This window comes from Panulirus ornatus, chromosome 39 (genome assembly GCF_036320965.1).
Source record: "Panulirus ornatus isolate Po-2019 chromosome 39, ASM3632096v1, whole genome shotgun sequence".
NCBI lineage: Eukaryota > Metazoa > Arthropoda > Malacostraca > Decapoda > Palinuridae > Panulirus > Panulirus ornatus.
In genome coordinates, this window is record NC_092262.1 from 13,397,572 (window position 1) to 13,510,071 (window position 112,500).

At 37.8% G+C, this 112,500-nt stretch overlaps 3 protein-coding genes across 28 annotated transcripts in view; 1 reads left to right on the forward strand and 2 right to left on the reverse strand.

The window, feature by feature from the left end:
- LOC139761184 (uncharacterized) overlaps positions 1–20,392 on the reverse strand; it is a 150,174-nt gene extending 129,782 nt beyond the window's left edge. For 4 of the 5 annotated variants that reach the window (XM_071685177.1, XM_071685176.1, XM_071685180.1 and 1 more), the window contains exon 1: positions 11,276–11,528. The gene's annotated coding sequence lies outside the window, so the exon portion shown is untranslated. Of the gene's footprint in view, positions 1–11,275; positions 11,529–20,308 lie in introns of those variants that run through there. The other variant, XM_071685178.1, reaches the window with a different exon arrangement.
- A 17,783-nt stretch (positions 20,393–38,175) lies between these two features.
- Cbp80 (Nuclear cap-binding protein subunit 1) lies at positions 38,176–70,569 on the reverse strand. The gene is made up of 16 exons (XM_071685181.1): positions 70,422–70,569; positions 68,523–68,611; positions 66,772–66,957; positions 64,382–64,562; positions 61,017–61,231; positions 60,563–60,726; positions 59,237–59,362; positions 58,817–58,988; positions 58,006–58,073; positions 53,510–53,647; positions 52,296–52,396; positions 47,238–47,470; positions 44,977–45,167; positions 43,770–44,007; positions 40,513–40,626; positions 38,176–38,677 (listed from the first exon to the last, which is right to left on the reverse strand). Exons 1-16 carry the CDS (start codon positions 70,456–70,458, stop codon positions 38,564–38,566), a joined length of 2,367 nt encoding a protein of 788 aa, XP_071541282.1. The 5' UTR covers positions 70,459–70,569; the 3' UTR covers positions 38,176–38,563.
- Positions 70,570–72,615: 2,046 nt separating this feature from the next.
- Positions 72,616–105,620, forward strand: Stlk (Ste20-like kinase). 22 transcript variants are annotated; one of them, XM_071685188.1, is made up of 10 exons: positions 72,621–72,754; positions 74,909–74,982; positions 76,321–76,450; positions 80,277–80,514; positions 88,915–89,133; positions 89,244–89,476; positions 89,985–90,156; positions 96,756–96,942; positions 99,292–99,540; positions 100,962–104,765. In XM_071685188.1, exons 4-10 carry the CDS (start codon positions 80,401–80,403, stop codon positions 101,111–101,113), a joined length of 1,326 nt encoding a protein of 441 aa, XP_071541289.1. In that variant the 5' UTR covers positions 72,621–72,754; positions 74,909–74,982; positions 76,321–76,450; positions 80,277–80,400; the 3' UTR covers positions 101,114–104,765. The 22 variants fall into 22 exon arrangements, with proteins under 22 accessions (XP_071541300.1, XP_071541289.1, XP_071541290.1 ...); XM_071685189.1 differs by having other exon boundaries at positions 76,321–76,401; XM_071685197.1 differs by lacking the exons at positions 76,321–76,450; positions 100,962–104,765 and adding an exon at positions 104,773–105,620.
- Positions 105,621–112,500: the final 6,880 nt, after the last annotated feature.

Consider the following 112,500-nt stretch of genomic DNA (forward strand, 5'->3'; position numbering starts at 1 on the left):
TGCAGTGGAATTTATTAAAAAAGGGGGTGACTGTATTGTTGACTGGTTGGTAAGGTTATTTAATGTATGTATGACTCATGGTGAGGTGCCTGAGGATTGGCGGAATGCTTGCATAGTGCCATTGTACAAAGGCAAAGGGGATAAGAGTGAGTGCTCAAATTACAGAGGTATAAGTTTGTTGAGTATTCCTGGTAAATTATATGGGAGGGTATTGATTGAGAGGGTGAAGGCATGTACAGAGCATCAGATTGGGGAAGAGCAGTGTGGTTTCAGAAGTGGTAGAGGATGTGTGGATCAGGTGTTTGCTTTGAAGAATGTATGTGAGAAATACTTAGAAAAGCAAATGGATTTGTATGTAGCATTTATGGATCTGGAGAAGGCATATGATAGAGTTGATAGAGATGCTCTGTGGAAGGTATTAAGAATATATGGTGTGGGAGGAAAGTTGTTAGAAGCAGTGAAAAGTTTTTATCGAGGATGTAAGGCATGTGTACGTGTAGGAAGAGAGGAAAGTGATTGGTTCTCAGTGAATGTAGGTTTGCGGCAGGGGTGTGTGATGTCTCCATGGTTGTTTAATTTGTTTATGGATGGGGTTGTTAGGGAGGTAAATGCAAGAGTTTTGGAAAGAGGGGCAAGTATGAAGTCTGTTGGGGATGAGAGAGCTTGGGAAGTGAGTCAGTTGTTGTTCGCTGATGATACAGCGCTGGTGGCGGATTCATGTGAGAAACTGCAGAAGCTGGTGACGGAGTTTGGTGAAGTGTGTGGAAGAAGAAAGTTAAGAGTAAATGTGAATAAGAGCAAGGTTATTAGGTACAGTAGGGTTGAGGGTCAAGTCAATTGGGAGGTGAGTTTGAATGGTGTGAGGCTGGAGGAAGTGAAGTGTTTTAGATATCTGGGAGTGGATCTGTCAGCGGATGGAACCATGGAAGCGGAAGTGGATCATAGGGTGGGGGAGGGGGCGAAAATTTTGGGAGCCTTGAAAAATGTGTGGAAGTCGAGAACATTATCCCGGAAAGCAAAAATGGGTATGTTTGAAGGAATAGTAGTTCCAACAATGTTGTATGGTTGCGAGGCGTGGGCTGTGGATAGAGTTGTGCGCAGGAGGATGGATGTGCTGGAAATGAGATGTTTGAGGACAATGTGTGGTGTGAGGTGGTTTGATCGAGTAAGTAACGTAAGGGTAAGAGAGATGTGTGGAAATAAAAAGAGCGTGGTTGAGAGAGCAGAAGAGGGTGTTTTGAAATGGTTTGGGCACATGGAGAGAATGAGTGAGGAAAGATTGACCAAGAGGATATATGTGTCGGAGGTGGAGGGAACGAGGAGAAGAGGGAGACCAAATTGGAGGTGGAAAGATGGAGTGAAAAGGATTTTGTGTGATCGGGGCCTGAACATGCAGGAGGGTGAAAGGAGGGCAAGGAATAGAGTGAATTGGAGCGATGTGGTATACAGGGGTTGACGTGCTGTCAGTGGATTGAATCAAGGCATGTGAAGCGTCTGGGGTAAACCATGGAAAGCTGTGTAGGTATGTATATTTGCGTGTGTGGACGTGTGTATGTACATGTGTATGGGGGGGGGTTGGGCCATTTCTTTCGTCTGTTTCCTTGCGCTACCTCGCAAACGCGGGAGACAGCGACAAAGTATAAAAAAAAAAAAAAAAAAAAAAAAAAAAAAAAAAAAAATATAAATAAAAAATAATTATACCCCTTTTGTATTCTTTATATAAATAAAAAATAATTATACCCCTTTTGTATTCTTTATATAAATAAAAAATAATTATACCCCTTTTGTATTCTTTATATAAATAAAAAATAATTATACCCCTTTTGTATTCTTTATATAAATAAAAAATAATTATACCCCTTTTGTATTCTTTATATAAATAAAAATTATACCCCTTTTGTATTCTTTATATAAATAAAAAATAATTATACCCCTTTTGTATTCTTTATATAAATAAAAAATAATTATACCCCTTTTGTATTCTTTATATAAATAAAAAATAATTATACCCCTTTTGTATTCTTTATATAAATAAAAAATAATTATACCCCTTTTGTATTCTTTATATAAATAAAAAATAATTATACCCCTTTTGTATTCTTTATATAAATAAAAAATAATTATACCCCTTTTGTATTCTTTATATAAATAAAAAATAATTATACCCCTTTTGTATTCTTTATATAAATAAAAAATAATTATACCCCTTTTGTATTCTTTATATAAATAAAAAAAATTATACCCCTTTTCTATTCTTTATATAAATAAAAAATAATTATACCCCTTTTCTATTCTTTATATAAATAGAAAATAATTATACCCCTTTTGTATTCTTTATATAAAAAATAATTATACCCCTTTTCTATTCTTTACATAAATAAAAAATAATTATACCCCTATTCTATTCTTTATATAAAAAATAATTATACCCCTTTTGTATTCTTTATATAAATAAAAAAATAATTATACCCCTTTTGTATTCTTTATATAAATAAAAAATAATTATACCCCTTTTGTATTCTTTATATAAATAAAAAAATAATTATACCCCTTTTGTATTCTTTATATAAATAAAAAATAATTATACCCCTTTTGTATTCTTTATATAAAAAATAATTATACCCTTTTGTATTCTTTATATAAATAAAAAATAATTATACCCCTTTTGTATTCTTTATATAAATAAAAAATAATTATACCCCTTTTGTATTCTTTATATAAATAAAAAATAATCATAAATCTTTTCAATTCTTTATATAAATAAAAAATAATTATACCCCTTTTGTATTCTTTATATAGAAAAAAAATAATCATAAATCTTTTCAATTCTTCATATAAATAAAAAATAATTATACCCCTTTTGAATTCTTTATATAAATAAAAAATAATCAAATCTTTTCAATTTTTTATATAAATAAAAAATAATTATACCCCTTTTGTATTCTTTATATAAATAAAAAATAATTATACCCCTTTTGTATTCTTTATATAAATAAAAATAATTATACCCTTGTATTCTTTATATAAATAAAAAATAATTATACCCCTTTTGTATTCTTTACATAAATAAAAAATAATCATAAATCTTTTCAATTCTTTATATAAATAAAAAATAATTATACCCCTTTTGTATTCTTTATATAAATAAAAAATAATTATACCCCTTTTGTATTCTTTATATAAATAAAAAATAATCATAAATCTTTTCAATTCTTTATATAAATAAAAAATAATTATACCCCTTTTGTATTCTTTATATAAATAAAAAATAATCATAAATCTTTTGTATTCTTTATATAAATAAAAAGTAATTATACCCCTTTTGTATTCTTTATATAAATAAAAAATAATTATACCCCTTTTGTATTCTTTATATAAATAAAAAATAATTATACCCCTTTTGTATTCTTTATATAAATAAAAATAATCATAAATCTTTTGTATTCCTTATATAAATAAAAAAATATTATCCCCTTTTGTATTCTTTATATAAATAAAAATAATTATACCCCTTTTGTATTCTTTATATAAATAAAAAATAATATACCCCTTTTGTATTCTTTATATAAATAAAAAATAATTAATACCCTTTTGTATTCTTTATATAAATAAAAAATAATTATACCCCTTTTGTATTCTTTATATAAATAAAAAATAATCATAAATCTTTTCAATTCTTTATATAAATAAAAAAATAATTATAATGTGGATTTTGAAGACGACTTTTTCAGCACGACGGCGCAATTGTATTGTATATAGCTGAATAAATGACGTTTTCAACACGTTTTTGAACACGACGGTACGACCCTTGAACACGACGGTACGACCCTTGAACACGACGGTACGACCCTTGAACACGACGGTACGACCCTTGAACACGACGGTATGTTGCGCGGTACGACCTTGACACGGGTAGGACGGTACGACCCTTGAACACGACGGTATGACCCTTGAACACGACGGTACGACCCTTGAACACGACGGTACGACCCTTGAACACGACGGTGCGACCCTTGAACACGACGGTACGACCCTTGAACACGACGGTGCGACCCTTGAACACGACGGTACGACCCTTGAAGGTACCCTTGCCTGCCTGAGGTGCGTCACACAGCGTCGCATCCCGCCCGCAGCACATCTAGGCTCGTGACGTCACCTCCGGTCACGGCGCCCGGCAGGCCACCACCTGAGCCGGTGACGTCACCACGGAGGGGGGGGGGGTCGGTGTGACGCCACGGGTGATGGTAACGTCATACATAACACGTCAGACGAGTTTGTGGTGTCATATAACGTCACGGGAGTCATTGACGTCACACGAGTTCGCGGCGTCACACTCCACAGCTGGGACGTTACGACACAGGAGCAAGTGGCGTCACATTTATCATAGCATTAGCGTCAAGGGTCATAGCAGTAACGTCACACAATATCGTCACAATGTCACAGCAGTGGCGTCACACACACTTGTGATGACACGTAACAATGGTGTCACACATGATCCCACGTAACAACAAACGTGTCACACACATATCTGAACATTAACTTGTGTTCAAATGTCAACACAAGATTTGTGATGATGTACGTCTGTATGGTTGGCTACCTGACTCTTGTCTTCAATATGACGTAAACAAACAAATGCTACATCTTTACTGACAACATAAACAAATGCTACATCTTTACTGATAACATAAACAAATGCTACATCTTTACTGATAACATAAACAAATGCTACATCTTTACTGATAACATAAACAAATGCTACATCTTTACTGATAACATAAACAAATGCTACATCTTTACTGATAACATAAACAAATGCTACATCTTTACTGATAACATAAACAAATGCTACATCTTTACCGATAACATAAACAAATGCTACATCTTTACTGATAACATAAACAAACAAATGCTACATCTTTACCGATAACATAAACAAACAAATGCTACATCTTTACCGATAACATAAACAAACAAATGCTACATCTTTACTGATAACATAAACAAACAAATGCTACATCTTTACTGATAACATAAACAAACAAATGCTACATCTTTACTGATAACATAAACAAACAAATGCTACATCTTTACTGATAACATAAACAAACAAATGCTACATCTTTACTGATAACATAAACAAACAAATGCTACACCTTTACCGATAACATAAACAAACAAATGCTACATCTTTACTGATAACATAAACAAACAAATGTTTCTCCAGTGTTGTTAATAAGTCATGAGGGGGTACTGGGGTGCGCAGCTCTGCCAACGCTGAATGTGGCATGCATTACCAACAGCCAAAGCTTATTAAAGCTGGCGTCGGGGCAAGCTCAAGCTTACGAGAAATAGACGCCATCCCAAACTCACAGGAATATATTACGTATTTATTTGTTTCCTCGATTATATATATATATATATATATATATATATATATATATATATATATATATATATATATATATATATTCCCCTAAGTGTGTGTGTGTAGAATTCCATAGGTCAAGTCAATATATACAAGTAAGCAGTCTGTGCCTGACCACGCCCTTGGTCATACAGACTGGGGTAAGCACACACGTAAACAATGTCATGAAGGCACACATAATGACAACCGTTGTGAGAACTGAACTACACCAAGTTGATGCCATGAAGGCACACATAATGACAACCGTTGGGAGAACTGAACTACACCAAGTTGACGTAGCGACACTTGGCAACTCTCACCACCACACATTGCCAAGTCTCACTATACAGACACATACACCTGACCTAATCTTGGTGTTTTATACAACATTTTGTGGACGTGGGAGATCCTGGGGGGGTGGGAGGGGGGCGGGGAGTAGCCCTTCAGGAAGACAGTAAGTAGGTTAGGAGTGTGGCTGTGTGGTTGTGGCAACCACCACAATCACATACAGGCGAACGGCCGGCCGGCCACACACTGGCCAATCATGAAACGGTTACTCTCTCAATCCTTCCTACTAACACACACACACACACACGTATATATGGCTCTCACACATGTATATATACATGTATATATGGCTCTCACACATGTATATATACATGAATATATGGCTCAAACATGTATATATACATGTATATATGGCTCACACATGTATATATACATGTATATATGGCTCTCACACATGTATATATACATGTATATATGGCTCTCACACATGTATATATACATGAATATATGGCTCAAACATGTATATATACATGTATATATGGCTCACACATGTATATATACATGTATATATGGCTCTCACACATGTATATATACATGTATATATGGCTCTCACACATGTATATATACATGTATATATGGCTCTCACACATGTATATATACATGTATATATGGCTCACACATGTATATATACATGTATATATGGCTCTCACACATGTATATATACATGTATATATGGCTCACACATGTATATATACATGTATATATGACTCTCACACATGTATATATACATGTATATATGACTCTCACACATGTATATATACATGTATATATGACTCTCACACATGTATATATACATGTATATATGGCTCTCACACATGTATATATACATGTATATATGGCTCACACATGTATATATACATGAATATATGGCTCTCACACATGTATATATACATGAATATATGGCTCTCACACATGTATATATACATGAATATATGACTCTCACACATGTATATATACATGAATATATGGCTCACACATGTATATATACATGTATATATGGCTCTCACACATTTATATATACATGTATATATGGCTCTCACACATGTATATATACATGAATATATGGCTCTCACACATGTATATATACATGAATATATGGCTCTCACACATTTATATATACATGTATATATGGCTCTCACACATTTATATATACATGAATATATGGCTCAAACATGTATATATACATGTATATATGGCTCACACATGTATATATACATGTATATATGGCTCTCACACATGTATATATACATGAATATATGGCTCAAACATGTATATATACATGTATATATGGCTCACACATGTATATATACATGTATATATGGCTCTCACACATGTATATATATATATGAATATATGGCTCACACATGTATATATACATGAATATATGGCTCTCTCACACATGTATACATGAATATATGGCTCTCTCACACATGTATACATACATGAATATATGGGTCTCACACATGTATATATACATGATATATATGGCTCTCACATGTATATAACGAATATATGGCTCTCACACATGTATATATACATGTATATATGGCTCTCACACATGTATATATATGATATATATGGCTCTGACACATGTATATATACATGAATATATGGCTCACACATGTATATATATATATATATATATATATATGATATATATGGCTCTCACACGTATATATACATGTATATATGGCTCTCACACATGTATATATGACATATATGGCTCACACAGGTATATATACATAAATATGTGGTTCTCACGCATGTATATCAACATGAATATGTGGCTCTACACACATGTATATATATATATATATATATATATATATATATATATATATATATATATATATATATATATATATATATATATATGGCTCACACATGTATGAAGGCACATGAATATAGAATATACTGCTCTCACGTGTATGAAGGCACATATACATAGATTGCGCACATACATATGAAAGCACATACATACACGATTATACTGCTCTCATATACATACATGTTAAAAACACAATATACATAATCACACAAGTATGAATATCTACATATTCAAGTCAGCCATACACAAGCCTGGCAACACACGTGGAATACATACACAAATACGTCCACAACCCTGGACCCTACACACACACACACACACACACTCACACACATACACACACACACACACACACACACACACACTCACACACATACAGACACACACACACACACACATACACACACACACTCATACACACACACACACACACACACACACACACACACACACACACACACACACACACACACACACATACATACACACACACACACACACACCATCATGCAAAGTGACCTGCCTGACGGCATGCAGATGAGCGACCTTACCTTGGTGCATGGCGGGGCAAAAGGGGATCTAAATGCTTTCTAATCGCCATTAAGTAACCATCATGCGCACCCCAGGCCAGCAGGGCCACCCTCACACATGAATATGAAGAAAGTCATTTGCAGAATTTCATTATGGAGAGTGACGTCATTACCGAGGAAATTAACACACCCAGGAGACGTCTCCTACTACCCCCCACCCCACATTCTCACGGGAAACGGCGATCAAGTATAATATATATATATATATATATATATATATATATATATATATATATATATATATATACATATATATAAAATTTTTGTGGGGCCTGGATGTGGAAAGGGAGCTGTGGTTTCGGTGCATTATACATGAAAGCTACCTCGCACACATGCGGGGGGAGGGGGTTGTTATTTCATGTGTGGCGGGGTGGCGACGGGACTGAATAAGGGCAGACAGTATGAATTATGTACATGTGTGTGTGTATATATATATTTATATATATATATATATCTATATATATATATATATATATATATATATATATATATATATATATATATATATATATATATATATTTTTTTTTTCATACTGTTCGCCATTTCCCGCGTTAGCGAGGTAGCATTAAGAACAGAGGACTGAGCCTTTGAGGGAATATTCTCACTTGGTCCCTTTCTCTGCTCCTTCTTTTGGAACATTAAGAACGAGAGGGGAGGATTTCCAGCCACCCGCTCCCTCCCCTTTTAGTCGCCTTCTACGACACGCAGGGATACGTGGGAAGTATTCTTCCCCCCCTATCCCCAGGGATATATATATATATATATATATATATATATATATATATATATAAACTATCCACGCTAGTAAGAGCTGGAACAGGGAAACTGGAAATCCTCTCCTCCTGTATTACTTTCCAAAGCAAGGAACAGAGAAAGGAGCCAAGTGAGGTTTTCTTTTTTGCCTCTGAGGTTCAGTCACCTGTTCCTGGGGCTACCTCGCTCTCACGGGAAATGGCGAATATGACACGATATATATATATATATATATATATATATATATATATATATATATATATATATATATAAAATATATATATATATATATATATATATATATATATATATATATATATATACAATATATAAAATATATATATATATATATATATATATATATATATATATATTATATATATATATATATATATATATATATATATGTATATATACATAGAGAGAGAGAGAGAGAGAGAGAGAGAGAGAGAGAGAGAGAGAGAGAGAGAGAGAGAGAGAGAGAATCATATTATCATCGTTCTTTCCTACTTGTATGATGATGTTACATGTATTTGTGGAGCTGAGGCAGGAACATGCCACATCCACTTTACATGGTTACCCGACCTGTCACACTATCATTACTACATAACACTCACAATACAATTAAACATTAATCCACGGGTTCCTTCAGCTCCAAAGCCGCGCTACAATCAGCTGCAGGGGTAGGAGGCACTTGTTTGAAGAGGGAACCTCCCGGAGATGATTGTCTCGACAACTGGCGATTGTAGTTATATAGCCTCAATCAGGCGGAATCCGGTAACACACACACAATATATATATATATATATATATATATATATATATATATATATATATATATATATATATATATATATATATGAGTCCAGGGGAAAATGAAACACTAAGTTCCCAAGTGCAGTTTCGTGTAATAATCACATCATCACGGGAGACACAAGAGAGAAATATAACAGTCACTTGATATACAACGAAGACACGTAGCTCGGACGAAGACACATAGCTAGGACGCCATTTGGTAAACATGTTATATATCAAGTGACTTATATATCTATCTTGTGTCTCCCCTGATGATGATGCGATTATCATGCGAAACTGCACTTAGCAACTTAACGTGTTTCATTTTCGTTTGGACTCATAGGAATATACTTGATCACGCGCAAATCTGATCATATATATATATATATATATATATATATATGAAACGAACAAACACTCACGACAGGTGTAGAGAACCCCTTAATATGTACTGACATGTGTTCACATACCATCAACGTCATAACAACATATGTCTAGCAACCATCAATATGAACTAACAAACAAAACCTATCAATACGTCCTAACAAACAGGTGTTGACAAATCAATATAAACAGGTGTTGACATACCATCAACGTACACTAACAACAGGTGTAGATAAACCATCAATATATGCAGGTGTTTACAAACCATCAATAAACACTAACAACAGGTGTAGATAAACCATCAATATAAACAGGTGTGGACAGACCATCAATACACACAGATAACAGGTGTAAACAGGTGCTGTGCAACAGTTTGACAACAGATTACTACAACAGAAACCAAGAACCAAATCACAATATGGTCTTACAATCATAAGAAAAGTGTTGTAGGAAAATATCAAGAATTGTGTCCAAACTCTCTCTCTCTCTCCCAGCCATCTGGGTCTCAACACTTGTATATCATGGTATAGTATTAGTTCCAGCCATCAAACAACCTCTTGCTCCCTAACAATCCAACTGCTAGTTATATTGCCCTTCATCACCCCCTCGTCCTTCCGATACACACAGGTGCACACGAGTGTACACGGTGGGGTGTACTGGAATGGCCTCTTAGAATGTATATAATTAGAAACAAAAATTGATTTTCCCTGTGTATAAGATACCCTTCGTCTATACAGTATTACTGAGGACATTTAAACTGAAAATACGCCGGGAAAAACGCATATATATATACATCCCATGAGTTTATCTTCACCGGCAGATATCTTAAATAACGCGTACAGAAACATGTGAAAGGTAAAGTAATAGATGAAAGAAATGTAATTTAGGAAATACTGTACATTTTACCTTTACCCATTGCCATACAACGCGGAACCTGAAATTTAAATGCATCATAATACATCGGTGTGAAAACATTTGTATTAACTGTTCTAATAAACTACAATAGAGAGAAAATCGGGGAAAATCTGGGCGTTGGAGAAGGTTGGATGGTGTGGGGGATGATGAGGGAGGGGGGAGAGATGTTGGAGAATGTGGTGGAGTGAGTGAGGGAGAAGGTGAGCGTCGACAACAGTGGCCCACTACCACTACCTGGTTCCTCCTCCTCCTCCTACCTGTTGTTTTCGTGCTGTACTTCCCCGACGGTCGGCCGTTCCTCTCACCACACACACAGCCGTTCCTTTCTGATTTATACACTCCACGACAGGCATATATATCTATTATATCCCTCCACTAACTTCTCCCCAAACTTTCTCTCACCAGGGGATCAAATAAAGGTCGTTACAGCCAGAGCGACACACACCCCGAACCACCTTCACTAACTGCCAGCGCCAAACTCGCCGCCACACCTGAGTGGAGCTTTCTCCCAGCCCACCCCCTCAGCCTGAGACCCAGCCTCCCATTGGCCGGGACGTCTGTAAGCCGCAAGCTCATTGGTTCCCGCTCTTCCCCCCACCAACCCACCTCCCCCATGGATTTCTTGATAACCAGGCCGACGGAGACTCCAGGGCTCAGTTGAGAGGGACGCTGCACCGGGAGGTAACATGCCTTAGACTTTTTCCCGCGCAGGTGTCCACTCGGCCCACCGCGGACAAACACCTGTCAAGATGCGCTCTTTTGACCGTTCTCCCTGACCGACACGCTCGCTCGCTCGCCGCCTTTGCCCGCCCACGGTGATTTCAGTTGAATTAAATACTGGAGAATAATATATATATATATATATATATATATATATATATATATATATATATATATATATATATATATATAATTTTTTTTCAAACTATTCGCCATTTCCCGCGTTAGCAAGGTAGCGTTAAGAACAGAGGACTGGGCCTTCGAGGGAATATGCTCACCTGGCCCCCTTCTCTGTTCCTTCTTTTGGAAATTAAAAAAAAAAGAGGGGAGGATTTCCAGCCCCCCGTTCCCTCCCCTTTTAGTCGCCTTCTACGACACGCAGGGAATACGGGAGAAGTATTCTTTCTCCCCTATCCCCAGGGATATATATATATATATATATATATATATATATATATATATATATATATATATATATATATATTCTTTCTTTTAAACTATTCGCCATTTCCCGCGTTAGCGAGGTAGCGTTAAGAACAGAGGACTGGGCCTTTTTTGGAATATCCTCACCTGGCCCCCTCTGTTCCTTCTTTTGGACGGAGCAATATAATCTTAATGTTTTTCAGAAGTGTCTGCATATGCTCACAATATATATATATATATATATATATATATATATATATATATATATATATATATATATATATATATTTCTTTCTTTTTCTTTTAAACTATCCGCCATTTCCCGCATTAGCGAGGTAGCGTTAAGAACAGAGGACTGGGCCTTTGTGGAATATCCTCACCTGGCCCCCCTCTGTTCCTTCTTTTGGAAAACTAAAAAAAAAGAAAAAAAAAACGAGAGGGGAGGATTTCCAGCCTCCTGCTCCCTCCCCTTTTAGTCGCCTTCTACGACACGCAGGGAATACGTGGGAAGTATTCTTCATCCCCTATCCCCAGGGATAATATATATATATATATATATATATATTTTGCTTTGTCGCTGTCTCCCGCGTTTGCGAGGTAGCGCAAGGAAACAGACGAAAGAAATGGCCCAACCCACCCCCATACACATGTATATACATACGTCCACACACACAAATATACATACCTACACAGCTTTCCATGGTTTACCCCAGACGCTTCACATGTCCTGATTCAATCCACTGACAGCACGTCAACCCCGGTATACCACATCGATCCAATTCACTCTATTCCTTGCCCTCCTTTCACCCTCCTGCATGTTCAGGCCCCGATCACACAAAATCTTTTTCACTCCATCTTTCCAAATCCAATTTGGTCTCCCACTTCTCCTCGTTCCCTCCACCTCCGACACATATATCCTCTTGGTCAATCTTTCCTCACTCATTCTCTCCATGTGCCCAAACCATTTCAAAACACCCTCTTCTGCTCTCTCAACCACGCTCTTTTTATTTCCACACATCTCTCTTACCCTTACGTTACTTACTCGATCAAACCACCTAACACCTCACATTGTCCTCAAACATCTCATTTCCAGCACATCCATCCTCCTGCGCACAACTCTATCCATAGCCCACGCCTCGCAACCATACAACATTGTTGGAACCACTATTCCTTCAAACATACCCATATGAATATATATATATATATATATATATATATATATATATATATATATATATATATATATATTTCATGCTATTTGCCATTTCCCGCATTAGCGAGGTAGCGTTAAGAACAGAGGACTGGGCCTTTGACAGAATATCCTCACCTGGCCCCCTTTTCTGTTCCTTCTTTGGGAAAAAAAAAAAAAAATGAGAGGGGAGGATTTCCAGACCCTCGCTTATATATATATATATATATATATATATATATATATATATATATATATATATATAATATTCATACTTACTTGCCACTTCCCAAGTTAATAAGGTAGCGCCAAGAATACAACAAAGATATGGCCTCATTAATTCACATCCGCTCTACCACCGAAATCCCCCCCCCCCCCCCCTCATCCACAACAGTGCAACAAGACCTTTCCATGGTTCCCCAGACCGCTTTATATACACCCTGATTTCATCCTACTGGCAAGCACGTCGTCCCCCGTATGCCGCATCGCCCCAATTCCTTCTGTATCCCTTTCACGCCTCGCACCCTCCTGGCTGTTCAGGCCCCGAGTTTTCAAATCATCTCTCACTCTTGACAACGACGTTGCGACCCTGTAAACCGACGCCATAACCTGTGACGTGACGTACAAGGGTCAGAGAAGAGGTCAGGGTCATTCACACACCAAGGTCTCACAGTCGGGCTTGAGGGATGAAAATGTCTTCGCAACGAATGACAATATCGCTCTTTACTGTCCCAGAGCTGGGATGTATCGTTCTTCATTGTCCCATAGCTGGGATGTATCTCTCTTTACCGTCCCAGAGCTGGGATGTATCGTTCTTCATTGTCCCATAGCTGGGATGTCTCTCTCTTTACCGTCCCAGAGTTGGGATGTATGTCTTTACTGTCCCAGAGCTGGGATATATCTCTCTTTACCGTCCCACAGCTGGGATGTGTCTCTACTGTGCCAGAGCTGGGATGTATCTCTCTTTACTGTCCCAGGGCCGGAATGGACTTCCAATAAATGTACTAAGATCTTTACTGAAATGAAATTCATTGACATGTGACCCAACACAGACTTCACAACAACAACAGGGTGTCTCTATGTTGACCAGACCTGTTGGTCGCTGGCAGTATAAACAGATGTTTCTACCGTGGTAAAAACAGATCAACGGTAAGTCTACGTTGATATGAACAGAACAACGGCGAGTCTCTACGGATGTGTAAACAGAACAACAGTAAGTCTACGGTGGTATAAACAGAACAACAGTAAGTCTACTTTTGTATAAACAGAGCAACAGTAAGTCTACTGTTGTATAAAAAGAACCAACAGTAGATCTCTACTGTTGTATAAACAGAACAACAACAGTTGTCTAAGAAGCTGTACTTCACGACTGTAAGGTCCTTCCCAATCACCTAAAAGTATAGTACATAACGTTATCATTAAATAGCATCACACACACACACACACACACACACACACACACACACACACACACAAAGGGAATAAATAAGATGCGGTTATTCCCTGTCACTCTCAAAAGTTAACGTCTTTCGCCGTCAGATGGCGTGCACGTCACCTTACGACACCCCTCCACCCAGAGCAGGATCTTATACATGAGTCAGATCACAGGGGAAGATAAATATCATACATACACATTATGATCCAGGCAGCTCACACCAGAATGGTGCAATCTGCAGTGAACCAATTCCAATGAAGGCATCCACACTGTCACTTATACAAAGTCAAAAGATCTTTTCATCCAGTGATATGGTTCGGTCATGTAGAAAGGATGAGTGAGGAGAGGTTGACCAAGATTCATTAGGTCGTAAGTGGATGTAGTAAGAGGAGAAGGGAAGATATTTACTTCCCAGACCACCTCTCATGGACCTTGGCTCTGTGTGGCTAGGCATTCATTACAGGAGGCTTTGGGGTACCTGGGCCTTGAACACCCAGGAAGGATCGAAATGGGATCATGAGATGGAATAAATTGGATCGCTGTGGTAAGCAGGGAGAGACGTGTAATCCATGGCCTGAAGTAAGGTTATAGTAGAGTGGTTAAGGTAAACAATGTTGTAATGTGTGGGTCTTGACTGTGGACACACAACTTCATGTGTGTAAATTAAGCCATTGTTCGCTTGATCCTGACACTACCTAGCCTAGCCGAAATGGTAACCCTGTGCGACCAAATAATCCTATCTTAAATGACCACTACACACACCATAATGAACGCCATCCAACACCATAACAAAACTTATTACATATCTTGCGTCTCTTCTCGGAAGTTCGAGAGAAGCTTCGAGAATGATGTTTATAATGAACTGTAACGTTGTGAGACTAGGCATAACTCCGCCCTATCTAGCAACACAACACAATGCCGCACGCGTACATACCACACCGTTGACATCATCATCCATATTTATAACAACACCCTGTCAACAACAACAACTCCAAGACGTCACACCCGGATCACAACACACTGATAAGTCTCAGACATCGGGGTTCGAACCCACACCCAATGGCTTCAGACGTCAACCAGCCGGGGATTGGGATGGTCACACTAACACCACAATGTTGTCAAGTGTGAACTAGGGTGTCTTAACCCCATACTTACTTACAACTCGGCCCAAGACAAGGCTAAATCTGCCATCCCAACCCTAATCTTCACCCTTGACTTCTAACTCTACCTGTATAGCATGTCTACCTTTTCAACCTGACGCATATATATATATATATATATATATATATATATATATATATATATATATATATATACACACACACTAGGCCATCGTTCCTCGTATTAAGTCGTGCGCAAGGGTCGTACAGTCGTGCTCAAAGGATCGTACCGTCGTGCCCTGATCAAGGAACGTACCGTCGTGCGCAAGGATCGTATCGTCGTGCATTGATCAAGAGTCGTACCGTCGTGCTCAAGGATCGCATACGTCGTGGCACAAGACGGCATCATCTTGCGTAAGGGAATTCAAGATGGTGACTCTTCCCTCCCAAGTCAAGACATCACCTTGGGACCCCGGGAAACAATTGGTCTGGTGACACGACCACACATCCGCTACCAAGGTGTCACTACACCCCCTCAACACCAACACAGGAAATACACAACAGGACGGACACATCTACCTCAACACGGAAACTCAATCTAACTCACCAGAACCCACCTAAACGAAACAGAAATACCTCAACCAATATATAACTTAACACAATCTAACGTCAAACATGTCTGTAAGAATATATATATATATATATATATATATATATATATATATATATATATATATATATATATATATATATATATATATATATCATGAGAAAGTGCTATTATCCAAATCATTAAACAAGTAAACAAAGTCAGCTGCTTCACAAACCAATAGTCGTTTGTCAGTAATATTTATTTCATAAAGATTACCTCTATGTTGAACACCTTCTCCAAGTGTATTCCAATAGATTCCTTAAATCTGCCACATTCGTAAGAACATTGACACACACACACACACACACACACACCGGCCTCAAGCAGGTAGCAGACATCACACCAGCACAGGAAACTTGATGGCTGACGTACTACTACCATGTAAAGATTGACAAATGTCAACCTAGACCAGTATGTCTTGTGTACACATTGATAATAATAATAATAACTTACAACATGTCTGGTGTCATAACGGAAGGCAAAATACTAACCATGATGCATTGAAATTATTACTCAACACATTTACTAAAATTTATCATTAAATGTGTAACGAGTTATACACAGGAAATATATATATATATATATATATATATATATATATATATATATATATATATATATATATATATATATACTAATCTAAATCACCCACAAAAGTAAATGCAAGCAATATATAAAGTATATCAAAATACGTCACAATAAATATACATAACGATAAAGTATCCAAAGTATCAAAATACGTGTGACAGTAAATATCATATATATACTAAAATGGACATAAAATATCAAAATATATATATATATATATTCCTATGAGTCCACGGGGAAAATGAAACACGAAAAGTTCCCAAGTGCACTTTCGTGTAATAATCACATCATCAGGGGAGACACAAGAGAGGAATATAAGTCAGTCGATATACATCGAAGAGACGAAGCTAGGACGCCATTTGGACAATCACATGTTTACCAAATGGCGTCCTAGCTTCGTCTCTTCGATGTATATCAACTGACTGTTATATTCCTCTCTTGTGTCTCCCCTGATGATGTGATTATTACACGAAAGTGCACTTGGGAACTTTTCGTGTTTCATTTTCCCCGTGGACTCAGAGGAATATCTTGATCACGCGCAAAACTGTGATCCTTTCCAATATATATATATATATATATATATATATATATATATATATATATATATATATATATATATATATATATCAAAATGTCAAAATCAATATTACTTTCCCAATGAAATCATCCGATATCACAAGTTGTTATAACCTACAAGTCGCACACATTTCATCTCAACAACCACCAGCAAAAACCTTCCTTAATTCTCATGAGAATATTCCAATATATCACAGAAGGGAAACACTTCCAACAAGCAAACATGATAGCTCTGTTGACGGACGGGTAAGAAGGGCCAAGGAATGATACTCGCCAGCCTCTCCTGCTGACGTCATCACTATGAAGGACATGCAAGAACACTAACTTGCACTTGTGAATTATCAATGTGCCAGGAAGTAATTTCAATTATCCTCAGTACACGAAGGAATGTAATCATTCGTGGATGAGCTCACTCTCCAGTGGTCCATGACTTCCCTGCTACTGATTGTAACGCAACCTGACGGCTTAAATAAACCTTTAAAGAGGTCCTGGGTTTGTATGATATAACGACAAATCTTGATGAATACATGTTCGCTTTTTCCCGGGAGAGGGAGGTAGCGTCTAGAACAGTTAACTAAGCCTAACAGATCCTCATTTGACTTTCCCAATGATCGACACTCCGGGGAAAAATACACGAGGGGAAGAATTCCAGTCCTCACGCATACACTACATGTTTCATTCACGTTAACTTTAGACCGAAGGCAGCAACCAGGTTTCCACGAACCTAGTCGCTCCATAACGGGCGGCCCATCTAATGCATAATGGTCAGCAACGCCAACAGCTGCACCATGGAGATCGATTATATATATATATATATATATATATATATATATATATATATATATATATATATATATATATATATATATATATATATGGCGACTAAAAGGGGAGGGAGCGGGGGGCTGGAAATCCTCCCCTTTTTTTTTTATTTTCCAAAAGAAGGAACAGAGAAGGGGGCCAGGTGAGGATATTCCCTCAAAGGCCCAGTCCTCTGTTCTTAACGCTACCTCGCTAACGCGGGAAATGGCGAATAGTTTGAAAAGAAAATATATATATATATATATATATATATATATATATATATATATATATATATATAAGAGAATGGAAAAGGATCTATATGTTGTGAACCCAATGCACAACCAGGAATCGAACATGTCCACTCCACCCCAAGGTTACTGTGAATGCATCATGGTCAGCAATGCTAACAGCTGCATTCGAAAATCCTATCCTTACTTAAATCAATAAATAAAATGGTCCACTTTTAACAGCAACACACGAGCACAAAATTAAAGGCAGTAATAATTGAATATATGCCTTGTATTGGTTTTCCACACGTGTGTGTCTGACCTTGATTCATGTGTTGTATTGATGATTCGACAATGTCATTGTACATATCTACACCGACTTCGTTTTCATATAGGCTTCCAAATTCTAGACATCACCAGACATTGGTGGCTATCATCTTGCTGACCAGTTACTATATAGGAGTCCTGCATTATCTAGCCGACTATATCTTACCTTCGTTAACGTTAATTGTACCTATCACGACCTCTGGGTTAATATTTAACTCATCGATGCTGATCAATCTAGCAAATATGATTGTAACGCTGGTCAGGTGTGGCTAATACAGACCTGATTAACCTGTTTTTGGCAAAGGTTAAATTAACGTTAATCACATAACTAGCCTTACCCAGTTCAAAGCATCGTAATACTGAAATCAGAGCCATCTTGACCTAACCTGTTCCCTGGAGGCTTGAGTGCTGTCAATAAACCAGAATTGTACAATAAAATAAAAAAAAAAATTCAACCCTTTTCCTTAAGTTTGATATTCAAGTGTAGTAGTAACAGGCCAATGATCCTGAGCCACGTAAGTAACATGCTATTTTGCTATACAGTTTACCAACCTTTCTCTACACTTTAATACATTTATGATTTACTTTTTTATTAGTTTTTGACAACAAATTATTCCAAGATCATTTCTGAAGGTGAAAAATCAATCTTAAATGCGTTTAGGCAACCATGACGTAAGTGTAGGCAAAGTGATGGTTTGACTGAGTCATTCATTAGCTTTAACTATCCAACCACTATAAGCTTAGTTACAGGGAGGGTCAAGTGGGGTCAAGTGTCACTTGTAGTGTAACCTCGCACTACACTGCCGCTCAAGTTCCCTTTTTTAACTTAAGCTGATGTACTTTGTCACATACACACATATCACAAACACATATACATTACATAACATTTAACTCACGAGTCATTTTTCTCGACTAACTACATCATTGGTGCTCGTTAGTAGGTAGTTAATTACCTGGACGTAACTTAGAGGTGATTAAGAAGGAAATTAATCAATTCGTTGGCAAAATAACGCTGGGAAACATGGCTACTACTATACCTAGAGATACCTGAGGATATGAGTAGGAAATAAAGATATTAAGACTATTCACTAATTGTTCAAGTAAGGCAGATAGATCAATAAACTAATAATCAATGATAATGTGATTCATCAAAAATACGTAATGGCGAAAGACACCTTTCTCAAACATGTCTTGACCAAATAAATACTTTGGAAAGAATATAAGTTTTCCCTCATGAACTACCACTCACCTTCCAATCTTTGAAGTGTATTGTTTCCAGATACACAGAAAAAGTACACTTTCATGGCAGAAAAACGATGAACCACGTCACTCATGTTTACCACTTGAAGGCGGGAACGGCCCTTGGTCTCGTCTCGAGCTGCATGTCTGAAATGTTTCAATCTAAACCATGCTTATGGTCACAATCGGTAATCCCGTGACTACTTTACATCTAAATAATATTGTATTATAGAATTCACGATGTATTTTATTGTTTCTTGAGTTATCACATATGAAACCTTTTCGTTGCATTAATCAAATTAAACCCAAGCCATAGCCAATCAACACCACTGAATCATGTCTTTCCAATATTTTTTTGTGCTTAATTTTACAAAAATAGCAAACATAATTTCTATGAAGAAAATAATACAGGATACAGAGATTGAATTCTACCATAAATCTTATTGCAACAAAATACTTGGTGTAAATATTGTAAGACCTTACCATTTTCAGTTCTTCAAAATGAGTTCTATTCACATGAAACACGGTTACTTCCGTGCCTAATTAAAAAAAAATATATAAATTCATCCAACATTTTGCATATTCAATGAAAGAGTCTATCATCACTAATTGATCGATTACCAGACCGTTGATTAGCTATGTTGGACACTATGGGCAACCTTTTTGAACACCACACACTCACCAAACAACCAATGTCTACTAATAAAATTCACAGATATGCTCCTTCCCAACTACATTATAAGATTCTTTGAAAATCTTATCTCACACCATAATAGACACCCACTGACTTGCAACCCAGTATTCCCATGATCCTCATATTTACCTTCCTCACCAACTCATCTATAAACACATTTACCAGCCATGGCGACATCACACACCCTTAACAATGAACCAGCCTCACCTGGAACCACTCACTCTCCTCTCTTCCCACTCGCACAAATGCCATACTTCATGAAAAACTTACTGTTTCAAACAGCTTCCCACCCACACAATATATTTGAAGCATCCTTTATTCGGCAACTCTATCAACCCTATCACATACTTCTTCCAGCTCCAAAAATGACATATGCAAATCTTTTACTATAAGCAGTTTTCACAGAATATAAAAACAAACACCTGACTCATCCTTTAATACTCCTCAAGCCACATTTACCTTCTATAAACTGTATTAGTCATGTAGTTTAATAAGGTATCATTTTTTCTCAAAGCCTATACTCAAGTTATAAAAAAAAATATATTGACAAAAACTAACAAAATACATAAGAATAAAATACGTCAACAAAATTAGGCTTACAATATATACTCAACCTGCAAAGACACATGATAAGACCTAAAGTGAAATACATCACATTATAGAAAATTCTGTATTGATACTCCATAGTCAACATTTACTAGGTAAGATCCACTGTGTAGTTGTAAGCCACTTCTGGTATATAGTTTCCTGTAATTACAAGGCAGTGGCTACTTTGCCAATTGCCGCAAGTTTATTTTGCTTACTTTGTTATTAGATATATTGGCTTTTATCATCTTTTTCCATTTATCACTATCTATATCTCAGATGCCTGTTACCTTAAGCGGTGGAAACAGTAAAAGTCTCCATAACTGGGGAACTCCAGTGTTGCTTCTTAGCCTTTAATGCCTCACCCTTAACAGGCCACTGGCAAAGGACAATCCTAGCATAATGTTTCCTGAGCCTCCTTACCTAATTCCCAACAATGGGATGTTGCCCTTAACCCTATCCTATCTCACTGTAAACTAGTAGTCATGCAAGTGTAAATGAACAATGGGGAAAATAAAGTTCACAGCAAAATAAAACTTGTCTCGTCAGTGCCACCTAATGAGCAAGTTAACCAGTACATGAGTTTGCATTTTCTTACATTGAATTTGAAGTATAGTTTCAGATTTAAAGATCAGGTCAGTTTACTGTTGAAGGCCAACAGGCAGACAAGCTAGCAAGGTGCACTATAAGCTCCCTACATGCAACATTACTAAGTAAGGCAGCATTCCCAACATAAGAAAATATCCCAATTTGCAATAATTTCTTTTCATCACATCTGACAAAGATCAAAGTATACTTTGGAAAATGTTTACATTCCCTAAACCATAGTTCTTGGAAACAAGTTTAAGCCAATATAGAAATTTTACAGCAGAAAATGTTTTAATTCTGTTTTTCAGTAAAAATCTTCATTAATCTGACAACTGCAGTTATGGAATAAAGATTATAGCAGTATCTTCAGTCCTAAAATAAAATTTACAAAAGGAGAAAAAGCCTAGCTAACTGACTGCTTTCCGATGGCTGTTATAAAAGTGCAAGAATCAAAGTACATCATTATACTCACATTTTGTGGAGGAGTGGAGGTTTGGCACGTGCAATTTTCTTGATTTTTTTCTTTGTTGTAAAAGTGCAAGAACCAAAGCCCATCATTATATTCACATTTCAAGGAGATTTGGCACGTGGTATTTTCTTGATTTTTTAGGTTACTATCTCACCATACAGAGGCATCAGGATAATAAGAGCAAATGAAGTCATCATTTTACTAGAAAGATATACTGCTACAATAATCAGTATAAATATCTTTGAGTTAAAAATAGTACCAAGTACAATCTAAATATTTTTCAGTACAACACACACACTGGTGAGAATGCTTATGCAAAATCTATGGCTCAATCACAGTTTTTGTAGTATTCCCTTAGTTACAATGCACAGTATAAAAGCTTTTGCTTTAATTTCTGCATAAAAGCACAATTCGAAAATGTGGACTTGAGGATGGATATGTCTCATGTTAATATAGACATAAAACAACTGACCTTTTCAAATTCAAATGAGGCATATCTAATTTACGCTATTTTTCAGCCTGTATTTGTACCTAATCCTGGCCTATGCAGAATGTTATGCCATCAAATATATTCATGTTCAATATCTATCAAAGCATGAACATCTCTTGGAGAATTTATCTTACTGGTGATGAATATCATACAACAGCTGCCTTCTGGCTGTTCTATGCAAAATACAGATAAATAAAAAAAAATCTATACAAGACAAATGAATGTATGGAAGAAAGAAAAAGCAATGGGGATTCGCTTAATCTTTTACTTCCACTATGAAAATTGAGATTGTCTCAATATAAATGTGAGACAAGTTGCAAGTGGTAACTCATGCTTTATGGAAGAAGTTTTTTCTATATCAAAATGCAATACAAAATTCTAATGGTAATCCCTAATTTTTTCAGTGCATTGGTCTGTCAATCACTGATAAGCTCCATTTCATTTTTTATGTTGAAGGCTACAGTCAAAGGCTACAGTCAAGGACAAAAGTCCACATCAAGGTCAGGCCTTTCTTGAAACATAGAGGGAATAATGAAAGGGAAAAAGAAAAGACAAGAGAAAGTATTTACAAACTTTGGAGGAAGTGAAAAACCAGTCTTTTGAAATGTGTCAGGCTAAACATGAGAAAATAGAGAATTCCAAAGCTTCGAAATGAATGGAAAGAAGCAGCTACCAAAACAGCCCACCCTTAAGTTACTGATGGCAACACAGTTATCATGCGATGCAGCAGCTTGCTTTGTATTGCATGGTCTGCCAAGTAGTGGGGGTACACAGGCATCCAGCTCTTGGGAGCAAAAACAACCCTTTTAGATGTGAAAAGAATCCATCCCGGAAAGTACTTGAAAGCTGAAAAGCTTGTGGTTTAAGTACTTAGGCCAACTTACCATCTCATCGCTAGGTTTCAGTCTAATCATTCTCCATATCCATAAAATTCATGATTTTAAGTGCATAGCAAGGGCAATAGGACATTCAATCAATACTACAGGTGGAAAATCAGAACAAGTGTAATTACATATAAAGTAATACCAATAAGTTAAGGGACTAACCGCTCATTAACAGATGAAAGAAAATCACAATGACGTGAAACAGAAGCCCAATTACTAAGACTAAAAATTATGAAGAAACATGAAAAACAAAAAAAAGCAGAAGCAAAAACAACCCTCAAAGAACTAAGATGATTTCAAAATCCCATTTGCAAAAAACAAAAAAATACTATACTTGGCACTAAATCAACTAATTTCAGAAAATTCTTGAATCTTATTACAGACCATGATGGAAATAAACAAATTACAGTTACATAAAACTGAAGCTCATATGGTCAGATTCTTTCACATCTTAAGGTACCCAGAAAGAGTGAGCAACCAAGATACACATCCACCTAAATATCCAGTCAATCAATCACATACTGTTTGGCAGAGCCTTCATGATTTTGAAGACAACAGAAGCAAGAGACATAAATATATATCACTTGGATTTTGAATGCACTCAAGGTTCCTACAAACTGAAAATTCAAGAAATACCCAAAGTTATCAGCACAATACAAAGCATAATTAGAAATAAGAAGTTAAAAAAGGAGAAAAGCAAAATTATAAGGTAAACGAAGGAGACACACAGAAAGCTCTTGACATTGAACTGCATGGGAGGCTGATTTGGAGACAGGATCAACAGACAGGAAACAAGGGGACTTATTTGATGGATTGAAGCTCACCTAAGTAAAGAGGAGACAACACTAGTCAGAAGAGCCTTCTCAAAATGAGTTCAGCTCAATAGCAAAGTGCCACATGGTTCTGTTCTGAGACTATTTATCTTAATTTATATAAATTACTTGCCTGAAGGTATGGCCTCACACTTGAACATGTTTGCAGATGATGCAAAGGTTTGTCTTTCCTTTCTATCTCACCCACATGTAGACTACTGGCATTCTGTCTACAAATATGCAGCCTCTCCTTGTCACATATAACACTTGATAACACTCAACTCACACAACTCATTCTTTGTAACTCTGGATTTTCCTGCAGTGAGCATATGCACTAGTCTTGCCTTTTGGCAAAACGGTAGGAGCAACAGATAAGCGTAGTAGGTCAAAACTTTTGGCAGCAGCATTAAGTAGTAGTAGGCAGGAACTTTAAGCAGAGGCACTAGGTAGAAGCAGTAGGCTGGAACATTAGGTAGACACATTAAGTAGTAGTCAGTAGGAACATCAGGTAGAACCCTCTAGAAAAACTGCACCAGAGTTGCCCACTGCCAATAGCCTGCTAAGGGTGAGGCACAAAAGGTGAAGTAATGGCACTGGAATTCACTTGTTATGGAGATTCTTTTACCACAGCCAGCCCCTTGAGGGAGTTCCCTGAGGGAAAAGGTGTCAGAGACACTATATAGATGGATAGATAGATAGATAGCAAAGGTCATGAGATGTGCATGGAGGATTGCATCACATTACAATGGGAAATTCACCAACTCTGAAGTTGTACTGATACAAGACTGATGAAGTTCAACCCTAGTAAACGTAAAGTAATAAAGATGGGTCACAGTGAAAGAAGGCCTTGATCTAATTATCATCTAGAAATAAACATGCTGCAGAAATGTTAGCGAGACAGTCTTAGGAGTCGACACTGTCCTTATCCTGTTCCATGTTAAAAGAACTATTAACAAGACAAACTGTCTGCAAGCAAATATCACCACAACATTCAAGTTCATGGATAAAGAATTCATAAACAGGTTTAACAAATCATTCAGCAAATCCACATCATGTAAGTACAAACAAATGAGTGAAGGGTTGGTGCTAAGGAGGTATCATTTACACCTTTGTGTGTTAGCCAACCTCACAGATATTATGAGTTGAAGAGGGTGAAATCCTGGTGGGCACACCATATTGTAAGGGTAAATCTGTATAATCTGTATTTTGAACTCCCTCTGAGTAAGTGCTCTCTCTCGGAGTTGTACACAGGGTTCTACCTAGGATGGTCAGAAAAAAATAAAAAGAAAAAAAAAAGAAAAATCTGGAAAATGCAAGACAATGTATACTTTATACCTTTTATTTGTGAATGGTATCTATTTTTAGGTGAAGCCATATATATCATGCCTTTCCACAACTTTTCAGCAAATTTTAGAAAAAGTTATTACAACTTTATGTATGCACGTACATATTTGCTTGCATTTAAAAAAATCTATATCATCTTTCATCTATAATAAATATACACATTAAGAATATTACTCTAGTTAGAAATGACCTTATGAACCATAAGCATTCAATCTACATCAGCAAATTTACAATAGCACACAATACCCAGAATACATAAGCCACCTAACTGCAACTGGGTAATGTGATGAGTCATCATCTTTTACGGAAAATGAATAATAAAACAAAACACCCACCTTGACGAAGAACATTTCAATAACACAGTTCGTCCAATGCACTAGATACTGTACAAAATTGTTCATCCTCTCTCTGAACAAACATGAGAAAACTCGACATCCATCCTAACTCTCGGCAGTTAGATAATACATGACAGCTAGAGACTAGACGTCAGTAAATGAAACTGCTTGTCTTTATGTTCGTGCACTACTTAGAAAAAGCTAGAAAGGCAAGTAACAATTCTGAAAAAATAGTTGAGGATGGTTAATTCAGTACAATATCCATCCTATCACTGTAAACTGAATAGTACATCACATTATTATCCCCACCCACTGGATAATCCTAAACAATATCTCTTACCCACTAGATTTTGGATTATCCAATGCAATATCATCCTGTCCAATGGAAAGTGGATAAAGTGACATATCCATCCTATCTACTGGAAATGATAATGTAACACAATACCCTTCCAAAGCCCTGGTTATTGCAATACACACCTATCGTATTCACTGAAAAATGAATAACGCAATATGAGATCCAGCACTATCCATCTTAACCAGTGGCAGCTGAATACTGTAACATATGTACCTTACCAGCTGGCAATTAGTTAATGAAATAGCCATCCTATAGCCTATTAAAAAAATTAGCTATATTCTCTAATCATAAGTAGGGTGATACATTTATAAACCTTAACTACTTAGTGCCAGGGAATTTCAAAATAAATGATACAAAAAAAACAGCATATTATATATATATATATATATATATATTTTTTTTTTTTTTTTTTTTAAACTATTCGCCATTTCCCGCATTAGCGAGGTAGCGTTAAGAACAGAGGAATGGGCCTTTGAGGGAATATCCTTACCTGGCCCCGTTCTCTGTTCCTTTTGGAAAATTAAAAAAAAATAATATATATATAATATATATATATATATATATATATATTTTTGCTTTGTCGCTGTCTCCCGCGTTTGCGCGGTAGCGCAAGGAAACAGACGAAAGAAATGGCCCAACCCATCCCCATACACATGTATATACATATGTCCACACACGCAAATATACATACCTACACAGCTTTCCATGGTTTACCCCAGACGCTTCACATGCCCTGATTCAATCCACTGACAGCATGTCAACCCCGGTATACCACATCGATCCAATTCACTCTATTCCTTGCCCTCCTTTCACCCTCCTGCATGTTCAGGCCCCGATCACACAAAATCTTTTTCACTCCATCTTTCCACCTCCAATTTGGTCTCCCACTTCTCATTCCCTGCACCTCGCCTTCCACACATTTTTCAATGCTCCCAGAACTTTCACTCCCTCCCCCACCCTATGACTCACTTCCGTTTTCATGGTTCCATCCACTGCCAAATCCACTCCCAGATATCTAAAACACTTCACTTCCTCCAGTTTTTCTCCATTCAAACTTACCTCCCGGTTGACTTGTCACTCAACAGTACTGTACCTAATAACCTTGCTCCTATTCACATTTACTCTCAGCTTTCTACTTTCACACATTTTACCAAACTCAGTCACCAGCTTCTGCAGTTTCTCACCATAATCAACCACCAGTGCTGTATCATCAGCGAACAACAACTGACTCACTTCCCAAGTTTGATCAAGTAAGTAATGAAAGGGTATGAGAGATGTGTGGTAATAAAAAGAGTGTGGTTGAGAGAGCAGAAGGTGTTTTGAAATGGTTTGGTTACATGGAGAGAATGAGTGAGGAAAGAGTGACAAAGAGGATATATGTGTCAGAGGTGGAGGGAACGAGGAGAAGTGGGAGACCAAGTTGGAGGTGGAAAGATGGAGTGAAAACGATTTTGAGTGATCGGGGCCTGAACATGCAGGAGGGTGAAAGGTGTGCCAGGAATAGAGTGAATTGGAACGATGTGGTATACCGGGGTCGACGTGCTGTCAATGGATTGAACCAGGGCATGTGAAGCGTCTGGGGTAAACCATGGAAAGTTCTGTGGGGCCTGGATGTGGAAAGGGAGCTGTGGTTTCAGTGCATTATACATGACAGCTAAAGACTGAGTGTGAACGAATGTGGCCTTTGTTGTCTTTTCCTAGCGCTACCTCACGCAAATGCGGGGGGAGGGGGTTGTTACTTCATGTGTGGTGGGACAGCGACGGGAATGAATAAGGGCAGTCAGTATGAATTATGTACATGTGTATATATGTATATGTCTGTGTGTGTATATATATGTATACATTGAGATGTATAGGTATGTATATGTGCATGTGTGGACGTGTATGTATATACATGTGTATGTGGGTGGGTTGGGCCATTCTTTCATCTGTTTCCTTGTGCTACCTCGTTAATGCGGGAGACAGTGACAAAGTATGAAAAATAATAATAATAGTAATCCCTGCATGTCGTAAAAGGCAACTAAAAGGGGAGGGAGCGGGGGGCTGGAAATCCTCCCCTCCCATTTTACTTTTTCCATACGAAGGAACAGAGAAGGGGGCCAGGTGAGATGTTCCATCTGAGGCTCAGTCCTCTGTTCTTAACGCTACCTCGCTAATGCAGGAAATGGCAAATGTGTATGAAAAAAATACATATATATTATTCTACTATATATTTTACTATACTTTGTCGGTCTCCCGCATTTGCGAGATAGCACAAGGAAACAGACGAAAGAATGGCCTAACCCACCCACATACACATGTATATACATAAACGCCCACACATGCACATATACATACATATATACACACAGACATATACATATATACACATGTAATATCCATACTTGCTGCCTTCATCCATTCCCATTGCCACCCTGCCATACATGAAATGGCACCCCCCTCCCCCCCACTCATGTGCACATGAGGTAGCACTAGGAAAGTGTTGCATATAGCCTATAAGAAACATTGCTATGACTTACTAGTGAAAAATTTCTTTTTCAAAATTGCATATCACAAGCAGTGTACCCATATACCATGAACCCTTGCATCTGAAGGAAGCATTGTTCCCACAACCCTTGAAAGACTGAATTTGCAAATATCATGTCAATGAAAGACATGAATATGATTCAACAGATGCTACCATTCACCTTAATGCTTTTGTATTTCACTATTATTTCACAGCAATGTCAATGTCAAGCAAAATCTCATTCATAAACAAACATAATCTTCGCATACTTTCTGAAAGAGGGAACAAATGAAGGAATCCAGAAGGGCCTTTCTCTTTGATGGCCCAATCATCTCTTTCTTGTGCTACCTTATTAAGGCAAGAAGATATAAAAAGCTAATATACTACAAATCAAAACAAATTAAGAAATATATATATATATTCCCATACCTATCATCATGTAAGAAAGTAAATTCTCGATTAATATGGGTAAAACTGAAAGTTGATGGAGAGAAATGGGTGATTATTGGTGCATATGCACCTGGGCATGAGAAGAAAGATCATGAGAGGCAAGTGTTTTGGGAGCAGCTGAATGAGTGTGTTAGTGGTTTTGATGCACGAGACCGGGTTATAGTGATGGGTGATTTGAATGCAAAGGTGAGTAATGTGGCAGTTGAGGGAATAATTGGTATACATAGGGTGTTCAGTGTTGTAAATGGAAATGGTGAAGAGCTTGTAGATTTATGTGCTGAAAAAGGAATGGTGATTGGGAATACCTGGTTTAAAAAGCGAGATATACATAAGTATACGTATGTAAGTAGGAGAGATTGCCAGAAAGCGTTATTGGATTACGTGTTAATTGACAGGCGCGCGAAAGAGAGGCTTTTGGATGTTAATGTGCTGAGAGGTGCAACTGGAGGGATGTCTGATCATTATCTTGTGGAGGCTAAGGTGAAGATTTGTATGGGTTTTCAGAAAAGAAGAGTGAATGTTGGGGTGAAGAGGGTGGTGAGAGTAAGTGAGCTTGGGAAGGAGACTTGTGTGAGGAAGTACCAGGAGAGACTGAGTACAGAATGGAAAAAGGTGAGAATAATGGAAGTAAGGGGAGCGGGGGAGGAATGGGATGTATTTATGGAATCAGTGATGGAGTGCGCAAAAGATGCTTGTGGCATGAGAAGAGTGGGAGGTGGGGTGATTAGAAAGGGTAGTGAGTGGTGGGATGAAGAAGTAAGATTATTAGTGAAAGAGAAGAGAGAGGCATTTGGACGATTTTTGCAGGGAAAAAATGCAATTGAGTGGGAGATGTATAAAAGAAAGAGACAGGAGGTCAAGAGAAAGGTGCAAGAGGTGAAAAAGAGGGCAAATGAGAGTTGGGGTGAGAGAGTATCATTAAATTTTAGGGAGAATAAAAAGATGTTCTGGAAGGAGGTAAATAAAGTGCGTAAGACAAGGGAGCAAATGGGAACTTCAGTGAAGGGCGCAAATGGGGAGGTGATAACAAGTAGTGGTGATGTGAGAAGGAGATGGAGTGAGTATTTTGAAGGTTTGTTGAATGTGTTTGATGATAGAGTGGCACATATAGGGTGTTTTGGTTGAGGTGGTGTGCAAAGTGAGAGGGTTAGGGAAAATGATTTGGTAAAAAAGAAGAGGTAGTAAAAGCTTTGCGGAAGATGAAAGCCGGCAAGGCAGCAGGTTTGGATGGTATTGCAGTGGAATTTATTAAAAAAGGGGGTGACTGTATTATTGACTGGTTGGTAAGGTTATTTAATGTATGTATGACTCATAGTGAGGTGCCTGAGGATTGGCGGAATGCGTGCATAGTGCCATTGTACAAAGGCAAAGGGGATAAGAGTGAGTGCTCAAATTACAGAGGTATAAGTTTGTTGAGTATTCCTGGTAAATTATATGGGAGGGTATTGATTGAGAGGGTGAAGGCATGTACAGAGCATCAGATTGGGGAAGAGCAGTGTGGTTTCAGAAGTGGTAGAGGATGTGTGGATCAGGTGTTTGCTTTGAAGAATGTATGTGAGAAATACTTAGAAAAGCAAATGGATTTGTATGTAGCATTTATGGATCTGGAGAAGGCATATGATAGAGTTGATAGAGATGCTCTGTGGAAGGTATCAAGAATATATGGTGTGGGAGGCAAGTTGTTAGAAGCAGTGAAAAGTTTTTATCGAGGATGTGAGGCATGTGTACGTGTAGGAAGAGAGGAAAGTGATTGGTTCTCAGTGAATGTAGGTTTGCAGCAGGGGTGTGTGATGTCTCCATGGTTGTTTAATTTGTTTATGGATGGGGTTGTTAGGGAGGTAAATGCAAGAGTTTTGGAAAGAGGGGCAAGTATGAAGTCTGTTGGGGATGAGAGAGCTTGGGAAGTGAGTCAGTTGTTGTTCGCTGATGATACAGCGCTGGTGGCTGATTCATGTGAGAAACTGCAGAAGCTGGTGACTGAGTTTGGTAAAGTGTGTGAAAGAAGAAAGTTAAGAGTAAATGTGAATAAGAGCAAGGTTATTAGGTACAGTAGGGTTGAGGGTCAAGTCAATTGGGAGGTAAGTTTGAATGGAGCAAAACTGGAGGAAGTAAAGTGTTTTAGATATCTGGGAGTGGATCTGGCAGCGGATGGAACCATGGAAGCGGAAGTGGATCATAGGGTGGGGGAGGGGGCGAAAATTCTGGGAGCCTTGAAGAATGTGTGAAAGTCGAGAACATTATCTCGGAAAGCAAAAATGGGTATGTTTGAAGGAATAGTGGTTCCAACAATGTTATATGGTTGCAAGGCGTGGGCTATGGATAGAGTTGTGCGCAGGAGGATGGATGTGCTGGAAATGAGATGTTTGAGGACAATGTGTGGTGTGAGGTGGTTTGATCGAGTAAGTAACGTAAGGGTAAGAGAGATGTGTGGAAATAAAAAGAGCGTCGTTGAGAGAGCAGAAGAGGGTGTTTTGAAATGGTTTGGGCACATGGAGAGAATGAGTGAGGAAAGATTGACCAAGAGGATATATGTGTCGGAGGTGGAGGGAACGAGGAGAAGTGGGAGACCAAATTGGAGGTGGAAAGATGGAGTGAAAAAGATTTTGTGTGATCGGGGCCTGAACATGCAGGAGGGTGAAAGGAGGGCAAGGAATAGAGTGAAATGGATCGATGTGGTATACCGGGGTTGACGTGCTGTCAGTGGATTGAATCAGGGCATGTGAAGCGTCTGGGGTAAACCATGGAAAGCTGTGTAGGTATGTATATTTGCGTGTGTGGACGTATGTATATACATGTGTATGGGGGTGGGTTGGGCCATTTCTTTCGTCTGTTTCCTTACCCTACCTCGCAAACGCGGAAGACAGCAAAAAAGAAAAAAAAAAGAAAAAAAAAACCTATCATTATCCGTAGTCCCTTTACTTCTTTTACAGTAACACAATTACCAAGAGTAGTACTTAAACATTTCTAACCAAGTAAAATTCAGGAAAATGAGACATTAACGTGGCTTTCAAAGTAGGCTGACACAAGAGAATCTGTTACAAACTGACTGGAAGCCAGCTGGTTTCAGCTTCAGGGATTCTATTATTTGGTCTACTTCATTTACTGAAACTTTAAATATCCTTTAAGATACCTTTTCATTAAATTTCTAATTCAATTTTTTATGCATTTCATGGCATTTGTTTGGTTTTTCATGTGCTAAACTAACTATGCAAACATCAATTTCTATCCTATGGACTAATGGGGAAAATACAAATCTATGAACTAAAAATTCATTAAAATGAAGGATTCACTGTACTTTTATATGAAGTATATGTGACAATTCATAGTAGAAAGTCTGCCTCTGTGAATACCCCACAATTATCAGTAATTTCATGACTCCAGTGAAAATTTTAATTCTCACCATATATGTCTGAAAAGAGACAAAGAGTTTTCTTAAAACTACTTCAACTTTGCAATACCCATCTGAATCACTCACACTGGGTGCCACAAACCAGATCTCTCAAGAACAACCTGTTTGGAAGTGGTCACATGATGTTAGAAAAAATTCAGGACTCTGCCTATCTGTGCAGAAGTCACTGAATGCATTAGTTTTCTTACTAAATTTCTGGTTTCTTATAATATCACACTTTTACCAATCTTCATCGAATACTAATATACCATAACCAAAGAAAGATATAATATGCCTAACCTCCCCCAAGATATTCTGAAATCTATAAATACAAGGATGTCAAAGTATGACTAACTGCATTCAATAACAAAGTTCACTAAAGAATCTAAAGAATATATCCCTGTGCTGGAGCTCAAAAAATTATTAGAGAACCCATGAAAAAATCTTCCAGAGGCAGTTTGGGCATAAATTTCACAAACATCTCAATGGCTCATAACTTGCTGAAACACTTCCTTATATCTTCTGTTGTTCACTGTTTCTGTGCAGTGAACTGCAATTAAAGAATGATAAGTACAAAAAAATTCACTTTCTAAATCAGTCTTCAGGTTTAATTCTCTGAATGACTACACATCTTGTAGACACATCTTTCCTTTGCTACCATTCTTAGACAGACATGATCTTTTTAGTTTACCATACATATTCGCCATTTTCCGCTTTTGTGAGGTAGCATTAAAAGCAGAGGACTGAGCCTTAGAGAGACTATCCTCACTTGGCCCCGTTCTCTGTTCCTTTTTTCTTTTGTTAGAAAAGATCTATATATGCATATTATTTGAGTCAATCCATTACATCGGAAACAAAAGTATCACACAAACTGGACAATCTAAATTACATTCACAAGATGCAATGTTGTACAACTATCATTTTCCTGTATTCAAAATGTTTTAGTCCATGCTATAACAATATCTGAACTTTTCTGAACAGCAATATAGAATATAAAACTAACACTTCACAAGCAATAAAAATCTTTACCTATCAAGGCCATTTGCACTATTTTTGCAAAGAAAAAATAATGATTATCACCATTTTTGCTTGGTCTTAAATCTCTGTATGGTGGTGTCAAAGCAAAGGCATACTAAAAAAAATGCATTACATATAATATCACCATAAATACAAACTTATACAACTATCAAGAAATAAAAATTAATCTAAAATCCGGGCTATATGAATGCATTTATTTACAAAATTTATGAGACTGAATTACTAAATACAGGAAAGAAACAGGAAATCCCATAAGGCTCTCTATACATGGCAAATTTATTCAAATCATGAGAAAATATCAGTTCCAGCTCAAGCTATCTTGAAAACATGAAAACCTCAGATTCAGTAAACAGCTGATATTTTAATGGGACAGCCTACCCACATGATTATGTCACATTAAATAAATAACAACCATTATTCAGGTATTATAAACACCCTATAAAATAATCTCATTATACATAAGCATGTTCTTTCTCCATTTTGTAATCCCGTAACAGAGTTCCTTCGTAAATACTTAGAAGAGTTGTTAAATATAGATAAACATTAAACAAAAACATGCTTTGTGGTACAAGTACACCCTTGCAAGTCCTAAGTGCTCAGGACCACGATGTTGCCAAATTTCAAAATTCAGTATCCACTCACACAAAAAATAGCACCACGAAGTTTTCATATTCTGGACTCATGAATTAAAGAACTCTCTCAAAAATCTACCAAAGCAAAGTCCAAAAGTTGGGTCCCAACAATTGTAAAATTGCATAGACAATTGGAAACTACTGTACATACAAACAGAGAAACAGACTGACAAACAGATATATTTCCTGCACTATAAAGGTAAATGATCCCAAATCCAGAATGCCTGGGACCCAAGACATGCCAAATTTTGCAATTTTCCAGTTTTTGTGTTGTTCATTCTTGACTTTGGATGCTTCAAATTACATACATTTCAAACATAAGATATTTTAGAATTAGGGCATACTATGTTGACTTGTACTACATATGCTTGAACTTGGAAATCTTAAAAATAAGAAAATTATCTACCTTTACACTTTAATATCTAAAAGAATCTTTGCTTTTTTAAGGAATGAAATATGTCAGCATATTCTGAGATATTCGTGTCTTTATCATGCATATTTCCAAAATGCCACATCAAAATACTATTAAGTTTGCATCCCATCAACTGGCAAAATACACTACTACCACAATATTTACCTCTCATCTAATGTAAAGTAACTGTAGTCATTTCAATATGTCGGGAGGAGTACATGACCAGGGCTGGATTAGTGCATAGGTCACTTTGGCCTTGGCCACCCTGGCCATACAGGGGCCCTACTGGCCCCTATATTATCATATTGTTTACAATTTCTTATGAATCTGTAGAATATGAGAGCACCCCAAATATTACCTGGGCCTATGAGGCCCTGCCAGTCACTATATCATATCATTCATGAATTTTTATGATTCCACAGAGAAAGAAGAGTCCCATACATCACCTGGATTTTGGACTCTATTAAACTTTAATTCAGTCCAGAACAGGACGTAAGGCTATCACACGAGATTATATATGAAGTACTTAGAAGGTTTGAAGCTGGACAGACACTTATGGTTATAGCCTTGTCTAATAATTTTGTTCTATATATCTATCTATCTATATCTCTGACACCTGTTCCAATTGTTTACTCTATATTAACCACATACTTCTAATGTATCAAAAAGTCTTTTAACCCATAAGATGCTGTCATCCCTCATAAATTTCAATTAGTCTGACAATCATGAGGCCGCAATGACTCCAACTTGAATTGCATGGCCTCAACATCATTGCTTTTCATTCCTCTCATTCGTTAACATTCCATCTTCTACCCAGGTGATTTAAAGATGTGACTATTAACTAACAAACATTACACAGCCATCAAAAAGGATAATGAAAAATTATTGGCCCAGGGGTAAAGGAGGCATGACCCTCCAAGTGTCCCATGAGTTTTTGTATGTGAAAAGCAACAGAAAGTGTTTAATGATGAAGGTTCACGTGAAATGCACTGGTGAATAAATATATAAATCACATCTATATATGAATAAGCGAAGTGCTATTGAAAAGATATATATAATTGTATACATCCCAAGGGATGGGGAGGAAGAATACTACCCATGTCTTCCCAGCATGTTGTAGAAGAAAACTAAAAGGTGTGGGTGTGGGGCATGAAAATCCTGCTTTACTTTTCCAAAAAAAAAAAGGAACAGAGAAGAGCCAAGTGAGGATTTTTCTCTCTATGGCTCAGTCATCTGTTCTTGGCGTTACCTCGCTAACACCAGAAATGGCAAACATATATGCTGTTTCCTGTGGGGTGGGGTGGAGTGGCACTGGAAAGGGATTGAAGGTAAGCAAGTATGAATATGCACATGTGCATATATGTATATGTTTGTGTATGTATGTATATGTGTGTGTATGTATATGACTGCGTATAGGCATTTATGTAAATTATTGTGTATATAAGTGGATTGGTCATTCTTTGTCTGTTTCCTGGCACCACCTCACTGACGCAGAAAATGGCGATCAAGTATAATAAATAGTATCTTATTATATAACAAATAATAATAAAATACATAAACAGTTAGTGTGTGGGTAGTTACATACGAGTAAAAAGCTCACCATTGATTCTGAGAATGATCCAGGGTGCCAGGTATGCAGTAGCATAAAACCTTCAAAAATTAATTTCTTAGGTGCAGATGCAAAAGCCTTTCAAACACACTTTATTGATAGTTTGATTTAAAAACCAAATATATATATATATATATATATATATATTTCTTTTCTTTCATACTATTCGCCATTTCCCGCATTAGCAAGGTAGCGTTAAGAACAGAGGACTGGGCCTCTGAGGGAATATCCTCACCTGGCCTCGTTCTCTGTTCCTTCTTTTGGAGAAAAAAAAAAAAAAAAAAAAAAAAAAAAGCGGGAGACAGCGGCAAAAAAAAAAAAAAAATATATATGAAATGGTTTGAGCACATGGAGAGAATGAGTGAGGAAAGATTGACCAAGAGGATATGTGTGTCGGAGGTGGAGGGAACGAGAAGAGGGAGACCAAATTGGAGGTGGAAAGATGGAGTGAAAAAGATTTTGTGTGATCGGGGCCTGAACATGCAGGAGGGTGAAAGGAGGGCAAGGAATAGAGTGAATTGGAGCGATGTGGTATACCGGGGTTGACGTGCTGTCAGTGGATTGAATCAAGGCATGTGAAGCGTCTGGGGTAAACCATGGAAAGCTGTGTAGGTATGTATATTTGCGTGTGTGGACGTATGTATATACATGTGTATGGGGGTGGGTTGGGCCATTTCTTTCGTCTGTTTCCTTGCGCTACCTCGCAAACGCGGGAGACAGCGACAAAGCAAAAAAGAAAATATATATATATATATATATATATATATATATATATATATATATATATATATATATATATATATATATATGATATTAAGCAATATTAGGCTAAAGTCTGACATGAAAAATAATATGTTCTGTTCTTGATCTGGAGAGAAATCTAGGACTTATCTTAACTATGTATATAACTGACCAAAATTGACATATTATACTTTAATCAGCTAGGGAAAAGTCTCAAAAACAAAACTGATATGATTGTGTATATCATAACTTCTAATCACTGAAGAATTATACGCAACTGGGTAACAAAAGTGTAGAAAATTGAATTTTAGTACCATTACATTGCTGGACTGCTTACTGCTCTTTTTAAGCACATTGTAACTACGTATGAGGGGCAAAATCATCAAAAAAGTAGAGTCCCACACCTCAAAATGTCAAAATGGTACAATAGCACCAATGTAAAGACAAGGGTGTGGAGTGTTAAACAACAAAAGCTGCCACTCTTCGTACTTATAATGTGTGTTCCAAAGTTTTTGAAAACTGTTCCCGGATTATTAGCACATAAATTTCGCCATCAAAATTAACCAGTTTTCTGGTGACATCTGTCTTTTGAGTCCTGGGTTTGCAACAGTGCACTGGTGTAACTTACCCACAATATGCTTAAATACAACCCCCCTTCGTTTATCTCATGTTTTGAAATGATTTCTGAAAATGGACTGAATAGCTTGCATGTGGAAAAATAATTACTATACCATTAAACTAATCAATTTACCAAATGACAGAAGCAACTACTGACAATGAAAACACCATTCAAAGTATTTTTCTCCGCCCTGTAAATAATGGTATAATACTTGAACGAAAATGAAAGAATCATATATTCTGTTTATGAAAAAATGGATGCTGATGTATGAATGAATGCATACAGAGTCATAACAAACAACAATAAAGATAGAATCAAGCACGTAGTGCAACAAACTGGTTGAAGGCATCGAGAATGTGAAGGTCCAGATCTTGAGTGAAGAGCAGGGTACTCAGTGTCTGACTGTAGCGTTCCACTTGCGTGTTGTGCTGTTGGGTAGAATACAGCAAATTAATGACCAACTTTAAATGTAAATATTTATACAAATATATTTGTATACTGGAGTCACTGGACTTTGCCTGAATGTGGCTGTGCTACGAGTGAAGGATCAGCTTTGGTCAGGAAGTTATCATTGTCAACAGCTGAAAAAAAGAAAGAGAACAAAGGAGCACAATCTCAGTGAGGAGCTTCTTACTTCTGAGTTCATAATCTTCTGCTACTGACTTTAGTGCAGCCTTGTGGCTACATGAGCACCTTAAAAGGGATTCTTAGGTTATACAAAAATTACAATATGTGTACTTATGATGCAGCATGTGCATTTATTTATTTCTCATTACATAAATATAAGAAGGGAAACCAGAAATCAGCAACGAGCTACATACTGGTCACAATTATGACTTTGGTCTGTAAGGTTCTGTTAAAGATAATCGAAAAGCAAATGGATGACTTCCTAAGCAGGACAGTATGCTTCTAAGGAAAAGAGGTCATATATAACAACCCTCAAAGACTTCAACGAGATTGAAAGCTCTGTCTTAGACAAAAGAGTGGTTGGGTGTTTTGTTCGAATCTGGACTGCCAGTTTGCACATGACCCCACAACATATGAAAGGCTGATTAAGAAGCTGAATCACAAGGCAGGAATAGGGGGAAAGGCACTTTCAATGGATAGATCATCCAAATGGAGGGAAATAAAGAATGAACATTGGGGAAGCCTTTTTCAAATGGGTCAAGATGACCAGAAGAGTGCCACAGGGTTCTGCTCTAGGATAGTTACTCTTCTTTATCTTACCTGAAGGCATAGACTTCTATCTAAACATGTTTACAAGATGATGCAGAGGTCATAAGGGAAGAGAAAACTGAGGAGGTTTACATCAACTTACAAAGGGACCAAAACTATTCCAAAGTTGGAGAAATTCAATCTTAGCAAATGTAAAGCAATTAGGATGAGCCAAAGTGGTAGGCCTCAATTATATCTAGCAGGAAATAAGCTTCAGGATACTACTTGAGAATGACGTGGGATTGAAATCATCCTTAACCTCTTGCCAGGGTCCTACATGAGGAGAACAGATAGAGACAAACTGTCTGCTGACAAATATCAAAAAAAGTTTCTAGTACATACATAACTTTTCTTTCATACTTGGCCACAGTTTCCCACTTTAGCGAGGTAGTGCCAGGAAAATATGAGGACAGGGTGCACTTGCTTACATCCATTCTGTAGCTGTCTTATGCAACACACCAAAACCACAACTCACTACCCATAACAAAGCCCCATAGTCCTCTCTGTGGCTTCCCATGGATAAGGAAATACCCAGCAAGCTGTTCATATCCAACATAAGGCCAAAACTAGACTATGCTCCTCAAGTTTGGTCACCACACCTAAAGAAGCGCAAAGAGCTAACAGGGAAGGTCCAGAGGATGCCAACAAAGATGGCACCAGATTTGACAGCCAAGTTGCAGGGAAGGGAAAGAGGATTCAAATCTGCCCACCTTGGAAGAAACAAGATCCAAGATATAGATAGAGAACACTTCTTCGAGAGATGTGGGGACAGAACAACCAGAGGATATAACATGAAATCAAACAAGGAACACTTTTTTAAAAAATGTAGAGATGTACTTTTGAAAGTGGTGGGTGAATGGAATAAAATGAATATGGGCAAGGTTAATGCAGACAACATACATACGTTTAAGAAGTTGTATGATAGTAGGGAGTGCTCAGGAGATGGGGCCTTACGAACGTATGACTCCTTCCTCCTTCCAGTTCAAATAAAACATACACAAAAACATACATCATTCAATACAAAACAAAACATGCAAAATTCTTTTACCATCATGAAGATCTGATGTAGTCTACCAATAGTCCAACGATACCAGTGTGTATTAAAATCACGGCCATCTGTGTCGCAACGTACAAGGTGCTCTGACAGGATCATGATAAAGCGCTGTGGTAAAAAATTAAATATATCAATAGGTATTTAAATACTTCACATTAATAAAAAGCACTAGTATACAGAGAATCACTTGTATGAGTTTTTAAAATCACTTAGGTGTTATATATACATTATCAAGCTACAATAACTAAATATTCACGTGAGGTGGCGTCAGGAATGAATGAAGGCAGCAAGTATGAATATGTACATGTGTATATATGCATATGTCTGTGTTTCCTTGCGCTACCTCCCTAACGCACGACACAGCAACTAAGTATAACAAATAAATAGATAATACTTCCTGAGAAATCATATGGGTGGGTATTGATTGAGAGGGTAAAGGTATGTACAGAGCAGCAGATTGGAGAAGAGCAGTGTGATTTCAGAGGTGGTAGAGGATGTGTGGATCAGAAGAATGTATGTGAGAAATACTTAGAAAAACAGATGGATTTGTTTGTAGCATTTATGGATCTGGAGAAGGCATACGATAGAGTTGAGAAAGAGGCTCTGTGGAAGGTATTAAGAGTATATGATGTGGGAGGTAAGTTGCTAGAAGCAGTGAAAAGTTTTCATCAAGGATGTAAGGCATATGTACAAGTAGGAAGAGGGGAAAGTGAATGGCTCCCAGTGAATGTTGATCTGTGGCAGGGGTACTTGATGTCTCCATGGTTGTTTAATTTGTTTATGGATGGGGTTGTTAGGGAGGTGAATGCAAGAGTTTTAGAGAGAGAGGCAAGTATGCAGTCTGTTGTGGATGAGAGGGCTAGGGAATGAGTCAGTTGTTGTTCGCTGATGATACAGCGCTGGTGGCTGATTTGGGTGAGAAACTGCACAAGTTGGTGACTGAGTTTGGTAAAGTGTGTGAAAGAAGAAAGTTGTGAGTAAATGTGAATAAGAGCAAGGTTATTAGGTTCAGGAGGGTTGAGGGAAAGTAAACTGGGAGGCAAGTTTGAATGGAGAAAAACTGGAGGAAGTGAAGTGTTTTACATATCTGGGAGTGGATTTAGCAGCAGATGGAACCATGGAAGTGGAAGTGAGTCACAGGGTGGGGGAGGGGGCGAAGGTTCTGGAAGTGTTGAACAAAGTGTGGAAGCTGAGAACATTATCTCAGAGAGCAAAAATGGGTATGTTTGAAGGAATAGTAGTTCCAACAATGTTATATGGCTGCAAGGCATGTGCTAAAGATAGAGTTATGCAGAGGAGGGTGGATGTGTTGGAAATGAGATGTTTGAGGACAATATGTGGTGTGAGGTAGTTTGATCGAGTAAGTAATGAAAAGGTAATAGAGGTGTGTGGTAATAAAAAGAGTGTGGTTGAGAGAGCAGAAGAGGGTGTATTGAAATGGTCTGGTCACATGGAGAGAATGAGTGAGGAAAGGTTGACAAAGAGGATATATGTGTCAGAGGTGGAGGGAACAAGAAGTGGGAGACCAAATTGGAGGTGAAAGGATGGAGTGAAAAAGATTTTGAGTGATCGGTGCCTGAACATACAGGAGGGTGAAAGGCGTGCAAGGAATATAGTAAATTGGAATGATGTGGTATACCAGAATCAACGTGCTGTCAATGGATTGAACCAGGGCATGTGAAGCATCTGGGGTAAACCATGGAAAGTTCTGTGGGGCCTGGATGTGGAAAGGGAGCTGTGGTTTCGGTGCATTACACATGACAGCTAGAGACTGAGTGTGAACGAATGTGGACTTTGTTGTCTTTTCCTAGCACTACCTCGTGCGAACACGAGGGGAGGGGGTGTCATTCCATGTGTGGCGGGGTGGCGACAGGAATGGATGAAGACAGCAAGTATGAACACAAATATGTACATGTAAATGTATATATCTGTGTATGTATATGTATGTATATGTTGAAATGTATAGGTATGTATATGTGCATGTTTGGGCATTTATGTATATACATGTGAATGTGGGTGGGATGGGTCATTCTTTCGTCTGTTTCTTTGTGCCACCTCGCTGACACGGGAGACAGTAACAAAGTATAATAAATGAATATATATATTTCAATTTTTTTTTTCATATCAATTCTCTGTGTTCCTGTGTAGCCAGTTAGCACCAAGAAGATGAAGAATGACCTCAAGTGTTTACATCCACTTTATTGCTGTCATGTAAAATTCTCTGAAACCATAGCCTGCTCATCAACATTCAAACCTCACACATCTTTCCGTGGTTTCCTGTGACTGCTTCATGTGCCCTCATTCAATGCACTGACAGCATATCACCCCTTTTATACCACAACACTCCAATTCACTATATCCCATGCAGTATGTTCTCGCCCTGATCACTCAAAACATTTTTCTACTCCATCTTTCCACGACAGTTCCCTTTTCTTGTTCCATCCACTTCTAACATGTACCCTCCCAGTCAGCCTCACCTAATTCGTCCTCTTCGTGTATCCAAACCATTTCAGAACACTCCCTTAAGCTCTTTCATATATACTCTTCTGGCTACAACATTTCTCTCCTTTCTTCATCAATTAACACTACAAATCACATACTGTCCTAAAACATTTCATTTCCAGCATATCCAACCCCTTCAATACATTTTTACCTTAAGGCCCATACCTTCCATCCATTGAACACCCTTGGAAAAACTACACCACCAAACACACCCATCTTGGCCATCACAATGACCTCTCTTTCCACACACTCTTTAATGCATACATGGCCTCATCCCCCCTATGGTTACTTCAGCTCCTAAGGTTCGATCCACTACCATAACCATTCCCAGGCATCTAAAATACTTACCTTCCTCCAGTTTCTCTCCATTTAAACTCACATTCCAACAACCAGCTTCTCCAGTTTCTCACTCACATCTGCCTCCAGATTTGTGTCATCAGCAGAGAGAAATGGACTCCCAAGCCCCTCAACATCCCATCAGAATGCAGACCTGCCTCTCTATATCATATACAGTACATGTTTAAAAAGGAGTTTTCTGTGTTTTCAAGTTTATTTCTACAACATCCTCAGGCAAAACATTTTCTAAAGTAACTTCAATCATATATGGAAGTTTATGGGAAAGCAATCTAAACATGCCAGAATCTTGCTCAATGGTAAAGTGGGGGGGATACACGTATCAATGAAGGACAAAAATCGACCACATAAAGATATAACATAAAACTTGGAATAAGAATATAAAGCATGCTCACCTGAAATATGATAAGAAAGAGATTTTTTTGGTCAGCCTGGGCAGCTTCAAGTTTTTCTTCCATTCTTTCTATTTCTTCTTCACTAGGACGTGGTCTTTGCTCCTCCTCATCTGATGATGACTCATCAGAATCATTCCCTGAACGACGCTCACGAGCTTCACTTACTTCCCGCTGTAATCGCCCTACATGTTTATTCATTTTGCGGATAGTGGCATGAATAATTTCCCATATGTAGTTCCTGTAAAAGAATTTGTGATTGGAAAAAGTAGTAAAGGAATGGAAAAGCTATGTTATCTACATGCTTTCTTACTACATCACTAACAGGAATGACAGAATATAAGTATTTGGGGGCTATCTTGGGAAAGTTTGGTGATACGGAAGGAGAGAAAATGGAGAGAGCAATATAGGGCAGAAAAATTACTGGGTTCTTTAAGAGAGTAATGAAGGGAAGAGGTGCAAGCATGGAAGTGAAGAAAGGATTAAGGGACAGCACAGTCCTACCAACCCTGACCTATGCATCTGAAACACTGACATGGGATGAGTCACAGAGGTCAACATTCCATGCTGTGGAAATGAGTTATTTGTGATGAGCATGTGGTATGACTATATGAAATGAAGAAAAATATGGAGGTGTATGAGAGATTTGTTAAGGCAGGGAATGCAAAGAGAATGAATTACAGAGTAGTAGAGTTCAAAGAGATTAGTGTGAGAGAAAGCCCACCCATGACATGAAGAAAAAAGAGTGGAAGAGTACTGGAGAGATAGAAATGTGAGAAGAATGCATGGAATGGTATATGCAAGGGAGGCATGTAAGGACGGGGATAAGCAGAAATTCTTTTGCCATGGTTAACCCCTTCATAGGAGTCTCCAGTGAGAACAGGCATCAGATATAGATGAATATATATATTACACATAAGGTGACCCTATCAGATATAGGAAAGACAAAATGACTTATTTCCATTAGCCGGAAAAGACTGTGAGAAAAAATGGTACTATGAATAAAGCCAGAGCATATGCAAAGTAAAACTGAACGAAGATAAACAGATGACCATTCTAAGTAGTATCATTGTAGATATGATTTAGGAAGACTTAACAGAAGAGAAAGATCTTCAACCCTTCCGCTCCCTCTCAGTCACCTTTCAAGGCAAGTAGGAGATACTAGTCAATACACACAGTACTAAATCCAGACATTATCTTTACAACTTACTTTGTAAACTCAGGCATCATTTCCTTACTGAAGATCCAATTGGCAACCGATGCACATGAGACAATTTGTGTGCGGAGGAATTTATCACACAGCATTACCATCATCTGTTGGTGGCGTTCCCATACTTCATGCATCTCACGTAGAACAAGAATCTGAGCTTCCTCATTATTTCCTACAATTGTTTCAAACACCTGCAAAAGAGATAATACAGTGATAAGAAATGAATATTCCTGTTATCTCTGTCTACTGCTTCAAACAACTGCATAAAGATACCAGGTAATATCAAATTATGAGTGTCTGTTATCAGATCTGTAGTACTTGAGTTCATACTCTTACTGAAAAAATTTAAAATTTGATATTCATACTAATGACCTTACTGTAATCAAGCCTGTGTGCTTCCACTCACACTCATGATTATGTGCAGGTGCATTATCATTATTATTATACTTTGTCTCTGTCTCCTGCGTTAGTGAGGCAGCGCAAGGAAACAGAAGAAAGAATGGCCCAACCCACCCACATACACATGCATATACATACACATCCACACACCCATACATTTTTACGTATACATATATATACAAACACAGACATATAAATATATACACATGTACATAATTCATACTTGCTGCCTTCATTCATTCCCGTCACCACCCTGCCACACATGAAATGACAACCCCCTCGCCCCGCATGCATGCGAGGTAGCGCTAAGAAAAGACAACAAAGGCCACATTCGTTCACACTCAGTCTCTAGCTGTCATGTATAAGTGCAGGTGCATATATAATCATATTCCTAATTTACAAACAACCCAGCAAAAGCCGACAACAATTTACAAAATCTAAAGCCTTTTGCCTTATGGTCTTTTCCTTTCTGTTGGGGTGGATTGTGAATATCATTTGGTTAAAAGTAGTATTTCTACCCTAATATATAGCTAACACTTTCTGTGAGCCACACTCAACCATCAAGTAGTATAGCTTGTGATGCAGCTAATACAGCTAATTAGGCGAGTTTGCAAATTCTCAGTCTTGTTGTGATGCAATGAAGGAATGTAGGCTAGATAGCAAGGCAGCACATCAAATGCAACACTATTATATATCCCTGAAAACTCCATCAATCAGTGCCTAGGTGGCCATACAAGGTAATTTATCACCAAACTGGTTAACTTTTACAATGGTGATGAAGAATTGACACTTAGCAACTGGTGGATCTTAACCAACAAAACTATATTTTCAGCCAAGACAGGAGTTTTCTATTAACAAATGTTGACCCCCAACCCCAATCACCCATCTACTCTTGTCCTCCTACTAACCCCAGCCTCTATCCCCTCGACATTCCTACATCATTCTTCTCCAATCCCCTTCAACTTTGTTTCATTCAGAATCACAAATATCCATGTTTCTTTCAACAAACATCACCTTTCTCTTCCTTCCTTTTAATCTTGGTTACAACCAAGCACATTCAACACCCTAGCCTGAGCCTTCTGAAACAAATCCTAATTGACTCCTTCTTTCATTCCTACCGTTGGTGAGACAGAATACAAAGAAGGGAGGATCTCTGGCCCCCCCCCAATTCTTCCCAATTTAGTTGCCTCATACAGCATGCAAGAGGTATGTCAGTAGTTTTCTTACTTAACTATCCCCATGGATAAAAGGAAATTTGAGAAGGAGAGAGTCATGTGTTTTACAAGTTGCCAAATACAGTAATATGTGGGGAGTTAAAGAGGAAGTTTAAGTTTGTGGATAGAGTTCCAGAAACCAATGTGTATGAGACAAAAAGGAAAAAATGGCAACCAGGGATAGGGAGGGGAGTATAACAGCCACTACGGTAACAACTCACTGTGCTGCTATCATGACTCCTTCTTGATCAACATATGCCTATCACCTATACTTACTTGTTCTTTACTTAATTTGTATCATCAATGAAACTGATAGTATGTAGAAGCATGGCAGCAAGTAGAAGATGATGCCTACCATCTTCATCTTGTATCACATCAAAAGACCATATGATCATTAACAAACTATATAATTACTGATACCTAACAACCCATCACTAAGAACAGAATTCACTAAGTCTGCCATGGTGACTCATTTATTGGGAGTTCCTGGAAGGAACAGGCATCAGAAATATAGACAGAAAAGTACACAGATACCAACAACTTGTAACTTTGAATACAATAGACTAGCACTGACAAAAGATAGCTTGTGATTATCAAAAAATATCTATCATCAGAATTCAATAATATTTTCATGAGAGGATTTCATACCTTTAAAAACTTTGAAATTCCAGCAAAAGCATGAGAGAAACTTTTAGAACCAAGATGAAGGATAGTCTGAACAAAAACTTGGATTTGGAGTGGGTTGTATGGTGGGTCTGTCTCATCATTCTCGCGCAGTGGGTTTGGTAGCTCACTGAGAACCTGTAAAACTTCCGTTGTCATTCCTTTAGCTCGCACCACTGACTCAAGCTGATGGGCAACTTCAGCACCTGATAGATCACCTGTCCAAATAAGAACAAAAATACTATGCAATTCTTCTGGCTCGATGATATACAGGATCATTTAGTTTAGATGCAAGAAATAGTGATGAACACTAATTGACTAATTGATACAAAAAAAATCTTCATAGAATAATACAGGTAGAGATTAAAGAAAAATCTGAACTTTAGTTTTAAAACCTGAAAACTTCCAAGTTAATGACAAGATGTATACAAGTGCCCAGAGTTAGCTGCTTTGAATAATACATAATTTTCTACAAGTGTAAGAGTCCAAACAGAAAAACAGAAGAGTTAATCCTAAAAAATTATAAATAAGAGAATCATATGTTAAACATGGTAGACAGAGGGATGACTTTTTTTTAAATCAAGTTTTGGAATTGAGGAAACTTTCATGTAATGAAATTCTTTTAATGTGACACCTAAATTGAAGCACATTATTCACACAATTCTAAAATACTTCCATGTCAAAGCATCCACATCATTGCTCCCTGGCAATGACAACTACCAAACCTGAAAAGACATGCTCATAAATATGATGTGCTTTGGATGTGTGTGCATAATTAATAAGAGAAATAAGTTTTACACTTATTTGGTGGGGGAGGTACATAATTGCTCCAGTCAAGACAGAACAAGTATTTTCATGCATCACAGTTAAACCAGAGGTTCTTTTCTGCTCCTGCCTATAATAACATAATGACAGTGCAATTAACTACAATTTCTGTCACAATGACCAAGGCCATAGGAGGAGGATGCAAAATTGTGAAATGACAAACTTTTTCTTGATCAAAATACAATACGATCAATTTTCCCATGACCTCTTATTAATTTTCAAAGTAAAAATTGTGCCCTGGATGCTTCTCCGTTTTGCAGTAATATGGTTTTTAAGAAAAGGAATCTAAGTACAACACATGCTCATACATAAAAAAGTATACATTTTTTTTTTTTTTTTTTTTTTTTTTTATACTTTGTCGCTGTCTCCCGCGTTTGCGAGGTAGCGCAAGGAAACAGACGAAAGAAATGGCCCAACCCCCCCCCCCATACACATGTACATACACACGTCCAGACACGCAAATATACATACCTACACAGCTTTCCATGGTTTACCCCAGACGCTTCACATGCCTTGCTTCAATCCACTGACAGCACGTCAACCCCTGTATACCACATGACTCCAATTCACTCTATTTCTTGCCCTCCTTTCACCCTCCTGCATGTTCAGGCCCCGATCACACAAAATCTTTTTCACTCCATCTTTCCACCTCCAATTTGGTCTCCCTCTTCTCCTCGTTCCCTCCACCTCCGACACATATATCCTCTTGGTCAATCTCTCCTCACTCATTCTCTCCATGTGCCCAAACCATTTCAAAACACCCTCTTCTGCTCTCTCGACCACGCTCTTTTTATTTCCACACATCTCTCTTACCCTTACGTTACTTACTCGATCAAACCACCTCACACCACACATTGTCCTCAAACATCTCATTTCCAGCACATCCATCCTCCTGCGCACATCTCTATCCATAGCCCACGCCTCGCAACCATACAGCATTGTTGGAACCACTATTCCCTCAAACATACCCATTTTTGATTTCCGAGATAATGTTCTCGACTTCCACACATTTTTCAAGGCTCCCAAAATTTTCGCCCCCTCCCCCACCCTATGATCCACTTCCGCTTCCATGGTTCCATCCGCTGACAGATCCACTCCCAGATATCTAAAACACTTCACTTCCTCCAGTTTTTCTCCATTCAAACTCACCTCCCAATTGACTTGACCCTCACCCCTACTGTACCTAATAACCTTGCTCTTATTCACATTTACTCTCAACTTTCTTCTTCCACACACTTTACCAAACTCAGTCACCAGCTTCTGCAGTTTCTCACATGAATCAGCCACCAGCGCTGTATCATCAGCGAACAACAATTGACTCACTTCCCAAGCTCTCTCATCCCCAACAGACTTCATACTTGCCCCTCTTTCCAGGACTCTTGCATTTACCTCCTTTACAACCCCATCCATAAACAAATTAAACAACCATGGAGACATCACACACCCCTGCCGCAAACCTACATTCACTGAGAACCAATCACTTTCCTCTCTTCCTACACGTACACATGCCTTACATCCTCGATAAAAACTTTTCACTGCTTCTAACAACTTGCCTCCCACACCATATATTCTTAATACCTTCCACAGAGCATCTCTATCAACTCTATCATATGCCTTCTCCAGATCCATAAATGCTCCATACAAATCCATTTGCTTTTCTAAGTATTTCTCACATACATTCTTCAAAGCAAACACCTGATCCACACATCCTCTCCCACTTCTGAAACCGCACTGCTCTTCCCCAATCTGATGCTCTGTACATGCCTTCACCCTCTCAATCAATACCCTCCCATATAATTTACCAGGAATACTCAACAAACTTATACCTCTGTAATTTGAGCACTCACTCTTATCCCCTTTGCCTTTGTACAATGGCACTATGCACGCATTCCGCCAATCCTCAGGCACCTCACCATGAGTCATACATACATTAAATAACCTTACCAACCAGTCAACAATACAGTCACCCCCTTTCTTAATAAATTCCACTGCAATACCATCCAAACCTGCTGCCTTGCCGGCTTTCATCTTCCGCAAAGCTTTTACTACCTCTTCTCTGTTTATCAAATCATTTTCCCTAACCCTCTCACTTTGCACACCACCTCGACCAAAACACCCTATATCTGCCACTCTGTCATCAGACACATTCAACAAACCTTCAAAATACTCATTCCATCTCCTTCTCACATCACCGCTACTTGTTATCACCTCCCCATTTACGCCCTTCACTGAAGTTCCCATTTGCTCCCTTGTCTTACGCACCCTATTTACCTCCTTCCAGAACATCTTTTTATTCTCCCTAAAATTTACTGATAGTCTCTCACCCCAACTCTCATTTGCCCTTTTTTTCACCTCTTGCACCTTTCTCTTGACCTCCTGTCTCTTTCTTTTATACTTCTCCCACTCAATTGCATTTTTTCCCTGCAAAAATCGTCCAAATGCCTCTCTCTTCTCTTTCACTAATACTCTTACTTCTTCATCCCACCACTCACTACCCTTTCTAAACAGCCCACCTCCCACTCTTCTCATGCCACAAGCATCTTTTGCGCAATCCATCACTGATTCCCTAAATACATCCCATTCCTCCCCGACTCCCCTTACTTCCATTGTTCTCACCTTTTTCCATTCTGTACACAGTCTCTCCTGGTACTTCCCCACACAGGTCTCCTTCCCAAGCTCACTTACTCTCACCACCTTCTTCACCCCAACATTCACTCCTCTTTTCTGAAAACCCATACTAATCTTCACCTTAGCCTCCACAAGATAATGATCAGACATCCCTCCAGTTGCACCTCTCAGCACATTAACATCCAAAAGTCTCTCTTTCGCACGCCTGTCAATTAACACGTAATCCAATAACGCTCTCTGGCCATCTCTCCTACTTACATAAGTATACTTATGTATATCTCGCTTTTTAAACCAGGTATTCCCAATCATCAGTCCTTTTTCAGCACATAAATCTACAAGCTCTTCACCATTTCCATTTACAACACTGAACACCCCATGCATACCAATTATTCCCTCAACTGCCACATTACTCACCTTTGCATTCAAATCACCCATCACTATAACCCGGTCTCGTGCATCAAAACCGCTAACACACTCATTTAGCTGCTCCCAAAACACTTGCCTCTCATGATCTTTCTTCTCATGCCCAGGTGCATATGCACCAATAATCACCCACCTCTCTCCATCAACTTTCAATTTTACCCATATTAATCGAGAATTTACTTTCTTACATTCTATCACATACTCCCACAACTCCTGTTTCAGGAGTATTGCTACTCCTTCCCTTGCTCTTGTCCTCTCACTAACCCCTGACTTCACTCCCCAGACATTTCCAAACCACTCTTCCCCTTTACCCTTGAGCTTCGTTTCACTCAGAGCCAAAACATCCAGGTTCCTTTCCTCAAACATACTACCTATCTCTCCTTTTTTCACATCTTGGTTACATCCACACACATTTAGGCACCCCACTCTGAGCCTTCGAGGAGGATGATCACTCCCCGCGTGACTCCTTCTTCTGTTTCCCATTTTAGAAAGTTAATACAAGGAGGGGAGGATTTCCGGCCCCCCGCTCCCGTCCCCTCTAGTCGCTTTCTACGACACGCGAGGAATACGTGGGAAGTATTCTTTCACCCCTATCCCCAGGGATAATATACATATATATATACATACACACACACACACACACACACACATATGCACATACACACACACACACACACACATACATATATATACATATGAAAAATGTAAGAACAATTTAGAAACAAACTTTTAGCTTGAAATGAATGAAAAAAAAAATTAATCATAAATATCTTACTTAAAACTTGCATAATCACTATTGTACAAAAATTCCACCAATGAAACCCAAAAGATACTCCAGAAACCTACATATTTGGGCAAAGTTATGAGAGTATACATATAAACATGAATATACATAAAAGCATATAAACATGGAAATATCCACTTCTACATGTGGTACAATAATAATATCTTTCCCTCTTGCCTTATCCACTTTTATCATACATGATGCAAACCTCCTTCAAACACGACACTCTCAAACAAAGGCCATCAACTAGTTAACCATTTCTTAGCCAAGTTGGATCATCTAATCAAAGGGATATACTACAATCCTAGGAAAGGCTAACTTAAAACCTTTTATCATATGGACCATGCCATTCACAATCATAATGCCAGTATACATATACTTACATGCTTCATTGGCATATTTATAAACTGGTTCTGGTTTGTGTGGAACAAAACAGTCAAATTGCTCTGGAACAATTTCTGCAATTCTCTGGTGATATGACAACCTGTGAACAATGAAAAAAATTAGCTTACAGTGAGTGAATAATAAGACAACTAACTGCTGATATGGTGTCAATACATAGATCTAGATATCAAATGAGCATAAGCCTGAATAATGATACAAATTAACTTTAATCCATGTGAAATTTTCATATAAAAAGCACATTAATAAATTACACTGTGCAAGCATAACAAAGAAATTATCATATGTCTTTTGGAAGGATTTAAAAATATAAGTCTTGAAGAAACTCTGGGGTGGCATCCTCCATACGTCTTGAACATCTGCGGGTTAGAAAACTCTAAACCCACCACCATCTAACTGGTAGGTAGTTGTATGGTAGCTCCATGAGCTTTGTACGTTTGAAATATTTGAGGACAATATGTGGTGTGATGAATAATCAAATAAGATATGGTACGACAAAAGACAGGTGTGGAAATAATAAAAATATGCAAGAGAAAGCTGAATAAGGCATGCTGAAATGGTTTGGTCATAAGGAAAATATGAGTTAGAATAAGACTAAAAAGGGTATACATATCAGAGGTGGAGGAAACAAGGAAAAGGAGGATACCAAGGAGATGGAATGATGAAGTGAAAGATGCTTTAAAGGTTCAGAGCCTAAACATGCAGGAGGATGCAAAATGTGCAAAGGCAGAGCCAATTAGAGGAAGGTGGTATAGGGGGAATGCCATGCTGTCACTGGGATGATCCAGGGCATATGAAGCAGTTGGGGGAAACCATGAAAAGGTATGTAGGGCTTAGTTGTGTATAGGAGACCAGGCTTGAGTGCATTATACATGAAAGCTAGAGAGTGAATGTGAATAAATGAGGCATTTTCTTTGTATGTTCCTGGAACTACTCAGTTAAACTGGAAAATAGCAAACATGTACGAACATATGTATTTTTCTCATAGTTGATTGCTGTTTCCCAAGTAAGGAAGGTATCACCAGGAATAGACAAACAAAGGCTAGATCTGCTCAAATCCATTCTTTAGCTGTCATATGTAACACACCGGTTCACATACTTTTATTTTGTGCATGTGAGTACTCTATTGAGTAATGTACCTTAAACTATACAATAGATTTTCAGCTACCAATAGTTTCGACATTAGGTGACATACCTCATGCACCTTAGAAGCACTTCAATTATGAATTTGGCTCTCGGGTGCATTGGATCTAACTGCGCTGCCTCAAGCCAGTCATCCCATGACCACTTGAACTGGAAGTTACTCAAGTGGTATGAAAACCAGTTTACAAACCTAGGTAGAAAATGAAAGGAATCATAATCACATTCACCTTACTTCCACATTATCATAACAACTGCTGTGTTGTTCATTCACACAATTATTTCTTCATAACTGTCTGTATGTCTCATCATTTTTTCCCAATCTCTATGGAAAGATGAAATTAACTACATACAGACCTCTGACAGGCAGCTAAATGTACCCTGCACAGAGCCACCTAAAATCCTATGTATAACTAAGAAAAAAAAAATTCCAGGCAATCCAACTTCTAAAATGTGCAAGGATAAAAAGAAAATTTACTCTTAATAGGTCTATCCTGTTGCCTAATGGAAAAGTAGAAAATACTGTTGACTAGAATAACTAAGACTGTGTAAAGAAGATACCAGTTTTCAGCAAGAAGCTCCTTTTAACTTTACAACTCAAAATTCTAGAATTTGACTTTACATTAAAATGAAAAAAGGTGTCATGTAGATGTTAATATTAAGCAAAAGATAAACTTAAAAAAATCATACACAATACAGCTTTAGTTACTTCTCCATTTTCAGATATCAAAAAATAACAATATATCTTTTCTTTCTTTCATACTATTCGCCATTTCCCGCGTTAGCGAGGTAGCGTCAAGAACAGAGGACTGGACCTTTGAGGGAATATCCTCACCTGGCCCCATTCTCTGTTCCTTCTTTTGGAAAATTAAAAAAAAAACGAGATGGGAGGCTCCCTTCCCTTTTAGTCGCCTTCTACGACACGCAGGGAATACGTGGGAAGTATTCTTTCTCCCCTATCCCCAGGGATAACAATAAATATATATATATATATATATTCTTATTATATATCTTATTTTGCTTTGTCGCTGTCTCCCGCGTTTGCGAGGTAGCGCAAGGAAACAGACGAAAGATATGGCCCAACCCACCCCCATACACAATGTATATACATACACGTCCACACACGCAAATATACATACCTATATATCTCAGTGTACACATATATATACACACACAGACACATACATATATACCCATGCACACAATTCACACTGTCTGCCCCTACTCACTCCCATCGCCACCCCGCCACACATGGAATACCATCCCCCTCCCCCTCATATATATATTTTTTTTTTTTTTTTTTTTTTTTTTTTTTTTTTTTTATACTTTGTCGCTGTCTCCCGCGTTTGCGAGGTAGCGCAAGGAAACAGACGAAAGAAATGGCCCAACCCCCCCCCCATACACATGTACATACACACGTCCACACACGCAAATATACATACCTACACAGCTTTCCATGGTTTACCCCAGACGCTTCACATGCCTTGATTCAATCCACTGACAGCACGTCAACCCCTGTATACCACATGACTCCAATTCACTCTATTCCTTGCCCTCCTTTCACCCTCCTGCATGTTCAGGCCCCGATCACACAAAATCTTTTTCACTCCATCTTTCCACCTCCAATTTGGTCTCCCTCTTCTCCTCGTTCCCTCCACCTCCGACACATATATCCTCTTGGTCAATCTCTCCTCACTCATTCTCTCCATGTGCCCAAACCATTTCAAAACACCCTCTTCTGCTCTCTCAACCACGCTCTTTTTATTTCCACACATCTCTCTTACCCTTACGTTACTTACTCGATCAAACCACCTCACACCACACATTGTCCTCAAACATCTCATTTCCGGCACATCCATCCTCCTGCGCACATCTCTATCCATAGCCCACGCCTCGCAACCATACAACATTGTTGGAACCACTATTCCCTCAAACATACCCATTTTCGCTTTCCGAGATAATGTTCTCGACTTCCACACATTTTTCAAGGCTCCCAAAATTTTCGCCCCCTCCCCCACCCTATGATCCACTTCCGCTTCCATGGTTCCATCCGCTGCCAGATCCACTCCCAGATATCTAAAACACTTTACTTCCTCCAGTTTTTCTCCATTCAAACTTACCTCCCAATTGACTTGACCCTCAACCCTACTGTACCTAATAACCTTGCTCTTATTCACATTTACTCTTAACTTTTTTCTTTCACACACTGTACCAAACTCAGTCACCAGCTTCTGCAGTTTCTCACATGAATCAGCCATGGTTCTCAGTGAATGTAGGTTTGCGGCAGGGGTGTGTGATGTCTCCATGGTTGTTTAATTTGTTTATGGATGGGGTTGTTAGGGAGGTAAATGCAAGAGTTTTGGAAAGAGGGGCAAGTATGAACTCTGTTGGGGATGAGAGAGCTTGGGAAGTGAGTCAGTTATTGTTTGCTGATGATACAGCGCGTGGCTGATTCATGTGAGAAACTGCAGAAGCTGGTGACTGAGTTTGGTACAGTGTGTGAAAGAAAAAAGTTAAGAGTAAATGTGAATAAGAGCAAGGTTATTAGGTACAGTAGGGTTGAGGGTCAAGTCAATTGGGAGGTAAGTTTGAATGGAGAAAAACTGGAGGAAGTAAAGTGTTTTAGATATCTGGGAGTGGATCTGGCAGCGGATGGAACCATGGAAGCGGAAGTGGATCATAGGGTGGGGGAGGGGGCGAAAATTCTGGGAGCCTTGAAGAATGTGTGGAAGTCGAGAACATTATCTCGGAAAGCAAAAATGGGTATGTTTGAAGGAATAGTGGTTCCACCAATGTTGTATGGTTGCGAGGCGTGGGCTATGGATAGAGTTGTGCGCAGGAGGATGGATGTGCTGGAAATGAGATGTTTGAGGACAATGTGTGGTGTGAGGTGGTATGATCGAGTAAGTAACGTAAGGGTAAGAGAGATGCGTGGAAATAAAAAGAGCGAGGTTGAGAGAGCAGAAGAGGGTGTTTTGAAATGGTTTGGGCACATGGAGAGAATGAGTGAGGAAAGATTGACCAAGAGGATATATGTCGGAGGTGGAGGGAACGAGGAGAAGTGGGAGACCAAATTGGATTTGGAAAGATGGAGTGAAAAAGATTTTGTGTGATCGGGGCCTGAACATGCAGGAGGGTGAAAGGAGGGCAAGGAATAGAGTGAATTGGATCGATGTGGTATACCAGGGTTGACGTGCTGTCAGTGGATTGAATCAGGGCATGTGAAGCGTCTGGGGTAAACCATGGAAAGCTGTGTAGGTATGTATATTTGCGTGTGTGGACGTATGTATATACACGTGTATGGGGGTGGGTTGGGCCTTTTCTTTCGTCTGTTTCCTTGCGCTACCTCGCAAACGCGGGAGACAGCGACAAAGTATAATAATAAATATATATATATATATATATTTTTTTTTTTTTTTTTTTATATACCTCGCACACATGAGGGGGGAGGGGGATGGTATTCCATGTGTGGCGAGGTGGCGATGGGAATGAATAAAGGCAGACAGTGTGAACTGTGTGCATGGATATATATGTATGTGTCTGTGTGTGTATATATATATGTGTACATTGAGATGTATAGGTATGTATATTTGCATGTGTGGACGTGTATGTATATACATGTGTATGGGGGTGGGTTGGGCCATTTCTTTTGTCTGTTTCCTTGCGCTACCTCGCAAACGCGGGAGACAGCGACACAGCAAAATAATAATAATAAATACAAAAATTATCAGCTAAAAATACAAACTTTAAACAATCAAGACCATATATTCCTTAAAGGTCTATTTCTACAGATTACTGAAAAGTGGACAATTTTGTTGAAAAGGTAATCTTAAACTTCATACTACACAATTAAGCATAACAAAAATTTAGTCAATAACCTGGAGCACAAAACCCTGAACATATTCTCAATATCTGCATGGAATACGCCTTTACAATACTTTTAAAAATCAGTTTAATTGATAATTCCCCTCCCCCCCCAAAAAAGAAAATTGGGTATGATCTTCCACTATCCATTACACTACTTTTAGTAAATTCTGAGAATATGGAATATGATAGAGGAGACACTTTTCTGAGCCTTCGCAAAGCAGTCCCAGGATACCTGTACAACATATGTGAAACACGAAATCATGTATGACAGGAATATTTCCATGTGATTTAGCATCTGAACTAGGCCAATTTAAATGCTAAATCACAAGGAATATTTTCCTACCCAGCACATTTTGTTTCACACTAATAACTGTACATGGTTACAAATCACATCATGTTAAAAAGGTATATTATGTTAACCTAAAGATAGCTCCAGGTGACATGATCAAACTGACCTATGCTAAGTGCCTTCCTGCTTTAACTTACAAGACAGCATTCACGAAAATCTATCCAAAAACAACATATTTTTGGAACAGGATGCTAGTTGGTGTATCCTTAATTACTCAACTGGGACTCAAGAAGGCTTTTTAGGATCAAAACCCATTTTCCGAGTCTGAAAATTATTTAAGAATATTCTTTACAAATAAATGCTTATGACTAGTAAACAAGTTTAAACTATCCAACCTGTCAAAACAGCAGACATTCATTGTGTCTATGCGGTCAAAAAGCAGCTCTACAGCTTGGGCCAAGACCTGTGAATACACAAATATCAAGCAACTAAGAATCACAATCATAAAGTCACTAGTGTAAATAATTTATCTATTAGCTAAGGTATAAGTTGAACTTCTAATAACTTATCCATTAGCTAGGGTATAAGTTGAACTTCTAATATTGATTTCATATAAACTGTAACTCATATCATCACAGCTGACAAGCACTTCTTGAATTGATGTGCTCTATATTTTCATCAAAATATACTGAACATCTCTCTCCAATCTCATATTCTACTTTTGATTATAAGGAGAGTAATGAAGTTTAGCAGAGGCGGGGTAAGATAAGTGGACTCAAGTGTGCTTTAATGTGGAGGACCTGGAAGAAGTGGACCACTTTAGATATCCAGGAGTGGAGAGGCTTTGAAAAATCGGGCTTAAAAACACAGAAGGGTGTGAGGTGTGCATGATATTGAGTGAACTGGAGCAAAGTGGTACACAGGGGGAAACATGCTATCAATGAGCTGAACCAGGCACCAGAAGCAGTGTGGGAAATAAAAACAGAAAGGTCTGTGTGGCTTGGCTGTGAATGAAGAGTACTTGTTTTGGGTCACTATCCATGAGAGACAGAAACTGGATGCGAGAAAATGAGGGTGTTTCACATCTAATCCTGATGCTACCTCACAAACACGGGAAACAGCAAACGAGTATGAAACAAAAATCAACAAAGAAAATCCCAAGAACTTTTACAACTTTTATCTTTTTTTCAAGAAGCCATCACCCACCTGAGGCATGGTGGCAGGCTGAAGTTTACAGAGCTCAATTAGTAAAGAGCCAAAGCAGATTTCGATGTACCGGGGGCATGGAAGATGGAAGAGTCCAGCCAGCACTACTTCCACAATCATGTATTCTAGTGGGATCTTGTGCTTCAGGGGAAAGTCCAGCAGGAAAGCAGCACTTTGAATGAAAACAAAATATACCCATTACATGAATACTTAGCTATTCAACTACTGAACGAACCTAAAAGACAGTATTGACTATCACCTCATTTAGCTTCACTTACACATCATATAAACCCTTTCTATATTCAACAATGATAACTAGTCGGGAAATATCTCAATGCTCTCAATTGTCAGTGATCTAAAGCTATATTCTAAAAGTCTTTGAACTAATCTGGATGCTTATATAAAAACAAATTTGCTTACCACTGCTTCCTCTCCAAGTGATATTCCTTGATGATGTTATGAAGGTGCTCCTCAATCAAGTAACGTTCAATGGAGTGGGCACCTGGAAGCACAGGACCCTCAGGACAGTCAGTGTAATCAAATAGTCTGGAATGTAAATGATGATAATATTTAATTTTGGCCATACAACTGAATGGCTTCTAAATTATCCATTCTCTCATAAGTAAAACTGCGAATCAATACAATTGAACATCTTCTAAATCATCAGTTCTCCCTTCAGTAAACCAGTCCATACAACTGAATGGCTTCTAAAGTATATGTTCTCTCTTAAATAAAACTGGGAATCTATAAAACAATGGCTTCTAAGTTATCAGATCTCTCTTAACCAAAACTCTGATATGACTTGTAATACATATTTGCTCTTCCTGCCTTTGTATGGTAATATCAGGAAAAAGACAAACAAAAGTCATCTCATTTGCACATATCCACTCACGATCTCATTTGCACATATCCACTCACGAGCTGTCATCCACAGTGCACCTAAACTAGAGATAACAAGCCACAACCAAGCCCTCCCACACTATTTCTCAGTATACTTTGACGGCTTCATATAACGTGATTCAACCCACGAACAGCGTATCACCCCTGTATGCTTTTTTTTTTGTTAGTGTTATCACTCATATTGATTACCTCCTCATTTTTAACCAGTTCATCACTGTTTTTCAAAGGGGCAATTCCTCGTCTCAATTATGTTGTTTTCACAGCTATTTTGTTCACACTTCTGCTAGGATTTTCCTTATTCTCTCAACTGGTCTAGTGGATCTCTGCAGTAGTCACAATCTGGCAAGAAACTGTTCATCTTCTTATTACAACTTGTTCACCTGTTTTGATGTCCTGTATTTCATATTCAAGCCATTCTGCTTTTCTGTCCAAAGCTTTATATTTACTTGGGGGAGAGGATGACCCTAAGGAACATAATCCTTATCTACAAAATTAGGTCTACATTAATGTTGCTGCATTTTCTAAGGACTCATCTCCAACGCACAGTGAGGATTCCTTATATCTGCATTTTTTTCTTGTAAAGCTACAACTTCAATGCATTGCCTAAAGTAAAAATAATATGATGGGGGAGTCACTGAAAAACAAATCACATGGGAATACACTGGAGAGACTGAGTATTCTAGTTTGGCTTTATGGAAAGAAAACTTGAACTGAGGTACACCATCTTCGCCACTAAAACCAATCCTTCATGCTTAATGACAAAGACAAATGCAAATTCTTCTACACACAGTTCAGAATACTTAAGAGACATGATGGTCACCATTGGTCTCTTCATATCAAACATACCTGAAAACAACCCATGGGAAGAGGTAAGTGTTATCAGCATGATGTGGAGGCAACGTGATTGGAGGGATGTTGTGCTGTAAGGCCTCACACAAGATTGAGTCGAAAGCCACATACGGTCGTGCTATGTGCTTTTCTTGCCACATGTCGGATCGCAATTTGCAGATCTAGCAGAGAAAAATTTTTTATTCTCTACAACAACTTACTGTCTTCCAATGCCCTATACATAGTCTGACTCATATAATCAAAGCACTACAAATATTTCCTTAAAAACACTTCTATGCTAGTTCCAACTCCTGTGGCCATACAAATCCAAAGATGAAAGAACAGGAAACAAAGAGATGATCAGTACAACTTATGATTGCTGAAATATGGCTTAAGCAAAATCTACAAAAAGATGATCGAATCTTTATCAACATCTAAATCAATTCTAAAACCATTCCATGTCATTTCATACCTGTGCCCACAGACAGTCTAAGTACTCCTCTTGTGGATGAGGCCGGTCTGAACGCCATACCCTGAGACCAGGAACATGCTTGCGGCTGCGCTTTCTAATGTATATTTCAATATGCTTCAGTAATCGCTCAAGGTCCTGCTCTTTCTTTTCATATAACTCACGCCCAACCCAAGGCAGGCAGCTCAAAACAGCATACACGTATGTGTCACTACGAACTGAGAAGAAACAGAACTTTGAGAATAATTAGATTTCATACCTCCATAAGAGCAATGGAAAGGACAAAAAGACTAATGCTCTAACAGTTAAACCAACTTCTCCTGGCATATATATGTGTTTCTTTTTTTTTTTTTGTCGCTGTCTCCCACGTTTGCGAGGTAGAGCAAGGAAACAGACGAAAGAAAAGGCCCAACCCACCCCCATACACATGTATATACATACGTCCACACACACAAATATACATACCTACACAGCTTTCCATGGTTTACCCCAGACGCTTCACATGCCCTGATTCAATCCACTGACAGCACGTCAACCCTGGTATACCACATCGATCCAATTCACTCTATTCCTTGCCCTCCTTTCACCCTCCTGCATGTTCAGGCCCCGATCACACAAAATCTTTTTCACTCCATCTTTCCAAATCCAATTTGGTCTCCCACTTCTCCTCGTTCCCTCCACCTCCGACACATATATCCTCTTGGTCAATCTTTCCTCACTCATTCTCTCCATGTGCCCAAACCATTTCAAAACACCCTCTTCTGCTCTCTCAACCACGCTCTTTTTATTTCCACACATCTCTCTTACCCTTACGTTACTTACTCGATCAAACCACCTCACACCACACATTGTCCTCAAACATCTCATTTCCAGCACATCCATCCTCCTGCGCACAACTCTATCCATAGCCCACGCCTTGCAACCATACAACATTGTTGGAACCACTATTCCTTCAAACATACCCATTTTTGCTTTCCGAGATAATGTTCTCGACTTCCACACATTCTTCAAGGCTCCCAGGATTTTCGCCCCCTCCCCCACCCTATGATCCACTTCCGCTTCCATGGTTCCATCCGCTGCCAGATCCACTCCCAGATATCTAAAACACTTTACTTCCTCCAGTTTTTCTCCATTCAAACTTACCTCCCAATTGACTTGACCCTCAACCCTACTGTACCTAATAACCTTGCTCTTATTCACATTTACTCTTAACTTTCTTCTTTCACACACTTTACCAAACTCAGTCACCAGCTTCTGCAGTTTCTCACATGAATCAGCCACCAGCGCTGTATCATCAGCGAACAACAACTGACTTACTTCCCAAGCTCTCTCATCCACAACAGACTTCATACTTGCCCCTCTTTCCAAAACTCTTGCATTCACCTCCCTAACAACCCCATCCATAAACAAATTAAACAACCATGGAGACATCACACACCCCTGCCGCAAACCTACATTCACTGAGAACCAATCACTTTCCTCTCTTCCTACACGTACACATGCCTTACATCCTCGATAAAAACTTTTCACTGCTTCTAACAACTTGCCTCCCACACCATATATTCTTAATACCTTCCACAGAGCATCTCTATCAACTCTATCATATGCATTCTCCTGATCCATAAATGCTACAAACAAATCCATTTGCTTTTCTAAGTATTTCTCACATACATTCTTCAAAGCAAACACCTGATCCACACATCCTCTACCACTTCTGAAACCACACTGCTCTTCCCCAATCTGATGCTCTGTACATGCCTTCACCCTCTCAATCAATACCCTCCCATATAATTTACCAGGAATACTCAACAAACTTATACCTCTGTAATTTGAGCACTCACTCTTATCCCCTTTGCCTTTGTGCAAGTAAAAATTTGTATAAGTAAAAATTGCAAAAACAAAATACTTGTAGCAGGTGTGAAAGTAAAATATGAAAAAATAAACAACTCCCTAGCAATCACCTACAATTGAGGTAACACCAAATGAAAATGCCTTTCTACAACACTTCTTTTTGGACAAGTATGGTCATTTCTTTGAGCCCTGCATCACAAAGAGACTTTATTGCATTTATCCAAAATATTTCAAGTCATTATCACTAATTGGCCATGAAAGATAGCCCAGTCTGATTGTAAACATAACTGCTCATCCCAAATAAAATTGCTACCAGTTTAAGTATTCATCTCAAAGCAACTATGTTAACAGATCAAACTGACACTTTCCATGAGATGGCAAGTCCCAGCAAGGTAGAAGTAAGTTTTCAATGATCTTACTGAAACCAAAGAATGTTAAATGGTGAAAGAAATTCATAGTCATATGCATTAATTCTAATACTTACATAATTGCTTCTCCCAGCATAGCAATGTCGCCTCAGGAACAGGCAAATAACATCCTCAGTTGCGCACTTCCACTCTCTAACTGTGATGATCACGCAATGAAACCTGGAGCCTCTCATCCACAGCAAGAGGTTTTTTGGTACTCATTCTTTGTTTCCACATTAGCAAGGTAGCACCAGGAACAGATGACCAAAGACCTCATTTGCTTTGACCCACCCTCTAGCTGCACCAAAATTGGAGCCTATCTACAGCCATGCCCCACAAATGTCCTTGTTGATTACCCTAACAGCATCACATGCCCTAGGTCAGCCAACTAACTGCATGCTGTACACTACATCGCTCCAATCTTTTCTACCCCATGCACTTTTTTCACATCCTGAAAGTTCAGGGCATGATACCTTATGGTCTCTTTCATTCCATCCTCTCCTCAGTCTCTCCCACCCCTTGCTCCATCTACTACTGAAAAGTACTGTAGATCCTCTTTGTCAATCTTTCTCCACTCATCCTCTCAATATGTCCAAAGCATTTCAGCACAATCTCATTAGCTTTCACAATCTGACTGCGCTTATTACATGTATCATACCTCACTCTTACATTAACAACCCACCCTTATATATGTTGTCCTCAGGCATTTTATTTATAGACCTACAAGGTGTAGTAATTACCATTACTGATTACGATGCATGCAAGTCCTAACAAAGGTCAGGCCTGCATAGGTTTGAATTCTAGGCACATCTTTCCATGTTTTATTCCCAGGCTATGTCAATGACATTCAAACGCCCTAGTCTAAGTCTTCAAGAAAATTTCCTTGCTTGGCTTTTTCTTCCCTTCCTGTCTTTGGAAACTGATATAACAGGGGATGATCTCCACCACCCTACACTCCTTTTCCACAGTTGAAGGGATACATGGACAGAATTCTTACATTCCAATCCCCTAGGATAAGTAATATTCATTATATTTACCATACTTACAAAAAAAAAAGGTTATTAGATCCTAATAATGAAATAAAATAGTTCAACTTTTCTTTTTTCTTACCTTGTGGTGAGTTGTCATCGCGTGCTGTGTCTAGAAAAGTATGCAGTAGCTGGAGGAGTGAGTTCGTGGATATGACATGGCAATTGACAAGATCAGAGAAGAAACGAAGCACATAACGGGCTGTTTTCCACATGCATGTCTTCAGTGCTTCTTTCAGTTTCCGAGCCATCATATCAACAAACTATCAAAGACAAATGACAAAGAACTATTAATACTGTACTTTATACAGGAATGAGGAAAGAAGATTAATACTGCATTCTTTGTAACTTACTAACATCAAATTCACATCTACTGTAGCAAACAATATGCAAACTAAAACACACACTTGTATAAAGTAGATGGCATTGGTGTGGGAAGCAATTATTGTGTGGAAGGGAAGCAACAGGCCATGCAAGTGTAAAGGAATACAAACAGCAGCAGGACACAGGCTTATGTAAAGGCTGTTTGTGACTGTGGAAGAGATCAAAAACATAGAGGTAAGTAGAACAGAAAAGCAAAAAGATGACTTAGGGAGAAATAGATGTAATCTTACATACATCTATGGAGGTACAAATAATGTCAGTCATGGGCTTAAAATGAACCTAATTTACACATAACTGTTGTGCCACTTTCAACTGCTCAGGTTAGTTAACCATTCCATATATTATCCCTAGTCATACATAACAACAAAAGTTTTAATAAACAATATCACTTATCCCTATTGAGTATAAATATGATCAATACAAGTTGAAAAAATTTGCACATCCCACAAACTCTGTCAATCCTTACCCCTATGTGGTGGCTGGCTAAAACATCATGCATAAAGAATGACTCGTTCAGCTATATGCCATAACTGATGCCATGATTCACTTATCTCTTTTAACCTTGTTTTCACCAAACTCTAAAGTTACTTCTCTTTCCTTTCATATTTGTTCACAATGCCTTGCATTTGTGAGTTATTTCTTTTTCCTTTCATATTTGTTTACCGTTCCTAGCATTCGTGAAATAGCATCAGAAACAGATAAGGCCTCATTCACTCACATCCACTCTCTAGATGTAATGAGTAATGCAGTGCAAGTAAATATAATGCATAATAATGCAATAATAAAAATTACTATTGATAATATAATGTACAATGTTTTTGATGTGTTTACAAGTTGGCAAAATTGGGATGCTTAGCACCATATAAATCTGGTCCTTTAATTTCCATTCACATCCTTTAGTTTGTTCATAAAAAGCTTAACATTCTGTTTTAAGCTATATAGCTTTAACTGCTTCACGTGACTCTCACGATTACTTTATCAGTCCAGCAATCATTTTGGCAACTCAAAACTACACTCTACTGTCTGCATCTCTTTTCATGATGGGTGACCAAAACTGGCACAATAATCTGGGTAAGGGTTAGCTTCTTAAACTTGAATTCAAGTGGCCTACCCTATAAATCCTAGAATTCCGTTTACCTCTTTTACTGCTTTTATGATAATCATGTGTCTCCCAGTCTTTGTGTGGGTAGCATTTCCCAGGCTCAGTTTGGTACTGCAACTTGCTTGTACAGACAATGTTCTGTGTTTTATTTTTACATGTAAGGTAGGAGGATAATTTTTCTCATTTTTTTTCTAGACAACAGATGAATCGTATTATATATAAACATGGAATAATTTTACAATATTGCTGAAAACAGTAACATATAACACTGTTATGTATACTTACCTTTCCTTTTCAGTCACTACTAAAAACTTATAATCTTAAGATTTCATTCATCTGGGAAAGTAGATAAACTATTTTGCAAGAAATACAATTAATCCCGCAAATGTTGTTGGAAAAGTTAACAAGAGGTTCTAACTGTGTGTTTGTGTTGTTATTGTGAGGCACTCTGGAAAATGTAAGGGTCATTGCAAACCAACATATGTCAGTGACTACCATAAAATCAATATCATTTTTTTATTATACTTAATCACAGTCTCCCATGTTAGCGAGGTAGCGCAAGGAAACAGACAAAAGAAAGGCCTAACCCACCACATGCATATATTTCTACTCTTACAAACTGCATTCACATCAAAACCATCCTCGATTTGAAATTTTTTTAAAGAAAATTCTAAACTTAAATAACCATGCTCCGAACATATTTGTTAAAGAAAACTAAAACACTATCATAATGCATAACTCTCCCTAGGTTTATATGTGAGTGTATGTAAAGGTCTCTAGTGTGCAGGCATTTAAAAAAAAAAAAAAAATGTTGAAAACCTTTGCATATTTGAAAACCTCTATATCATCCACTAATCACACTGATATGAAACCTGCTTTGCTCATATAGAAATAGAAATTTGCAGCAAAAACAGAAACAACACCAATAACATGCAGTCACAAATGTAAATATTAACTCCAATACCATAATTAGAGAGCACACTTACCTCTCCACCGAAGTTATAATTCTTAGCATTTAGAAGGCCAACCAAAGTAGTATAGATAGTAGTCTTCTCTGGCATCTTGACAGCACAATCACTAAGAATTTTAAGAATCTTACTCTTGTAATTATTAATGTCAGCCTCCAACACACTAGCCAGACCCTCTAAGTTGCTCTCCAGGGATGATGTGCTCTGTAGACGATAAGAAATATTTCTCCTTTATGTAAAATACAGACTCAGCCATTAACAATAATGGTATACACAAAAATGCTCTACAAACATTTCTTACTACTGCAGTGAACCCATATTTCAGTTCACTGTACCCTCATGTGGTTAAACAGACTGAATTCTGTGTACCATATTTCCAAAGCTAGGGAGTCTGTCTAGTTGAAAAACTTTTGTCTGCTAAAGATTCTGTACTCTTAACGACATCATTGTCTTCTAATCATTCAATTACCTCTTTGAACATTTCATTTTTCTCCTACTTGACTGCTGTTTCCCACATTAGTAAGGTAGTACTAAGAACAGACGAAGAAAGGCTGTATTTGCTCACATCCATTCTCTAGCTGTAACATGCAATACACCGAACCACAGCTCTCTAACTACAACTAAGCCCTAGAGACCTTTCCATAGTTTACCCCAGACACTTCACATGCCCTGGTTCAGTCCACTGACCACATGTCAACCCCTGCATGCCATAACATTCAAACTCCCTCTATCCTGTGCACACCTTTCCCCCTCAAGCATGTTTAAACCCTGATCACCCAAAATCATGAACAATGTTCCTTACTATTTTATGCCTACCAGAGCAGTGCTAGGTAAGAGTTTAAAAAAAAAAGTTGGTAGTTAAGCTGGTGTAGTAAGAGGATTACCAATTCTGGGGAGAACAGGAAAAATTAATTGTAAGTCAAGAAGGAGGCATATTTTGAGGATGTAAAAGAATGAGAGAGACTGGATGAAATATTTCTATAAGCAGGAACTGGGGGTTCCTTTAATTATTTTCAGAAATTATTTCCAACAAGAGCATGTTGGTCCTGAAAGTGCAACAGATGTTACCTTTAGTTTTAAAACAGGACACATTACAGGAAGATCTGGAGAAGTATATTTATACAGGACACATTACAGGAAGATCTGGAGAAGTATATCTAGACAGATATTGGAAGAAAACTAGTAAGGCAAGCAATAAAACTGAGGGATTTTCTTTTCTCATTGCATGACACCTGACCTCAGATGGCTGATGGCAGAGGCATGACAGAGTCATCAAATCTTTTTATTTGTTTTTATATTCAGATTGGATTTAGTTCCAGTCAAAAATAGAAATCTCAACAGTCAGAAGTAATAAAATAAAAAATGGTATCTCACAGACAGGAATGAATAAATAACTAAGTCAATAATAGATGATGTAGTACCTGTTAGAGAAAAATCTAGAGAAAAATGGGCTTGTTTAGTGCATTACCAACATGCATCACAACAACACCAAGAGAATGCACCCCTGGTACAGGTATAAATGTAACTGTACAGAAATGAATAGAACCACAGAAAGATCAAAACTTGACCTCAGGGGACAGCATGCTAGAATGGAAGAGATATTCATCAGGTTCTCTGATTTCTCCTATATCATTCTGTTTCCTCATATGGCTACTGAAAACACCTCAGTATTGAGAAAAGCAACTTCAATCATAGTTTTCAACCTCCCCCACATGCCCCATACAATGACCAAAGGCACAAGCAGCAGAAACACTGCAGCAACAACCAACCTTTTCTCCAACACGAATAATAAGGGACTCGAGGCGATCTTCAATTTCAACAGCATCAGTGCGACGCCTCTTCCGATCACGACTGGAGTCTGTGAATATGAATAAAAAAAAAAAATTATTTCATGTATAATAGTTCTCATCTACTATAGGCCTTGAGAATGCAAAATACATCTTGGCTTTTCTTCACAAGCTATCTGGCCCTAAAAGCAATGTACACTTTACCTTTTCCTTCCTAGCTATATGACCCAACATAAAAAGGCATCCTTATCTTTGTTTCAATTCATCTTCACCAAAAATACAAAGGACATTAAGACTTTTTCCTTCTCAATCTCCCCCTACAACTGATCAGTCCACATAAGACTGAAACATATATTCTATTCGTCTCTTTCAATCATTCCTTCCATATGCCCATAATCATTCCAACACACCTTGGCTGGCCCTGACTGAATTCATCAACACTCTTTCTAGTACTGTCATTCCTTCCATAATCAGTCTGTTTCACACCCCATTGTCCTCAGGCATTTCATTTCCAACACATCCATCCTATTCCTCTCCTTTGCATTCAAGGCTCACTACTCCTATCCTTACAACAAAATCAGGAATACTATACCTTCTAACATACCCATCTTCGGGTAATATTTACAAAAGCAGACATACACGTACTAGGTTCATGATCTCCATTTTAAACTTGGAAATTCGTTCATGCCAATGTTAATCAATTCTCACTCATAAAACATTCTATCTTTTGAGAGGTATATGTATGTTCAAATGTCTATAGAATCATTGGAATATAACCTGCGAAACAGATCGCCTTATACGGTACTTCAATCCCTATATCTTTAAAGCTATATGATCTGAACCAACCAACAGTCAACAGAACCTTAGAAAATCTCGCCTAACCTCATGTAAAGACCAAGATTTACTTAACATTTATTACTATAGGAGGTGAAGCTACACCTCAAATTCCACCCTCTATATTAAATCAATAGTACGACTTTCATTGAAATGTGTCTATTTTTGTAAACATTAGTCATCTCTGCCCTCACAAACCCTAAACACTCCTTTTGCAAACTACTTAGCAGGAACACATATCTAAAAACTACAAAAACAATCTCTTAAAAATATGAAATACATTTTCTGTTTGACATTTACGTCAAAATCATTACTGAAACTAAATAAAGACAGCTGGGCAATCTAATACTTTTTTATAAAGTGACTATCATAATCTTGTCTACATTTGTCTTTTCCATTTTTCCCTGCATTTTTTTTCTCACTTATGGCTATAATCTAGAAAACGTGAACAGGGTGGTTAAGTCATTACTTACGTCCAAGTAGCTTAGGTCTCCCATCATATCATTATGTTCCAACAATCCGTGACTATAACCAAACCAGGTTAGGTTGCTGGACTCATACCTGTACTAGACTCACCTGTTCTTGTCTGGTGTCATAACCTTCCCACATTGTGGGTTGGGGGCACGACTGCACGATGGAAGGGATGGTTTAATGATATCATGTTACACACGTCCTCCCATCACACATTTCTGACTCCCAATACACAATCAACTTAATCATTCTCACTCCATCAAACTAAAGGATGGAAGGGAGGAAATAATGACCCGGCATCTACAATGACCAGCCACCCGACTTACCGTTCCATCAACAGTATTTTCAACCATTACTTACATATTAAATATGGCAACCATGAAAACTATAGTTATCCTTTCACTTTATGAAGCAGTAATGGAACTGTTGACCTCCGTAGCCTCAATCTACGACACACATGACATAAATTCATTATTCTCGAGATAATCCACATCTACCAAACCTGACACTATCAAGTGTGGGATCCCAGATACGTCACACAGATGCCACCATTACTCCTCTAGCCTCAGTACTCACCGTAATCGGACATCTCGTCGAACTTCCGGCGACTCATTTTGATTTGTATCCTCAGTAAAATGTGAAAAAAAAAAATTAAGTGCACCACGGGAGGGTAAAGCGACGCCTGTGTAAGCCACAAGCTCGACGGCCCGTCAATGTTTGGTTCTCACCTGCCTAAACATTTTCTGACACATCCTTATATACGTTTCCCTTATAATATATTGTTGATTCATATATACTAATCTTACATTCGTTCCCGGTAGATTTATAGCATGATAGTTTATAATTTGTGGTCTCCATTATATCCATAACGAGCCTAATTATTTTTCAGATACGTTTATGGAGACGTTCAACCTAAGCGAAAATCTGGATACTTTTAAAAGGCAACCGAAAAAGCTTTTCTTCTGATCGTAGATCTCTTTATAGTCATACAATCAAGACATTGAAATAGGAAGGAAATGCCATAGGATATAAAGATACGAAATATGAATTAAAAAAATTAAATCTGATTCCAGAAATGTCATCGTACTGCGCCTTACAGAAACCCAAAATATAAATGTCAGGGAAATAGTCTCCACATGAAAATTGTCCCTAAATTTACGATCAGAAAATAAAAGTACGAATACCAGACGATGCCTTCACTGAAAAGAAACTTTTGGCAGATCAGAAATGGAAAGAACGCAACTCAATGATCAGATTCCATTGCTCACTGGCCACCATTGCAATAGTATTGCCATATATATATATATATATATATATATATATATATATATATATATATATATATATATATATATATATATATATATATATATATATATATATATATATATTCTTAATCTGATATATTCATGAGAGTAATAAACAGTCCGAGAACCATTAACTTCATCAGTTAGTACCTCTTGTACTTAGCTTCTGCTGGCATGATAAACATCGCCTAGCAGGAAATATTTTATACCTAATAAAATCAAAAGCAACAAGGGCAATATTGACAATGTTGCTCAATCATACAAATGGTCAACACTATAAATATATTTACGCATACAAGCTATATGTCCTATACGCGAGTGTATAATTTTTAGAAAAAAATCTGTGAACGTGGGTTCTAAGTCCACAGACGTTCTTGTAAAATGTCTAAATCAAGATCCGATAGATTTTGATCTGTAGAAGATGCTCCTTAACATGGACGCCAATGGCGCCACTCTGGACGAAGTCGTACGACCAATTCGGCTGTCTAGGCTTGTCACCGCTCAGGTGCTAAACTACCCGAACGTTGTTGCTGGTATTTAATATTCTACCAGCCAGGGGAGGGATGGCCAGCTGGGTAGAAAGTATTCTACGAGTTAGGGTAAGGATGAACAGCTGGGTGAGCTGTGTACGGTCCGCGCAGGGTCTCAGAATTAGGTCAAAATACGCATATCTTATGGCGTAGAATTAATATGACGCCATGGTTGTTTGATCTTACCATTACTGCTGCTGTTTCCAGTTTCTGAAGTTCTGAATTAGTGGTCAATGACAGTTAAATCCAACTACAATACTTGTCAGATCAAAGAGATGGGACAAACAGAAAAAAAGGAATTCGCCATAAAGACCTTTTTTTCTGTCATTTACCTAATGTTCCATCATCACAAGATCTCCAGCTGTAATGTCTATATCAAAATATCTGATAAATGGTGATCTGCATATTACAATATGATTTTAATCTTCCTTTGAGTGAAAAGTGTAGTTCTTCATCCCCAGCAGGCATTTATGGATGAAGCAAATCTATTTAATCTTGTATGGATGTATGGTTGTATAGATGATGTATGATAACTCTGGAACTGTAATGGGATAAAGCAATCTTTATTAAACCTTTATTAATGTTAATCAATGGCGTCAAGTTCATAAGCAAGGAAAATGAAGAGCTGTTATGAAACCATGTTCCATTTTCTTGATTGTATGGGGACACTGGGCACAAAATACTTCAAATTCTACCTATCATCTTCATGGGAATGTTAATGTAACGTCATGAAGTGGGTCATGTCATGGAAGACGTCAGATGGGAAGTAATTAGTGTCATGGCATGTGTGGAGTGGGTCAGGTCATGGCATGTGTGGAGTGGGTCAGGTCATGGAAGATGTCAGATGGGAAGTAATTAGTGTCATGGCATTTGTGGAGTGGGTCAGGTCATGGCATGTGTGGAGTGGGTCAGGTCATGGAATGTGTGGAGTGGGTCAGGTCATGGAATGTGTGGAGTGGGTCGGTTGTGCAGCGGTACCACCCACCAGCACCAGCCACCCACGGCAGCACGACGTCCACCTTCCATCATCAATTAAAATCTAATTCTGATGAGATGCATTGGTCGTGAGAGGGTAAATTTATCGACGAGGTTGTTTCGCTTCATTATGCAGTTGTTGCTTGTGTGATATTACTCATAATATGGAGGAAATGCTTATAAAAATAGGAGTCAACCATGTTCCCCAGTTTCTAATTTCCAAAACATAGCAGGTTTTCCTGACAAGACGCTCCTTCTTAGCACTGTGCCTCCTGTGTTCACTCTTCTCTCCTCCTCTTAATATCTTGTCAGTTTCGTACATGAATGATGGCGTAATTGAGGGGAATTTTTGATCGTTGTAACAGTACAAAGTTTGTGGCTGTTGAAGACGTGTGGTGGATGGAGGTGTTGGTGCAGTGTTGCAGATCAACAAGTAAGTCTTGCTTTCATTCCTCCTCTGCCAGGGACACATTCTACTACTGTTTTCATTAACTTTGTTAGATGGGGCCTCCATGAAACCTAAGGGTACATTTCAATGGGAATCTATGATTCTCGGGAGATTAAAGAAGCAAGTGATGGAGGGGGAAGAAAAATCTTATTTATGGCCACACATTATAGGAAAGGGGACGAGATGTAATGGTTTTTATATTTCATTTGCTTTTGATGCCTTTATCAGTGGAAATATTAGCCTAACCAGTGGAAAAAACTGGTGAGGCATGCAGATTCTTATAGATTTTGTTTTTTTGAGTAAATGAATCATAAGGGGTTCATTTCCCACACTTTTGCCAATAAAGTTACACGTTTGGGGTAATTATGGCTTTGGAGTTCATGCGTATCTATTTACTTCTAATAGTGGGAAGATTTAGACGCATAGCATGAATTAGAGAATTGTTTTTCATTTTACGGGTTTAGATAATTTACATGGAGAGGAGTCATGGAAAATGATGTCGTAAGGGAATATAAAGTGAAACACAACTAGAAAGCAACAGAACCACTTTAAAGCTCACCTAATGTCCTCTAGCATTTTATAAGTATTAAAATTTTCTTTTTTCTTTATATAAACGTGAATGTAATGGTGTTATTGGTATTCATTTACTTGTTGGATTGTTCACTTGCTGCATCTACTCTGTTTACTTCCTCCACTCATATGCAATTAATGTGTCTGAAGGAAGATGATGATATGATGCTGAAGGTTCTCACCATCACAATGTTCTTCATGGAAATAACGAAATGCTATGATTCATACTCCTCTGGTCAAAATCATGTCTACTAAGTATAAGGAATTTATTGATATGCTCTTCATCCAAATCCATAAGTTATTTCTTTGTTGCTCATAAATTGGAACTTTACTCGTACATCACTACATCAGCAATTGCGGAACTTGTCTTGTACTCATATGGCACTGACATCATTGGATGTTAACCGACTATTTTTCCTGTGAGCAGCTATTTCATGTCTACAAGGGTTTTACTTGCTCAAGTATGCAGTACTGCTTGTGTGTCTGGGTGGTTCTTTCTCTGTATTGTTTTTAGCCGTAGTGGAATCAAAACCCCTCCCGTCTCATTAATTCATGTGTTATCAACTCTCTCCAACTGTCCTTTTCTGTCTGCCATGATGTTGTTGACCTCTCCCTGTTCTACATGTATAATATTAGCCACTGCTCTCATAAGCTGTGTTCCTTCCTCTGAGGTTTGGACCTGTGGCATGCAGGCCAACCAAAAGGAGATTGATCAGAGAGATACCTCCTTCCCCTCAAATAGCAAAATTCTTTCTTTCTATGCTCTCTTTTCAATAGAGATAGCTTTGATTGAGTTATGTATTACTGGCAAACTTCAGTGAGTCATGAGTAGTGTGGGTTGCTGTATGGCTGGTCAGTGAGAATGAATGAGTCATTCAGATATTATGGAAGTCAAAACGGACAAAAACCTAATGGGTCTCAGAAAAATGAAATTGTGGTCTGACTCCCCACACTTCACCCAGTGAGCAAGTGCTTTTTCTGATGTGTTTAGTTCTGCCTGTAGTAGAGAAATGTTTCTTGAGATTTTGAAAAATTAATTTCATTTAGTTTTTGCGTTATGCATATCGTCCTAATTTTTCATTACCATAATTCCTTGTACTTTGTTGCATCTACAGATTGGCCAACAAAAGGTTTCATTGCTGAGTTTGTGCTTTCATTGCTTTGCAAACAAGGTATTAGTTATTGGAATGTAAAGAAAATGCTGGTCCAAAAGTATATAAAATTTCTTTTCAGGATTGCAGACAATATTTCCCTTCAAGTGCTCACCTTACTCACAGGACAGATATGGAAGTTGCTCAGCAAGAAATGTAGGTGGAAAGGTATTAGACCAGGTTATTTCATAGGACCTTTATTCTTCTATATCTCAACTAAATCCTGGGTTACTGTATCTGTACCAACAGTACATAAAAGAGTATGTTCGTAGAAATGGCTTGCATAGTCTTTGATACAAGTCATACAGGTTGAACAAGCAAGCTCACTTATACCTTAACAAACTGCACTTGAAGTATGCTTTGATGATATAATAGTTGTTGATTTTTCACATGCTGGTGCTGTTGTAGGTTTTTGACTCACAACCTGCTTGTATGGATGTTTTTTTTTTTGTGTGTGTGTATTTTTAGACACTTGGTGTAGCATTACCTAAGTTGACAGTTCACTGTGCTCAAATAATGGATTGAAGCTCCAGTTGTATGTTGTTGCTTTGTTCTTGCCTTTATATGTTCAAAGCTTTATTGTATTGTAGAAAGTACACTAAATGTCCATTATCCTAAGAGGGTATTCAGTTTTTTAGCATTTTCCAGTTCGTGTACTTATTTTATTTCAGCCAGTGCAGTTGCACTGTAAATGATTTAAAATTCATAGAATTAATACAGTTCTAGCAGCAAAGTTCTAGACCTGACTGCCTCTCACTTAGTTTATATAATGTTTGTGAAAATGGTGAAAAATTTTAATAGCCCTCTTAGTAAAAGGTTTTCTATTTTTTTTAACAATGGTTACTATTCTTTAAGTGTGGGGACATCTTATTTGATAGAAAGTGGGAGTGAAAGATAAGAAAAAATTTACCATGTATGTATATATATATATATATATATATATATATATATATATATATATATATATATATATATATTTTTCTTTTTTTTCCATTTTTGACCTGCTCACCCATGATAAGTACCTGCATGTACTTAGGGTATTTTTCGTAAAGTTTATCTTTTAAACAGCACATTCATCTGAATTTTGTAGTTTAAGAATACAGTAGACTTGATTATCTGCAATTGAGATATCTATGATAATGTATTACCTGCTTTAATTTGAAATGGGAAAATTCACAGCCAACTGAAAAAAGAATGATCAGACTAAAAATGCCAAAAGTACAAATAAAGAACTGTTGTCTTTGAACATTTCACATTTATTAGATATGTGATATCTATTGATAGCAAGTATTTTGATATCAGCGGCATGAAAGATGATGATTGGGAATATCAGAAGTTTAGAAAATTTGGTGATTGGGAAGACAATCTTTGGTATATGGAAAACAATTTTCTTCCGTGGTTTTGGTCTCTGCATTTGCAAATAATTGCAAGTCTGCTATGTCTAGAACTAACTTTGTCAATTAATTTTTATTGTTGCAATGCTCTCTTTCACAGAACTGCTATCTCTACTATTACTGACAATGGAATTGCATATATTTTATCCATCACCTCAGTGCTGCACGATTGAATTATAAGGTAATAGACAGCAAGGCTTGGCTGTCCATGGAAGCACTGTTATGGAGAAGTAAGGAGTGAAGAGTTTGTCCATTTTGCCGTTTATATTATTTCACTACAAATTTAAACTGCACCAAGGCACCATTTGATGGTCTGTTTTACAGCCCGAAACAATAGCATACAAACTCAAAACATGTTTTCCCCTTTACTGTGTTTAAAGGGGTAGGCAGTTTTTCAAGGCAGCTGGATCCTAGTCCAACCTCAACATGTATCATACATGATACAACAAATGATGGTCTTAAAAGAAAAAGGGATGCAACCTTCAGATACTTAACTACCCCCTGCAAAATCTAACCGGTAGATAATTTCTGTTTGTGCTCAGTCCTCGGGTAGGTGAATTATCATTATCATTCATCTTCTCTTTTTCATCCCTGTTTTCTGTTCTCCACCTTAAAGCTAGGTGTTGAAGATTGAGCCTTACAAGGAAAGTTTTTGTTCTGCTTCTTCCTCTGTTCATTCTATTGGAAAATATTGATACAGGAGGGTAGGATTTCCAGCATACAAGTGATACATGGGTAACATTGTTTCTCCTTTATCTTCTAGGACAGTATTATTTTTTTTTATTTATTATTATTATTATTGTTATTGTTATTATTATTATTATTATTATTGTTATTATTATTTTATCACTTTTATTGTTGTTAGTATTATTATTATTATTGCTTTAGTCGATTAAGTAGGGACTTTGTATTATTGTAAGCTTTCAAGCTTTTGGTTCCATGAGTGTGGATTGACAATTTATGTAGTAGAGCACTGATGGTGTCATCTACAAATGGAACATTCCACCTTAAGTTGAAATCAGTGCCTATTGTGGGCTCTGTTGGCTAGCCATAGACACCAATCCAAAGGAACGAAGAGGCAGTGGACCATGGAGGCCTGAGTAACCTGCGAGTTACCGCTTTCCAGTGGTGCATATTTGATGGACAAATATAGTCAACTTCTCTCTACATTCTTCTAGTGTTTTGGTACTCAATTAATTTCCATTAGGCTGCATTAAGCTCATTATTTGTTTCTTCCCTCTGTACAGGTTTACTATTAGAATTAGATTCTTAGGATTGATCTATTTTAGATCATATGTGCCATGGTTACTTAGCATCAATTTTGTTTGCTCTTGATGAAGTCTTGATGCAAGTGTTGTGTGTTTGAGGTGGCAGTCAGCATAGATTAGCATTATTTGTGAAAGTTAGATCCAGCTTATTATCCTTTCTAGTTGGTTCTGTTGTCTGTTGCTTATAATAAATTTGTCACTCAGCAGTTTCATTATTTTCTACTCTTCTGTACTATTTCCTGGAAGGTTTTCAGCTGTAAATAAATTGGGTTTGAAGTTAGCTTACTTTCATGGCAGAAAAGTTTGTCCTTTGTAAAGTTCTATTGTAACTGATGGATAACAGTAATGGTCAGAGTTTTGTGTAATCTTGCCATTAATTACAGTTGCTGAGATGTTTTGGTGTACTTTATTCTTGTAGTACAGAATCTGGTATCTGCCTCCACATGTAGACAGCTGTTTCCCTTTACTTAGCACTTGTTTGGTGTAAATATTGATGGTTTATTGATCGTTTCTTAGTTCTCAAGGGCTGCAAATGACTGACCTAGAGGAAGACATTTGTTTAGAAGTGGTAGATGATTAAGTTTATGTGTTAGGGTCTAGCTGCCTTAACTGCCTAGCTTATGCCATCCAGAAATTAGTCTTACCACATAAAAGGTGTTTTCCAGATTTCTGTCTTTTAGTTTCCTATTCTATATAAGCTCCTAAATTTTACTTATAGCTTTATATGAATATGAATTAGTCCTGTGATATCCACATTGCTATTGCATTGTGCATGTGATAGTGACACTAACATGCAGACTTTATCAGTAGATGTTTTGTAGTATTTCTTTTGGGTGTGCATCACATGAAAGCATAGAATAATTATCAGAACACAAGGAAAAGATTTGCTTTGATACTGTTGTTCACCAGCAGTTTACGTACATTGTAGTTTCGACCTGAATGGAATTCTTGGCTTTCACCTCACTGTGATCCGAAAGTTAATGATTAGGGTGTGTTTTTGATCCATAGAATCTAAGAATCAACAACCAAAATATTTATAATATTACTATATGCTCTTCTTGATCACCATGTAGAGATGTTTTTATTGTTCTGGCATGGAGAGTATATTGAGATGAGAAGCTGCAAAGAACTGTTTACAAATATTATTGATAGTAATTGCACTAAGACAAATAATTGTCTCATTAATTCTTTAGTCAGTCTTTTGAAGTTATATGTATTGCATTTGTGAAAATTTATCATTTTTATTCAGCATAGTAATTTCAGTTTAAAAGTAAATATCACTTCTTGTTAAAGGCATTTTTCAGCAAAACCTCTTTGAAGCAAACACACGGACATTAAAAGTTATTTTTATAAGGGTAAACGTTGATAGGTAAATCATATATCAGCATGTAATATCAAATCTTAAGAAGTAGCATATGTTGCACCTGTTTGTCAAGGACAGTACCAACATATTGACTGTACTCTACTAGAAATTCTGCATACCCTTCTGTTCTTTGTAGGCAAAAGCATTCATGAAAAAGGGGAAAAATGAAAGTGTCCCCTGTTAAGTACAGTATCTTGTCTTTGTATCATAGCAAGCCGTCACATGCTATCTTGTCCAAACATTTTCATCGTAGACCATTCTCACACCAATAGTAACACCCAGAACATCTGCTGAAGAAATCTGATTGTTAATTTGGATGTATCTAATGGAAAACAGCAGCTTCTTACCTTCACTAAGTCAAGGCATTTTGAAAAAGAATGTGAGTATTCTCTGCAGGTATATACAAGGGAGATAGGAGAGGTAATGAAGCACAAAAAGATGAGTAGAAGTAAAGGAAAATAAAAGAAATTTGAGACTGTAACTATGAAAGGATGGTATAGACTTAAAATAATATATAGCAGACCATCAGTGGGGGTGCAATACAAATGTGATCTATAAATGGAGAAAAAAAAAGGCAAGCCAGTACCTTTGCTCACAGCAGTGCTTATTTGGATATTTGAGACACTGGTTTACTACCTGGGAAAAATAGTAACTTTAAAGATTACCTTTCTAGTTCGTATCAGAGCTTTTGGTAAAACACCCTTTAAGAATTTAATGTGTGTATATGTATGTTGCACAGATTGAAGAAGAGTTGGTGATGAAAATTATACTCATATGAAGAAATACTAGCTTCAGTTTTAAGTGCCTGTAAGAAAGAAAGAGGGATAAAGCTCAGCAGTTCCCAGATATCTTTAGGCACCACTTTTGTGTGTTTTGGAATGAACTTTACCATAAACTTATCAAATAATGATATATAAAGTTGTCAAGGAAGCCAGCTTGCAAAACTTTTCAACAAATTCTTCATTTCTTTTTGCTTGATCTCCTGTGATTGAATATGCAGAAATGTGTGTGCGATGGAAGAACTTGTGGAAGATTCTGCATGTGCCACCCTGCTTTACTGTAGGAAAAAGCATTTAAGATGGAGATGGATAAATTTATCATTTGTGTTTGCCACAGTTTTAATGTAAGTACTTTGAAAGTTGATGATTCACATTCATTTGTCTGACAGGAAAATACTAATGTATGAAACCATACTTTGGTTCAGTTTGTCCATTTAACATTATATGGTTTTCGTTATTTTTGGTATTATAATCACATTCTTGTTAATACTTTATTCTTTCATTTTGGAGGTACATTGGTCCTGTTTATATTGCAAATGATACAAAGAATCATAGATTATCTGAAAAATTCCTGTCTGGGAATTCGCTTATGAGCTTGTTTTAGAGATATTTAATAGATTCATGTCATTGTTATTCCTTGTGGCAGGCAGTGAAGCAAGCATTAAAAAAGTACTTCAAACACTGGGCCCTGAGAGCGGTCTAGAACGCACATCAACGTCTCTTCATTCACTCAGTCTGAGAAAGTGTCAGTTTCTGTCAGTCTGTGGGTCATGTCGTGCCTTGAGTGTCCATGTGCGTGTTCCCGCATAGCCAGTCTGGCCATCTCCCCTGATGTGCGCGTAGATGTGCGCCTAGGTCATACTGACACTGCATACCAGCCCCTCGTAAGATCCTGAGCCAGTGTGTCATGTGCTGCCCGGCTCTTGGGGTTTTTCACTCTTTATGTTTTGCATGTTTATTGTACGCAGCATTAATATTTCTTTTCTGGTACTTTACATATGTTTTCAGTTTCTTTTGCTTTCAGATACTGTATTCATGTTTCCTTTATTATGTGGCTGCTAAATTTAACCCTTGAAAATTTTCCCTTTTTGTGATGTACACTATACTATGTAATAAAACATTTTAACCTGGCCTCACTTCTCCATCTTTCTGTAATATCAGTAATAGCATCATGGTCATTATACATTGTTCTTTGGAATAAAGATGCTCACAAGATGTTTGTTGATATATATTATTTTTGTGTTTGGCATTTCTCATGTTAGTGGTGTGGTGCAAGGAACAGACAAAGAAATGGCCTCATTCGCTCACACTCATTCTAAAACCATCATGTGTACCACTCCAAAACTATAGACCCTCAGATCTTTCCAAGGTTTCTCGATGTGGTTTAGTCCATTGACAGCACATTAAACCCTGTATACCACATTGCTTGGTTCACTGTATCCTGTGCACTTCTAACACTCTCCTGTTTGTTCAAGTCTCAAGCATTCACAAGCTGTTTCTTTTTGTTCTTCTGTCTCCAATAAAGTCACCCCTTCTTTTCGTCCCTTCCAATTTGGATGCACAAACTCTCTCTCTTAACCTCTCTTCACTCATTCTCTCCACATGTCCAAACCATTTCAGCTCATCCTCTTCAACTCTTTCAACCATACTACTCTTCATGTTACTGCATCTCTCTTTTACCCTATCATTTCATACTTTGTCAACCCTTCATACACCACATCTGTCATGATCTCTTAACTAGTTCTTTGATGACCTCCCAGCTCTGTAATATCTGTAATACCTCAGCTGTATATTTGCTGCCAAATGGCTGCATAAATTCAGTAAACTTATTTATGTATCTATTTGTTTATTGGTTTATATTGTCTCCAAGCTTTTCATTCCCAATACATTCACACTCTTCCATCTATTCTGATCTAAACCCCTTGCCTTGCATCCATACAAGCTGTGTGGACTACTTTACTTACAAAAATGCCCATCTTCACCCTGTGAGATAGTGACCTCTCTTTCCACACATTCTGCAATGCATCCAAAACCTTTACCTCCCTCACCTACCCTATGACTCAGTTACCCCCATGCTTCCATTCGCTGCCATGTCCACTCCCAGGTATCTAAAACTCTTCACTTCCTCCAAGTTTTCTCCATTCAAACTATTACCCCAGTTAATTGTCTCTTTACACTGCTGAACCTAATAACTTTGCTTTAATTCATATTTCCTCACACTTCCTCCTCTAACACTATCAAAGTCAGAAACCAATTTTTGCAATTTCTTCCTTGAATTTGCCACCAGCACCATGTCATTAGCAAACAGTAACTGACTCACCTCCCAGGCTTCCCCAACTGGCAGACTGCAGACCCACCCTTCTACCCAAAACCCCCTTAGTCACTTCACATCTATCCCACCCACCCACATATACTTAGGCATGTCCTTATTTTTAAACCGGGTATTCCTAATCACGAGTCCTTTTTCAACACACAACTCCACAAGCTGTGCTTTTTCAATGACATCACAGTACCCCACAACACCAAATTATGCCCAAACTGCCGTATTACCACCTCTGATATTCAAATTGCCATATATATTATTATTATTGTAGTATTATATTCTTACAAAGGCTGTAGTCACAGACAAGTTCTGATCAAGGCAGGCCTTCTTTGGCAAAAGACAGTTGAAAGTGTGAAGAAGAACAAAAGAATTATTGAATGTATTGGATGCATAAGAAGATATAATGTTTCGCTTGGTAGCTTAGTTTTGATGATACAGAAAGTAAGACCAGTAGTCCTCTTACATAGGTTGCAAGTTGATTTTAGGTATTATTTTGTTTAGTTCTTCAAGCAAAAAGGGGAGCAAACTGCAGTACAGTATATCCATCCTGAAGTCATAGAGCTGTGTAGATTGTGGCTATTAGCAATTACGATTATATCCAAAAATGAATGGTACAATTGTAGGCTTAAAACTTAGGTTTGTGTACCACATTATTTTACTTTTAACTGTTTTCCCTTGACACTGGTATTTTATTGTTGATGGCCAATTTTTTACCTCATTGTTTTATTTTTAATGATTTTCCCTTGACACTGGTATGTTTTGTTCATGGCCAATTTTATTTGTAGAATTCATGGGTAGTAGACCTATACATGACAGAAAGAGGTGTATATGTGTGGATGAGGCCATTTCTTTGTCTATTCTTAACGCTATCTCATTAATGCAGGTAATGGCAAAAACACATGAACAAAAAAGGTAGCAACCATGTTGGCTACTTTTCTGTCTGATTTTATTGTTTCTTACACCTGTACCTTTCTCTCTATTATTATGCTTACATACATCTACTTTTTTCCTGTGTTAACTTACTGAGGCAACACCACAAAAATTTGTTTTTTAATGCAAGTAGCACCCGCTTCATGTATGCAGTGGCCAAACCAACATGCAGTATTCTTGCAGTTGTTTTGAATGTTGTGTTTTTTGGACTTCATCATGTGTAGAAAATGTGGAGATGGTCAGCAATTGAAGTCTTTGGAAAAGACTGGATGTATCACCCTACTGTTATAGTGGGAGTAGGTGAGGATGTTGATGCATTATCTTTTCTCTTCATTTACAGAAGCTCATATGTGCACAGAATTCAAAAGTTATTTAACCCAAGAGATTTTAAAATCATATATTGAAATTTTCATTTCCAGCTTGAATATCGTTCAGTACCATCATCCAATGAATTATGATTTCCATTGGCATTCATTTTTACCTTCTCGATCAGGATACTTGTTTTACTGTTTTTCATACTTCAGTTGTTTTATTACTTTTTCCAGTAGGTTTATTACACTCGGATTCATGAAAGCTATTTTATAGCTCTGTCAAGTGCTCCATATGGAAATGTGTTGAATATTGTATGAAGGACTTATCTAAGTTTTGTTGGACAATATTCTGGTGTGTTGTACTGCACTGTATTTATGTGCTTTACTTTATGGTAGTAGAAAACTGCATGAAGCATAAGAATGTTTAATATCAGAATGTAATTAAATCCCATATATATTAATGTATTGTATTTGTATTGCAGTGGTGTATTTCAGTAAACAAGATTGTTATATAATACATCTAAGCATGAACTGTATGGCCTTGAATTGATATCGGTAAAAGAACAGATTGAAGATGTGGAGAGGATGATACTATTAATGGAGTGCAAGGAATGTGCAGTATTATAAATCATGGTATTTAGAAACAGTTTTTTGAGATTTACCATAGTGAACAGTGGAGAAAGATAGAGATTTTAATGTACTACTAGTGTCTAAGATAGAAGAATCTATCTCCAGTAATTCTAAACTTCCCCGTTAGTACCTTAATACAGTTTGTCTAGAAACCTAGTTGTGATATGGACATATTTAACTTAATTCTAGACATAAATGAAGTTCTTGTCTGTAATGCAAAAGATGGATAAGAGATTGGTTAAAATATTACCAACAAATTACCTTTGAGGTAACTTTCAACACTGTAATGCTGGTCAGTATGAAAGTTGTGGAAACAAACTAGATTTTAGACTTGCAAATTTGAATCACCTTCATACTGCTTTTGACAGGCATATCTGGTATGATATCATTAATAGAAATGAAATGAACATAATATGAAAAACTTCAGTAAAAAAGTCATAGCAGACAAAGGAAAACATATCCCAACATAGCAGATGATTTTCTAGACTGAAACGCGAAGTGATGGAACAGTATAATAAAGAACTGCCCTTTGATAGGAAAATAGCTCATATGAAACTCAGAAGAGAACAGTGACCATCATGATAGATTACATTTTTAAATTTCCATAGAAAAAGAATACTTCCCACGTATTCCCTGCGTGTCGTAGAAGGCGACTAAAAGGGGAGGGAGCGGGGGCTGGAAATCCTCCCCTCTCATTATTTTTTTTTTTAATTTTCCAAAAGAAGGAACAGAGAAGGGGGCCAGGTGAGGATATTCCCTCAAAGGCCCAGTTCTCTGTTCTTAACGCTACCTCGCTAATGCAGGAAATGGCGAATAGTTTGAAAGAAAAAGAAAAGAAAGAAAAACATGCATACATACATATACTTGTGTATGTCCCTTTTTAATCCAGGTATTCCATGTCACTAGCCCTTTTTCAGCACACAACTCCACAAGCTGTTCTACATTTCCATTCACATTTCTTAATAACCAGTACTCCATCCCCCCAATTATTTATATCAACCATCACTACTACCCAGTCTCTTGCATCAAAACTGCTAACATAGTCACTCAGTTGCTCCCAAAGCCCTTGCCTCTCATGATCTTTCTTCTCATGGCCTGATGCATAAGTGCTGTTGATCACCCAGCTCACAAAATCTCTTTCATTCTTACTTGCATCAGTTTGGAGCTCGCATCTGTACACTCTTTGACACACTACCACAACTCCTGCTTGGCTTTTTTTCCCCAACCAACCCCCAGCCTTACTCTTAAAGACATTTCCAAACCATTGTTTCCTTTTACCTTGAGCTTTGTTTCCTCAAACAAATTACTGATCTCTCCTTCCTTCTCATCTTGGGTATGTGCACACACATTTAGACACCCTAGCCTGAGCGTTTGTTGAAGGTATATGTGTCAGATGGAGGGAACAAGGACCTTTTTATGGTTTACTCAGGACGTTTTACATGCCCTGGTTCAGTCGATTGACAGCACGTCTACCTCGGTATATCATGTCGTTCCAATTCACTTTATTCCTTGTGGTAATAAATATATATATATTCATGTGAGAAACTGCAGAAGCTGGTGACTGAGTTTGGTAAAGTGTGTGGAAGAAGAAAGTTAAGAGTAAATGTGAATAAGAGCAAGGTTATTAGGTACAGTAGGGTTGAGGGTCAAGTCAATTGGGAGATGAGTTTGAATGGAGAAAAACTGGAGGAAGGGAAGTGTTTTAGATATCTGGGAGTGGATCTGGCAGCGGATGGAACCATGGAAGCGGAAGTGGATCATAGGGTGGGGGAGGGGGAGAAAATTCTGGGGGCCTTGAAGAATGTGTGGAAGTCGAGAACATTATCTTGGAAAGCAAAAATGGGTATGTTTGAAGGAATAGTGGTTCCAACAATGTTGTATGGTTGCGAGGCGTGGGCTATGGATAGAGTTGTGCGCAGGAGGATGGATGTGCTGGAAATGAGATGTTTAAGGACAATGTGTGGTGTGAGGTGGTTTGATCGAGTGAGTAACGTAAGGGTAAGAGAGATGTGTGGAAATAAAAAGAGCGTGGTTGAGAGAGCAGAAGAGGGTGTTTTGAAGTGGTTTGGGCACATGGAGAGGATGAGTGAGGAAAGATTGACCAAGAGGATATATGTGTCGGAGGTGGAGGGAACAAGGAGAAGAGGGAGACCAAATTGGAGGTGGAAAGATGGAGTGAAAAAGATTTTGTGTGATCGGGGCCTGAACATGCAGGAGGGTGAAAGGAGGGCAAGGAATAGAGTGAATTGAAGCGATGTGGTATACCGGGGTTGACGTTCTGTCAGTGGATTGAATCAGGGCATGTGAAGCGTCTGGGGTAAACCATGGAAAGCTGTGTAGGTATGTATATTTGCGTGTGTGGACGTATATATATACATGTGTATGGGGGGGGGTTGGGCCATTTCTTTCGTCTGTTTCCTTGCGCTACCTCGCAAACGCGGGAGACAGCGACAAAGTATAAAAAAAAAAAAAAAAAAATATATATATATATATATATGTGGTATACCCGGGTCGACGTGCTGTCAATGGAATGAACCAGGGCATGTGAAGCGTCTGGGGTAAACCATGGAAAGTTTTGTGGGGCCTGGATGTGGAAAGAGAGCTGTGGTTTCGGTGCATTACACATGACAGCTAGAGACTGAGTATGAACGAATGTGGCCTTTGTTGTCTTTTCCTAGCGCTACCTCGCATGCACGTGGGGGGTGCCATTTCATGTGTGGAAGGGTGGCTACGAGAATGGATGAAGGCAGCAAGTATGAATGTGTATATATGTATATGTCTCTGTAAGTTTACATTGAAATGTATAGGTATGTATATGTGCGTGTATGGGTATGTATGTATATACATGTGTATGTGGGTGGGTTGAACCATCCTTTCGTCTGTTTCCTTATGCTACCTTGCTATATAAGTATTGATTATTATTTATTTTGCTTTGTCGCTGTCTCCCGCATATGCACCAATAATCACCCATCTCTCTCCATCCACTTTCAGTTTTACCCATATCAATCTAGAGTTTACTTTCTTACACTCTATCACATACTCCCACCACTCTTGTTTCAGGAGTAGTGCTACTCCTTCCCTTGCTCTTGTCTTCTCACTAACCCCTGACTTTATTCCCAAGACATTCCCAGACCACTCTTCCCCTTTACCCTTGAGCTTCGTTCCCTCAGAGCCAAAACATCCAGGTTCCTTTCCTCTAACATACTACCTATCTATATTCTGTGGGGCCTGGATGTGGAAAGGGAGCTGTGGTTTCAGTGCATTATACATGACAGCTAGAGACTGAGTGTGAACGAATGTGCCCTTTGTTGTCTTTTCTTAGCGCTACCTTGTGCACATGCGGCGGAGGGGGTTGTTATTCCATGTGTGGCGAGGTGGCGATGGGAATAAATAAGGGCAGACAGTATGAATTATGTACATGTGTATATATGTATATGTCTGTGTGTGTATATATATGTGTACATTGAGATGTATAGGTATGTATATTTGCGTGTGTGGACGTGTATGTATATACATGTGTATGTGGGTGGGTTGGGCCATTCTTTCGTCTCTTTCCTTGCGCTACCTCGCTAATGCGGGAGACAGCGACAAAGCAAAATAAATAAATATAAAATATCTTATTTATTTATCATACTTTGTATATAGTTACACATCCACATACGCACATATACATACCTATACATCTCAACATATACATATATATACACACACACAGACATATACATATATACACATGTGCATATTCATTCTGTCTGTCCTTATTCATTCCCGTCGCCACCCTGCCACACATGAAATAACAACCCCCTCCGCCGCATGTGCACAAGGTAGCGCTAAGAAAAGACAACAAAGGGCACATTCGTTCACACTCAGTCTCTAGCTGTCATGTATAATGCACTCTTGCTTGCCACAAATAAATCACCAGTGTGTGTCAATAATATTGGCACAAACATGCCAGTGTGTTTCTTAGCAAGCAATGCCAGAAGAGTTTGGTCTCGTATGCATTGTAAATATTTTCTGCAGTAAGATTTTCATCCTTCATTGTCCTAGAAAACCTGTCAGCATACCTTTCAACAGCCTAATTTGGAGTTTCTTGCTACACTTTTTGAACTAGCGTTTGCCATATCATGACTTAAATCTGTTACAACCATCCATTCACCTGAAAATCCACAAATCTCACTACATCTCAGTTTTCTGATGAAATCATTAGGCCATTCCATATAGAAGTGTCCCAGAAGTAGATACACCTTCATTGCATTGCTCTTTTGAATAATTCATACAAAAGCCTATCACAGTCAGGCAGTTAAGCTTCATACATTGATTTGTAATGAGTAATGCCCTTATTAAATTGTGTTTAATTGTAGAATTTTCACATCTTTTTATTCTACTTCCTGGTACCATTTATATATGTGATACCAAAACTATTAGACCACTCAGGCAGTGCACTAACACAACCTTATGTGAATTATTTCAATATTTCCACCTCTTGCAAAATGATAAGCATGATATGCTTTCTTGTTGCAACACTACTCCCAGCACTATTATTCCTACTATTTGTAGCAGACATCATAATGGAAGAATTTATAAAATGATGAGAATGACTGAGGAGAGCAGAGACCTTTAAAACCAAAAGTTTAAGCATCATAATACATGCTTCACCAGCTTATGGTAAGCAAATGCAGCTGAGTCGGGAAACTAATTATTCAAGTTGTCAGTAATTTTGAATGCATTGAACCATGTATTTTGAGAGTTTTAATCCTTTCAAAGTACAGACTCGTATCTTAACCTCTTCTGTGATGAGTATTATAACTGTTATTTTTATTAAAGTTGAAATAATCTACATTAGAATACTGTAAACATTTATAGCTCAGTCAGCTTCAGGTATGAATACACAAGCATGCAACATAAGCAGGATGGTTGTAAGGTCATGGTATTAAATACATTATATGGTCTTATTTGTACATTGTTTCATTTGTTTCTGTGAAATCTGATAAATTTTCCCTTTATTTATTATGTGATTAATTATATTTATATGCTGAAATCTATAAATAGTCCTCATTAGATTATAATGAAAATAAATTTCTCCCTCTTAGAGCCGCATAAAGTCAGAGAGCTTTGCATTAGAGTTACGCTCTCCCAGCATGGTGTCCTTTGAGGCATCGAGTGAGAGCTATGATATCTGGAGCCCTCTTGGGTCAGTGTGTGGTGGCAAGGGCACTGTGTGGGTCGCCAGGCACAAGCCCTCCAATAATCATGTTGCTCTCAAGATTTATGAACTGGACAAATGCGAGGACGAGTTTGAGTTGATTCAAGTAGGTGTCATATTCTCTGCTGGGTTTTATTACAAGAAATAGCATATTTGGATTTGAGTCAGTCCTTCATCAAGTCTTAATGATTTCAACACCAAAACATCACTTTTCAGCATGAGATTCGAACAGTGAAGCAACTCAGACACCGAAATATTATTCAGTATATGGCCTCCTTCACATTTTCACAACAATTATGGATTGTCATGCCATTGTTGGGCTATACCTCTGCCTCCCGTCTTGTTGCCACGCATTTTTGTGAAGGTCTTCCAGAACCTGCCCTTGCCCTTGTTATGAAAGAAGTATTATATGGCTTGTCTTATCTGCATTCCAAACGCATCATTCACAGGTAAGTTACATTACAGCATTGATCTTGGATACTGTAAGGTTAGGGAGTAGATTATCTTTTTATGGGTAATGATATACACTTTTACTCTAATGTATGATTGGTTCATATGACATGATTATGGTTGTAGAAAGTACAAAATGAGCTTTGTAATTTTTGCCTTTTGGGTCTATTTTCAGAGTGGAAATGCAGGTTATTACACTTCCATACTTTCTTCATCTCTCTTGTGTGGGAGAATATGTTCAGAAGGGATACATTTTACCTGTTGATGTGTAGAGTTACTTTGTATTTATGCTTTTTGAAAAAAAATAATCCAAACTACCCTCCTCTAGATGTGGAAAGTCTTTTAGTGAGCAGTTTACATAATTGAAGATACTTTTATCTTTTATAAATGTACTAAAGATAGATTTCAAATTATACAAGAGGTTTCCGTTCAGTTCTTATGTCTAATGTAGATGGTAATTTCTAGTGAATTTTATCGACCCTTACAATACAGAGATGTGTTTTTTAGGGCAGTGAGAGGGAGTCACATATTGATAGACAGTACAGGCCGGGTGGCATTAAGTGGTCTGCGACACAGCACTTGCATCATGGACAGCACCAGATGGCAGAAAACCGTCCATTGTTACCCTCCTCAAGCACGTTACAACCTTAACTGGGCTAGTCCTGAGCTGCTTGCTCAGGTGAGGGATGCTGTCAAGATTGTGTCATTCTCTGGTCATATATACTGTATTGTGGTTTTACTTTAAGCAAAATTTGGAAAGTATGTTATTCACTTGCATGTTGACCCATGGCTAGTCATAAAATGAGAAATTGGGATTATTTGTAATTTTGTTCTGATATTGTGTTTGTTTACTTAAGCAGTACTCTTTACCATTAGAAAGGATCTTGTAATTTTTCATAGGTTTTTCTCATGCATCATGTTAGGCCTGTTTGTGTGTTTTACGTGTAATTACCTCTTTGTTATGTACAGGGAGGGAGTTTTACACTCACTGGGCCAAATCTCTTAAACATTCTCAGCTATCTTATAATAAATTTATGTGTGCTGTCTGCATCACCCTTGTCTTCAGTCATTTCATTCTATTTATCCACCTCTCATATATTCTTCATATATTCTTCTTTACATCTTTTTGTTTTCACAATATTCTTGTTTAACTTCATGGTTTGTCATATAGTTTTTGCATCACAACATCTTCTGATGAACTTTTCACTGTCTACATCATCGCTCTCGTGACATCGTGAACAGTATTTCAAGAGGTCTATTTAGCATATCTGCACACATCTAAAGCACATATGGTGAAATTTCATCTTGACCATGAGCCTTGCATGGGTGAAACCCATTCAGTATTTTGTTAATGTCTTTTCAATATATAACAGTTCTTTCTGAGGTCTATTCCCCGTTCCATCGCACTGGTTTTAGGGCTGTAGTGTCTTCATCTGTTAAAATACTTGTACTTCTTGATCTATTCCTTACATATCCTTACATTGTTCTCTAGAGTTCTTCCCTCAGCATACTTTAGTGTGATTACCTGTTCTTTAACTGACAACTGTCTCCTGATGTGTACACATACACACGCATATTTTTTCATAGTCGTAAATTGTTTCTTGCATTAGTAAGGTAGCATCAACAATAGACAAAAAAATCACCTCATTTGTCCTCATACTCTGTAGCTGTCATGTGCAATGCTCCAAAACCACAGCCTTCTATCCAAAACCAGGCCCAACAGACCTTTCAGTGGTTTCTCCCCAACTGCTTCATTTTCCCTGGTTCAATATGCTGACAGTAAGTCTCTCCCTGTGTACCACATTGCTTCATTTCACTCTATGCTTAGAATGCTTTACACCCTCCTGCATGCTCAAAACCCAGGCTCTCATGATATTATTTACTTCATCCTTCCACTTCCAGTTGTCACCTCTCCTTGTCTCTTCCACTTCTGAAATGTATATCATCTTTGTCAACTTCTTACTGATTCTCTCCCTTTGTCCTTTCCTGGGTTTGCACACCTGATATTTTCTGGTGATATTATTTGTACATTTTCATATAATGTTTTCATTCACTGTTTTTTCTTATAAGAAATCTTGCTTTTCTCCATCCTAGTTACTTCTCTGTCAGTATCTAATTGATTTGAAAACTGGGTTTCAGGCTAGACATAAGTGTGGCATATCCTTATCTCTGCTTAGTTTTATTTATAGCTGGAGTTGTTCAGGAAGTGTTTGCTGGAAGTAAAGATAGACAAGTAAAATGTAAAAGACTAGAGAGGAGTGAAAGCTGAAGACATTATTGTGTGTAAATGACATGATGGAAACTGGTAGACGAGTTACTGGTTATTGTGATGAATCTTAGAAGTGGGAAAAAAAGGAATCTGGTAATGAATGCTAACAAGTGCAGGATGATTGTGCAGGGAATGATAATTCAGAATGTCGACCTAACTGGCCAATGAAAAGCAAGAGGTGTTCTTCAACATTTCAAATAAGTATGGATGTGATTTTACTGTTTTTTTTGTACTCATTTACTGTTTCCTGTGTTACTAAGGTATTGTCAGGAACAGATTAAGAAACTACACCCATTTGCTTGCATCCACTCTTTAGCTCTCACTTACAAAACACCAAAATCAGAGCCTTCCTTTCCACAGTCAAGCACCACAAACCTTTCCATGGTTTTCCTTAACCACTTCAGATGCCCTGGTACAGCTCTCAGTCATTACATCACTCTCTGTGTACAATATTGCCCCAGTTTGATCTTATCATGAGCATCCCTTTCACCCTCCTACATTTTCAGGCCCTGAACACTTGGAAGCATCTTTCACTTCATCCCTCCATCTTGTCCTCGGTCTCCCTCCTTGTTGCCTCCACTTCTGATGCATGTATCATCTTAGTCAGTCTTTGCTCACAGATCCGTTTTGCATGTCCAGAGAATTTTAGCAAACCTTTATCTGCTCCAGACTTATGTATTTCACTTACTACTGAACCTTTCTCACAATATGACTCCTTACTAAATCAACTCGTCTTGCACATTACATTATCCTCAGGCATTTGATTTTTAACACATCAACCCCCTTCCATACTTTTACTTTTAGATGAAAGAATATGTGAAAGGGTGATGAATTGTTATTAAGTATTGGATAACCTGGGAAGGGTTAGTAAGGGTGAAGCTTTGCACTTACAAGTACTGTATAACTAAGATTTTAACATGGATGATTCAACTTATCATGAAAAGTTTGCATGAACAGTAGGTTTGCTGTGAGATTATCAAAATGCAAGTTATGCATATAGATTTGTAAAGATAGGAATGTATGTAGACAGAGAAATAAAGGTGTCAGAATAATGAATGGAAAACAGAATGTTAGCAAAAGGGATGCACAGATGAACTGGGAAATTTAAAGGAATGAATACTGTTCAGTAAAGGATGAATGAATGAGAAAGATGAAGAGAGCATGTGTGAGGATGATAAATGTTATAAAGAAAGGGGGAGTCCTAATGTGTTGAAAGGACAGAATGAAGGAGGTAGATGTTGAAAGGATGTGGGCTTGGAGGAGGACATGGAATTATATAGGGAAGGAAATGTATGTCATGAAAAGTACCATTTTAAATATAGATAGGTAGATTGATAGCATACTTAAGGTTACAATATCACTTAATAGTAAGCAGAACTTTATCTAGGATTGTAACAAAAAGTTTCAAATTTTGATACTATGTTTGTTACTGAGAGGGAAAGTTTTTTTTATGCAACAAAAGTCTGAGAGAAGACTTTTAAAGGGAAGTTGCTGGATAAGGCTTTTCAATTTTCTTGATTTAAAACTGAGCATGAAAACCACATCTTGCAGTATAATCACACCACATGTACAGTATATGTACATAAATGTGTCATCTATTACATCCTTGTTCCAATATTACAACACATTTTTAATTTTAGGGATTATTATTTACTATTAAATGTTTTCAGGATATTATTTATATTTCTCTCTTCTGCAATTTGTTCCATGAGCATAAGTGACATTCTATAGGATATCACTAGGAAAATCAGGTTAAGGACCTTCTAGTCATCAGTTTTTCTGGTGGGGATGCACTGGACTTTGCTAATCACTTAGCCATGGTTGTGGCAGCATGCTCATTTTGGGCCTGCCCTTAGCCAATCAGAGAATGTTTCAGAGATGATGTCATTGACCTACATAGTCCCAGCCACAAGCTGCTCAGAATTCTGTATGATTGTATGGTATCAAGAGTTAGTGCTTACTACCAAACTACCTTTTTTCCATTCTATGGATAAGTATCCTTTTATTTTTTTATTTTATTTTTTTTTTGCCGCTGTCTCCCGCGTTTGCGAGGTAGCGCAAGGAAACAGACGAAAGAAATGGCCCAACCCACCCCCATACACATGTATAATACATACATCCACACACGCAAATATACATACCTACACAGCTTTCCATGGTTTACCCCAGACGCTTCACATGCCCTGATTCAATCCACTGACAGCACGTCAACCCCGGTATACCACATCGATCCAATTCACTCTATTCCTTGCCCTCCTTTCACCCTCCTGCATGTTCAGGCCCCGATCACACAAAATCTTTTTCACTCCATCTTTCCACCTCCAATTTGGTCTCCCTCTTCTCCTCGTTCCCTCCACCTCCGACACATATATCCTCTTGGTCAATCTTTCCTCACTCATTCTCTCCATGTGCCCAAACCATTTCAAAACACCCTCTTCTGCTCTCTCAACCATGCTCTTTTTATTTCCACACATCTCTCTTACCCTTACGTTACTTACTCAATCAAACCACCTCACACCACACATTGTCCTCAAACATCTCATTTCCTGCACATCCATCCTCCTGCGCACAACTCTATCCATAGCCCACACCTCCAACCATACAACATTGTTGGAACCACTATTCCTTCAAACATACCCATTTTTGCTTTCCGAGATAACGCTCTCGACTTCCACACATTCTTCAAGGCTCCCAGAATTTTCGCCCCCTCCCCCACCCTATGATCCACTTCCGCTTCCATGGTTCCATCCGCTGCCAGATCCACTCCCAGATATCTAAAACACTTTACTTCCTCCAGTTTTTCTCCATTCAAACTCACCTCCCAATTGACTTGACCTTTAACCCTACTGTACCTAATAACCTTGCTCTTATTCACATTTACTCTTAACTTTCTTCTATCTATCATATATTTGTTATTTAGTTTGTTGCAAGAATGGTGACTCAGGCTGGTATATTGATCAAACACTAGTAAATTTTTGGTCATGGTTGGGCCTTACGTAGTAGATGCGAGTCTTCTCCATCTTTATGTTAAAAAGTTGGTATATTTGGTAGCCATCAATACCCAAAATTTTTGGTGCCGTGATGGGGTTATACCTTCAGATAATTACATGTGACATGATCACTGTATCCCCAACGACTACTGTATCCCCAAGCCATCATTGAGAGATATAACAATAATCCAGCGTTCCTTAGAATCACACATATCCTTAAACGAAAAATTTTTTTAGCATTTTCAAAGTATTGTTTTTAATAAAAATGCTCCATTTGTCTTGGACTTTCGAATGAAAATCCCATAGATAAAGGAAGGATGGAGTCCCCTATTTTATATCAAACCTGAGTCTGGAACACCTATCAAGAATTGGGTTTTTTGAATTTGGATGAATCCTACTACTTATTTCCCAGCATGAACATAAATGGCTAGGATTACATTGTCACTGGGATAGAGCTTGGGTCTGTGCTATTGCTGCAGTTGTCTTATGGTTCCAGACATTGCTATCTTGACATCAATCAGAGCAGGTTTAGGGGACATTCATTTTGGCAGCCCTGTGCAATAACATGGAGAGGCTGTGGACAAAAGAGTTTAACTTACAGGTAGATTTTTTTTTTTTATTTCAACAGGAATCAGAGATCTTCCAGGAGCACTTCTTTGGGTACTTTAGTTTAGTTGACTGATGTACAAAACGAGGACCTCATATAACCCTTACCATAGATATCTCCTGTGACTTCTGTGGTGGTTTGGATACACACATTGAATCATGGATGGAGCTTCCATTCCTTGGAAAGTCATGGAGGTGCAGGCCTTAGATGGAGATACAAAATTCTTTTCATATCATCAAAAAGGAGCTGTTGATCCCACTGTTTTTTCATCTCCCAGATTGTCCTGAGTTTGCAGTTCAGAAATTTATTTCTGATGGACAGTGCCATGGCTGTCTGCTACCTGATGAACAAAGGCTCTTTACAGATCTCTGCCTCGTTAAGAGTTAATCAAAAAGATTCTCTTTCTGACACTGTTGAAAAGACTTTCTTTCCAAGCCTCATATCTCCATGGGCTATGATATGTCTTATCAGATACCCTACCATGATCAAATGTGGTTTCAACAGAAATGTTTATAGGGAAGGAGGCTTTAACTTGGATAATTTGTTAAGAAGTGGCACCCCATGAGGACCTCTGTGCCTTTAAAACCAGTGCATTACTGCTGATGCATGTATCTCCAGTTTTAGATATGGGGGCATTTGTTGTCCAAAGAAATGTCTTGCCTTAGGTGATGTGGTGTGATGAAGGTGGCCTCTACCTTAGCCATCCTCACAGACCTTTCCATGGAGGAAATCAAGAAAAGGAGTCTTTGGCACTCATTGAACACTGTTGTCATATAGTACCTTAGTTCAGACATTGTGGATCTTCCCTTTGCAGCTCTGGCATTGCCTCCTTCAGGAGTAACGGAATCCATTGTATCTTTGAATCACAAAGAAGGAGTACAATTACATTTATGGGTTTCTTTTAATCTGAAAGTCTTCTGTAAACCCTCACCTTTCATGTGGGTATGCTTTCATGCTTGCGGGAGAGAAATATATGTTTTGGAAATTGAAATTTTTTTTTCTCTGAAGCAATGTCCCATGAGCTTTTTTCCTACCTTTCTTATGTTTTCCTATCTTCCCTCTGTTCTTTTGAAAACCTTTTCCCTGTAACATCTGTGGCCGCTTTGTGCTAATGCCTGCAACCTGAGAATTCTGACCTTCTCGTGGCTGGCACACAGTGGGTTGATAACTTCATCTCTACGGTAGTCTCTGGCTGTGGGAGGGTCCAAAACGAGCAAGCTGCCACTACCATGGTTGAGTGGTTAATGAAGGGTGAGGAAAGCTAGTGCTTCCTTGCTGGCAATACTGAATGGTGGAAGGTCCTAATCCTGCTTAACCAAAAATCTTTCAGAATGTCTCTCAGTTCACTGGACACTGTCTCTGAGAGAAAAGGTTCTTCAATATTCAAGACCTATATTTTTCACTACCTACAGGATCTACATGGCTACAGTGAAAAGAGTGATGTTTACAGTGTAGGAATTGTGGTTTGTGAATTAGGCAATGGAGAGGTACCATACAGAGATATACCTTCAACTCTCATGCTCTTGGAGAAACTAGAAGATCGAGTACCCTTTCTCTATGATGCATCCACCTGTCCTCAGAGTGCGGTGAATGGACAGGGTAAGAGTTACATAATATTTTTGAATTGGGATGAGTGGAAAGTGCTTCTCTCTTTCTCTCTAATTTAATATCAAGAAACTTTTATAGATATGAATCTGAGGAGATCACAGGAATTTCATATGCCAGTAAATGCATGAAATTTGATTATATCATTAGCAGTGACTGGACCTTCTCCAGACCTTTTTTTCTGATTGCTAAAGATTTATCTCTGCATACATGACATTTTCATTGCTAAAATGCTGTAAAATTTAAGGATGTTAGCAAAAATAACCCAGCATTTCTCTCTCTCTCTCTCTCTCTCTCTCTCTCTCTCTGTAAGGTCCACTTGTCCCTCAAAGTATGAGAAAATATCCATGATCTCTGTGGATTATAAGCCTCTAACCCCATACCTCCTGGTGAGGTTAATGCCTCTCAATGTCTGCTAATTACTCATTTAGTGACAGCAGTTCCAGCTCACTTTAGTTATGCTCTCCTCCAATCAGCAATCAGTGGTGGTATCATCCTCTCATCAACTATAAGGCCATACAAAGTTTACCACCACTTGATCGTGTTGTTTAGCGAATGGTGAGAGGCATTAACTTCACAAAAATGTAGGGTTTTAGAGGTATCTAACCTCTGGGGATTATGGAGATTCTCTCAGCTTACACAGCACCTCCCTTTTTAGAAATGAAAATGTTCTTTTCTTCAAAACTCACTTTTTTAACTTAATTGATCCAAACAGATGAATATCTCTCTCGAATACTTCTGATATTTTCTTGGCAGTTGCAATGAGAAAGAAGTAATCAGTTTTGGAAACAGCAAAGTTGTTATATTTACAGAGAAACATTTTTCTTTTTTTTTTGTCTATTTTGATCGGCATGAAAGTCTCAGAATATAAACTTTTTCATGTGTATTTCTTTCACCTGAAGTGTCTATTGCTATTCATTTATATGTTTTTTCTCTACTGTTGAGTGACACAGTATTGTTCATAGAGGACTTTTGCCAAGGTTGCTTTGCATGGGTCACTAGAGGATCACATACTTCATAAACACCAAAAAGCACCGTATGATACTGTGTACAAGGGCTCCTCCCAAATGAGGATGTTACATTCCTAATGATCTGTTATTCTATTGGAATGCTGTTGCACAAGTAATTGAAACCCATATGATAAACAGGGGTATGTTCCCCAATCTGGTGATTGTGTGTGGACTTTATCCGAAACAGCTTACCATCAGTATACTATACCCTGTCATGATGTTGCCATTTCAATGGTAAACTAGACGATATTCAGTGACTCACTGAGAATGCTGGTGATGAGGGATTTGAGGTAGGTGGTGGAGGAGAGATGGGTTGGAGTGAATAGTTTTTCAAGACTTCCAGTATAAGTTTATTCATGCTAGTATGTGATATGATCCCTGGGGATAGGGGATTAAGAGTACTTCCCACGTATTCCCTGCGTGTCGTAGAAGGCGACTAAAAGGGGAGGGAGTGGGGGGCTGGAAATCCTCCCCTCTCGGTTTTTTTTTAATTTTCCAAAAGAAGGAACAGAGAATTGGGCCAGGTGAGGGTATTCCCTCAAAGGCCCAGTCCTCTGTTCTTAACGCTACCTCGCTAATGCGGGAAATGGCGAAGTTTGAAAAAAAGAAAAAGAAGAATGTGATATTTATGTTTGTTAATGTATTTGGCCATTTTATTACCAATATTAATGTTTTCAAGTTGTGTAGATCTGAGTAATATGGCTCATTAAAAATATGAAAACTTGTTGTTCCTTACAAGGTGGCCATCAGTGGCTGGAATATAACAATCTAATGTTATTTTGCATTGATGATATTGAATATCATAACCAAAAACTATTTAATGTTTTTGAATATTTTATTATTAATTGACAATATTTTTAAAAAGAAATTTGAATAATCTTCAAATCTCTTGTTGCAAACAATGCCAATCTATGAAGTTACACCCTAATTTTCAAAGTCACTATTACAAAACATCACTGTAATGTGTGGTCCTGTTGGGGTTGCTCATATTCATTAAAACCTAGCAAATAGGGAATAGGGATAAGACTGACTAGTTATGTTATATAGAGGACTTTCTGAAATGGGTGAATTATTTGTGAAATACACACATCCTGGAAAGAAAATGCACAATTAAATGCTTATTGGCACTAGAGCCGGTTGGTATTAAGCACACACATCTCTTGGGAAACATCCAAAGGACTGATTCATATGAAGTGTTATTGTTCTACATAAGGTGAAATTATATGTTTAATTTCATTATTTACAACAGTTAATTACATTACAGGCTTGAATTTGTTTGTTGAATTGTGTTAATTTTTCGTGTTACTCACTGACTAGGTTTTGTATTCTGTAGGTATGGCAACAGATTCAGGTGTTGGTGGGAGTGTTGGTGACAACCTTACTAGCATGGCTATTTCACAGCGTCGCTTCACGCCTTCAGCCCATGACTTCGTTTCTCAAGCATTAGCACGCTTTCCAGAATACCGGCCATCTGTGGATGAGCTCCTTCACCACCAATTTATTAGACAAACACGAAAATTCAATGGGACATTGCCACAGTTTCTACATCCTGTTGTACCTCTTACACAACAGACAGAAGTAGGTGAGCACACAGGTGTATTGCAGAAAATGTTTTCATTCACACTTGCATGACACATGCTTAAATTAACACATTTATATCCTCTTATGCTGGCTCTTTCACATTACTTTTCATCTGCTCACGAACTTTGTGCAAGCAGAATCCTATGCCTACATTTTGTTATTTATGTATCTCCACTTCATTTCTGACCTCACAACTGTAGAATCCAAACATTTGCTGAACACATCAGCATGTTAATTTGGATATTCTGAAGGTGAAACAGTATCCATGAAATGAGTTAACCTAGTTAATTAATGGAAGATAAAGTAAAAGGGTATGGAGCAAGAAACAATAGAGGAAATAGTGCAGTGTCATGGGACCCAATTTAGAGATGGAGTTTGTTTATGTTCCCCAAACCTGTTGTTCTTGAAACTGTGATTACAGGTACAAAAGAAGCCCATTTCATAAGAGGATTTACATTCCTGAGCAAAGTTTTTCTTTATCTTCCTCTTAAGTAAGTGATAAAAATGATACAACTTACATGAAAATCAGTATACCACATTTCCTTTATTATCATAGATGATATTTAACACTTTCACACTGGATGCATATGGTGGACCAAATCACAACCATTCATTCGCATGGGATGGACTTTCACGCTGGTTAGAATATAAAATTTTACCAAAAATTGGTGCTTAATGATGTAAGGTACAAAGTTAGATGATTCTGCTCAGTATTTTGTTATATATTTACAAAAACCTAGAACGGCTAGCAGTTGATGGTACTGATGGAATATGTGGCAAGGAAGTCAGCTTATGGAACAACCAATCTTGATAAGTAATATGGTAAATTGTATCTCTTAAAAACATTTTTCGTAGTTTTCTTCAGTAGGTTGTTACCAAGTAATGGAGAAATTGGGTGGTAAATGGAAGAGGTTATGATCCCTTGGAAGTAAGCACGCATTTAGAAACTCGTTCCCTCAGCAAAACTTTCAGCTTGTACTTGGTTAAGAATATGGTAAATTGAACCCTTTTAATTTTTTAACAAAGTTCTCTTTAGTAGGTTCAGTCTTGCAAGGGTTTCAGTTGGACACCTACACTGCCCTCTTATGTGTATCACCCCATATGGTTGATGTGTGTCAGAACTGTTTAACAGACATTGTGCTGTTGCACCTAAGAGAGCTCTGCTCAGCAACTCCCCAACAGCTTCTTCTCCTGCAAGCACTGATTCTGATGTCCCACATCATTTTACCTCTTGGTGCTATCTCTTTCCAGTTTTACGAAGAAATAAAACATTTTAAAGACACTTCGGAAAACTAAACTTCCCGTAGATGCAGTGCATGTTTCAATTTGCCTGGCAGAATGTGAAAGAATTATAGAACTTTACAGTAATTCACAATTTAAGTACAGCAGCATACAGTAAATGTTTGGTGTGGTATTTTGCAGTTGTGATGATGGGTGATGGGCAGCCTGAGGATGAGGCCAGGGTGATAAAAGTGGGTAGGTCATTACCCTACTACTATTCAAAGTGCTTCCTAGTTTTGCTTCAGAGTTTTACTGAATGCTTCGGAGAACTGAATTATTTGCTAATTACTTGAATGTTTCTTATTTCATTGGTAACATCACCTATCACTGTAGATCATGAACATGGTGATAAACATCCACCAAGTTTGTTTCTCATGTGTGTCTTCAGTTTTACATGTTAGAGGCAGTGAGAAAGGAACAAGATCAGGAAATTTACTAAATGCTCTTAGCAAGCATGGTCTAGAATTTCCATCATCAGAGTGCAAAAAGAATTTATGAAATGATAGACAAGCATTCAAAAGTAACTAAAAATATACAGAAACTTATATTATTACCTTTGTGTTCGCGTGATCCCATGCTAAGTGAGTGCCGTTAAGGAGATATAAATGATGCCTTTAACAGCTCCTGGTAACAGAGGAAAACATGAAAGTGATGTTTCTTTCTCTCTGTTGAGCTTCGTTTGTTTGTGTCCTTTTATTTTATTCTATACACTGTACACTATATTTCTGGTGAATAAAATGAAGGTATGTAGAAATATTACACCTACCAAATTACAAATAGACGAGGAGATCGAGTGGCTGGAATAGGTGGGGAGGATATTAGAGGTGTTGTTTGTTTAAAAATATTCTGGGTATTTACCTTTAGTCTGTTACCAAATTCCTTCATTATTTCAGGATTACATTGAGAAATTTAGATGAGGTTTTTACATAATTTCATCCACAAGTTCACTGGGACTTCCTTTCCCTTCATTTACATAATTCTGCTATGATCATACTGTCACCTATTTTTTCACACTTTGTTTTATTGTTCTTCATATTCCTCACCAGCTGACACATATCAGAAGTGTTCCTCCTGATGACTTAGGTCATCCAGCAAACTATGTATTCTCCAGGTCATGGTGTATCCATAACCTTGTGGATGGCCGTGCACTTATTCTAATAGTTTGCTTTCTTGGTTATGGATGAGACGTATATCAGCTGCTACTGGTACAGTAATTCAGCTGGATGTTTCAACAGTGGCAAAAAAAGTTTGCAAATCATCTGTTGCTGGCTGCTATTCTGAAGGAGTACAGTTGATGCTGGCCAACATTTAAGGCTTAGATACTGTTCTCTGGTGTTCATATACATGTTGAGTTTTCGATGTAAGTTATATCACCAAACCTACAAAATTTTAATATTCGTCGTTTGTCTCATCATAAAAGATATCTTAATCCAGCATTAGTATGATGATGGAAGACATCTTAAGCCAGTGTTAGCTTGATGGGAAAAGATATTTTAATCCAGTGCAGTCAACCCTTGTTTGTAATATTTCCTGAAGAAACTTGACCGTTGTGTGATGTACTTAAAGACATATTACTCCATAATTTAGGCCATTTATTTAAAGCATAGTTCTCTTGTATTATTGGCTCTGTCATGGACTTATACATAGTGTTAGTTTTCATATTTAGAATACATTTTTTTTTTTTTTTTACAGTATTGGAAATCACTGCATAGTATGGAGTTCCTGTGTAAGATATGTTCATAGGTAAATGGTTAGAGTGAAAGAGCTAGTTCAGTCTGATTGTACTTAATAATCCATAAAACCACTTGCAGTATCTTTCTCTCATATCTTCATAAAGAACACAACATCCTCTCTCCGATGATTTCTTTTTGCTTCTCAGTTTCTTCTCTTATTGCTTGCAGTTTTAATCACAGTCATACAGAATATACTTTCGAAACAGCATTGTGGTAGAAAAAATGATTTTCTGATCTTGGGCTGACAATTTTCTTATCAGTAATATTCTTTTGTCCATAAGTATGCATCTCTTGATTAGGAATCCTTATTATGTGTAACTTTCCTGAAGTCTTCTATTGTAACTTGGGAAAGGATGAGCATTGAGTGACCATTCTACACATACATGTCAAGTTCAGAAAATGTATTTCTTACAAATAACTTTCCCTTGGGTGTAGACAGGGTGAACTGAGGACATATTTTATCAACGCCAGGTCGTATCATATGGACAATTGCTGCTTCTACACATGCCAGGAAGAAAGGCCATGAGTTGCTTTATTATCATCTGTTGGCAAATGTTATGATAACAGTGCTTTGTAAGAATTGCTGGTGTTTAGTCAGTAGTACTGGTGAAGTGAATCTACTTGATTGCATGGATAATTCAGTATACAGTGAACCCTCGCTATATTGGACCTAATAAATATTGGAGATTAGTTTTATCGGACACTCAAAGCCCAGTTGGACTTTTGGACACTCAAACCCTAGTTGGACTATTATCTGATATATTGGAACTAGTCTGATATATCTGATGATAGTCCAATGTGATCCATGCTTGTGATCACCAACTGCTCTGGAAAGCACCATTTCTTCTGTACATAAAGATTTTTGTACTACTGTTTTCTTGTGGTATAGTATTAATGTACTGTACAGATTTATATTTTATTTCAGGGCAAACACAAAACAGAAATAGGTACCAAAAGTTTTCTCTTGAAAACATCTCAACTGTATCATGAATAGACTCGCATTATTTTATTTTCTGTGATATGGAATCCACCACATTTATAGCTAATGAAAATGATAGTTTATTTCCCAAAAGGTAAATATTTCAATGTAATAAATTATCAATACATGTATAATACTATATACAGAACAGTATTTCATAAATGTCTGTTCGTTTTGGCCTCTCTGTGGCTACTCTGGACATCAGGTCAGTCTTTTGTTACCCAAGCTGTCAGCATCTCTTTATCTGCATGCTGTGATTTCTGAAACTTTTGCTCACTCAAAAAAAAACTTACTTTTTTTATATTAAATTCATTGTGATGTTTTATATTCATTCTGACTTTACTGTTTTACATTATGGCTTCCAAAGATAAAGTCTCTTCAACTCCTAAGAGGAAAAGGCAGAATTTGTTTGTGAAAGTAAAGCTAGAACTCCTGGAGGAACATGACAGTGTCTTTGAAGCTGTTAATGGAAAATATAACTGCAAAATGCATGTACAGTACATTGAAAGATATTTAAGTGTACTGTAATTCAGAACTGTATATAAGTGTTTGTGTAAGTATAGTACATACTACAGTACAGTGTAAGTGAATAATTCTTTTGCTGGAGTACAATATCTCCACCATCCTCGAACAGCATCACCACCACCAACACAGCCACCTCCATCATGACTTTTAATCCCACAAGTATTATAGTACAGTATAGACATTGTATTAGTTTACCACCAGCAACTGCTTTCGTAAGAACATTACAGTTTCTCATAATGAAAACCATGTAACAAGAAGCTACTACAGTTCTTGATTGTGCTATATTACTGTGCATACTGGTTAGTACATAAACATTTACAGAGTACATACAACACTACTTATTGAGTGTCTGACCCATGTGGCCACTTCAGACTATAAGTCTGAAAAACCTAACAGAGGTGTGATATAATTAACCACCAGGCATATTAAAATAACGGCTTTATCGGAAAGGGTCGTCACCCCCCCCAAGTAGTCCAATATAGCAAGAGTTCACTATTCTGTTACTTGGGGAATTTTCTTATTATATCCAGCTGTGTCGTAGATAGGAGTTTCAACATTTATGTCCTCAGCTTGCAATCTTTAAGCTAAGAAAGGCATTAGTAGTGACCCCATTTAATTTTTGCTTGTAAAATCTAATACATTGTTTAATGTCTTATTGAATGACGTTTGAAGATTTTTCATTTTCTCTGTTGTAAATAGAAACTTCTCTTTTCAGGAGACACTATTCCTGACCTGCTAGAGAAAACTTTAGAACAAACAAGTTTAAATGATGAAGTAAAGTGGGATTTTTAATATCTGTTATACTATATTGTTTATGTACAGTATATGTGATTGGAATATCAGTGTATAATTTCTGTATAGTATTTTCACAAATGCTTGTTGGCGAGGCTTTTTGTCTTCATAATTTTAAAAATTTTAGTAAATTGATGTTCCTTGCACATCTCGGGGATAAGTTGATTTTATACAAGAGTAGTGTATAAATAAGATAGGCTCATTTATTAGAAAACCAAATATAAGTCACTTATTAATAAAAAAGACAAATGTATCACAATTTTATATAACTTTTAGGAACATTAAACAATACTAGTCTTTATACTACCATTTAACTACATTTATATCACAGGGTGGCATTGGGGCATTTACTTCGGCATGGGATGGGGGAAAGCTTAAGGCTTGTTAAACTAGTCTGTTATAAGAATGCAGCTTAATTAACTTGAATTTGGGCTGCAGAAGCATTACAAGTTCAGGTATTTTAGCAATGCTAGACTGAAATATGATACGAAAAAATTGTATATATATTTTTCTTTTTGAATCTTGCCAGTTGTGTCATGTTTTTCCAAGTTCATTGTTTAAATACTTTCAGGGATATTACAACACATTATATTTTTTTCCTTCAGACTTAGAACACCTGATAGACATATGCCATGAAAATCATGAACTGATTACCCATAATGGATAACTTTGTGTAAAGATGTTATCTAATGATGTATTTTTAGATCATTAGAATTGGTACAAACAATATTTTCAATAAATGAATTTGTACCTGATTGATGCTAAAAAGTATGTTTTGTCTTAAATTTCCCTGCCTATATCTTTCCTATTTTTAAGATAACATAATGCTTCAATGATAAATTGCCTCATTATTGTTGTTATATTTACTGGATTTGTTTTGGGGAGTTCATTTTTAGACTTGGTAGTAAGAAAAGATCAGAGATAAGGTAGAATCTCAGGTACAGAGACAATATATAGTGAAGAAAAAGGGTCAGGTGTAAAAGAATGTGATGTTATGTTACTGCTGTTTTCAAGGTAGTTTCTCTACACTTTTTTTTGTTCCTCGTTTATGTTGTGTAGGCGAATAGAACTCATTAAGTTTTTCATCTTGTTTTTCCTGCAAGTGAATAAAACATATCTATTACACAAACCTTTGCCAGAGAATTGTATGTCACTTTGGCTGTTGCACAAGTCAGCCAGTTGCACCTTGCTTGCAATTTTTAGAATGAAGTTGTGTACACGTGGAAAAGGATAATGCCCCAACAGATGATGAAAAGTAGGTATATAATGATGAGAGTAAACAAAAGGGGATCTGATCCTGTGAAAATGTTTCAGAATTCTGACAGTTATACAAAGGTAAGGTGGAACAGTTGTGTGAATACTGGCAAAGTAAATTTATTATGCAACTAAGACTGAAAAAGAACATCATCTGTGGAAGAGATCCCTACTTCTGATAAACCAGTGTTGTTTTACTGTACTTTTTCTCCATGTGTATGTTTGAAGTTATTCAATAGAATAATACTGTACCAAAAGACAGATGTGCAGATGTTGGAAAGGAAAACACATGAAGTAAATGTTAGTATAATACAATGACTTCCATTAAAAGAAGTTACAGTTTTAACATCAAGAATAAGGAGAATGAGCATTTTAAGAATGTGGTAAACGTAAGTGTTAATATGAAAAAGAATGGGAATTAATGTACAAAATGTGTTTCAACCCATAGAACAGCATGTATAGTCAATAAGGGTAAGTGCTTCATTCACAGTTCGAAATGAAGGATAATTAAGTACCCAAGGACTTGCGAATGCCATGCTTATACAAATAATGCCATAGATAAGGGTAAAGAAATTGAATAATCACATTAACAGGTTAAATGCATAAGATGTGGGAAAATGAAGGAGTGGGATGTGATGACACAGGGATCAGGGAGAGGCCAGGATGTCCCATGTCATGGGACCATTTGGAAGAAGCCATGATGGCCTACATCACAGGACCTTCTGGGAGAAGTGGGGAAGATACGACAGAATGGAGGTAGGATGAAGAAGTTGGATGGTAATAGAAAAATAAGATGTACGGAGAGTTTTCTTAACGAGGACCACATTTTGACTGAGGAAAGGGAGCTGGAATCTAAGGTAAGGCATTTTTGCATTAATATATGTAAGAAAAATGATATAGTGAATGAGGATTGGAAAGCTATTTTGAAATTGTATAAAGTCATGGAACTTTACTAGAGGCTTTAAAATGATGATGCTGGAAGAGAAACAGCTTGAGTTAGAGGTGTTGAGGACTGTGTAAGTATAGCTGAAGCTGAGGGTTTTTGATTAATGATAAAGTGCAGAAGAATTATGAGTGGAAGCCTGTATTCTGTATAGAACTGTTGATGGATTCTGGAAGGCTATAAAAGGTGAGGGGTTTTGGAGAATGTGGATGATGTAGCCTTAATGTTATAATCAGTCCAGGAGTTTGCAGGAATTTAGTAAGATGCATAAGAGAAACAGGTATTTATTAAGACTTTTACAGGCGTTGGATGTGAGCAAATGAGGCCTTTCTTCTTGTGTTCCTGGCACTTCCTCTCTAACGTGAGAAGCAGCGATCACTGATTGCATTTTATAAACAGACAACTCATGATTTTTCCTGACTTTCATCTGGACTGTCAATTAAACAGTAAGCTTCTCTGCATTTAATCACTATACATGGTTAGTCATGCATATAGTTTAATTATCACGCTTGCACTACACAAATCACATCCTGCCAATGTAAGATGAGAAAGTGAAATTGGAAAGAGGAAACAGTTTACCTCTAGTCATTCCAATTCTGTTCAAGGATTTACACATTAAAGGAAAGAGTACGCAAGTTCCAGAATTTTGGTGAACTAATAATTATCATTGTATGGAGGAGGATGAATGATGCATTCATCTTATCTATCTATAGATTGACAGATAAGATGAATACACCATAAATAAGAAAGAAGATATCATAAGCGTCTGGGGAAGATGCATACTGCTGCTCCCCTTGATTTCAGTATAGGACATGAAGTATGGTATGTAGTATGCTCTTATATACATAGCATTTCCCCACAAATCTTGATGACTTTATGCACGCAATTATGTTACCCATATCAGGTGTCAGTATAATATTTTTATTCATTTTTTTTTTTTCAAACTATTCGCCATTTCCCGCATTAGCGAGGTAGCGTTAAGAACAGAGGACTGGGCCATTGAGGGAATATCCTCACCTGGCCCCCTTCTCTGTTCCTTTCTTTTGGAAAATATTATCATTATATTATCATATATTATCATTATTTTAGTATTATTTTATTATTTTATTATTATTATTATTATTATTATTATTATTATTATTATTATTATTATTATTATTATTAATGCAACCCCAGGATCCCATTTTTATGGTGCCCCTACAACTTCAAAGCTTCACTTGACACACAAGCAGTGTCCTGAGGAGACTGTACTCCATTCTGTTTATTGACAGTGATACAGCCTCTTCAAAGATGACCTCGTTTATGATGTATCCACTTGCAAGTGGTCACATAGCTTATGTGTATATATATGTACCTAGAATTAGTTGCAGTAGGGGGCTGAGATAGCAGAGAGCAAGTGTAAGTTTAATTTCTAAAACTGCACAAGTACTCCTAAGTGACTGGTATACAATATATGTTATGAAAATGATGCACTTCATCATCAGTTTCTTAAACTCAGGAAACAACTTTAGCCATGTTTTTACAAGGAGTCCCCAACATTCACTGCCCGATATTGAATAATTGATTTCATTCTTTAACATTTCATATATGACATTTTCCTTATTCACTTTCAATATATATATTTTTTTCTGAGCATATCCTCAACTGGTATTTTGTTTCATCAGCCATTTAGACATGTCGTATATCACTAGAAACTAGCTGTTGTGATCTATCCTCTTACAATGGACATTGAAATCTTTAAAGTTGAAACTCATGCAATGGCTGAGCCAAATTTCTAAATAAGCCCTCACCAAAAAGTTCACAGCTAGTTTATAACATTGACATAGGCTGGAAGGTCACGTTTTGAGGCAGCCAGCAAGGAAGTGGAGCCAAAGTTGTCATAATTTCCCCCAGGCCATTTCCTGGGCAATATCCTGCTGGCTGGCGTTACCTGCCAAACCGTTTTATCAAAAGTCCTCCGTCAGGAAGGTGTGCGTCTGCCACCTGGCCACATACATGTCTGTATATTGTCGGTTGTATTAGTAATGTAGATATTAGAACATCTTCAACGAGGAACCCTGAAAAGCTCTTTCTAAAGTGGAAAAAGACAGTTCAAGAGAAATGATGATTTTCACCCATTACATCGCTTGAGTACAAAGTGCATACAGTTTAATAAAGGATCTCTATGGTTTATGTAAAACACAGCTAAAGTGACTTTAGTTGTTATATACATGAATATTGGGGTTTGCTCACAAAAATGCTGTTAGGCATGGTTAGATTATAGAATATATTTATCTTAGATTCATCCTTTAGACCGTTAATTACAATGAAAAAAATCATATATTCACTCCACTGACTGCTGTATGTCCAATAGATCAATACCTCGCAGACGCAGGAGACAGCGACAAAGCAAAAAAATATATATATATATAAAGGGAAGGGAGCGGGAGGCTGGAAATCCTCCCCTCTCGTTTTTTTTTTTTTTTTTTTTTTTTTTTTTCCCAAAAGAAGGAACAGAGAAGAGGGCCAGGTGAGGATATTCCCTCAAAGACCCAGTCCTCTGTTCTTAACGCTACCTCGCTATCGCGGGAAATGGCGAATAGTATGAAAGAAAGAAATATATATATATATATATATATATATATATGGGCATGAGAAGAAAGATCATGAGAGGCAAGTGTTTTGGGAGCAGCTAAATGAGTGTGTTAGCGGTTTTGATGCACGAGACCGGGTTATAGTGATGGGTGATTTGAATGCAAAGGTGAGTAATGTGGCAGTTGAGGGAATAATTGGTATGCATGGGGTGTTCAGTGTTGTAAATGGAAATGGTGAAGAGCTTGTGGATTTATGTGCTGAAAAAGGACTGATGATTGGGAATACCTGGTTTAAAAAGCGAGATATACATAAGTATACTTATGTAAGTAGGAGAGATGGCCAGAGAGCGTTATTGGATTACGTGTTAATGGACAGGCGTGCGAAAGAGAGACTTTTGGATGTCAATGTGCTGAGAGGTGCAACTGGAGGGATGTCTGATCATTATCTTGTGGAGGCTAAGGTGAAGATTAGTATGGGTTTTCAGAAAAGAAGAGTGAATGTTGGGGTGAAGAAGGTGGTGAGAGTAAGTGAGCTTGGGAAGGAGACCTGTGTGAAGAAGTATCAGGAGAGACTGTGTACAGAATGGAAAAAGGTGAGAACAATGGAAGTAAGGGGAGTGGGGGAGGAATGGGATGTATTTAGGGAATCAGTGATGGATTGCGCAAAAGATGCTTGTGGCATGAGAAGAGTGGGAGGTGGGCTGTTTAGAAAGGGTAGTGAGTGGTGGGATGAAGAAGTAAGAGTATTAGTGAAAGAGAAGAGAGAGGCATTTGGACGATTTTTGCAGGGAAAAAATGCAATTGAGTGGGAGAAGTATAAAAGAAAGAGACAGGAGGTCAAGAGAAAGGTGCAAGAGGTGAAAAAAAGGGCAAATGAGAGTTGGGGTGAGAGACTATCAGTAAATTTTAGGGAGAATAAAAAGATGTTCTGGAAGGAGGTAAATAGGGTGCGTAAGACAAGGGAGCAAATGGGAACTTCAGTAAAGGGCGTAAATGGGGAGGTGATAACAAGTAGTGGTGATGTGAGAAGGAGATGGAATGAGTATTTTGAAGGTTTGTTGAATGTGTCTGATGACAGAGTGGCAGATATAGGGTGTTTGGGTCGAGGTGGTGTGCAAAGTGACAGGGTTAGGGAAAATGATTTGGTAAACAGAGAAGAGGTAGTAAAAGCTTTGCGGAAGATGAAAGCCGGCAAGGCAGCAGGTTTGGATGGTATTGCAGTGGAATTTATTAAAAAAGGGGGTGACTGTATTGTTGACTGGTTGGTAAGGTTATTTAATGTATGTATGACTCATGGTGAGGTGCCTGAGGATTGGCGGAATGCTTGCATAGTGCCATTGTACAAAGGCAAAGGGGATAAGAGTGAGTGCTCAAATTACAGAGGTATAAGTTTGTTGAGTATTCCTGGTAAATTATATGGGAGGGTATTGATTGAGAGGGTGAAGGCATGTACAGAGCATCAGAATGGGGAAGAGCAGTGTGGTTTCAGAAGTGGTAGAGGATGTGTGGATCAGGTGTTTGCTTTGAAGAATGTATGTGAGAAATACTTAGAAAAGCAAATGGATTTGTATGTAGCATTTATGGATCTGGAGAAGGCATATGATAGAGTTGATAGAGATGCTCTGTGGAAGGTATTAAGAATATATGGTGTGGGAGGCAAGTTGTTAGAAGCAGTGAAAAGTTTTTATCGAGGATGTAAGGCATGTGTACGTGTAGGAAGAGAGGAAAGTGATTGGTTCTCAGTGAATGTAGGTTTGCGGCAGGGGTGTGTGATGTCTCCATGGTTGTTTAATTTGTTTATGGATGGGGTTGTTAGGGAGGTAAATGCAAGAGTTTTGGAAAGAGGCAAGTATGAAGTCTGTTGGGGATGAGAGAGCTTGGGAAGTGAGTCAGTTGTTGTTCGCTGATGATACAGCGCTGGTGGCGGATTCATGTGAGAAACTGCAGAAGCTGGTGACGGAGTTTGGTAAAGTGTGTGGAAGAAGAAAGTTAAGAGTAAATGTCAATAAGAGCAAGGTTATTAGGTACAGTAGGGTTGAGGGTCAAGTCAATTGGGAGGTGAGTTTGAATGGTGAGAGGCTGGAGGAAGTGAAGTGTTTCAGATATCTGGGAGTGGATCTGTCAGCGGATGGAACCATGGAAGCGGAAGTGGATCATAGGGTGGGGGAGGGGGCGAAAATTTTGGGAGCCTTGAAAAATGTGTGGAAGTCGAGAACATTATCCCGGAAAGCAAAAATGGGTATGTTTGAAGGAATAGTAGTTCCAACAATGTTGTATGGTTGCGAGGCGTGGGCTATGGATAGAGTTGTGCGCAGGAGGATGGATGTGCTGGAAATGAGATGTTTGAGGACAATGTGTGGTGTGAGGTGGTTTGATCGAGTAAGTAACGTAAGGGTAAGGGAGATGTGTGGAAATAAAAAGAGCATGGTTGAGAGAGCAGAAGAGGGTGTTTTGAAATGGTTTGGGCACATGGAGAGAATGAGTGAGGAAAGATTGACCAAGAGGATATATGTGTCGGAGGTGAAGGGAACGAGGAGAAGAGGGAGACCAAATTGGAGGTGGAAAGATGGAGTGAAAAGGATTTTGTGTGATCGGGGCCTGAACATGCAGGAGGGTGAAAGGAGGGCAAGGAATAGAGTGAATTGGAGCGATGTGGTATACAGGGGTTGACGTGCTGTCAGTGGATTGAATCAAGGCATGTGAAGCGTCTGGGGTAAACCATGGAAAGCTGTGTAGGTATGTATATTTGCGTGTGTGGACGTGTGTATGTACATGTGTATGGGGGGGGTTGGGCCATTTCTTTCGTCTGTTTCCTTGCGCTACCTCGCAAACGCGGGAGACAGCGACAAAGTATAAAAAAAAAAAAAAAAAAAAATATATA

Bases quoted from the DNA above. Each gene is read 5' to 3' on its own strand.
- Stlk (XM_071685185.1), top strand. From the start codon at position 73,057: ATGGAGGTGTTGGTGCAGTGTTGCAGATCAACAA. The intron at 73,091-74,908 runs GTAAGTCTTGCT...ATTTCTTTTCAG, and splicing joins GCAGTGTTGCAGATCAACAA to GATTGCAGACAATATTTCCC. The intron at 89,134-89,243 runs GTAGGTGTCATA...ATCACTTTTCAG, and splicing joins ACGAGTTTGAGTTGATTCAA to CATGAGATTCGAACAGTGAA.
- Cbp80 (XM_071685181.1), bottom strand. From the start codon at position 70,458: ATGAGTCGCCGGAAGTTCGACGAGATGTCCGATTACG. The intron at 68,612-70,421 runs GTGAGTACTGAG...TCATATTCACAG, and splicing joins CGACGAGATGTCCGATTACG to ACTCCAGTCGTGATCGGAAG. The intron at 47,471-52,295 runs GTAAGTATATGT...TTATTTGGACAG, and splicing joins TAAATATGCCAATGAAGCAT to GTGATCTATCAGGTGCTGAA.